The sequence below is a fragment of the Stegostoma tigrinum genome, chromosome 40 (assembly GCF_030684315.1).
Source record: "Stegostoma tigrinum isolate sSteTig4 chromosome 40, sSteTig4.hap1, whole genome shotgun sequence".
NCBI classification, from domain to species: domain Eukaryota; kingdom Metazoa; phylum Chordata; class Chondrichthyes; order Orectolobiformes; family Stegostomatidae; genus Stegostoma; species Stegostoma tigrinum.
In genome coordinates, this window is record NC_081393.1 from 10,336,130 (window position 1) to 10,457,451 (window position 121,322).

At 42.7% G+C, this 121,322-nt stretch overlaps 6 protein-coding genes and 1 non-coding gene across 16 annotated transcripts; 4 read left to right on the forward strand and 3 right to left on the reverse strand.

Moving 5' to 3' along the window:
- Positions 1-3,268: 3,268 nt before the first annotated feature.
- Positions 3,269-20,376, reverse strand: ncaph (non-SMC condensin I complex, subunit H). Its single transcript, XM_048522690.2, has 18 exons — positions 20,257-20,376; positions 18,448-18,671; positions 18,088-18,175; positions 16,229-16,321; positions 14,332-14,452; positions 13,915-14,048; positions 13,303-13,492; positions 12,164-12,252; positions 10,114-10,322; positions 9,725-9,873; positions 9,181-9,281; positions 8,316-8,438; positions 7,713-7,820; positions 7,470-7,619; positions 6,101-6,214; positions 5,050-5,138; positions 3,987-4,062; positions 3,269-3,791 (listed from the first exon to the last, which is right to left on the reverse strand). The coding sequence occupies exons 2-18, from the start codon at positions 18,663-18,665 to the stop codon at positions 3,732-3,734; spliced, it is 2,112 nt and encodes a 703-aa protein (XP_048378647.1). The 5' UTR covers positions 18,666-18,671; positions 20,257-20,376; the 3' UTR covers positions 3,269-3,731.
- A 1,626-nt stretch (positions 20,377-22,002) lies between these two features.
- Positions 22,003-61,216, forward strand: LOC125447927 (gamma-glutamyl hydrolase-like). Of its 3 annotated transcripts, XM_048522728.2 has the most exons (10): positions 42,149-42,552; positions 47,645-47,759; positions 48,966-49,016; positions 50,184-50,268; positions 52,996-53,134; positions 55,642-55,748; positions 55,943-56,036; positions 57,567-57,688; positions 58,887-59,024; positions 60,667-60,778. In XM_048522728.2, exons 1-9 carry the CDS (start codon positions 42,333-42,335, stop codon positions 59,016-59,018), a joined length of 1,065 nt encoding a protein of 354 aa, XP_048378685.1. In that variant the 5' UTR covers positions 42,149-42,332; the 3' UTR covers positions 59,019-59,024; positions 60,667-60,778. The 3 variants fall into 3 exon arrangements, with proteins under 3 accessions (XP_048378686.1, XP_048378685.1, XP_048378684.1); XM_048522729.2 differs by lacking the exons at positions 42,149-42,552; positions 57,567-57,688 and adding an exon at positions 22,003-25,323 and having other exon boundaries at positions 60,667-61,216; XM_048522727.2 differs by lacking the exon at positions 57,567-57,688 and having other exon boundaries at positions 42,160-42,552; positions 60,667-61,215.
- Positions 31,669-42,432, reverse strand: LOC125447926 (inositol 1,4,5-trisphosphate receptor-interacting protein-like). 2 transcript variants are annotated; one of them, XM_048522724.2, is made up of 3 exons: positions 42,124-42,432; positions 40,708-40,777; positions 31,669-34,756 (listed from the first exon to the last, which is right to left on the reverse strand). In XM_048522724.2, the coding sequence occupies exons 2-3, from the start codon at positions 40,740-40,742 to the stop codon at positions 33,139-33,141; spliced, it is 1,653 nt and encodes a 550-aa protein (XP_048378681.1). In that variant the 5' UTR covers positions 40,743-40,777; positions 42,124-42,432; the 3' UTR covers positions 31,669-33,138. The 2 variants fall into 2 exon arrangements, with proteins under 2 accessions (XP_048378681.1, XP_048378683.1); XM_048522726.2 differs by lacking the exon at positions 40,708-40,777.
- Positions 61,217-67,198: 5,982 nt separating the features above from the next.
- Positions 67,199-87,026, forward strand: rnf122 (ring finger protein 122). Of its 3 annotated transcripts, none has more exons than XM_048522712.2 (6): positions 67,199-67,921; positions 70,762-70,918; positions 82,676-82,721; positions 84,316-84,357; positions 84,569-84,648; positions 85,392-87,026. In XM_048522712.2, exons 1-6 carry the CDS (start codon positions 67,897-67,899, stop codon positions 85,504-85,506), a joined length of 465 nt encoding a protein of 154 aa, XP_048378669.1. In that variant the 5' UTR covers positions 67,199-67,896; the 3' UTR covers positions 85,507-87,026. The 3 variants fall into 3 exon arrangements, with proteins under 3 accessions (XP_048378669.1, XP_048378668.1, XP_048378670.1); XM_048522711.2 differs by having other exon boundaries at positions 67,205-67,921; positions 84,566-84,648; XM_048522713.2 differs by lacking the exon at positions 67,199-67,921 and adding an exon at positions 68,013-68,315 and having other exon boundaries at positions 84,566-84,648.
- A 4,866-nt stretch (positions 87,027-91,892) lies between these two features.
- On the forward strand, positions 91,893-91,995 carry LOC125448165 (small nucleolar RNA U13). The gene has a single exon (XR_007246659.1). It is a non-coding gene; the product is annotated as a small nucleolar RNA U13 (small nucleolar RNA).
- A 3,792-nt stretch (positions 91,996-95,787) lies between these two features.
- On the forward strand, positions 95,788-114,355 carry mak16 (MAK16 homolog (S. cerevisiae)). Its single transcript, XM_048522813.2, has 10 exons — positions 95,788-95,914; positions 99,928-99,977; positions 103,395-103,504; positions 105,903-105,967; positions 106,660-106,811; positions 107,346-107,400; positions 108,365-108,439; positions 108,814-108,912; positions 110,110-110,175; positions 112,582-114,355. Exons 1-10 carry the CDS (start codon positions 95,900-95,902, stop codon positions 112,768-112,770), a joined length of 876 nt encoding a protein of 291 aa, XP_048378770.1. The 5' UTR covers positions 95,788-95,899; the 3' UTR covers positions 112,771-114,355.
- Positions 114,043-120,261, reverse strand: tti2 (TELO2 interacting protein 2). Of its 5 annotated transcripts, none has more exons than XM_048522812.2 (8): positions 120,197-120,261; positions 117,977-118,711; positions 117,442-117,628; positions 116,593-116,685; positions 115,782-115,963; positions 114,795-114,938; positions 114,536-114,698; positions 114,043-114,171 (listed from the first exon to the last, which is right to left on the reverse strand). In XM_048522812.2, exons 2-8 carry the CDS (start codon positions 118,687-118,689, stop codon positions 114,091-114,093), a joined length of 1,563 nt encoding a protein of 520 aa, XP_048378769.2. In that variant the 5' UTR covers positions 118,690-118,711; positions 120,197-120,261; the 3' UTR covers positions 114,043-114,090. The 5 variants fall into 5 exon arrangements, with proteins under 5 accessions (XP_048378769.2, XP_059497205.1, XP_059497202.1 ...); XM_059641222.1 differs by lacking the exon at positions 120,197-120,261 and adding an exon at positions 120,073-120,154; XM_059641219.1 differs by lacking the exon at positions 120,197-120,261 and adding an exon at positions 119,725-119,950.
- Between the last annotated feature and the right edge of the window lie 1,061 nt (positions 120,262-121,322).

Here is a 121,322-nt window from a genome sequence, read left to right on the forward strand (position 1 = left end):
TTACATTGGAAGAGGAGTTGAAAGGACTAAATTAGATTCTGAAGAATCTAATCAGGTTTTAGAATACTACAACACAAAACAAATTCCTAGTGTGGCTTCATAAAGATGTCATTACTGCCACATGAACGTATATGGGCAAATTTTGTCTCATTTAGTCATATGTAAGCAAAAATGTATCCCAGAGATAGCTTTCAAAGAAGAGGGAGTTGATGACAGAAATCCCAGACTTCCCCATTTGGTGCCTAACCTGAACATGGACAAAAGAAATATCAACACTTGATATTCCAAATTAGGTGCCATAATGTCATGGTTTACTGAAATCCATCTATTGGCACAGCTGGACTGTTATACTCCTTTTGGTACAAGTGGAAGGGTTACACTGTTGAATGGTAACATCATCAACAAAGGATTATTTTAAATAGAGTCTTTGGTGTTTTACTGATTCAGAGCATGCAAAGAACATATTTGCACTTGGAGGTACTGTAGCTGTCATCGTAACAGTTTGTTTTAATGAGAATTGTGTCTCATCTGAAGTGGGATATCTAAACTTGTCTTTGGATCTAGAAGACACTATCCTAGGCAAGGTACTCTCCCTTCCTCAAGTCACATTAAGTTCAGATTTGAGGAAACAAGATGCCCTGCCTGAGCAACAGTTCCAACTGTTGTCATTTTTTAGGCATGCTGTTGTAGTAAATGACCAAAATTAAACTGCATTGTCAACCAAAAATACACATTCATTTTGTAGAAACGTTCACACCCTCAATCATTTCCTGTGGACCTCTGTTTCTGTTTTAACATAATCTCTTATTGACTTTGCATCTTGAGCATGAATGCACTTTATGATAGATGATGTGAAGGTGAACTAACAAGAACAACCCTTGGTGAGTAACATTAGATTCAATAGAAACACCTAAACCCCACCCAACTTCGACTCAAACCAAAATCTTCCAGCAATGACTTGGGCAACTGTTTATTTTATCAAGCAACAGCCAGCAGTTGAGTAAGTATTCCCCCATCAACGTTACAGAAAGCTACAGCACTATTCCCAACAAGCTCAGAACAATGGGGCTTAATCTTCTCAATTATAATCAGCTCTGACTGATGACAGGCAATAAAATGCAGAGAATTGGTGCCAAATCCTTAGCATGCTATCTGCCAAAATCAATGCATTAGGATATAAAGATGTGCAAACGTTAGTACAGCTGTACAGCTGATGACTTTTAATAAATATGGAATTACAAGCTAGCTGCGTCACATTTTTGTAAATATCCCCATTTATTAACGACCTACAAAACAAAACTTAATTTGTAGGACAAGGTCATAAGTCACACGACACCAAGTTGTAGTCCAACAGGTTTATGTGAAATCATGTGCTTTCAGACTGCTGCTCCTCCAAGTGAAGTTCATCTGACTGAGCAGTGCTGTGAAAGCCTGAGATTTCAAATAAACTTGTTGGATGAGAACCTGGCGTCATGTAACTTCTTACTTAATTCATCCCAGTTCAACACCTGCAGCTTCACTCATAATTTAAATAATTGGCAAGCTTCTATTCCTCACTCAGTTTGAGGTTATTAGCCCTGTAACCATTTTCTGGTCCAGTTTGGCAAGGTGTGTCTGTATCTGTTCTGGCACCTGATCTGCCTGCCTGAACACTTCAAGCAACTTGCAAACAATGGCTCAGAAGAAAGACTTGGTAGAAGAGCCAACCTCCCTCCTCCCCCCTCCCCCCCCCCCCCCCCCCAACAAAATTTGTCAGTTGGGTTTCTATTATTTATATGCGTTGATGGAATGGAAAATCAGCCATATTTCAAAACAAAAGAGTATAAAGAATAAATTCAACAGCGGCTTCTATGCTAAGAGATAGCAAAAAACTGCAGATGCTGAAATCAAACAGTTTGGAGCTGGAAAGCTGACGTTTCGGGTTGGGAATCTTCTTCAGTAAAGGGGAGGGGAGAAGGTAGCTCAGAAATAGAGGAGGGGTGGGATGGTGACAGGGGAGTGGTGAGAATTGGTCAATATTATGGGAGGGGTGGATAGGTTGGGGGGGAAGATGGACAGGTTCTGTCAGGTCAAGGTGGTACAGATGAGACAGAGGCTCAGGCATGGAATGAGGCTAGGGTGGGGAGATTTTAAAACTGGTAAAATCCATGTTTGGGCCATTGGGTTGTAGGGTCCCAAAGCGGAATATATGATGAGCTCCTCCAGTTTGCAGGTAGTGCTACTGTGACACTGGAGAAGGCCCAGGATTGACATGTCACCCAGGTAGTGGGAGGGGGAGTTAAAATAGTTGGAAAGCAGGTGTTGTCATTTGTCACCTTGATAGCACAGATGCTCTGCAAAAATGGTCTGAATCTACACTTGGTCTCACTGCTGTAGAGGAGGTCATACTGGGAGCAGCGGATACAGCAGACCAAGTTGATTGATGTGCAGGTGAACCCCTGTCTAAACAACAAAACTACCACTCTAACAGTAGCACATATCTGTGAATAAAAGCTCATTTGATATTGCAACTGCATCGAGCACTTATCAACAAGTTATTTCATCAACTTATTCAGACATGTCTTCTCTAATGCCTGGGACAAGGTGAGATGCAGCCCCAACTTGCTAAAGACACTGCTGTTTTGTCAAAAAAAATTTAAAAAGCCAACTACATACTATGTAAGATGGGATGATTGTACTTCAGGGCTATCAAGTCACCAATTTACACACAGCAATCTGAACATAAATAGGGCACGTGTCAAAAGTTTACCCTTGGCCATATACAACTGTCATTTCTTTCTACCCTAGTATCCAGAAGAGTGCTTCTGCATATGACTTTTCTTTACCTCCCCATCACCAAACAGCCTGTGATGTATTTTCACCTATGAACCACCAATAAATTACCCATGTTTTCAAACTGATTTATGTGCTCAGCCCATTAAATGCAATGCAGGCCAGCAAAGGGGAAGGGTGGAGAACTTCCTGTCCTACTTTGAAAAATGCATTCATTCTGTGCAAATTAGAGACTGTGGAGTCCTCGACTTGAGCCACTGAACCTTTCTTCTAATCCATAGGCCTTGAGAAATGCTTCAAAGACACAAATATATAGATACTGCAACAACAGCTGAACAAAACTGGCTTATGAAACAAATAAAAGCCATTTTTCAGAAGAGGTCACAATAAAACTATTGTGAGATTATCACAGTCCAAATAACTCACTGATCGCTTCAAGCAAAGGAAATGCACCATTCTCCTGCAAACTGGCTGCAAAGATTCCAGACCAACAGCATTTTGAGTGATTTGTCATTAAAGGCGTTTATTTCTCAAAAAAGCAGTTCAAAACATAATTACATACGGGCAATAAATACTGACCTTGCCTACAATGCTTCTGTTCTGTCAAAAAGTTAAAAAAAATCTTTATTCCACTTTATTTTACAAAGACAACAGCTAAAATACGAGGTTAAAATAGTCTTCAAATGACAGTTGGATGGAAAGGTAACAAGTCTTTATCAAAAAGTTGTCTCTGGATATTCATTAGGGTGTTAATCATTTAACATAAATCTCAAATCATAATTTCAACACTGAAAAGTTGCCAATTAGTTGTCTGAATAAATTCTTTATACAAATGAAGGAAAGCACCCAATGGGGTCAAGTAATAGCCATGATACAAGGCTCACTGTGCAAGAAAAGATTTACAAATATGTACAACCCCTCCAACTTATGCTTTACATGTATGTACAATCAGAATGTCTTCAGATTCCTTGCTTGATGATAACATCAGATAAATCTTCCTTGCCCTCAATTGCAAGATTCTGTAAGATAACAAAACATTGATTTAAATCTGTGTGCCACCATAAAACCCTCGTCTGATCTAATTGTCTGCAGCACAAGAACCCTGTTGTTCTCGTCTGTTGTTAACAGGTTACAAGGGCAAACCGTGCAACTTGACTTGTAACTAATGTTGTCCCTTCACTCATTCACCCCTCGAACTTGTGGCAGATATGTACCTTTTCATTGGCTAAATGAAGCAAACAGGCAAATGCCATAGGAACAGACAGGTTCTTTGCCATTGTACTAGGTAATCTGTCAATATAAGAAAGTACAAATTAAACACAAAACTTCACACGTATAACCAGTTGTGCAGAGACATCGGTATGATATATGCTGGCACAATGATACTATAACTGATAATACAGATGTTCCAAGAAGATCCAGATTAAAGTTCGGGACACATCGTTTTTAACTTCACCAAGACAGGATAGTTCAATAAAACTACACAAATAAAGTCTCGCAAGACACTTAATTGAATAAAAAACAAAAATCGCTGCAAGAGCATAAAAGTCTTGTTGAATTTACCACTCCATCTAATACACAAATGTGTTATTGAAAGGAAAGGAAATCTTCTTGTCCTTCGTCTGATCGGACCTACATATGACAGCAAACTTATTGTTAATCCTGACCTTCTCTTTGAATGGCCTCGCAAGACACTTAATTTTCGACGCAGAGAAAAGTTAAGAGGAAAATGAAACTAAAGGGTCAACCCAGACATTGGATTATTAAAAACAAGGCAGAGCGTATGGGGAGTTATGATTGCAAACACCAGCAAGAATAGCAGCAGTCAATGCATGGAAAACAGCCTGCAACTCAACAGTGCCTCCCCAAACCATAAATAATGCTGGAGAAACTTAAAATCTGGCACAATCTTTGGACAAAGAAATGGAGTGAATGTTTTGAATGTGGGATGACTCTCCTTAAGTTCTGAAATGTTAACTCCATTTCTGATTTTTTCGGGTTGTGATCTGAAAATTACCAACTGGACCATTTGTGACTCAGAGTTGAAGGATATTTGCATGGTTTGGGACTTGGATGGGATTTTCTTTCAAGCATCCGTGTACATTCAATAGGATGCAGGGGATCTTTCTGTGCTGCACTAATTTACAATTCTAATCATTTGAATAATTCTTTTCATAAATTTCACTGTTTCATTCAGGTACAAAATTGTCCTAAGTGAACTGAGAAATGACACATTTCCATTGGTTCGGATATCCATCCAAGATAAAAGAAACAAACCTTTCAAACAGATTCTTGGTGATTGTTGTAAAGCTTTTCTGTCCTTTCACTGTCATTACAGCGACTTGCAGCTCCTCAGTCACTCCATTCTGTTTAATGAGCAAGAGTCAACTTGTTTATAATGGTACTCCCCACTGATATAGCACCCTGCAGTCATTACTCAGACAGACAATACTCAGACCTGAAAGTCACATTCGAACAGTCTCCACATCTAAATGCTGAGAAGCCCAAATCAGATAGTTCATAGATTCCCTACAATGTGGAAACAGGCCCTTCGACCCTCACAGCATCCTACCTAGGCCCATCTCCCGAGAACCCACCTAACCTACACATCCATGAACACTATGGGCAATTTAGCATGGCCAATCCACGTAGCCTGCACAACTTTGGACTGTGGGAGGAAGCCAGAGCACCCAGGGGAAACCCACACAAACTCCACACAGAGAGTTGCCCAAGGGTGGATTCAAACCCAGGTCGCTGGTGCTGTGAGGCACCGTGAGCCACCATGCTGGGTATCAAGGCAGGAAACGAAAGGGAAGCTGCTGCATTTGTGAGGATATACATTTGTTAGATGAGTTCGGTTCGGGGGGTGGATGGCGGCAAGGTCAGACCATCTTGACATGAGATCCCATGAGAGTAGCATTGTAACACATCATCTTTTCCTCATGACCAAGCAGGCTAATTTACTAGCTTTGCTCCTGACCTTGAATCACAACCGAACTTCAAAATGGCATCTCGGTGGAAAGCAGCCATGAAGTTTTCATTTCAGGGCCTTAATTAGGCCAGCCATTCTTGGCTTTGCACACTCACTCACCACCCGTCGCAAAGTTAAATTTCTCACAGGTCAGGCCAGGCGAGCAGATGATTGAAATGCCACCCAAAATTTTAGGAGTCCCATAAGTGGGCCTTGAACTCACAACTTATGAGTACAAATGAGACGAGCATATTTTAAACAGTTTACAGTCGCAGCTTGGCTTGGTGAGTTCTTTGCAGCAAAGCAGGAAAACTCTGAAATAATCTGCTTATTAACCCTGTTGAGTACACTCCTCACTTTTCCTTCCGTGATGTTTTTATTTTCAGTCAGTAGATCCCACATGTTCTGTTTCAATCTTTTCACATCCATCTTTTTTGCTGTCTTTGAATAATTCAGTAAGATTTTGTTGACCTACAAATGATCAAAATTTACAGTTAGATTTTCAAACTTGCAAGATCGAACACATTTCTTGTTCATTTTAACACACCCTGATGCCCAGATTGATAGAACATAGACTTCAGCCATGTTTCTTTGTCAACCAGTATTTCAAATACAGGAAACAACATTGAATCATCAAATTTGGTGTCTCTTTCCACTATTTTGTATTCTTCTCTCCACCTGTCACAAGTAAGGTGGAGAAGGCCATTAGCCTTAAGATCATGTAAACTGTCACTTCATTGTTTTGTAGAATGAAGTACATGTTGGTTCTGGCAAAGACCTATCAGTGGTTAATACTTCACTCCTTAAAAAAAAGTACACCTTGTGAAATGATACAAGATAGATTATAGCAGCAGCAAATCTCCCCAAATAAAATCCTGTGACTGTACTTGACTTGAAGTGAGATTTGTTGTGTGCTGTTTTCCTGGAGAGGTGTTGCCACAGTGCTGGAGTGTCAGAAGCGGTAGGTAAACAGCTCTGAGCTCCCGGAATTTTCTTTATTGAGACAAAAGAAGCATGAGTGGGTAGAATCAGACTCAGACAAACCCTGGGTTTTCATTTTGCTTTCATTTGGGGTTTAGAGTTGACAAATTGAAGCTCATAGATACAGCTCTCCCTCTCTCTGTCTACTGTAGCAAAAAGCTTGAGTTGCCTCTCTTCTGCTAGATTATTTGTTTCAGTGTTCCTTTCTCCTGGACAGTAAAGGATATGGCATGAGGAAAACCTTTTTTGCTGAATTTGCCTTTGCCAATGGTGTGTTTATGGGATGCTGCTACATTGAAACATTTGATCGTTAGTAGTTGACGTATTATTTTATTCACTATTTCTATACAGGTGAAGTTTTTTTTTGCTTGTATAATAACTATGGTTTCAGAATAAATTGTATTTTGCTTAAAGCCTCAGAGTGGACCAATGAAATCACATCTGGAACACAGCACCGTACATTTGCCTTTAACTAAAATAAAAATTTAGGGTCTAGCGTATTTGCTTGATGTATTTTTGAGGGGGTTTGGTCTGGTCCATAATAATCCTGGCTGTACCAGGTGTCAGCTACAAGATACTCTACCAATAGTTGACAGTTGTACATATTGGCAAGAATATTTGTCACTGCCACTTATATTCCACTGTCAAGGGGACTGAAGCCTCAAGAACGCTGCTTCAAAGCAAAATAGTTCATCCCGCCCCAGTCTGAAAGACACAAAGTGACTTTACAGTCTAAACCACTTACTTTATGAGGCTCTGCCACTAAATTTTCTCCTCCATAGGTTGTGATGTTTAAGTCCTTTCCATCCAGTTCCAAGCCATTCTCGTCTTGTTCCAATGCAGCAAAGGACTCATTTGCAGCCACAAACCCATCATGATCATCATCACTGTCAAGCTGCACAAAACAAAAATTTAAAATGTAATTGTGGAAAATAAATCATGTCTCAAGAAAAGTTCTTCAAAAGGAGCATGAGCAATAAACACAGACCTGAGTTCTGGGGCAGAAGTTTGATGTGTCATTGGGATTATTATAATCATAATCCCCAATTCCCTCATCTTGATCCGGGCAAATATTTTCTTTCACAATCCTCTTTATCTGAAAACAATTTTAAGCAAACATGTCAAACCCTTTCAACTCTTTTCAATCAAACTAATGCAGTAAAGGGTATTCTTCATTGGCTCAGCTCAGTGGAAGCAAGAATATTACATTCTACCGAAGTCATGCTGTATCCAATCTGCACGCAGTTAATGAAGCAGCATAATAAAAACTTCACAGTGGGGGGAGGCACAGTCTCAGACAGACACACACTCTCATTTCATCCTTTTCACTCTTTGAACGTTTTGCTCGGCCACGACTCCAGTCAAAAGGATGGAAACTCGGCCCTCACTTCTTCCTGCCACTTAAGAGCATGAGGCAATTACCCTTTCAAGTTCTATTGCAATCAAGCTGTAGGCTTATCCAGAGTGGACATCTTTTTGAAAACATTTAAGGTGCATCAACTCAATCAATAATAGAGTGTAATGTAACAGAATATTTTTACTTCACTCATGTTTCATTATTTTTCACTATTAGAAAATGTGCTCCAGTTACCGTGACACAAGGTTTAAGGAACAACCGGGCAATGTTGTCTGGATCATAATGGAAATCTGTAGGTAGTGTTGTCAGCTTTCTACTGCGTCGATCTAATGCAGCTTGAGAGATTGTCGTGGCAGCCTGGAAAAAATACGATATATTTGGACACAGAACGTCTTGCCTATCCAACATATGAAATGACTCATACCCAGTATAGTGACAATACCCCATGCAAGGACCCACAATCCATTCCCAGAGACGAACCACAGCCCAGGAAATACTCTACATATTTGTACACGTGTGGCGATCTTGCAGGAATGAGGCACAGTTGTAGATAGTTTGTCCCGGATGTTCCTCTCTGCATCATCACCTTGTATGTCCCATCACCTTGTATGTCCCTTCACCATGTGTGGCACGTTTGGGGGAATGCATGGTTGTAAATGCATCTATAATGATCATCTATTGTTATCATGCAGCATACTAACAATTGCTGTACTTAGAAGGAATGCTAACTATTGCCATATCTCTCATATATAATACAACCCTACTGCTCGTGTTGCAAAGTAATTGTCAACTTCTCAATGTTATACCTCTCAAATATTCTTCCATCTGTTTACAAAGCAATGCAATCAATCCCACTCCAGATTCTGTTCTGACAGCCGTAATCTTCATTAGAACTAACACAGTAAATCACAAGTTTGGATCTGAGATGTATCTGTATCTTGCTTTCCACTGAAATCCTTGTAAAATCAAGCTACATTACCTTTCCTGGCTTATCTCATCATTGTGTTTTTCCTACCATAGTGGGCCTTGAAATTGATTGGTCAATTTAAATTTTTTTTAAAATCCCCTGTTCTAAATGCTGCAATATTGTAATACCAACCCTAGTCTCTTTGAACTGAATCTCAAAATTGCTAACTTCATTGAAGTCAACTTCAAATGTTTTCTTGGCTTGCTTTCTCTTATTTTGGGGAGCAAATGTCTCTGCCAGAAAGAAAGAAAAACAAAATTATTGAAGGTGCATTGAATCACTTAACATTCATTCAACACATGCGGATTGTAATTTTATTCCAATTCTATGCTGCATGCAGTACTCAGTTACATGTCTGCATTTAACAACTTCAATCTATTTAAAGTATTTAATTAACAAGCTTCATTAAATCAGTGGACTTTTAGAGCACTATGGGATAAAATTTTCCCATGAAAATGAACTGCACAGTGGACTGACATGGAAATCAGTCATTGATTCTTTAACCTTCCTCACCATTTGCTCAGTGCAGGGTGGAGCCACTTGCAATATTATCCAAAGAAAAACTAACTTTCCGGGGATCAATTTTAAACATTGACACAAGCACAATCAAACAAGAATGTCGGGATTTCAGTACCTCTCGGAAGGGACTTGGCCATGTGTATCAAGTGATACTCACCCTTCTGTCGAGGTTTGAAACGCCAATGATTAGGACCTGCCCACATCTTCATGATTCTGGGGCTGAAGTAGGAATATTCCCCTGGGTGGTTTGACAGCTGAACACAGAGGCTGTTGAAATCCCCATCTGAGAGGGAAATGATTTCTTTACTATGAAAGAGATTTAAGTATGTTAATCAACTATTTTCAACTCAGATGAAAAGACATTTGGTCCCAAGCAGTGCTGCTCCAAATCAGATCTTCAAATAATATGGACTAGCAATTTCAGAAACCCTGGTAATTTTCCTTCAAAAATTGATTCAATTTCTAAGTTTTGATACGTACTGCTGATGCTCTGGTAATGGCTGTGACTGATCAGGATTTCTCAAGCTTGCAAATCACCCTTCTTACCAGTCTTCACCATTTGCCATGATGGAAGATTCTTGCTGGTTATCGAAATCCTGGTCCATCACATCTGTAGCATCGTCACAAAGGTCCCCGTCAAAGTCATCCACCACAGGGTCATGGCTTCCCAGCTGACCACTGACAAATTCTGGCTCTGCATTCATATCGAATAAGTGATCACTTTTTTTGAATTTGTCCAGCATTGAACAAACAGCCTGAGGAGGACAGTAAGAAGTTACATGCTTTGGGCTGTACACTTACTTGCAAGAATATCAACAGACTCTAAATGGTTGATCATGATGACCCTTTATGAGTTGGAGTTACAAATAAAAACAAACTACTAGACAAATTCAGCTTGCTAAACAATAGACAATAGGTGGAGTAGGCCATTCGGCCCTTTGGGCCAGCACCACCATTCATTATGATCATGGATGATCATCCACAAATCAGTATCCTGTTCCTGCCTTAACTGTTCCTTCCTGCTGAGAGAGAAACAGCGTTAGCTTTGAGTCTGACATGACTGTTCATTCCAACACAGGATGCTGTTGGAGCTAAATTCCTCTAATACTTAGTTTTCACTTCCTATCTCCAGCATTTTAAGTTCTTGGATAAGTTGAGACAGATTCAGAACTGATTTAACTAACAAAGTGGAGTAGAATGGACCTGCTCTGCCAGTCAGTAGAATCAAGGCTAAACCTGTGCTTCAACTTACAGCACAATTCATTCTGAGTCCCTTGCTTTCCTGACACACCAACAATTAGTCCAGCTTTTGATGTACTCAACGATGGTCCACCTACAAATCATATTTTCAGGATTCAAGATTCACAAGACATACAACATGACAATTTGTCCTCATCTCAGTCCTAAACAATTGTCCCCTCTCCTGAGGTTTTAGCCAAAGTTTCCTCCAAGCTGTGCGCGTGCACTGCAAATCCCAATGTTCCAGGCACAGCGATCAGTGTCAGTCCGCCACATGTGGTATTGACTTACGGTTCCAGGAGTACCCGTTGCACATGAACCTCAGAGACCTGTACGGCTCGTAAAAAAAATTAGACAGAATGCTGACTGTGGCCTTACTGAAATGTTCCCAAGCCAGAGGGACTAAGCGTTCATCATGTCCTTTATCACGTCCCTTCAGAAACATCTCTGTTTCATTGATATCCAGAGAACAGAGGTCCAATTTAAGGCAAAAGTCAATAGAAATCATGGAATGAAATGAAGTGAGGATGGCAGGAATGCAGAGGAAGCAGATAAGCCATATCTTGCCTAATGACAGAGTAGGCCAGAGGAACCCAGTTTGCTCTGGATTCATATGTCGATAGCTAATCTTCTCAGCCTCCATTCTGCTCATCCCAAAAGACCAATGTCGTCACCTCTTACCGGAACAACTCAGACAAACATTTGCGTCCTTAATTATGGAGACGTAAGCTACAGTCAGCTTTTCCAGCTTAGTTTTTCACCTACCATTTTATCATCAGCAAACGGATTAACTACTGCCCTTCTCTTTATCCAAGTCATTTTAAGACTGTAAATAGCTTGGGCCCCAGTGCTGATCTTGTGTCACTCTGTTCTACTCCTTTAGCCTCAAATCCTGGTTAACATGATAACCATTCTATTCTACCCCCACACATTCCTGGTTAATCTGCTGAACACCCCAATCTGCAACTGCGCTGCTAATGGCTTCACTAACTCTTTTTGAGGTAGAAAGGATTAAAGGATCATCAACTTTTCAGCATACAAGGACAAAAGCAAATTCAAATTTCCTCTCCCAAAATAATACAAACTTGATAAACCCACTGCATTCATTCAAAACACGTTGAATCGTAGGCAGAAGCTCTCCCTTCAAGTCACTGGTGGATCTTCTACTTATCTGAAAACAGCAGTACACCACAAACCATCTGCAGCATGAAACATAAACAACCAGCAAGCAAAAGAACATGCACACCCATACATACATTGAGTTCAGCCATTTTATTTTGCTCAAAACACTGAAGGCATTTTAACCATTTCATCCACTGATACAGACATCAAATCAGTGAGAGACTGTCTCTTGTACCTGATTGTGAGCCTCACTGTCCCAATTCGTAAACTGAAAATCTTCTAATGAAGGACAGATCTTCTTGTCATCCAGAGATTGCTGAAGGGCTGTGAGAAGTTAATGCAAACAGAAAATAAATTGAGGGCTATGTCCAGATAAGCACTATGCTGAGGGACCAGTACCCAGTCATTTTGGAGTTGACATAATGGACATCAAAACATGGTCACAATTGTTGGATCATACAAAAGGACATCGCCAGTAATGTATTGTATTTAGATTTATTTTGATGGCACCTAATCAGCTGATGCACCTAAACCAACTCTGTGGCAAATGCTGCAAGATGATAAGCATCAATCTGCACAGGATAGCAAGGAACTGCATTGCAGCATGAGGCTGAAGCCACAATGTTGCAACACAACAAGGTTCTCACTGCAAGTGATGCCAACAGCAAGTATAAATAAAAACATGTGGTTTTGAGGAACAAGTCAAGTGTCAACCAGAATGACCCTCTTGGAACTGATAACCAATTAACATTTCTTGTCCAGGCACACAGAGGAGGAATTGCCAATTGGATTGTCATAAGGTCTTTTAAAATATGGGCTGTGTGCCAGATCAGGAAAGCAAAATTGAAGAGAACAAAAAGATTATCTTCTGCTAAAGCTTATCATCAGAGAGATATGCAATGACCGAGAGATAGGCAGTAACACTTACAGTTCACTTTATTTCATTAGTTACAAAATGTATTCTGCCAGTCATACTGACAATCATCATTTACAGGCTAAACATCCTTACTTACTGCAAAGTGCCCCGAAGAAAACAAACACTTTTGCTAAATAAACACCAAAACAACTGCAGATGCTGTAAATCAGAAACAAAAACAAAGTTGCGGAAAAGCTCAGCTGCTCTGGCAGCATCTGTAAAGGAAAAGACAGAGTTAATGGTTTGGGTCCGGTGGCCCTTCCTCAAAATAATTTTGCTATCCTCCTTCGAAGCAGTGTGTGACTATTGTGTAAATTACTGGAGGGTACAAGCACATACATTCGATCTCCCTTCACTGCAAGAGGTGGAGTTAGTGACACCAAACTTATACAAGTACTTCTTCGGTCACAGTAATATTACCATTTCATGTCAGCATTTCAAAACAAAGAAAAACTTGCCTCCAAGGTCAGATATCTCCACATGGTCAATGGGTGGCAACTCTGGTGCAGGACCAGTATCAATGAGTTTGGCATCAGAATCAAACAGCAGCTCAGCAGAGTGTCCGTAAGTCTGCAAATTAACCATGAAAACGCCCACTGCACTGCATTCGTCAAACATTGAAGCAGCTTTCTGGAACATTGGGTCAATCTACAAAATACAAGGTGTCAATTGAACTTAATAGGCAGTACATTCCGACTCTTCATTTGATTTCTTTCGACAAAGTTGTGTTTGTCTTACTTCCCTCAGTTATGTTTTGCTAAAACATTAGAAAATGCAAGTTGCTCGTCATTCTTCACTTCATTTTCAATGTAACTTGGACTCAATGCATAATATCACAGCTCAAAGTTAATGCAAAAATATAAAAGTTTGCTTCCTATTCCAGATTGATGTTCAGATGATTTTTGTGACATGTTTCAATGCATGGTATCGAGTAGGACAGAGATCAGCACAGTCAAAATTCCAAGCACAGTTTGACCCTTCCCACTTAAAGCAATTACTTAATGAATCACACAGGGATTTCTAGGATCCATTGAATCACATGGCCACTACACGAAACAAAGTAATCTCACCTCACACTTCATGTCACTGGCTCCATATGTGATGTTATTCAAATTTTGCTCAATCGTTTTATAAGAATGCTTCCTTTTGTTTTGCTTCTGAGATCCTTTTGCATTTTGGCCTTCCAAAGACTCAGGGTTTACTTCTGTACACAGAAAAGGCAGAGTCACATAAAACTAGAATGTACAGAGGGAGAGTACAGTTTACAGAAAGGAAGCCAGAACATTTGCTGAATCTCTAATCTATACATATCCTTTTATATCATGAAACAGGGTGCAAAAAGAAACTATTCCTCTTTATTAAAGGACCAGTACCTCATTTTCTCATGACTGCACACATGATCTCATGACAGGACAAAGTTTTAATCAATACTAAAGCTAAGTTTTCCTTTCAAAATTGGTTCAAGGTGTACATTTGTCCTTGCTCACCAGCACCTGGCTCTTCAGTGTTTTTTCCAAGGCCCCCCAGGATCCTGAACACATCTGAATGAACCGCATCCACTCTCACTGCATAGATCTTCGTACTGGCATCCAAGGTACCAGCTGCCATCTGCAATCAATTGTCAATACCAGGTTAAAAATTGACATGATACATGCAGGTTACTTCTGTGAACTATGAGTAAAACAAATTAAATTATTCCACTGTATTGGCTGTTCACAATGTAGAGTGCTTTGCATTGTAGTTTAAATACAGACTGGGTAAACACATGTGCAGAACCTTCATGCAATAAAGGAACCATAAGACCACCATCACCCTCTACCTCCATCCACCAACACATAGCTTCATGTTCTGTGTCTTTTTAATTCTGTACCTTGCTGCTACTCTGACTTTTCCAATTATGCCATGTTGCTGTGGCTCTCTGAACCTCAGCATAAGCTGAAAGGACAGCAACATGTCATCTTTTGTCTTCGCTCTCGAAATCCTTCTCAACTCAAGACGGAGTTCAGCAGGATGGATGAGCTCGTAGAAAACGCATTCGAGGGAGCAAGGATCATAACATGACAGAATTTCACATTCAATTTGAGGAAGGCAAGAGTGGGTTCAACAGTAGTATTTCAGCTTACACGAGGGCAACTGAGGACATGAAAGCCAAGCTTGCTGAGTGATCAAAAAATGAAGTCAAGAGATAAGTCAATTGAGTACAGTGGCAAACATTTAAAGGTATATTTCAAATAAAAAATATATAAAAGATACTGTCCAGGAAGAAAACTAAATTGGAAAGCAAGGTTAATGAGAAAGATTAAAAATACAACCAAACTTAAAGAAAAAGCATACAAATGTGCAAAGAGAGGTAGCAGGTCAGAAGATTTTTGTTAACATTGTGTCCAAAGATTAATAAACTGGAAAAGATTATCTCCAAGAGAAAAATGGTTGATGATATAAAAACACACAGCAAAGGTTTCAGCGAATGAAGTTCAAACTCCACATCCACCAGAATACAAACGAGAAAATCAAACCAAATGTGGATACTTCAAGCATTCACAGCCAGCAGTTAGAATTCCACGATTACAATGATCTCCAATACGTTTCAGTAATAACTATCAAGATATTGTAAATCCCCTGAAACACACACATCAACATACTGTACACAATGGTGAAGGTGTCTTTGACCAATTGTCTTAGCTTTGTGAAAGGTGAAAGTTCTACTCTGCCTTTATTATCATACATTTCAGTCTGACATAGCTAGTGAATGAATTATATATCACTTGATTCTCGTTTTTGATTACAGAAGCAAAATATTTCAGTGAGATCCATCCACTGCCTGAGCCTATGGCTAGAAGTTTACATGTTTATTGACCTAAAGATCAAGTGTGGAGAAAACCTTTGGTGGATCGCCCTTGAGGGACACAGCAGTCAGCCATTCAGCCCACTGAGTCTGCTCAGCCTTGAATACAATAACAGCTGATCAAACACACAAATGTCTTTTATTAACACTGTCCCTCGCACCCTTCATGCCATTAGTAATCAAATTTGGAGGCACATGGGTCACCAGGAGAAAGAAGGCAGGAATAATTAAGAATAATTCAGAATAATTATGAATAAGTCTTACACATTGTTGCAATCAAGAGCTATTTCTTCTCACTGGGTTAAAACACTGGGTTCCAAGATCTGCCACCCAACTTGGGTTGTTATCCTTTACATTCGCTGTTGAAACCATAACAGTAAGATGCATCACAAACAACATAACTAGAATTAACAGAAATCTTTCAAGTCACATTGCGAAGTTGTAGAGGTCTCAAAGGTTAGTTGGCTCCTTTGAATGAATCACAGGAGGGACAATACAACAAAGTGAATGAGATGTTGTGTCTTTTAAGTCTTTCTAACCTTGAAGTTAGTGAGTTCAGATTCCTTCTCCTTGAGGAGGTCAGCCATGTAATCAATCAAATGAAGACCAAATGCATTCTTTGTGGTGATTTTCTATGAGAGTCACAGAATAAAGAGTCCAATTACATTACATTGCAGCAAACTCAAATCTATTGCAGATAACTTTTCACGTTCAGAGTGCAAACCACATCGTTCAGTGGTCCAAATTTCTCCTTGCAACCTGACTCCCACTTACTCAGACCTATGAAATGGTGGCATCCAAAAGATGTGGTAATGGAACTCCAGTGACCTGATCAAAATTTCCACAGCACGTACATTCCTTACATTGTTACACACAGCAACTCGGTGAACACTCGACAAAACCACTTGCTGCTTGATGAATGCAATTATTTTAATTACCTTTTTACGAACATGTTCTGAATTCTTCAAAACTAACTGTTACGTTGTCAATGAAGACACATGTCAGCATATTAGCTAGTTTCTCATCCCACCATAAATCAAATTTGATGTTTTCTGTTGACAGATCTATGATCTATTACAGTTACTTTGAGAAGCAACAGGAAAGCTTTCACAAAAGAAAACATATTTGAGTACAACTAATCCTTTCAGTCGAGGAATGGATAAAAAAAGTTTGAAACCAGAATATGAATTTTGTCCAAACAATGGTTAACAAAATGATTATATTGATTCTGTTGCATATGCTGGAGAAAAGTCACAGAACACCAACATTTTGCGACAAGAAAAAAAAGTCGATAAACAGCATGACACAGGGTTTAAACATAAAACCAATCTACCATTTCTCAGGGGTTCACCAACCTCTTAGGTATTCCCAATCTTTTCATTTCATGTTGCCACCACGATTTCCAATTTTTAAGAGAAATGTCAAGTAAATTTTCTGAATTCCTTCATTGCTGAAGAATCCATGTTTAGCAAAATAGAGAGCCTTGGTCTTTATTATATAGAACATAACAGCACAGTATAGGCCCTTTGGCCCTCGATGTTGTGCCGACCTGTCATACCGATCTGAAGCCCATCTAACCTACACTATTCCATATGCTTATCCAATGACGACTTAAATGTACCTAAAGTTGGCGAATCTACTACCGTTGCAGGCAAAGCGTTCCATTCCCTTACTACTCTGAGTAAAGAAACCACCTCTGACATCTGTCCTATATCTTTCACCCCTCAATTTAAAGCTATGCCCCCTTGTGCTCGCCATCACAATACTAGGAAAAAGGCTCTCCCTATCCACCCTTGACAGTCGTTGTATATGTGGTAATAACTAACTGAATCTTCTTTGGACTGCCTTCAATGCCAGTATATCTTTCTTGAGCTAAGGGACACAAAACTGTGTTCCAGCTGTGGTCTGACTCATGCCTTGCATATATAAGCACAATCTTGCTACCTTTATACTCTATTCCTTTTGCAGTAAAGAACACCAACATTCCATTTAACCATCCTGCCTGATCATATCTAAATCTGCCTGATGGATGCATTTCTAACTGCTCTGGTGTTACTGCCTCTATAATAGCCTCTAACATTTTCTCAATAACCTATAAATTTAACTGGCCTCAAGTTTTTTTTTGCCTCCATTTCTTCTTAAATAATGGCATTACGTTGGCAGTTTTCTAATTCTTTGAGACTTTTCCAGAATCAAAGGATTCTTAGAAGATTACTCCCCACACATCCACTATCTCTGTAGCTTCTTCCTTCAGTACCCAATGACACATTCCAGCAGGTCTATATTTGACGCAACGGTACAAGAAGCACGTGTCCATTCCAATTTTCAACAAATTTGACATTGTAAAGAAAAAACTGAGTCTGTTATGAATTCAGAACAACTGTCAACATCCACTTACATTTTCAGAACATAGTTTGATGCAGGTAGAATAGTGTTCAGATATCTGATTATTTGACAGTTTGGGTTCAAAGGATTGTGGGGTCCCCCTGCAACAATCAATGACAATCAGAATCAATTATTTTGAAGGTCAAAAGCAACTTGTCCACAGCTCAGCATTCAAACAAACCCAGAGTCAAGAATTCTGACACATCACACCAACAAAAGTAGCAACCTGTAATGTTAATTAGGAAGGCCTTTGGACAATACTCAGGGTTCAGAAGCAGCACAGAAGAAAAGCAGAAGCAGAGTTCACTCTGGAGCAATGATACACAAATACATGCTAAGTGACATGAGAATGAAACAGTGCAATGAAACCTACCTTTGCACTGGGGATACCAAAGGGCTCTCTGTGCCACTTAGTTGCAAGTCTGTCACTTTTGAGCGCCTTCTCTCTCTCCTTTCACGTTCATCATCATTTGCTGCAACATCCATTTTTACAGAGGACTTTAGAGTCTGAACAGCCTGTCGCTTCGTAGCTGGAGAAATAAACTTGTGGTCAGAAGACCCCACTTGAGAAACTGAGATCAAAGAATCCATTTTGCCCTGTGACAAACAAATACAACAAAAGACCATTCAAGCAAAAGAGCAATAAAAAGCTGTAGTCATGGAATCAATAGTTTCCACTTTTCCCCACATCTGTCTGACCTGTTCAAGACTTCATGATCTGTCTTGGGAAACCACGATCTGGCCTTCTCCTCCAAAATTCCAGTGTGCTTACGTAGATGGTTGAGCCATGAAAGCACATTTACCATTATTTCTCCTTCTAATGTATATTTAAATGGCTTTTAACATACCAACCTGACTCCTTCACATAGGAGTTCTGAGTAAGGGTCACCGGACACAAAACGTTAACTCTGATTTTTCCTTCACAGACGCTGCCAGACTTGCTGAGCTTTTCCAGTAACTTTGTTTTTGTTCCTGTTTTACAGCATCTGCAGATCTTCGGTTTGCTTTACAGCCATTCATGTCACCTTCAGCGTGCCTCATCCAGCCAAATAAACCACTTTAATCTCTTCACTCAAGTTTCACGCTCAGCTACTATGTGACCATCGAATCCCCACGGTGTGGGCACCGGCCCTTCGGCCCAAAAAGTCCACAGAGACCGCTGATCATCCCACCCAGACTCATTCCCCCTATTACCCACCTAATCGACGTATCCTTGAACACTGCAGGGATGAAAACCACCTAGCCTACACGTCTTTGGGCTGTAGGAAGAAAGCGGAGTACCCGGGGATAATGTGCAAACTCCACACAGACAGACGCCCGAGGGTGGAATTGAACCCGAGGCCCTGTCAGACAACAGAGAACCACTGAGCCACAGTGCCGCCTTAATTACTGCCATTACGGTGAAGCATTTTTGATCTACTTATCGTCGTCACGATTTTCATTCATCTATTATCTTTCGACAGTCGCAGACGTCTCTGCAACCGGAACCCCTGACGCCAAGCAACGCAGTTGCTAATAGGAACCTTAAGTGAACTGAGACCTGACTACAATGACAGGAATTGCTGGAAAAACTCAGCAGGTCGGACAGCATCTGTCGAAAGAATGTTTACAGTCCAGTGACCCTTCTTCAGAATCTCCAACCGTGTTGAAGGAGGATTACAGGACACCCAACTCTGATTTCTCTCTACGGATGCTGCCAGATCTGTTAAGTTTCTGCAGCAATTTGTGTTTTTGGTTCAACTTTCCCAACATTCGTAGTTCATGGCTTTATTTACGAGAATTTGGTAATTTGCTGCAATCAGGCAGAGCTATTTATCATTTCTTTCGTGGGTCTGTTGATTTGTGTAGGGATTGCCGCAGTATTGAACCAAGAACTTCTCAACGAAAGCAGGAAGGCGTGTCAGCCAGAACTTGGGGACACGGGCCAGCGCGATTGAATTTCCACAATCCCGGTCCAACTCAGCTTGGATTGACCGACCACTCACCCTGTCCGCCGGGTGTCGGTTGAAAACATTCACACCCACTCTGTTCAGATGTTAAAGGATGGCGTACGTGTATGTTTCCGAGAGATTTGGGTTGCGATTGCGGCCTAACTTTTTCCGCCCGCTCTAATGCAATAAGCGAACAATGAAAAAAAAACACAATCTCCAGGCCTCCTCAAATCGTCCTGGCTCGCACTGACCTGAGTGATCGAGATGTCCGAATTTCTTCAACGTCGCTGTATCCGACCCCGCGGTTGGAGAGGGAAGATGACGGCCGGGATCTCGCTCCGTTCTGCCGTTACTTCAATCGGAATTCAAACTTTCCCGCGGCTCGATAGTGCGCACGCGCGGCTCGCTGGGTGTTCCCGGGGATGCGACGCTCCGCGCACGCGCAACACGCCGGGAAAGGGGAGGTTGTCGCTCTGCGCACGCGCAGTGCCTTATGTGTATGCCCTCTTGCAACGAGTGGAGTGAACCGTCAGCCTTTTCGGAAAAACGGATTATCAGCAAAACTGACAGAAATCCGTGGACACACACCGAAGAGTGCCTTTGCCTGAATTTCTCCGATCTTCACAGTGTTCGTCTCATGATCATTCCTGAAAGATGACTGTGAACGAAGAAAGCCGTTCGGCCCCTCTTCAAACGTCACGTCAGACCTCACATTTCCAAGTGCAGTTGTTTCTTCAGTAATTCCAGAGGTTTCTTTGGCTGCGGGGGAAAAAAATCTCCAATGCCGCATCTGAGAATTCCAGGCCTTTTATCAAATACAATGTGAGAAGACTTTCCGGCCTGCAGCAAAAGCGAGAAAGTGATAGATGTGGATTAACCGTGGTTTTATTGACAGGCACAACAGACTTGTGCTTTGAATGCTCCTCAGTTTTTATTTGTCCTTTTATAAATTAGACTCTGGAGGTGACTGATCAATTTGCAACTTTTCTTTGCGCTTACTTCAGTGTATGAATGCTTCTCTCATGCCTCATTGATTGTATTGACCACACTGACAAAACTGGTACAGCACAATGTAATAAAATGTGAGGCTGGATGAACACAGCAGGCCAAGCAGCATCTCAGGAGCACAAAAGCTGACGTTTTGGGCCTAGACCCTTCATCAGAGTCTAGGCCTGAAACGTCAGCTTTTGTGCTCCTGAGATGCTGCTTGGCCTGCTGTGTTCATCCAGCCTCACATTTTATTATCTTGGATTCTCCAGCATCTGCAGTTCCCATTATCTCTGGTACAGCACAATGGTTTGGTCACAGGTTCTTTGACTGGTGTTAAAAACCAAAATAACTTGTGACAAGTTGACACATGGAGATTCATCAAGAAGACTAGAACCCATGGGATCCAGTGCAGTTTGACAAATTGGATTCAAAGGTTGGCTTCATGGCAGGAAGCTGAGGATGATGGTCAAGGCATGTTCTTGTGACTGGGGTGAGTCCAATGAGCAGAACAGTGACAAATGGGAATTGATTTAGAAAACAGTGAGCTGATGCATTTGGGGAAGACTGCTATGCCTCCGAGGTTCACACCATACTGTAGGACCGAAGGACATTCAGAGGCACCTTGTTTCCCTTATCCAAAGATCTTTGAATGCAACATGATAGGTGAACAAGATTGTGAAGAAGTCATATGGCATAATTACATCAAGAGCAAGGAGCTTGTTCTGGAGCTGTATATAACATTACAGAGGCTGCAGCTTGAGGACTGTATGCAGTCCTGTCGCACAGTATATAGGATGCATGTGATTGTTCTCAAGAGTACATTCACCAGGATGTTTGCTGGGTTCCAGTGTTTCAACAATGAAGAGAGACTAGATAGGCTTTACAGATAGTAGGAACTGCCGATGCTGGAGAATCCGACATAACATGGTGTGAGGCTGGATGAACACAGCAGGCCAAGTAGCATCAGAGGAGCAGGAAAGCTTGACATTTCAGGTCGGGACCCTTCTTCAAAAATTTCTGAAAGATCCCGACCTGAAATGTCAAGCTTTCCTGCTCCTCTGATGCTGCTTGGCCTGCTGTGTTCATCCAGCCTCACACCATGTTATCCCAGATAGGCTTAAGTTGCTTCCTTGACGTTTGAGAGGGTTGAGTCACATACTTGATTGAAATCTACAAAATTTGGAGGGACATAGGAAGTAACCTTTGTTTTTAGTAGAGAGGTCAGTAACCAGGAGGCAAAGATTCAAGGCAAGGAGCAGAAGCTATAGAGGGGATTCAAGGAAGAATTTTTTTTCTCACAGTGGGAGGTGGATATCCAGAACTCATTGCCTGAAAGGATGGTAGGAGTGGAAACTGTTGCAACATTGAAGAAGATTTTTGATGAACACTTGAAATGCCTTGGCAGACAAGCTGAGGGGGGAAGTGCTGTAAAATGGGCCTAGAGTAGATAGGTGATCAACATGACACAATGGGCCAAAGGGCCTCTTTCCATTAACTCACCATGACTTGGGGTGCCAGTGTTGGACTAGAGTGGATAAAGTCAGAAGTCACACAACACTAAGTTATAGACCAACAGGTTTATTTGAGATCACAGGCTTACAGGGCGCTGCTCCTTCGTCACGTTCGACTTCACCTGAAACAAGGAGCAGTGCTGAATAAGTTTGTGATTTCAAATTAACCTGTTGGACTATAACCAGATTTTGTGTGAATTCTGCCTTCATTGACTAGGAAACAAGAAAACAGGCCGTCTTAGACTGGGTATAATGTCATGAAAAATGCATACTTGGTCAAGCAGTTGTGAAAGACCTCTTCAGGATGAGCAACCCGTAATGAGCAACCGGGTTTTCTTATCACGACGGAGAGTGAGGTATTTGGTGCTAAGACTCAGGTCCTGAATTTTTAATGAGGGAAACTACAGTGGTAGGAGTTAACTTTGATTGATTGGGAAATGTTACTGCAAGGAGTGACAGAGGATAGACAGTGGCAAACATTCAAAGTGCAAATGGGAAAACAACAAAAACTTGTTTCTGTCTGGCACAAGAGTGCAAAAGAACACTGGCAACACCATGGTTTACAAGGGAAGTTAGAGATAGTATGAGTTGGGGGAAAAAAAAAGAAACATACAAATTGGCAAGAAAAATAAATCTCCTGGAGGATTGGGAATAGTTTAGAAGTTAACAAAGAAGGACCAAGGCATTGATTAAGAGGGGGAAGTAGAGTGAGAGTCAGCTTGTGGAAAACGGAAGAACTGACTGACAACGTTTCTGTAAAGAGAAAAAGATTAGTGAAAACTGATGTAGGTCACTTACAGTCAGAAACAGACGTTATTAAAATGGGGAACAAGAAATAGCTGATAAATTAAATTCACACTTCATTTATGTTGTCATAAAGGAGGACACAAATAATTTGGATTTAGTGAGAAGGAGGAACTAAAGTGAATCCCTATTAGTGGAGAAATAGTTTTGGAGAAATTGATGGAATTGAAGGCTGGTAAATCCTAAGGTCTGAGAATCTCTGTACCAGAGTATTTATGAAAGTAGCCTTCAAAATATCAGATGCATTGGCAGTCATCTTCCAAGATTTTTTTAACTGTGGAATAGTTCTTAGAGGTTGTAGAGTAGCCAATGTAACCCCACCTTTTGATAAGACAGAGGAACGTAACACAAATTTCTGGACCAGCGATTCTGACATTGTCATGGAGAAGGTGCAGAAGTCCATTGACAGTGAATTCATTGCAGAGCACTTGGAAATCACTCAATGTTCTTACTATCAAGGGAATGCAGTGAATATTGGCCAAACTGATTCTTGCAGTGGCAGGACTGACATAGGAGAAGAGATTGTGTTGGTTTGGATTCTATTAACTGGGGTTTGGAAGAATGGTGGGGTGGGGGGAATCTCATAGAAAATTTAAACAGAATTTGACAGATTAGATGCAGGAAGGATGTTGCCATTGGTGAGGGAGTCCAGAATCAGGAGTCATAGTTTAAAGATGAGAGTAAACCATTTTAGGAGTGAAATGAGGAAAATTTCTTTACTTGGAGACTGGTGAGCCTGTGGAATTCACAATGACGTTGAGTGGTTGAGGCCAAAACATTGTATATTTTCAAGGATTTCATGTTGCTCTTGTCCAAAGAAATTAAGGGATGTGGAGAGAAGGAGGGATCAGTCATGATCATATATATGACAGAGCAAGCTCGAGGGGTCAACTGGCCTCCCCCTGCTCCTATCTTCTATATTTCTGGCTTCTAAAACCCAATGACGTTCTATTGCTACTCGTAATGTGTGTGGACCTGTTGTACTTACTTAGAACCCCTACAGTGTGGAAACAGGCCCTTCAGCCCAACAAGTCCACACCCTCTGAGCATCGTGCTCAGACCTATCCCCCTAGAATCCACCTAATCTACACATCCCTGAACACTATGGGCGATTTAGTAAGGCCAATACACTTAGCCTGTACATCTTTGGACTATGGGAGAAAACTGGAGCACCTGGAGGAAACCCACACAGATGCAGGGAGAATGTGCACATTCCACAGAGACAGCCGCCCAAGGGTGAAATTGAACCCAGGCCTCTGTCGCTGTGAGGAAGCAGTGCTCACCACTGAGCCACTGTACCGCCCAAAACTAGCAAAGGAGATCGTGAGTTCCCTGACCGGGAATCGAACACAGGCCATAGCATTAGTGCACCAAATCCTGACCCCGAGACTACCTGACTTGGACATCAATTTCTTAAGTTTGCTCCTAAAGGTTAAATTTGTTCCGATATTACATCAGATGTAATTGGAGAAATTGAGAGAAATATGGCATTTTTTTACTTATTGTACTATGAATTTTAGGTATTGTTTGTGATAAGTGTGCATGGGCTTTTGGCAAACTAAGAGCAGCTGAAAAACTGTTTGCATCAATTAAATTATGTGTAATAGCTCTTCACACACCAACCAGGACTAAGCCACTTCTGAGATCAACAGCAAGAGGCAACTCCCATCCTGTACAGACGAGACTACGGAAGAAGCAGCAAAATACGAAGGAGGTGAAGGAAAAAAATTAAGCAACTGTAAAAAATTTTGCTACTGTAAAGGCACCATTGCATTCAACTACAGCAAACAAGCAGCAACAATGCCCTGGAAGGGAAATGGATTTGATATACTTTTCCAAAAGAAGACAGATCAAACCTCACTCAATGAACCCCTGATTATACTCATCCAGAATAATTCCAGCAGGGTCAACCAGTGTGGTTTTCTCAGCTGAACACAAATGAGACAAATTTGTGAATGATGTGGGTTTGGAAGAGTAAACTTGTGACAGGAACTTTCTCAGATAACAGATCTGGTAAGTGATGAAACATATTTTTAAAATGAGACTAAAGACTGCTTCCTTGAAAGTGCAGATTGCCCAGGCTCCTAAATGACATGCTTCATTCTTGAGTTCTCTTGCCAGAGTCAAAACTGACCTATGATTTCAACAGGAGTATGTGCACTTCAAGCCTGACAGAGAATGGTCACAAAGATGGGGCCATTAATATGGTCAGAAACTCAATCAGTCCCACTGGTCTGGGTACAGTATTCTACTGCAGGGAGCAAACATCACAGTTTCTGAAGTTATGAAGGTAATGAGTAATCACCGACTTTTAGGAGACATGATTTACAAAAATGTTCTGCTCCAGTTAATTTATGTGTATGCCTTGGTCTAGGACAGCAAGCTGCTAAATCCTTTGAGATTAGTCACAATCCTAGAAGCAATGGCTGACAGCTGAAACAAAAACAACTTGCTGGAAAAACTGAGCAGGTCTGGCAGCATCCATGGAGAGAAATTGGAGTCAGATTCAGTTTTGGGTCCAGTGGACCTTTTTTAGACGTTTGGTTTTTTACTTATGATTTACAACTGAGTTGTATTTGATTCTGGGAGTAGATAAATTCAGACTTAGTGGAAGTATGTAAGAGTATGTTTCTGACCCATTACAAGGTTCAAATCCTTAGGAAAGGCATCATGACCCGCATATACAAGTGGAAGTGGTAGAGGGAGGCAGTAACAAATATGGTGACCCTTTTACTGTGAATTGTGGGGTGACAAAAGACTGTCAGGGCAAATAGCCAATCGTGACAAATCTCTTCTGGAGTTGGTGATCCATTATGACCAAACATGGGATGTAGCCAGCCAGAAGGACTTTGAGACCCTTGAACTACTCGGGTACTTGATTGCCCACGTGCAGGACAAAATGATGGCTATCTGCCTCATCCACCTGAACCAGCAGAAGTCCTTAACAGAATATTGCACACCTACAATCATGTAGTGCTCTCCAAATGGGGTTTCAGAGAGGGTATGCTAAATTGGATGATGGTCAGTGTAAATATCAGTAGTGCAGTTGTTCGTAAGTTGTATCAAGCCTTTAGAAGATTTCAACAGAATAATGGGCAAAAAACTCAGCTAAAAGTCTCCCATGTAGTCTTCAGTTTGGATCTATTGTTAGTGCACAAACTGGCTTGTGCAACCAGTTTCAACCAAACGCTATTCAAAGCAAGAATAATGTCATATTCTTTGGTTAGAGGCTGTTTGATCCTTTAGTTCCTTAACAATCATGTCAGATGATCTGAATGGTGTGGGGATATGGTTCAATGGCACCAGGACATGTGTTAAAATCTGAAAGGAGCGTGTCGTGACAGTGAAGCAAATAGATCGCAACATCTTACCCCTCCATGCCAAGTTCCTCAGCAGCCTAGCTGAGATACCTTGAAGCCAGGCACCAGGCAGGCAGAACAACCTTTGGGAGATTTGATCCTGGCCACCAAGAGCAGTGATGGTAGGAACTGCAGATGCTGGAGAATCTGAGATAACAAGGTGTAGAGTTGGATGAACAGAGCAGGCCAAGCAACATCAGAGGAGCAGGAAGGCTGACGTTTCGGGCTAGACCCAAAAGGGTCTGCTGTGTTCATCCAGCTCTACACCTTGTTATCACAGAGAACAGTGTTTATTCCCTGCCTAAATTTTATTAATTACAACTACATTTCTTTTTTCTCCGCTCTCTCATATACCATGGCTCTACGGTCAGTTTGCTGATCTTCCCCAGACCCCCACTCTTGTGAACACAAAGAGCAAGAGGCCAAGGGTCCTGCAGCACTATCTCCTCGATCCCTCCACTTGCCTCACTCACATCCTTCTATTCCAGACCACTGACGAAATTCAAGGTTATTAATCTGAGTGAGTGAGTGCCTCCTGACCCTAGGTTTTTAATAACTCCTCCCCCCACCACGTTACAGTGTTTGCAGCTGAGACTCCAGCTCATCACTCCTGAGCCAGAGTTTCTAAAGCAACCAACATTTGTCACAGATGTGGTCATGATGATTCACAATGAGGTCCATCAGCTCCCACATCATGCAGGTACAACACATCAGCTGAGTCTGCATTTCTATTTTATTCAGTTAGTTGACAGTTTGTTCTTCTACAACTTTGCTACTGGTCTCATTGATTTTATTCTGTAAAATATTTCCTCGTTTACCTTTAATCTGAAAATAATTTCCAATTGATAGTCAAAGCAGCAGCTATTACCAACAAATGAATTTACAATTTTACTGTGATGGCACTCTTTGCTTTATGCTGGGCCCCCAATCCAGGGCTTCAATTTACCCTGTTAAAAGACTTTACATTCTGTGAACTGCAAAAGCAAACAAAAAAAACACTTCTTCCGCTCTGCTCCAAAATCTTGGAAACATTCCCTTGGGACATCATTCTCAAGTCCTCACAAACAGCTTCAAGTTGAAATTAGCAGAGGGCTGAACACATTTCACTGCTAAGTTTCAAAAATAGCTTATGCAGTTATCAAAAAGCATTTTTTAAAATTGTTATCACTATGACATGATCCTTGTATCTGTAGTGTTTTACATGTAGAAAAGTGTCAAAGTGTAGAAAAGTAACTATTGTCAGTCCACAGTGAGTGCTGCTTTCTGTGAATTATTCTGAATTGACTGTATCCACAAGTTAATTTCTGGTCTTTGATGTTAACACGAGTTAAAAATTAGCAGTTTGCACACTGCAGCATTCTGTTTGTTTTACACTAGCATTCTCTGGTGGTGATTTGTGAAAATGCAGTTTGGTGTCAAGGCTGCGTATGAGACTGAGGAACCATGCTCCTCTCGGACCTGTGCCTATTGCGAGAAATGCCACAGGCAATATCCCACAGCATCTGTGGTAAACAGTGGAAGTATTATTTAGGTTTGATTAAGGTCTTTGTCAGTCTTGTCCATTAAAAAACTCGTTTTTTATTTGTTGACACTGAGGCAACTTGATGTTTTTTTTTATTCAAGGATGTGGGCATCCCTGGCTTGGCAAGCATTGATTTCCCATGCCTAAGTGCCCAGAGGGCAGTTATTTGTCAACCATATCTTTGTAGATACTGGCCAGAACAAGTAAGGATGGCAGATTTCCATCTCTGAAGGGCAATGAGCTGGGCTTTTTTTCCTGACAATCAATGTTTTCATGGTCATCATTACACCCTTAATTACAGAGGTTTTTTTAATTGAATGAGTTCTACCCTCTGTCATGATGGGATTCGAACCCTTGTTCTCAAGACATTACCTGTGACTCTGGATTAATAGTCTAGTGACAATACCAGTCGGCATCATCTATTTTTATTATTTCAGAAAAGGCACTGAGTCTCACAACAAGCAAATGCATATTCAAACAGAAATTGTCAGAAGGGTGGACAGGCACAATGTGGAAGGGTGACAGTTTTGCATGTCACTTTCAGTTTGCATTTGCGAAGAAACAAAAATCAGATGCTACTTGTAGTCTTGAGGAGCAAAGCAAAGAACAGAAAGCATTGAAATACATGAACGTTGAATATGACCTGATAATTGCAGACATAGGAGCTCCCTTGAATGTTGTGGAAAAAGCAGAATAAAGAAGCGTTTTAAAAAATACTTGTTCCTCAAATACAAGTGATATAATGGATTGAAAAATATTTACATATACACATAACTGTTAAAAAACATGACATCTTCAAATTTTGCTGAGTAAAATTGCATGAGAGTCCATTAGCTCCGACAAGTATTTCTTCATTTATGTGACAGGATAGATCTTTTACTTACATAGCAAGTGCAAATCCCAAAAACTGAGCAATAGTCTCATTTTCTGAGCTCGAGGTAATTCATCTGCCACTTTGAAGAAACACTTGTTACTTACATGCAGCATTGTTTGTCTCTTTGTATTTGTTGGCTACACATTGCCCCCTGCTTGACCTGAACTTTGTTTCATGAGGAGTACTCACAGTGTGACAGTTTAAATCCTGCCTTTCAACAGTTGGTGTTTGTCACGAGAAAGACTGCCTATGTTTCCTATTACTTGATCCAATGGCTGATGCTTGGCAGGTATTGCTGACGACAATTAGTCCCGTTTGCTTTTTGGTCACTGAGAAACTCACGATTTTGATCGTGGGGATGGGGTGATGATAAGAACATAACAGTGCAATACAGGCCCTTCGGCCCTTGATGTTTTGCCGACCTGTGAAACCAATCTGAAGCCCTTTTAACCTGTACTATTCCATTATCATCCATATCTTTATCCAATGACCATTTAAATGCCCTTAAAGTTGGCGAGTCTACTACTGCTGCAGGTAGGGCATACCATGCGCTTACTATTCTCTGAGTAAAGAACCGACCTCTGACATCTGTCCTATATCTGTCACGCCTCAATTTAAAGCTATGCCCCCTCTTGCTAGCCATTACCATCCAAGGAAAAAGGCTCTCACTGTCCACCCTATCTAATCTTCTGATCATCTTGTATGTCTCCATTAAGTCGCCTCTTAACCTTCTTCTCTCTGACAAAAACAGCCTCAAGTCCCTCAGCCTTTCCTCATAAGACCTTCCCTCCATACCAGGCAGCATCCTGGTAAATCTCTTTTGCACCCTTTCCACCTTTCCAATGCTTCCACATCCTTCCTATTAGGCGGCGACCATAACTGGACGCAATACTCCAAGTGCGGCCGCACCAGAGTTTTGTAGAGCTGCAACATGACCTCATGGCTCCGAAACTCAATCCCTCTACCAATAAAACCTAACATATCGTACGCATTCAATGTTAGAGTGAGGGCTAGATTCTGTTTGGAGATGGGCATTGCTTGGGTGATATGACGGACTTGTCACTTGTCTTGCTCTTGCTGCATTTGGACATGGACTGCTTCAGTATGAGAGTTCTGGCGATTGGTGCTTAAAGTTATGCAACCATCCATGGAACATCCCTACATCGAAGCTTATGATGGAAGGAGGTTCATTGATGAAGCAGATGAAGATGGTTGGAACATGAACACTACCCTGAGAAATTAGTTATTGTGCTGCAGCGATAATATCCCTTCCTCTGAGCCAAGAAGTTCAAGCCATCTGCTCCAGATGTGCGTCATAACTTGTCTGAGCAAGGTCAAGAAAAATACCTACCCTCAGAAATTCCTGCAGAGGTGTTGCAGCCATGATGTTAGGCCTCCAACAAGCACCATCATCTTCATTTTGTGCCAGCTATTACCCAACTTAAGTTAAATACCAAACAATTGACAGTTGCTGGTTAGGTGCAGATATGTCCCTTTAAGGTCAAAATGTCTAAATGCTGAAATGAAACTCTGCTGAGTCCATTCAATTTATTTGAATTTACTTCCAATGTAACTAAAATACAAAATTCACCTCCTGTTTTGCCTTTTGTGCAGCAATTTACGTACAACACTTGGAGTGTGTGTTCAGCTCTCCATACTTTATACAAATCAAGACATTACTTTGTTACTATCGTAATTTTTTGACCTTTTTAAAACCACACCTTTGATAAGACTTATGATACATGTTTTGAAAATCTTAAATAGCTCTCGGGACATTTCTAACTGGTCTCTAAAATATTTGAATATCATCTGAATAAGTAGACAATCATTTGGGGTCCTTAACTAGAGGCAAGTACATTTACAACATTTTAAAATGGCCTGGCCAGGTGTGCGAATAGCCAAGGTTGAAATAGAATAAAAACCAAACGAACTGCAGCTGCTGGAAATCAAACTAAAACAGAAACCACTGGAAAAAGTTCAGCAGGTCTGTTAGCATCTGTGGAGAGAAATCAGAGTTAACATATCAGGTTCACTTCCTCAGAAGTGGTTTAGAGAGACATGGGCCAAACGTAGGCAAGTAGAACTAGTTCAGTTTAGGAAACTTGGTCAGTATGGACAAGTTACACTTAAGATGCTGTTTCTGTGCTGTATTACTGTGTAATCATCTATGTGAACATGATGTACCAGAACGCAGATATACATATTAGGCTGCCAGCAGTATGTGGTGAAGCTACTTCCTTCTATTTTTAGATGTGTCATGGAGTTGGTTGAGAAAAATTCACAAATGCAAGTCTTGTCAATGATCAACAAGGAAATAGGTATGCAGGCAAAGTTTGGTGTATATACTTTTTTATCCTAACTTTGGCAGGGATACATTCAAACACATGGCTACTTATACTCAAACCTGTCTGATTATCAAACGTAATAAAATGCATTTATTCCATATGTCAACCACACCTGCAATGAGTAACAGATGACTGATTATTATTCAGAAAACATAACTGACTCCAGATTAATTGCTTCAATCCTATGACTATAGATTGCTGAGACTGTGGGAACTGATACATTCCAAATTGTGTGCTTAGAAGGAATTGTGAACTCTGTTCGAAGCTACAACAGGTTTATTCATTGTAAAATACAGCGTACAGATGACTCAAAAGCACCCTATTATACACATTAGGGTGGAACGCTGCATTTTTAAAAATGACCATGGATAAATGTCCAAGGCCAAGTTGAAAAGAGTAACAATGATGTTGTTGATTAATTCATTATTTCTTAAACATTGCTAACGTATAAAAGGAATAGAAAGATTTTTTTAAAAATGCACATTTTTAAAGTTTTCTGAGATTAAGGTGAATTTTCATTTAAATGCATAGGGGAAACAAGTATGGGAGTTCGAAGAGCAAAAGCAGAAGAAACAGCGTCAGGGAACAATAAAGATGGCAACATGCTGGAGATGACAAAATTAGTGATCATAGTTACAACTATTTGAATATTTCTTCCAGGAATTGGAGGTTCAGCAGAGCTTACCCGAGTACATAGTATTGTTCAACCAAAAGCTGGACTCGGGCTTCCAGTTAAAGCCAGTCCACCACCATTTCTTCAAATAAGGAATTGCACTGCAGATCTGAGGTCTCAGCTCATCAACATCCCACAGGGCACACATCCATTGAACTCTCATGTTTAAAAAAAGATGGAACAATAGTTGAAAAGATCCTTTTAAAATCCTTGTTATGCCCTTGCACAAATATCGGTTTTGTTTAAAAATGTACCATTAGGCTCACAACAAAAAAACAAGTGCAGAACTGTGAAATTCAATGAGGAAAAACAAGCGGTCAAACTCTGCAATTATCAACAACATCCTTAAGACTTGGCCAGAGGGAATAACATGATTTTTTTTGTTCATTTCTTTACAGTGATGATTTTGAGGTGTGTGATAAGAGCCCAGCATCAAATAAAGGACTTGATTAATGATACTAATATGAGGATTTGAGAGCACATACACAATAAACTCTTAATCACTGCATTATTATTTCAATCTGGCCACAGAACAAGTTTGGACTGTTAATTTTGCTCAATTGTTGGTTTGGTTTAAATTTTGAAAATATCTACCCCTCACCACTGTAACAGAATACAGTGGGCCTGACTTCTCACTGAATTTACACCTTCCCAAATCCTTTTGTAATGACTGGATTGGCCACTGCCTACTCATCCCATTCAGAATGTTGAGGCCAGTTCAGTTGTCCATTGTCACATGTGAACATCCTCAGTGTACAGCTACTTGCAACAAATTTGCAATATCAGGATGTCCATATTGACATTCTGAGTGCATTATCAGGAATGGAAACCAAAGTGGAGAGTTGAAATATCTGCCAGTAAAAACACACAACTATTTTGACTTGGGGAGAACATTTAACAATAAAATGGCATCAGAAATGTGTCCATGTATTAAAGAAGAGAAATGAGTGCCATGTAAATAACATCTATTAAATGTACTCTGAGTGGAAATGTAAATATTACATATCTGTTAAATAATTCTGCTCCCAACCTAGGAGCAAAGGCTCTGTTTTCAGTCAGCTGACTGTATTATCTTTAATGCTTTCCATCATTAATGGACCCATGTCCCTTAATATTTTCTGATATTCCATAAGTGCCTGACCGTAAGAGTCACGCTGTGTTACAAAGGACCGGAAGAGGTTTATAGGCTCTGCATATAGAAGCATTTCTGGAATTCCCATTTGCTTAGGAAATGTTTGGTTTCCAATCATAAATCGATAGAGCCGTTTCTCATCCAAGCATTTTCCAAGATACTTCAAAATGTCTCTGAGCCGATGTTCCAGGTGACACTCATGCCAGTTTGAATATGGCTGACTTAACAACAGATGCATAAGGACAGTCTTAAAAAAGTAGGACCCAAGAATGTTCCGCTGGTCTGGAGAGCTGCGCAGCTTTTCAGTTAGAAAGATCAATATTTGAAGGCATTTGAGGTGACAACTGTTTTTGGGAACGCTTTTTGCCATGATTTTCAGAAATCTGTACTCGCAGACAGCACAGGATATGTGCCAGTAGGTAGTGGATGGCACTGTATTCTTGGTATAATCAGGAAAGCGCGATACAAGATAGACATCTGAATCCTTCAGCCGCACAGCAGGGAAGGCTTTAATATAGATGTTTCGTCCAGACTGATACTGGACTTTTAAACCACAGCAACCCGTAATATTGTGGAAAGAAAGATCAAAGTCATACTTATGACAAACTTTGTTCCAGGATTTTGCTAGTGCAACCCTGAACCATTTTAGAACTTTCTTGTAGTCTAGATACCATTCGGAACACACGATAGAAGCCAGGCAATTTGCACGAACATCAGCTTCAAACCTTTTACTGTGAATAAGACAAAGAACATCACCCTCGAGTTCAGTACTTTTACACAGGCAACCCAAGTCAGTACTTCCAGGTGTTACCATAACAATCCGGCCATAACTTTGCTTATCAGGTGGAAGGTCACAGCAACAAATCTCGGGTTTAAAGCAATATCCATCCTGAAGAAAAATTGGAACCAAAATGTCATACACCGTGGGTGTCTTGCAGCCCCATTTCTCAAACTGACTACCGATGCCAACACAATCTTCGAGGATCAGCTCAGAATCCCATTGGCAAATATTCCTACAGGCTTCCAACAGGTTGTCTACAAAGCTCTCTACAAATTCGCACGTCTGCATTGGCTCTTGGCTCACGTTCTGAATACATGTGTTGTAAAACTGATCCAAAACACATTTGTCAGGAATATTCAAAATGTTGTTGTAAATTCTCTGAGGAAATTCATTTTCCTTCTCTCCTTCTTCCTCTTCCTCACTGTTATAGTCTTGTGGTGTATGTGGACATGTGTCCTGTCTCCATAGTTCCAAGAACAGAATTGTAACCATCAAGAGAATGTTCCAGGTGTTCCAATCAATCTGTGTTGAGTTTTCTGTTTTTACCAATGTGTTGACCTTCATTTCCTGCTCAGGATCATTCTTTTCATCCACTTCTTTCTGGAGTCGCTCCATCTCCAGCTTATACTTGCTCTCCTGCTCCTTCATCCTTGACTGAACCTCTTCACTCTCAACTTCATCACTCAGGAGGCGGGGGTGGTACAAACTTCCCGTTATCACCAGGAGGCACACACTGAAAAGCCCGAATAGTGCTGGCATCCTATAAACAAGAAGCAGAGAACAGATTTTCAGAGAACGTGGAATTTACAGCATGAACCAGATTTGTACATCTTTCAGAGGCTGAATCCCCATTGAGAGGCCTTGTAAGTCATACAATAATTCATCCTCTTCACTAGTTTGTAACACACACAGCTTCCTTTCCTATCTTATAACTGCTTCAAGCAATCTCATGGAAGTTGATAATTGGTAGCAGTTAATAAATGTGGGACACTGATGGGGTTATGTTTAGTGCTTGCACAGAAAGTTTAGAACCTTACCCGCCAGGCATACATCATCAGAAATAGTTGGCACACAGCCATACATTAAAAATTAACTGCTTGACACCACGTTTGGCTTATGCAATTTTTGGACACGCAGTAGAGTGGATTGCTCTGGACTGCTAGTTTTTAATTAAACACTAGGTCTCTATAATTGCAATGTGGGGTTTTAACGTAAAATTTCAGAAAGATATCAGTTGTCATGAGAAAACAGCAAGATTTGACACTTGGAACTTGGATAGGACTGAAGTACCTCGGGTGGTTTGGAGCTCCACAATTGTTTCGTCCAGACTGATACTGGACTTTTAAACCACAGCAACCCGTAATATTGTGGAAAGATTTGACACTTGGAACTTGGATAGGACTGAAGTACCTCGGGTGGTTTGGAGCTCCACAATTGTAAATTCTGGGCAAGGGACAAGATGGGCTAGGTTTGGTATGTGAAAGTTGATTCAAAAACCAGGAGAATGTAGCGTGGTGAAAGCAAGTCGAGGACAGAATATCAATGAATAAGACAGAAAAGTAAAGAGACCTGTCAAGGGAACCACGAATAAAATAAACAATAAATGTTGTGCTGAAGATCAAGGAAACAGGAGGCAAAACCTAACAAGCAGCATCACCAGTTATACAGCAGATATATGAACAGTGGTCTGTCTAGCCTGCCCCAAACAACAGCAGTGCATCCTCCACGCCATTAAAACCCAGAGAAATGCTTGGAAAAAGCAATGGAAAACACAAGTTAATTTTGGGGAAATTTCCTCCTTTCTTCTGTCCCCTTCACCTCCAAGTTATCACAAGTAATCTGGGAGACCACATTACTCAAATTAGTATTACACAGTGACTTGGTAGGAAGTAAAAGCTGTCCCAGCCGGAAAGATTCAACAAAGCCAAAAGGAGTTACAGAGTCATACAACATAGAAAAACAGACCCTTCAATCCAATCAGTCCAGGCTGAACATAATCCCAATCTCAACTAGTTCACCTGCCTGCTCTTGCTCATATCCCTCCAAACCTTTTCTATTCTTGTACTTATCCAAGTGTATTTTAAATGTTCTAATTGTACCCACATCCAGCCCTTCCTCCAGACATTCATTCCACACATGAACTACCCTCTGTGTAAAATCTTTGCCCCTCATGTCTTTCTTAAAATTTCTCTCCTCTCACCCCTTATCTTTTTATAATCTTTTGGAAGGTCACCTCTCGACCTCCTACGCTCCAGTGAAAAACACCCAGTCTATCCAGCTTTTCTTTAGGAACTGAAACCTTCCATATCCAGCAACATCCTGTAAATCTCTTCTGAATCCTCTCCAGCTTATTAATATCCTTCCTTTAACAGGGTGACCAGAATTGGGCACAGTATTCCAGAAGAGACCTCACCAATGTCCTGTACAACCTCAACATGATTTCCCAACTCCTATTCTCAAAATTATTCTTTGGAAAAAGAACTGCCTCAATATCCATCATAATTCTGTCTTTATACAACTTCAGATTTTAACTCCTGGTCCTCCCCAATTTATTTAGTTGAAACAATGTGAGCAGACAAGCACAAAACAGTCTCATCAAATCCTCTAAACCTTGTTATATTCACCATCTGTTGCAAAGAATTTCGTAAGGGAGGTGACGTACGATTTTAATGGGGATACAGAAACAATGATATCCGAGGAATTCCGCAGATAAATCTCAAGATGACAGCAAAAATTCACAAAACTGATATAAAAGCGTGTGGGATCTGTGACTACTCATGGATGAATAGAACACAAAAGAAAGAAATTATTAAATTTCATAAGGCCTGGTTAGGCCCGAGCTGCAGGATAATGCTTAGTCTGGACACCAAACTTTAAGAAACATGTCAAGGGCTATAAGATGGTAAGGAAGAGATCTAACAATGTGGTGTTAGAACCCTCGCTGATTTTTTACAATTTAAAATTTTTCTTTTATCAGTTTTGGTTTGGAACTATGAACCAAGAGCTGAAAATGTCCTTTCGACAGTGAGAAGCCAAAAACAAAAGAACAGAGACTAGGTCTAATAGTTAATTGCAGATTGGTTCTTGATCGAAAGGATTCTACAGATTCTTCACAACACTGGGGACGGCACTGTGTTTAACCAGATACTGGACATGTGGCTATTAACGAGGTCATTACCTGGAAATTAGTGCTAGCAAGTGTCCAAAGGAACATGATGGTAAAACAGAGGTAGGGGCAAGAATTTGAACTGGATTTTTTGCAAAGAGGTTTGGCTGTTGATATTACAGCATGAAAATTTGAAAGCTCCCTGTCTAACCTCCCATTATCAGCTGTAACACATTCAGAGAACAGAAACTAAAAGTTTTAAGTAGTACTGACTTCCTCAAAGTGAGTTGAAACATGGCACTGATCAACATCATCTTAAAAACCAAACAAGAAACAATCATATATGCCAAAGCAACAACGTGTTTTGAAAACCACTGAAGTAATCTGACCAGTTTTGTTATTATCTTTTACTTAGTCTTTAACTGTGTTTGGTTTGTCTGTCTTTTGTGTAACTGGTGCTGAACTTAAATCAGATATCAATTGAATTATAATGTATAAAGTCACTATATTATTAATAAATATTTAAGTCTTTTGTTTGACCTACAACCCCAATGTCTATAATTAATTATTCACAGTTTTAGATTGGTTTTGAAAAACCAATGGGTCCGCATTGAAAATATTGGGATCAGTTTTGAGGTTCTTCAAATGTTTTAACTTTACTGCGTTGTGAATATCGAGGTAGGAAGGCTGACTTGATTTGGCTGTCTGTCTCTGTGTGGTAACAGCAGTACAAGGGATGAGAGATTTGTTACGTGAACAGAGTGGAAAAGCTGAAGTTGATCCTCTTGGTGCAGACGGGTTAAGAGGTGATTTGTTAAGGAGTTCAAAAATCAGTAGTTTTGCAAGAATAAATAACCATCTTCAACGGTAAAAAGATCAGGAAATCAGTGGACACATATAAAGTGATTGGCAGAAATAAATCAAAGATATGTGAATATACAGGTTATATAAAACTGTTATTTTTTGACACAGGGTTGCTGTAATGTGCCTGGACAGATGATGACAGCAGCATCATGAGCACAATGGTGAGAAGTATTTCAAGGGGGAAATATTTGGATGTCGAGGAAAGAATGAAGAAAAAATTAGAAGCAAAATACTGCAGATGCTGGAAATCTGAAACAAACACAGAAAATGCTGGACAAACTCAGAAGGTCTGGCAACATCTGTGGAGACAGAAACAGTTAACATTTCAAGACCAATTGAACAAACAGTTCTGCTGAGTTTTTCCAAGGGAGGGAGTTCAATTGGACAGTGCTCTCTCTGTCCTCAGTCTGTGTTGTCTAATAATAAAATGACCAATAAAAATGCATACTAGTACTCTCAATATTCTTGCTTTTGCTTTCACTTCACTGTCTGTGCCAGAAAACAGCCAGATCTTTTTTCTGTTACCACCAGTTTCGTTACTTTTCCCTGAAGATCAAATATACAGTATTTACCCAACCCACATGCATAGTCTTGTCAAGTTGACCATTATTTGCAAGTGTCGCTCTGTCAAAAACAAACATTTACTGATCTACCTTAAGTAGCCTTTGCTGTTCCAATAATTTGACCAAATTTCCCAATCTCCCCAACACCTACATCCAACTCATTAAAAACAATGAACAACAACTGTGCCAATGCACTCCCATGACACAGCAAAGACATTGAACTCCAAGCAAATTCCAGACCAATGCAAAATATTGGTGAGAATACCAAAGACTTACATTGCCCTTTTTGAGTGAGAAGATTTTAGAACTCTCCATAGATATCTATTAACTTGGTGATTTGACAAAATATAAAATCAAAATTATAAGATGGGGCCTTGTATTTTTGGAACTACACTGGCTGTACCTGATATTCCCCCTCTCTCCAAATGGTCACTTTTTGATTGTCTTCAGCATCCTCCATGACATAGAACAAATTAGCCAATAGCTGCAACCATCTTTTAAATTCTTCAGACTATATTCAGCTCCTTCCAGTTGAGCAAACCCAGACTCCAATAAACTGTTCAAGATACAGGAAAGGGACTTGTGTAAAACTGGTCCTAGCTTCCTAAAAATCTTTGAGTGGAAAACATTCAATTGGGGTATCCTATCCATGTGCAAGGTTGCTAATTCTATCCAAACAATATGTTCATCACAAAAACAGAAATTGTTGGAAAAACTCAGCAGGTTTTGCAGCATTTGTGTAGAGAAAGCAGATGTGACATTGAGTCCAGCGATCCATTTTCAGAACTGGAGTCAAAAAATTTACTTTGCTTTCTCTCCATAGACACTGTCAGGCCCGTTGAATTTCTGAGCAGTTTATGTCTTTGGTTCAAATTTCCAGCATCCACAGTTCTCTGTGGTATTATGATGTGCATTTCTAGTTTTTTGGTACTACAGAAATTTAGCACTGCTGGAAGAAGATACATTTTGTCAAAGTTTATTATCTTGCATTCATTAGTACAATTTGCAAGAAATACCAAATTTTTTTAAAAATCATACCGTATGAAAGAGAGCTCTGATTTGTTGGCATATGCACTTTGATTGGTAGATGTATTACCATGAAGAATGCACCAGCTTGTGATGATGAAGGTTAACAGTGAAGCTTTGTTTACATTTTAAAACCAGGCAGATTGACTCTGATTGATCAAAATGTTGCCATGAGAAATGAACCAGATGATGAATATCATCTATTTTGTTGAGTTGAAACATACATAATGTGTGTACATGTTCTTTTTGGCTTCATGGAACAGGGCCCTGTGTATTAAGACACGTACGCTCCAGTACACACAGTGTAACATTCTGCTACAAGTTTGAGCAGGATGTGAGGTTAGTTTCACACTACGATGATCTTTAAGAGTATAAAAATAGAAAGAAAACACAAAAATAAAATGCCCAACAGAAATGTCATTCACCGCTGACGGAATGCTGCCTTCAAATGAAAAAGACATTCTGCCTCTCAAAGAAATTAGAAGTGGTAAATGAATTTCAATGCCAGTCAAGGAGCACTGATTAGATTCTAGCTTGTTGGAGATGGCCAGGGCTGGCACTTGCATGGTGCAAGTGTTATTTGTTACATGCCAGCCCAAGTCTGGATATTGTCCAGTCGTGTTGCATTTGGATATGCTTCAGGATCTAAGGACTTGTGAATTTTGTGCAATCATTGGCGAACATCCCAACTTCTGACCTGATGATTGAAGATCATTGATTAAGCAGCTGAAGATGGTTGGATCAATGACATCACCCTGAGGAGTTCCTGCTGAGATGTCCTGGAGCCAAGATGACTGACCTTCAACAACCACAACTATCTTGCTTTGTGCTGGGTCTCACTTCAAGCAGCAATGAGTGTTTCCCTGGATTCCAATTAACTCTAATGTCACACGGTCAAATGTGAACTTGATGTCATTGTTCCCTCACGTGGAATTCAACTCTTTAGTCCATATTTTAACCAAAGCTGTAACAAGGTCAGGAGTTGCGTGGGCCTGGCAGAACCCAAACTGATAATCAGCGAGCCAGTTACTACAAAGCAGGTGCTGCTTGATATTGCTGTTGATGCCCCCTTTGATCACTGTCAATCCAAAGTAGGCTGACAGGGCAGTTTACGGCCAGTTTAGATTTGGCTAGTGTGTATACAGGACGTACCTGGATAATTTTCTACATCCCCAGGTAGATGGCATCTACTGGAATAGCTGGGCTCGGGATGTGGCAAGTTCTGAAACACAAGCACAAATATTGTCAGGGTCCATAGCCTTTGCAGTATCCCATGCCTTCAGCCATTTCTTCATGTAACGTGGAGTGAGTTGAATTGTGAATGGAGTGATTTAAAACCAGCCTCTGTGATGCTGGGGAACCTCCACTTGGGGCCAAGATGGATCATCTATTTGGTACATCTGGACGCAGATCATTGTAAATACTTCAACCTTATCTTTTGCATTCATGTGCTCGCCGCGCCCCCCCCGCCCCGCTTATTTTGCAGAAGTTACAGTGAGTTGATTTCTATCTCCAACAGGAGAAATTGCCCTTGGACATTCAATGTCGATGCCACATGCTGAATCCCCCACAACCAACATTGTGGGGTTTTAGAGTACAAGACTTGGAATCATTTGATTGTGAGAAAAGTAGACTGTTGATTAAGCTATGATGTCAGTTTTGTATCCTTTGAAACTACATTTCAAAAAAAGCTGAATATAAAGGCAGAGTGAGGGAGACTTATTTTAAATTCATTTTGCAAAAAGTGGAAAATTTACGAAAATGATGACATGAGGACTGAAAAGGTGGCGGGAAATAAACTGGTGCAGATGAGAGTGGGAACTTCTGCCAGCATCATCCACAACCTTTTATCACCCTTGCTCAGATTCTCACCAGAATGTCGGTGAAATTCCTGGTCACACTGTCGCTATATTCGTGATTTTACCCGGAGGCACTGCAATTTTAAAACCCAACATACAATCGTTGATGCAGCTACACGCAGTTCGCAAATACTTTTCCTGAAATGTCCACTGCTGTTCAGTAATCTCAAAAGAAAAACCTAAATCAAGTAGCAGTCACACTCTCGTTTTGCTTCTCACCATTTTACCAAGGCAGAGAGATGAAAACAATATATACTGTGCAAATGACCATTGAGATTCCGCGTCCAAGACAAAAATAGTCTGTGGATTACAATTAATTAGTTACATCTGGATTCGCAATTGGCTGGGATGTGACGAATGGACGTCAACGAAATACACAATGAAAACTGCTGCTAATCTCCAGGTCTGATAACCCAAAACGAGGAAAAGTGCTGAAGAATGAATTTGAATTACACTGGGCGTGAAAGAGGTGAAGCCCCGAACCTAAGTCCCCGTTGGCTGTGTGCCCGGTCGAGCATCACAGTTGCTCAAAAGGCGATGTGTCTGGAGTGCGAGGGCAGAATGGTTCTGAAGAGGAAAATGAAAGTAAGACAAACTTTCACTTCAACTACAAGCAGGAGGGTAGGGGAGTGTTTGCAATTTGGACGTATGCAGTTGCTGTTGAACCGGAGGAAGCCGCAGTTGCGGTGGAAGCCAGGCCAGCTCTTACCTGGTCACTTGTGGCCCCCGAGCCCGCTTCACATGATGCTGGGGCCTCGCTGCACGGGCGGCGCTGCTTAGTTTAGGCTACCATATCTAGGAAGCGCCTCCTCTGCCTGTGCTCATAACGCTGAGGCGGGACAATACTTTCCCCTGTGACGCCACTAGCCAAGGCAGCTAGCTGGCTCCCCAAACAAGTTCAGGGATCCCCGGTTTAACATGGCTCCACAAAGCGGCTCTGTTACGGCCAGCGAGGCAAGGCGAACAGCCACTCACTTCCCCTGTTCGCATCGACCGCCTCCTGCAGAGTGTCAGCTACTTCCGGGCTTCCCAGTCAGGAAGATCACCATGGCGACGTCTGCGCTGGAACTGCTCCTGTTCGCCTGTTGCGTTTTGCCCGGGCTACACTCATTCGCCCTCAACCAGAGACCCATTGTTGGTAAGTCCTGAACATCCAGCCGGCGGCCGGCTGACAGCTTCCCTCCGCTCTTCAGATTTTTTAAAAGTTACTTGCTGAGTTCCTCTTTCGCCCGCGGTCAGTGCGCACATCTCCATTCTTTTTCAGAACTAACTTGAGTTACTCCTGACAGGACCGGTGTTTTCGGTTTGTGTTAAGTTTTCTCTCTCCGAGACAGCGTCTTTTCAATTAATTAAGAACAGAAGTTGCTGGTAAAGCTCCGCAGGTCTGGCAGCGTGTGTGAAAACAACATCGGAGTTAACGTCGCGGGTCCGGTGACCTTCCTCTTTTAGATGAGAGTATCACCAAAACGCTTCTCGCTTTGTCCGCAGACCTCCCGCTGACTGAGGAAGAACGGTCAGTCCGAAGCAAGGGACTCACCTTTGACCCCTGCACCCACACATCAATGAATACCAGTCACGTTTGGACATCGAGCGGTTTTTCTGCCGCCTTCGCCTCCACGCTTACTTCGTTCACCGGGAGCCCAGCCCTCCCTCCACTGATCCCTTCATCCGCCTCCAACACAAGTCCTCCTCCTGGACACCACCCCCAGGCCTCCTACCTTCCCTCGACCTCTTCATCTCCAACTGCTGTCGAGACACTAACCGCCTCAACCTCTCCACCCCTCTCACCCACTCCAACCTCTCCCCTGCAGAACGGGCAGCCCTCTGCTCCAACCCCAACCTCACCATCAAACCGGCAGACAAGGGTAGTGCAGTGGTAGTATGGCGCACTGACCTCTACATCGCCGAGGCCAAACGCCAACTCTCCGACACCACCTCCTACCGCCCCCTTGATCATGACCCCATCCCTGAGCACCAAACCATCATATCCAACACCATCCATGACTCATCACCTCAGGGGACCTCCCACCCACAGCCTCCAACCTCATTGTTCCCCAACCCCGCACGGTCCGTTTCTATCTCCTTCCCAAAATCCACAAACCTGCCTGCCCTGGCCGACCCATCGTCTCAGCCTGTTCCTGCCCCACCGAACTCATCTCCACCTATCTGGACTCCATTTTCTCCCCTTTGGTCCAGGAACTCCCCACCGACATCTATGACACCACCCACGCCCTCCACCTCCTCCAGGGCTTCCAATTCCCTGGCCCCCAACACCTCATTTTCACCATGGACGTCCAGTCCCATAAAAGCTCTCTGAAGGGTCTAGGCCCGAAACGTCAGCTTTTGTGCTCCTGAGATGCTGCTTGGCCTGCTGCGTTCATCCAGCTCCACACTTTGTTATCTCGCTTTGTGTTCTGTCACTGAAGAGGAAGAATGACGAAAAAAGCTAATGGTCCGCTGAAACTCAGATTTCCTCAACAAAACGGTCCTAACTTTTATGATTGTGGCTATCGGAAGTCTATTGTGTCAGCTCCAAACATCATTGCTGGAATTCCTCTGGTTGATGCCCCAGGTCTGTACCTCTTCAGCTGCTTCATCCATGACCTTCTCTCCATTACAAGGTCAGAAGTGGGGATTTTTGCTGATCATCGCTCAATTGATTTTTAATGTTTTTGTCACGTGCACTGAAATACAGTGAAAAGCTTTGCTTACATGAAGTAGGGCAGATCACGGCAAGCAATGGATGTACATCAAAACGACTTACAGGCTTACAAGCTACATTGCAGGTTACGTGACTTGAGGCTAGATTCCATTCAACAGCCTGATAACAGCTGGAAAGGAGCTGTTCTTGAACCTGCTTTGTGACCTGTGTTCAGCCTTATGTATCTTCTGCTTGACTGAAGATGTTGTAGGAGGTCATTACCAGGGTGGGTTGGGCCTTTGCTGGCCACCTTTCTGTGGCAGTGGGTCATGTAAATAGAGTCCATGGATGTAAGATTGGCTTCTGTGATGGTCTGGGCTGTGCTCACCACCTTGTAGTACTGGGCAGAACAGTTGCCAGACCAGGCTGTTATGTAACTGGACAGTATGCTTTCAACGGTGCATCTGTAGAAGTTTGTGAGGGGCCTTGTGGACATGCCAAATTTCTTGAGCCACCTGAGGAAGAAGAGGCTTGTTGTGCCTTCTTGACTGTTGCATTTATGTGGCAAGTCCAGAACAGGTTGTCAGTTATTGTCACGCTGAGGAACTTGTTGCTGTTCAGTTCTGTTGATGTAGATTAGGGCGTGTTCTGCTTTCTTTCGGAAGTCAATGATCAGTTCTTTAGCTTTGCTGACGTTGAGAGATGGATTGTTTTCATTGCACCACGTCATTTCCTTCTGTATTTTGACTCATCGTTGATACTTATCCGTCCCAGTACAGTGGTGTTGTCACTGAACTTGCAGATGGCATTCTTTCAGAATCTTGCAACACAGTTGTAGGTGTACGGAGAGTAGAGTAGGGAATCGAGGACACATCCTTTGTGGGGGTGGTCTCCAATGTTGAGTGATATTGTGGAGGAGGTGCACTTACTTATCTCACTGCTGCCTGTGGGTCAATTAGCTGAGGATCCAGTTGCAGAGGGCGGAGCCGAGACCGAGGTCAAGCAGTTTTGAGATCAGTCTGGAGGAGATAATGGCATTGACTACAGCTCTGCCTTCAACAAGCAGGTGTCTGATGTAGGTGCTTTTATTGTCCAGATGTTCCAAGGATGAGTGCAGGGCGAGGGATATGCCATTTGCTGTGGATCTGTTACATCAGTAGGCAAACTGTAGGAGATCGAGGCAGGTTGGGAGACTGGAGTTGATGGGGTCAATGACCAGCCTATCGAAGCACTTCATGATTATTGAAGTCAGAGCCACTGGTGTTTTCTTGGGTGTGGGGATGGTGGCCGCCTTGAAGCAGGTGGGGACTTCGGCTTGTAGGAGGAGCTAATGATCAAAATCATGTTCAATTCGTCAGAATGCTGAAGCAGTTCACATCCAAATCTAACAAGACCTGGGCACCAATTGTGCCAAGTAACTGCTGGGAAATGACCATCCCCAACAAAACAGACTCACATCATTGTTCCATGACGTGCATTGGCATTACTATCACTGAGGCTGCCACTTCTCATAAGATGGCAGTGGAGTAGGCCTTTTGAGCGTGGGACTCATTGACTTTTCTTTTTGTTTTTTTTTTCCTTTTTTTTTACTTAACTCTTGTTGAGGAGCTCGGTCGCCTCAATGTCTGTGACAGTGAGTGAGCCCAGGGTGCACTCGAGTGAGCATAGCACAAGCTTGTGACAGCATTGCAGATGTGTTTGGGTTCCAAGTGGATTCTTCATCACTGAGGCCGTCCAAGTGCTGACTCCTGGCTGCTGTGGCAGAGCTGAATTTGGGCCCAGTATGAGACCCAGCGGCAAGGTGCAGTGAGCGCACTGGTGGTGACAAGATAGCCCCAAAGAGTGGAGACTGGTTCTGGTAGCTGCGCTGTGGAGGGAACTTGTGCTGAGCCACCAGGCCCATGGTCCATGGCACAGCGCTTAACAAGAAGGACTGTAAAGTTGAGCCCTTTTTCTATGTTTTATTTTTCTGTCTTTTTTATATTCTTTGCTTTGGTTTATTTTTCTCTGTTTTAAAGTGGCACTGGCGAGAGCAACACAATGTAACCCTTCACTGTATTTTGTAACAAAATACAATGTGACAATAAATAAAATAAAACCAGATATCAACATCCAAAAGCTGCATTGGACTAGCCATAAAAACCGAGTGACTACAAGAGAAGGTCACAGATAAGGAGTCCCATGGTAAGTAACTGATTTCCCAAAACTTGTCCTTCATCTGCAAGTCACAAGTCAGGAGTGTGACAGAATTTTCCACACTTGCCTCTGTGAATGCCGCTCCAAAAAACACTGAAGAAGCTTGACATTGTCCGGGACAAAGCAGCACACTTGACTGCTACCACATTGACAAACATCATCTTGCTTTACCACTGACACATGGTAAAGTATAAGTGAAGGAATCAAGTTGTCAGATTTAAGCATTAATTGAGTTGGTTGACAGGATGCTTGTTACAATTGTTAGGCTGGAGTTGTGTTTTTCTTAGTTTATAGAAAGTAAGTATTGCAACATTAAAATTTGCAGATGACAAAAGCGGGAAGTGTGAGACGGTGAGGTGAAATCCAAGACTTGAAGATACCATAGAAAAGTAGAATGTAAAAATGCCTAGTAAATGTATATTTTGTGTTGAAGAGCATGAGTGGAACCATCACCTGAAGACAGAAATTCACAAGGGTGTGGAGAAAATGGATTTACAAATGCAAATTTATGACAATGGCAACAAGCTGCCTTTAAGGACTTGTACATCTGCAGACTGAAGTTGCTTTGCCAGTCTACCTCATTCAAAATGTTTCCATTTTTGATGCATTTCTTTCCTGTCACCTTCATTTAAAAACATTTGTTCACAGTTCGAAACACAATTGTATATGCCACTTAACTGCACATCCATAGCTTTCTCGAGCTGTGTGTGTCATTTCGGTAAAGTAATATAGTTGGCCTGGAGGCCAAAGGTTCACTGTGTTTCTTGGCTGAAGGATTTGAGATGAGAGTTGCACAAATGTTTTCTTGGATTCAGAACAGTAAGAGATCAGTTAAATGAAACATACACGATTCTGAAGGGCTTGCCAATGGTTGACACTGAGTAACTGTTTCCATGGGCTGATGAATCTAGAGCGTGGGGGCACAGTCTCTGATTGGGGGCCTGATGTTTAGGACTGACATCAGACCAATTTCTTCACCCAAATGGGGTGAACTTTGGACACTGTCTCCTTCAGAAAGTTACAGATGTTAATCATGGAGAATTAAAGCTGACAGAGTTTTGGTCATTTGGGCAATTCAAGGATATGAGGAGCTGGCAGGAAAATGGCATTTAATCAGAAGGTCATCAGCGGTCACACTGAATAGTAGACCGATCACAAGGGATCCTCTGGTCTCCATCTGCTGTTGTTTCTTCTGTTGTGTTCTCTGAATAATCATTTTGCACCATGAGGAATTTATTTTATCTGCATATCTCAATGTCAGATGATGCCTACAGAACTGCAATGGGAAACTTGTAGATGCAGGGCAAGGGAGAAAGTTTAAAGAGTAAATGACTAACTATTTTATGGCACAACATTCATTTTGCTTCAATTTGATCTTATTTGTGTCCCTCAGGCATATTGGCCCAGGAAACATTTGATCCGGATCTTCTTCCACATGGGAAATATTACATTGCTGCACCCTATGTTAAGTATCTGGAGTCGGCTGGCTGCAGAGTGGTACCAGTCAGGTAAAATTCATACTCTTTTATAGATGTAATGGTGATTTATACGCTGTGATCTGGGTGGAATTGGATGTGTCACTGCCCAGTCATCTGGTGGATCAGAGCAACCCAGCTGCACCCGAGATTCCTTGGAGATGCTACGTTCATTGTAATATTTAATACAGACATGTTGTAGAGCCAAGGATTATAATATTATCTATTTCCTAAATATATGTCTATTCTCAGACTGAGCAATAATAAGGATACACTATTTCCTTGAACTAATAAAGGGGAAATTACCATTCTTCACATAAGAATGACTGTACTTAAATATATGTTCCATTAGTTGTGAGGAATTTTAAGAAGCTTTCAAGTTTTCGAAATGCCATTCATTACTATGCTTTCTGGAAAAGCGCTTAGTAGACTGAAGCCTGCCGAGCACATCTCTGAATTTAATCACAGGAAATGGGCATCGTTGACACAGCTAGCCTTTATTGCCCATCCCCACTTGTCCTCAGAATGCAATCGAGAGCTACCTTCTTGAATACAACTCTGAACTACCAGGCTGTTTCAGACAGCAGCAGTCTAGCAAGTATGTTTGTCATATGTAGTCCAGACTGCATAAAGAGATCAGAGATAACATGGTGTGAAGCTGGATGAACACAGCAGGCCAAGCAGCATCAGAGGAGCAGGAAAGTTGATAATTTGGGTCTGAACTGTCAGCCTTCCTGCTCCTCTGATGCAGCTTGTCCTGCTGTGTTCATCCAGCTTTACACCATGTTATCTCAGATTCTCCAGCATTGGCAGTCCTACTATCTCTGCATAAAGAGATCATCTTTCTTTCCTGAAAGGACCTTTGTTGGTTTTTAAGATGCTATTGCTTTATCTTCATTATTGCAGTTCCCGATTTCCAGGGTAATTGAGATGGGTCTCTTGTTGCCATACTGGGATATGAACTTGTGTCTTTGGATCATTCATCTGGGCCTCTGGTCCAGTATTTACCTTTTTAGCTTTCCTATACTTCAGTAAAGAAACAATATGTTCACAAGAGCTCCTGCCTTCAGAAAAGGGAGGAAAAGGCAAAACTGTGTATTTTAGCAGATGTTTCGTATTGCAAGTCTAAGCCATGGGATGCTGTCATTGTAAAATTGGACATGTGAGGTCAGACAGATGCTTTTGTGTCAGCTTTCAAATATTCAAACTGAAATGCATTTTGTTTGGTTTTAAATGCAGGTTGAATTTGACAAATGACGAATATGAAAAGATTTTTTATTCAATCAATGGGTAAGTAAATAACAATTTGAACTGGTTACAAGTGTTGAGGCTGACAGATATGGACTGCTGGATTTAATGTGAGGTCAGAGGCTGCCATTGTATCAGTTAGTTATGACCTAGATCATCACCAAAGAAGTTCCTGTGCCTTCATTTTTCTGTAATCCACAATCTGTCATGAACAACCTCCAGTTATATTTTGGTACAATAAGCTTGCAATCGCACTGTCATCCATTACAATTCTGAGCCATTTTCTGTGCTTTTTTTCCACTCCTTTGAACAGATAGTCATCGTCATGGTAAAACCTTTGAACTTACAAAGCAGAAAGTCTGTGCTATTAGTCCTCTGCAGTAAAGTGCTTCATATGGCATCTGTGCCCAAGGTTAGCAAAATCAAAATAGCATCAAAGATACTGTACTGTTAGTCACTGTCAAGTCTTAGACCTACTTTCATGTGCAGTACAGAATTGGCTGTTTCTCCTTCATCCAAGTCTCTATTCCGTTTACCTGACTTGAGCTGTTCAGCATATCTTTCTCTTTTCTCTTGTGACTGAGCTGGTTCCTTTTGATAAATGTCTGTCTGTGCGAGTCCACATTTGATGAGCTCTTGTGAACATATTGTTTCCTTACTGAAGTATACTCTCTGAGTGGAGACCTTTCTCTTCATTTACCTATTAGATATAGTGGTAGTTATCTTTGTTTATCAGTATTTGTGGCTTTAAACTCTTTCCCACACCAGTTTTGGGATTAATATTGAGCAGGACACCTGGAGTGATCTGATTTGTTTTAAGGTTATGGCTCGCAGTCTCTTATACCTATTTTGAGTGGAGGGCTACAACCTCTGTTTCATGTCTCAGCCAGTCAGTATTCCTTAAGTATTGCACTGGACTGTTAATCCAGAATATGTGCTAAAGTCTGTGGTGAAATCGACCTTAAACCTAAAAGCTTCTGACTCCAGACATGAGAGTTACACCTAATAACCATGGCTCTCACTCCAATTCATATTTCTGTGAATATCTACATTTAAGATTTATAAAATTATTACTCTGAGAAATAAAAACACCAAGCCTCAAACACATCCATGGAATTGTACCATGTAAAGGGATGGGCTTTGAAAATCGTTGAGGAGCATTGAAAAAGGAAACGAACGTTGCATCACCCATTTCCCCTTTTTCTCCAGCATTCTCTTTCCTGGTGGATCATCTGATGTGAAGACATCTGCCTTTGCCAAAGTTGCAAAAACATTTTACAACTTTGCGTTAAAGGTAGGTCTAAATAGCATGTCCTTGCACCGAAGTGAAGCCTCCACCAAATGATGGAGGATTTGTCCACTGCTCCAACCCTTCCTATTGTGAATTATTATCATGCTTCACCATGCTTTCCCCAGCTGTTAGCCTGTTGATGAAGTCGATCATGAGGATGTTGTCACAGTAATTGGCTTCGTTTGGTGTGGCGAGGTGCAGCAAGTTGCTTCATTTTATTCAGGTCCTGCTTTCTGCAGCTAAAGTAGAAGTTGGTGGAAAAGCTCAGCAGGTCTGGCGGCATCTGTGAAAAGAAATCGGAGTTAATGTTTTGAGTCCAGTGGCCCTTCCTTCCTCAGAATTGACAGTAGCTAGGAAAATGTTGGTTTATATGCAGAAGATATGGTGGGAGAGGTTAACGAGGAGACGATAGGTAGGGATAGAGCCCAAAGAGAGAAAAGAACAGTAGAACAGACCAAGGTGCTCTGACAAAGGAGTGGATAACAATCTGGTTAGGAGAGTGAATAGTTGTTAATGAAGACAGTTAGTGGCCGACAATGGGTTGTGTACAATATCGGACTATGTGGTCACAAGGCCTAGTGTGTGGGGTTGGGAGCTAGAACATGGGAGAGTTGAGTCTGGAGGGCTACAGCCTACCCAAACGGAAAATGAGGTGTTGTTCTTCCAGCTTGCACGAAGCTGGAATACTGCAACAAGCCTGAGACACAGATGTTGGCCAGAAAACAACATCTGGAAGCTCAGGATCTCTTTTGCAGGCAGAATATAGAATATAATGTTTCCCCATTGTGGAGGAGACCGCATTGTGAGCAGCGAATGCAGTAGACAAGATTGTGTGAAATGCAGGTAAAGTGCTGCTTCACTTGGAAGGTATGTCTGGGCCCTGGGATACTGAGGAGGGAGGAGATAAATGGGCAAGTGTTAACCGTTGGTGGTTGCAGGGAAAAGTGCCATGGGGCTGTGGGGGTGTGGTTGGACATGAAGCAAGAGTGGACCAGGGTATCCTCAAGGGAATAGCCCCTGAGGAAGGCAGATGATGGAAGGGAGGGGATGGGAATATGTGTCTGGTGGTGGTAGTTTCTTGCTGGAGGTGGTGGAAATGACGGTTGATGATCATCTGAATGTGGATGCTGGTGGAATGGCAGGTAAGGACAAGGGGAACCTACCGCTGTTGCAGGAAGTAGGAGAGGAGTGAGGGCAGAAGTGCAGGAGATGGGTCGAACCCAGTTGAGAGCCCTGTCGACAACAGTGTTGGGGAATTTTTGGTTGAGGCTCCCTTGTTGAAGTTGGCTTCATGGAAACAGATGTAACTAAGATGGATGAACTGATAGAATGGAAGGAGTCTTTACATGAAGGAGGGTACAAAAATATATAGTCCAGATAGCTGTCAGGGTCATGGGCTCATTGTGGATTTAGTGGCCAATGTATCCCTAGAAATAGAAGTGGAGAAGTCAGATATAGACCAGGTGAAAGTATGGGCAGGGTGAAAAGTGGAAGCAAAATCGATTAACTTTTCTAATTTTGGACGAGACAGAAAAATCACTGATGATACCATTGATATATCTAAGAAAGAGTTGTGGGTGGGGGCCAGGATAGGACTGGAACAAGGAATATTCCATGTACCCCATGAAGAGACAGGCATAAATGGGACCATATGCAATCCCGTGGCCACACCCTGACCTGAAGAAAACGAATGGAGTTAAAAGAGAAATTGTTGAGTGCGAGGATGAGCCCAGCCTAGCGGAGCAGGGTGGAGGTGAGTGAGGACAATTCGGGCCTTTGCTCCAGGAAGAAGCAGACAGCCCCGTGACCATCCTGGTGGGGCATGGACGTGTAAGGTGTTTGCACGTCCATGATAAAAAGAAGATGGTTTGGAGGCTGCAAATTGGAAATTCCAATACTGGCATAAAGCGTCAAAGGAATCACGGATGTAAGTGGGCTGGTACTGGAACAGGGAAGAAAAGGTCAAGGTAGGAAGAGATGAGTTCTTTGGGGAAGGAGGAGGCAGAAACCATGTGTCTGCCCGGGCAGTCCGACGTGTGGATTTTTGGAAGGAGGTAGAAGAGAGCTGTGCGGGGCTGGGGGACTGTTGACTTGGAGGCGCGGAAGTAAAATCGCTAGATGAGATGAGGTCAGTGACTGTATCTGATACAATGACTTGATATTGCATGCTTTCTGGAGAATTCTAGACTTTTCATCTGCTGTCCTGAGAATAACAGTTTATCAGTAGATATTACTTTTAAGAATAAAAGAAATTGCAGACACTAGCTAGAGCCTCACAAGTGGAACTGGAAAATAGCACAAAATGTTTGAGCGCAAGTACATTTGAAGTAGTGTCCAAAGGGAGGAATAAGGTGTAGAGTGTGAAGAAGCTCAGGTCAGCAACTCAGAGCATGGGGCCAAGGTGTCCGATAATATGGCCACCACTGTTGGGGCAATTAGAATCACAGTGCCCAAGAGGTCAGAATTCGAGAAGTACGGAGGTTTTGGAGAGTTCAAGGGCGAGAGGAGATTGAAGAAAAGGATGAATGAGGATTAAAGTGACTTTCTTCGACTGGTTTCCAGTATAAGTAAGTGAGCACAGCGATGACAGACAAATGGAATTTTTTGGACAGTGGTAACAGAGTTTAAGATGAATTTAAGTTATTGGAGGGCTATTTAGCAGTCTGTGTGAATAGTCCAATGGTGGCATGGATGATGCTGTTTGCTGCTGTTTCACTGTTATTACTGCAGGCATTTGATGCTGGTGATTATTTTCCAATTTGGGGAACCTGCCTTGGAATGCAGTTGCTGACCGTGCTTACTGCTGGAAAGAACTTACTGATAAATACTGAGACAGAAAACATTGCTCTCCCACTTAACCTGACTTATGGTAGGTGCACTTTCCGATACAGTATTATGACTTGGGGTTAACAAATGTAAAGAGGATTTCTTGGTGATGTGTTGCAATACAAATTTAAATGGGTTTATTTCAGATGCACAACACTGGTACAGCACAATTTTAGTTTCTTGTCTGCCTGCTAAGCAAGTTGAATAGTTGGAGTGAGCCTCTCTCAACCTGGAACATTCATAAGATGCTCACTATAAATTCGAAGATTACAATTTGAGCTATTTCATGCTTTGAGTTATTATCTTGACTGATTTATGTAAACAATGGAGAGGAATTGTTCCATTGTGAGAGGTGCTGTCTTTCGGATGACATGTTAAGTACACTATTTGAAAAAGAACAATACTCCTCTTTAACTTGCATATCAAAGGATGTGAGCTAGTACTCTTCTGATGGTCATCTGTGGGTTTTGGCAGATGGCAGCATTTAACGACAGAAGAATGGTCAATATGTTTTGAAAAAAAATTGTGATGTTCTTCGAGATTTTATATGCAGTAAGACATTGTGCAAAAAAAAATTGTAGTGAAGATTGAGTTAAAAAGTGAGAGAAATGTTACTTAACTGAGTTACTGATGTGAATGGAGATCCATGCCAATGAGATTTAAGGGCTTTGGTCTGCACGGATAATGAAGGATAGATCATAATTCTGCTGCTGTTCATATCAAGTGCATAACAGAATAGGACCCTTTCCACAGACAGCACCTGGCTGAGTTCAGCAAATTTGTTCTTTTCGGACAGTATTCAAAGGGATGTTGGGCCAGGAGTATCCATTCGAACTGTTAAAATGTGGTAGACAAACAGCAGGCTAGAAGAACTCAGCAAGCCAGGCAGCATCAGGAGGAAAGGACAAGTCAAAGTTTCAGGTATCGTGCTTCTTGAGGACTGGATGTGGGGATGGGAGGAGCTGCAGATAAACAGATGGGGGGTGAGATGTGGAATGGTGGTGATAGGTGGACTCCGGAAGTAGGTATGACCTGGTTGTCGATGGGAGGGATGAACCCAGTTGGTAGCTGGAAGGGAGAACTCAGAGGTGGAATGGAAGGGAGGAGGCAGAGCTGGAAAGGGAGCCAGGGGATGGGAGGGAAGGTTATTTGAAATTCGAGAACTCAATGTTGAGCCTTCCTGGCTGTAGGGTGTGTAGGTGGAAGATAAGGTATCGTTCCTCAAATTTGCGTTCCAAGTTGCTGCAGCACTGGAGCAGGCAGAGGGTGGACGGGGGTGGGGCGTTAGTTGATATGGGCAGTGACCAGGAGGTTAGGCTGGCCATTAAGGACCGGGCAAAGATGCTCAGTGAAACAGTCACCTGGTCGATATTTGGTCTCACCGATTTGTAGAGAAGATCACATCAGGATCTCTGGATGCATGAGAGTAGGTGGAGGAGATGAGGGTGAAACTCTGTCTCAGCTGGAAGCACTGTTGAGGGCTCTGAATGGAGGTGGTATGTGGGCATGTGTTGCATCTTTTACATTTACAGGAGAAGGTACCTGTGGGGGAGTGTGGTGCAATTTAAGGAGTAGCGAAGGAAATGGTCCTTGCAGAAGCAGAGAGAGTTGGGAGCAGAAAATGTTCTGGTGCAGGGGTGGGGTCTAATTGGAGTTAATGGAAGTGTTTAAGCATGATGCTTTGGATGGGGAGGTTGGTTGGGTGCAAAGTGAGGGCAAGGGGACCCTACCTTTATTAGGTTTGGAGGGAGGGGTTGGTTTAGAGCTGTGGAGTGGGAATGGAGGAGGTGCAGTGAAGGGCTGTTTGGATGACAGGGGTGGGGAGAAAGAACGGTGTTTGAAAAAGAAGGACGTCTAGGATGGTTGGGAGTGGAATGTCTCCTCGTCAGAGGAATTAGGACAACAGGATGGAGTATTTGCAGGAAACAGGGTAGGAGGAGGTGCAACCTCGGTAGCCATGGGAGTCAGTGGGTTTACAGTCAATATCGGGCTGTAAACTGCTGCCAGAATGGAAACTGACATCAAGAAGGGGTAGGGAGGTGTCTGAGATAGACGAGGTGAACCTGAGGCCGGGATGGACGTTGTTAGCGAAAGCATAACTTATTCAGTTCTGCCTGGGTGCAGGATGCAGCACCAACTCGGTCGATGTAATGGTGAATGAGTTTGGGAACAGTAGCAGTGTACAAACTGAAGAGGGACTGTTCGACATGACTGACAAGGAGGCACGCATAGCTGGGGCCCACGGAAATGCCATGGGAACTCTTTTTGGATTTAGAGAAAATTCGAAGAATTGAAGGAAAAGTTATTGAGGGTGAGGACTAGTTTGGTGAGTTGGAGGGGGAGATCTGTTGAAGAGCAAAAAACTGAGGGCCTCTAGGCCGTCCTTGTGAGACACAGACATGTGTGGTGATTGCATGTCCATAGGGCCTATTTTTCAATTCACACTGTAATTGTGCAAATATTTTGCTTGATTCAGAGATGGATTTCTGATTTGAATTTCACCAGATATTTTATTTATGAACTGCATTTTTCTCTGACACTTCCTCCCAGCCGCAGAATTTAGTGAAATGTTTCAGCAATTTCCTTCAGATGTGTACAGGGCTTTATCCCAAGAACCGCTGACTGGAAACTTCCATCATTTTTCTCTTTCTGTGAAGGTAATACTTGAAAAGAGGAGGATGCAATCATGTGAATGTGTTACGAATGAGATGGAACATAGTGGTTCTTCCACTTGTGTAGTTATGGATGAGAATGATCGTTTAGCCACTTTCAACTTATTCATCTGTAAAGACTGAAAACTTATGCGATTTATCACTTGACCTATACCGATTTGATTGATGTATTTTGGCAGGATTTTCTACAAGATGAGGAACTAAGGAAATTTTATTCAATTCTGTCCACTAATTATGACAGAAAGGGTGTGGAGTTTGTGTCTACGATGGAGGGTAGGTTGAACAGTGCAACTGCTATTATATAATAAACATAACTGGGAGGGGCATTTGTGACAGAGCACTTCCTCTGTTCTTTAAACCTGTATTTACAGACGAATATGCCATTATCCAAACATGTTATTCATTAGCACACTGTTCAGATCATTGTGGCAATCGTATGTTTCCATCCCTTGCTCTGTGTAAATGTTAAGTTCATTTTGCCATCATGTTTTGGTTATTTGAGCTTGATATATTCCTCTTCAGTTTATTTAAATAAACTTTTGAAGTTCATTTTGCATCTTCTTTTACAGTCTTGGCAAAACTTTGGTGGGAGAAAAGTATCTAAGATAGTGTTCATTTTTTGCCAAGTTTCTTTCATTTTTAGAAACGTTAATGTCCTCGGCCTCTGTGGAAAACTTTTGTTTTGTTTTTGTGTTGTTTTGTTCAAACAATTTTGCAACTTGGCTGATTGACTTCATTGTTGGGGTCAGAGGTAACATTTCAAATTTTACATTTTTTGTTCTCAGTAACCAAGAACTAGGATTTTTTTTGTATTATTTAGTGATTCCTTTCCCCTCCAAACATGTGTCCCTTTTGTTCAAGTCATCAGTTGGGCTGATCATGGGTTCTGAGTTGAGGTAAAAAAAACAAGCTATATATTAAGTGCCTTGATCTTGGCACAATGAAACAAATTCCATCTCATGTTTACAAAAGTTGCTCAAGCTCATTTTTCCATGATTACAAATGAATGAGGGTGAGTTCTGCATCGAATATGACCTATGAGTCACAGAGATGTCCAGCATGGAAACAGACCTTTTGCTCCAACTTGTCCATGCCAATCAGATAAACTGAATTAACCTGGTCCCATTTGCCAGCATTTGACCCAAATCGCTCCATCTGGATGAGTTTTAAATGTTGTAATTGTATCAGCCTGCACCATCACCTCTGGCAGCTCATTCTGTACACAGACCGTATTCTGCATGAAAACGTTGCCCTTGAGGTCCCTTTTAGATCTTTCTGATCTCACCTTAAACCTCTGCCCATTTTGGGCTGGCGAAAAGACCATGGCTATTCACCCTATGCATGCCCCTCATGATTTTATTAGCCTCTGTCATGTCACCCCTCAGTCTACAATGCTCTTGGGGAAAATAGCCCCAGCCTATTCAGTCTCTTCCTTTAGCTCAAACCTTCCAAAACTGACAACATCTTTGCAAATGTTTGCTGAACCTTTCCAAATTTCACAACATCCTTCATATAGCACGGAGAGCAGCACTGATGGCAGTATTCTACAGTGGCCTAACCAATGTCTGGTACAGCTGCAAACATAACTCTATACTCCTAGACTGAATGCATGGACCAATAAAAGCAAGCTATCATTCTCGAGTGTTTGTGTGATCCTTCCAAGTTTATACTGGCATGTTCTGATTTCAATTCACAACAGAAGATTCAAGTGGCTAAGCATTGTTAATGCCAATTCAACAGTTTGGAGGATTTTTGGACAAGTATTTCCCCACTTTGTTACAATTGTATTTGTGATTGTTTTAGAGATCCTCTTCATCCCACCAAATGTGGATCAGCTGTGCTATGCATTGAAAACTCCCAAAAACCACAGCTACGCATCCAGTGCGCTATATTGCCAGAATAAAAAAAATCACCAGAATACCTGGGTAAGAACCACCTCCTGTGATACCCATCAGATCAGATCGACTAATGAGTTAGACCAGTAAATTCATGGCTGGTTTGCTCGCAGCAGCTACAGCCAAGCTATTAAAATAATTGTTCATCTCCTTACACTACATTTGAAACTAAGGATATTTGCCCTCAAACAAATGCCTTCTTACGAATTGGAAGATGCTTCTTTGGTTTTGGTGGACAAAGTAACAACTGGTCTTGTCAAACCATATTCAGAGTTGGCTAGAACTTACACCGTGAGGCTTTTTTTTTTAAAACTTCTTTATGATTTCAACAGAGACGATATTTCCATGGGTGCAGGCAAACTGTATAGTTATGGGTGAATTTGATACTTGGAGTCATTTCCCAGCTTGAGAATCAATGTTGACTCCGTCTAAGTGGTCAACCAGCTCTGCCAGTCTGAGCCCGGCAATGCAAGCCGTTTGATTTGATTGATCCAATCAGCTTCCAAATCAGTTCATACATCACATCTTTCACTCAGAAGGTGATGTATCTTAGCAGTATGACCAAGTGGGAGTTTCAAACAGAAATTCAGCTGAAGGGGAAAGAAGCTCTTGCTGGGTTGGGAGAAATGTTGCCCCACATTTCAGTTCCTTGAAATAGTTAAAAATCTATTGGACACTAGTGTAACTCTCTAATGTAACTGTGCCTATGCAGGGTCATGCAGCATGTGAGAAATTACAACAGAAGCCACTCATTAGTCATCCCATTTAAGACCAATCACACAAACTGTCAAAGATCCCATGTTCTTCTGTTGTGTTTTCATGCGAACCCTTCAAGACATTCTTTCTCTGATTCATAAATGCTTATGCATTTCTGGCTACTCTCTCGGTCCATGTTTCCTGCACGAAATGATTGACCTGTTGTTTTCCTCCTTTTGAAATGTATTTATCGGTTGCCAATAGATCAATCGCCAATAATGACCAACCTTTATTAAATTTTAAGGGCATTTAAATGGTCATTGGATAAACATATGGATGGTAATGGAATAGTGTAGGCTAAATGGGCTACAGATTGGCGCAACATCGAGGGCCGAAGGGCCTGTACGGCACTGTAATGTTCTATGTTCTAAAGACTTGTGGGATGAGGGAAATAACTCATAAGTTCCATCTGGTTTCACATAGGTATTTTTTTGTTGGATTTGTAATGAAGACCTTCGATTTGTTACTGCAGGTATCCGATATCCTTTCTATGGGGTCCAGTGGCATCCAGAGGTTAATAGATTTCAGTGGCAGCAGCGTTTTGCTTTCCCACATTCTCCAAATGCTGTTGAAGTCTCCTATCTCCTGTCTGACTTTTTTGTAAATGAAGGTATTTATTTGTTGTCAAGGCAAAGAAAGGTGTACAATCACCTGGTGCATAACAAAATATTTTTCCATCTTGTTGCTTTTTATTCTTTAGCCAGTCACATTAAATTTACGTCCTCTGGTTCTCAACCCTCCTTTAATGAGTACTATTTATAAGAGGGTGATTGATGAAGCATTGAAAAATCAGATGAACCCAATTGCACAGGTTGTGAAAAAATTGAGATAATTGAGGCAGATGTCAGAAGAATTAACACATTGATAAAACCTGGACAGGGAATCTTTCCTTCTACCACATTGTAACCAGGTGTGTTATCCATCTGCAGTTGCATGCTGCATAACTTTTATCATATTTTAAAGTAAGTCTAAGGTACTATATTCTGCCAGTGATTCTATTGGATGAACTACAAGGCTTTCAGCAAAATATACTTTACTCTTAGACTACAGTTAAAGTAAAAATAAAAAAGGAAATGGCACAACTTTATTGAAATAATTAACAAAATAATATTTTATTTAATTACTACTAATCAACTGTTCTAGTAGAGCAGCATTCTATAAACACACACTTGGCAAAGGCAAATTCAGCAAAACAGATTCACTCACATGCTGCCTCTAGTTTGGGAGGAAGGAACCCCGAAGGAATTAAACTAGCAGCAGAGAGAGATCTCAAGTTTTTTTTTTGCTCCAGCAGAGAGAGTGCTGTTTTGAGCAGCTTCAAATTCTAAAATCCCAATTTGTTTAACTGAAAGCAAAACTAAATCCCTGGGTCTCTGTAAGCCAAACTCCACCCCTTGATGATTCGTCTGTCTAAATTGGGGGGGAAAAACCTACCCAAAACTATTTACTCTGTTTTTCATGGAGCAGACCATTAGACACCAGGTTAACAGCAGAGATCGTAGGAACTGCCAATGCTGGAGAATCTGAGATATCAAGGTGGAGAGCTGGATGAACGCAGCAGGCCAAGCAGCATCAGAGGAGCAGGGAAGCTGACGTTTTGGGTCTGGACCTTTCTTCAGAAAAAGGTTAACACACCTTTTGAAGAGAAATGGGACAAAACAAATCACTCTTATTGTCATACAAAATTCCCAGCAGCTTCGTTCAGGGAGGAAATAAGTTTGTCATGCAGACAAGGAAGAATCAAGGTGTCGTATTTTCTTATTCAAAATAGTTGAATTTTATCAGCTTAGTGATGGGGCAATGCAGATTGAAGGCATGACCCCTTGTTTAAAGATGGAAAAACCGGCCTCTCACTTTAAAGCCTTGAGCATAAAGATCAGTCAGAGTCCAAATCTGGAAGTATACATCACTGTAAATTTTTAGATTTCCTCACAATTTCCTGAGTTAGTTCCTCTCCTCAAGGCAATTTTCTTGGCTTTAAAAATAAGCCAGGGTTCATAGAGAGAGTGAGCAACAGTGCTCACTTCAACCTTCCTGTGAATGGATCTAAAGGTGCCACGACGAATGAATTGTGCCAAGTGATGGTATTATGCTGTCTGTTCATGCAGTGAAAGTGCGAAACATGCAAGCAGTGTGCTAAAGATGCCATTACTTCTGTTGTTTGTGAACCAGCTCTGAAGGTAAAAGTCCATTGTTGTGATAGACCTCACTCTGGGCATTCTTGTCTCTTAATAATCTTTGTTTCTTCGCAGCCCGGAAAAACTTCCATCATTTTTCAAACGTGAAGGAAGAGGAGACAGCTCTGATTTATAATTACAGTCCACACTATGTGCCTACATCCAGCTACATTGAAGTCTATTTTTTCTAAAGAAATGCCAACACTAATTTTGTGCAGAATCTACAGCTTAAACTCCAACAGGAAACCTAATATTCCCACTTCTTCTCCAAATAACAAAGTATAATTTTGAAATGAGCATCATGACTATCAATTGGAACAAAAGGGGCAGTCTAAACTTTATGCAGAAGTCTCGCTTTACCTCGGTATTGGGGGAGAAAATGAATTTGGCATCAAGTCATTAACTTATCAACTTATCATTTGTATAATTTTCAGATTTACAAACACTGTATTCTGGATTATGTATTTACCTTCTATTTTCTACAATGATGCAGCAATGATAGTAAGACATGGTATCAAAGTTCTTTCACTGGCAGCCAATGATTTAAGATGTTTATGAAAACCATTTTATCTTGTAAGTGCAGTTGGCATCATTTCTATGACAGCTGATCAGTTGCTTCAATAAACATTATTTCCAGAAGTTGGGATTGCACGCACTCATTTTAAAACCTCAAAAATCATGTGTGCAATCACAAGAGATAATAGGAACTGCAGATGCTAAAGAATCCAAGATAACAAAGTGTGGAGCTGGATGAACACAGCAGGCCAAGCAGCATCTCAGGAGCACAAAAGCCGATGCTTCGGGCCGAGACCCTTCATCAGATAGGGGGATGGGGAGAGGGTTCTGAAATAAATAGGGAGAGAGGGGGAGGCGGACCGAAGCTAGATAGAAAAGAAGATAGGTGGAGAGGAGAGTATAGGTGGGGAGGAAGGACAGGTCAAGGAGGCGGGATGAGGTTAGTAGGTAGGAAATGGAGGTGCGGCTTGAGGTGGGAGGAGGGGATAGGTGAGAGGAAGAACAGGTTAGGGAGGTGGGGACGAGCTGGGCTAGTTTTGGGATGCAGTTGGGGGGAGGGGACGAGCTGGGCTGGTTTTGGGATGCAGTGGGGGAAGGGGAGATTTTGAAGCTTGTGAAGTCCACATTGATACAATTGGGCTGCAGGGTTCCCAAGCGGACTATGAGTTGCTGTTCCTGCAACCTTCGGGTGGCATCATTGTGGCACTGCAGGAGGCCCATGATGGACATGTCGTCTAAGGAATGGGAGGGGGAGTTAAAATGGTTTGCAACTGGGAGGTTCAGTTGTTTATTGCGAACTGAACGGAGGTGTTCTGCAAAGTGGTCCCCAAGCCTCTGCTTGGTTTCCCCAATGTAGAGGAAGCCACACCGGGTACAGTGGATACAGTATACCACATTGGCAGATGTGCTGGTGAACATCTGCTTAATATGGAAAGTCATCTTGGGGCCTGGTTTGGGGGTGAGGGAGGAGGCGTGGGGGCAAGTGTAGCACTTCCTGCAGTTGCAGGGGAAGGTGCCGGGTGTGGTGGGGTTGGAGGGGAGTGTGGAGCGGACAAGGGAGTCACGGACAGAGTGGTCTCTCCGGAAAGCAGACAGGGGTGGGGATGGAAAAATAGCTTGGGTGGTAGGGTCGGATTGTAGATGGCGGAAGTGTCGGAGGATGATGCGTTGTATCCGGAGGTTGGTGGGGTGGTATGTGAGGACACCCCTTGAATTAACAGAAAGGAGGCAAGGGAGACAGGAAGGAATGTCTAGTGTGATACTGTGATGACAAAGTCAAAACAGCACTGCTCATGCCTGCAAAGATTCTTTTTTCTCGTGGTCCCAACTGAATGGAAAAAAAAGTAAAAGCTGGGAACAGAACAGTAAATGCCAAAGAGTAAATATAAATATTCAGGTACTTTTATCCAAGATTACAGTTCTATAGAGCTACAATTTTTTTTTGTTTCCCTGAGTAGTGATTATGTTCTAACTTATGTAGATGTGAAAATCTCACGTCCATAACCATTGCATGACTTCCAGGCATGTCTCGTCAGTATCAAAACAGGTGAACTTTAAAACCACTGGGTAGCAATATGAAGTTTCTCCTGAGACAGCAGATGCTACAACTACTGGAAGAATACAAATCTTCAGTTGCCTATTTTGGGGCCGTTGTGATAGATTCTGCTTTTGTCAAAGTAGAAGTGTGACCATGGGCCAGAACAAAAGCCAGGGATTGAATTTTAAAGCTTTTCATCCATGATCCTTCATAATGGAGGAGCATGGAATTGTACCATCTCACCAGCAAATAATTCATGCTCAGGTTTTTTTCACCAGCATGGAAATCGAAAGTGATGTTTCCAGAAATTGAGAGTTTCCAGAAAGAAATGACAGAATATAAATGCAAGAAATTTAGGACAGAAAGCAGAACAACATTTTGTGCAGAGGGTTTGAGAGAGTGATTTCAATAGTGATCAAAAGAGCACTTAAGAAAAGATTAGGTAAGGCAGTTGGAGAATGAAGACAAGGATATGGTGGGAATTGAATGACTGGTAGTCTAGAAAATAAATACCAACTGGAATTCTATAATTTCTTGCCATTGCTTTCACTGGGCCTTGGGTTTGGACTCTGCAGTGGAGAAACGATGGAAACTGGTACTTGCACTGTCAATGCAGTTCAGACATAGGAGGTAAGTGTCAGTTATTAGGCAAATTTGTATTTTGCATCAGTGGCCATTCCGTCATGGAATCATGAAGGTTGATCAGCTTTTTCATACCTACATCAGATTGTGTACTGGGAGACAATAACTACATCGGTGATGTGTTTTACCACCACACATGGAATGGCAAGTACCATTGCTGAAATTGGATTTCATTGTTCTCCATGCTACCTTTGAAGCCCTGGTACATGCTGTGTACCACGTGAGGCCACAGACTCACTTACCCATCGCTGTCCTCTTGGAGGCAGAGTTGGAGTAAACAGGGTCTTATTGATTTCATATTGTTGCTGACATGAAGCACCAATGCTGGGAAGTTGGCAGTGAATCTCTTTTTTTTCCTTCCATCACACTCTGTACTTTAATATTTGAGTCAGGCAGATTCAGAGGACTTTGGCATATTGGTGATAGTTCATGTCCTGGAGTGACCATTTATTTCTTTGAATATATTTCAAAGCCTGTCCACTATGCTGAAGACAAAGTAAAAAGTGTGTTGGAATACTTCCCATTGCTGAATGAATGCAGCTTCTGAAGAGATCATCACCATTCAGCATGAAGCAGACCACCTCACTCACAACACACCCACAAACCTTCCCTTTCTCCACCATTATGCACATGGTAGAAGCTCACACCATCTTCATGATGTGCTGGAGAAAGTCACCAATGCTCTTTAAACAACACTTTCAGAACCCCATGACTACTGTCATCTGAGAAGGCAAGGACAAGACAGTGGGAACACAACCATCTCCAAGTTTGCTTTAAAATCACTCAGCTGCTTGGAAGCATATCAGCATTCCTCCGCTGCCTCAGTCAAAATCTTGGAAATCCCTCTTAAATAGCATTGTCAGTACTTCTACCCATCTCACCTGCAGCAAGGCAAGAAGGCAGCTTGCCATCCCCACCTTCTCAAGCACAGATAGTGCTTGACAATAAGTGATGGCCCATCAAGTGAATACTACATCCCACAAGTTAATAAAAAAAGGTAGACTTGGTACGGGGAAATAAGTTTGTTCTCAATTAATTCCATATAATTTTGCATGCCATTTCCCAAGCTTTTGGCTGAATGCGATAGATAGGCAGACTCAATGCTGAGCTTCTAGCGATGTGACACGAGCAGGTCTGATTCTTTCACATCAACTGTGCATGTGTCTCAGATCCCTTCTTCTTGCCCCCTTATACTGAAATTGTTGTGATTAAACAAAAGTGACTATGCACTCTTTTCAGGCAAATGGAAATCATATGAATTTCTTTGCAATTGTTATAAATATCCATGCATATCGCCTGACATGCGAGACAAACTGTGAGCATTACCTACAGATGCCACTTCGTTATCAGCACCAGACTAACAAAAGATTGCAATAAATTGTATGTAAGAAACCATTAACTGACCTCCAGGTACTGGAGGTGAAAGTTAACTGAGGTTCTTCAATCAAAGTAAATTGCTAATTTTTCTCTTCCTTCTGAGTGCATTTGTTCTTGAAATACAACTTTGCTGGTGCAAATTTATGTGGAGAGTACCAGTACAGCATCTTGATGACAGTACCTTGGGCAGTAATACTTTTTGATCAGAAAACATTGCAGAAGAATGTGATCCTGCCTTTATCCACTGTTGCAAGTTCAAGTTTCCAGTAGGATCACTGATGACTGATCAAAAGTAAGAATTACTCTTCTTAATCCAAAGTTTCTAAGGCTAATTGTCATCCGATCTTTTGCCGTCCTAGCTGCAATTGGTTAAAGTCAACATAATGCAGATGGAGGCTAGGACTATTTAGTATGTGTGGGCCTTTGAGCCATCTGGGAATTTAATAATTGGCTCCAATCAGAGATATTTAGTAAAATATTGATACATGTTTCATTATATTGCATCAAGTTTCATCATTGCCTCTGAAAATGGAATTACAGAGCTCATACAGCTGTGCTGCATGACTGCAGAGTAGTGCACTATGTACCCAATGGTGAGTTAAAAGTTTCTTCTTGATATCACAGTGTGACTGGACAGGATATAACCACAATCTGCAATATACTGTCAAGGCACAGGATATGACGTGACTGTGACAGAAAGTAAAACTACTTCACTTGTGGTACGAAAAGAGCAACCATTAACTCAAATAAGGTACTGCATGTGAGGCTAATCAATAAAAACAAGAATCCATGATGATTTGGATAGCATATTAGCATGGATAAATGAGCAAGGAGGACATTTTCATTCTTGCATCATGGAAAAATTAGTGGTATGTCACAGAGATCAGCACTGGGGCAACAATTACTTCCAAAATATTTAAACAGCTTGGAGGAGGGAAGTGAATGTACTGTTACCACGGGTGACAGATCACAAAAAAAAGTGGTAAGACAGGTGGTGAAGATGACACAGACTCCACAGAGGGATACAGTCCAAATTGGGATTGGGCCAAAACAGAGCAGATGGTCTTAATGTGGAAAAAATGGCATTTTATGCACTTCAGTAGGAAGAGCAGAGAACTGAAAATTATTTCAATTTAGAAAGGTTGCAGCATGGAGGGATTTGGGGTTTTTTGTGCATGAGTCACAAAAGATAACATCCAAATTGAGCAGCCAATAGGGAAGACAAATAGAATGTTGGCCTGTATTTTCCAAAGGGAATTTAACATAGAAATAGGCAAGTCTGGCTGAAACTGTGTGAGGCACTGGTTAGACCACAGCTGGAATGCTTGGAATGCTGGAATGGTCTTTTGATCTCAGGAAAGATTTTGCTGGAAATAAGATACAGTCCAGAGAAGATTCACCAGGGTTCTCCCAGAAATGGAGGGACTGTCATTGGAAGAGACGTTTGGTAGGTTGCACTCATTCATTCAAGTTGAGAAGAATGATAGGTGACCTGTCAAAACATGTAAGATTCTTCGGGGGTTGGATCACATAACTGCAGAGATGTGTTTTCCCCCAAGGGGAAAGTCTAGGACCAGAGAGCACAATCTTGGAGTAAGGGGCCACCAAGTCAGGACAGAGTTTATTGGGAATTTCTTCTCTCAGAGGGTAGTGAATCTGTGAAAGTTATTAGCACAGAGGGCTGCAGAGGCTGAGTGGTTGAGAAAATTCAAGATAGATAGATTTTTAATCAGAAAGAGAATCAAAGATTGCAGGGAAAAAGCAGGAAAGTGGAATTGAGGATAATCAGATCAACCATGATCTTGATGCATGGTCTATTTCTGCTGCTCCATCTTATGGTCTTGTCAAAATAGAAAATGTGGCAGTCTCTCGGGAGTGAAAAAGAGTTCATGTTTCATCAGGTCTCCCTGACTGAGCAAAGAAATAAACAGATGACTGCAAAAAAGGTCAAATAAACAAATGAAAAACTAGAGCAGAATTTCAAGGCGGGCACTCAAAGGGAAGTGTCACTCAGAAAATGTTGGAGATATTCAGGCGGTCCAGTCCCGTCCATCAGAACTTTCTAAACCATTCCCTGTAATTCTGTTCCCACCTGCAAGTTAGAAGAGTTTTGTTGATGAGAAAACAATTTCACGTGCAGTCCTGCCATTTGCTCTTGAATGCTGTTTTAGGTAATCGGACAGTTGCCTGAGTGTGCATCCCTGACTTTGAGCTTCCTGCTTGCTCAATGCATCCATTTAGCAAAATAGGGAACAGCAGAAACAGACCATGCATCAAGATCATGGTTGATCTGATTATCCTCAATTCCACTTTCCTGCTTTTTCCCTGCAATCTTTGATTCTTTTTCTGATTTAAAAAAAATCTCCCTGTCTTGAAGTGTAGTCACACATTTTTGACTCCCGATTTTGTACCATTGGGGGTATAGAAACCCAAAGGAAACCTACAGGTTGCTATCTTATGTCTCCAGAGCGCATGCAGAAAATTACTCCTCATATGTGAGTCAGACATAACCATCTCTCCTTCTCCCGTTTCCACCCTCCCCTTCACGGTCCTATCATTTCGGTTAGAGCCTCTGTGGCTTCAAGACTGGGAATGGTACCAAACTTCACTGGACTTGCGGTCCTGGGAACAATGTGCATCGCGATTGCCTTTCCTGTGACCTTAAATCCTGAGAAGCTGTGACCGGGACTGGGGAGATGGCAGAGTTGTGGGGCACGGCCAACGCCAAACAGACCCGGCTGAGTCAGGCTGTAACGTCCTCCTTGTCGGTGGAAGCACGGAACGTGTCAACAGGGATATTGGCACACGCACACCGCCAACAGGAGCTTTGAGGTGAGGGTGCAAGCGAACCAGAGGTGTGCTCGCTGTGTTTGATCCCCGCCCCCTCTCAGGCGACTGTCAGCCGGAGGCGTGCGGCGAGCACAAGCCCGTCTCCTCTGCGGCTCTCCACGCACTTGGCCTTGAGAGGGAAGGGAGGAGGAAGGCTGTTGGCTTCTCGGAACGTTTGTTTCAAGCGGCGCTTCGGGTCGAGGCGAGGAAGAAGCGTGCGGGAGCAGTCTGATCCGGGCAGCGGGGCCTTGCCGCTGTGTTTCTGGCAGAGGGAGTCCCGGGGGTTTGCACTGTGCAAGGCGCGGACTTTGCTGTCGAAAGGGAGGGAACCCCAGAGATTGAGCCTTTCCCCCCGGCTCCCTCCACCCCATTCCTGCGGCAGCGATCGGGATCCGGGACTATTGATGCACCCTTTCCAGGGGTGTAACGGTAAGGATGTTGACATGTCTTTCTGTTTGATTTTCTGACTGATATTCCAGGGTTTGTGGATCTGCGGGCTGACGGAGCACCGTGGGAGGTGGGCTCGCCTGGTGGAATGGATGATCCGGACAGAGAGCTGCCGACAACAGTGAGAAGGACGGTCAGCCATCATCAGGCTGTGGGCTGCCGGCTTCTGTGTGCTGCCTCACGGCGCACAGCCGCCGCCTGGCCCGGGGCAAGGCTGCTCCAGCTCGAATGGTACAGCCGGGTCCCGACTGACGGTCCGCACTGCGGGGTCCCTGGCTTCAGGAACAGGTCGATAACTGTGGTTGCAAATGTCTGACGTGAAAAATTCGCGGGGTTCGGGGGGACAGAAAGTGCCGTGATTCGGGGCAGGAACAATGTAAGATGTGGGACTGGCGTTTTTTTTTCTTTCCTGGCTGAGGAATGCAGAGTGGTGGGGCGGGACGGGATGGAGAAAGGGGTTCCGACTCACTGGGCTGCAGAGCACTGGGTTCAGGGGCTGCAGAATAGGGAACGCAAGCTGGGAAAGGATAATGTTTCTAAAAATACCCAGCTGAACAAATGCTGCTTTAGGGGGCCCTGTGCGGAGAAAGATTTTGCGAATAATTGTATTTGTGTATTGAAAAAAGACTGAATGTAATGTTTGCTGATCTATCTTAAAAACGAATGAAATGCTGTACATTTTTGTCATCCATTCATCATTGCATCCCAGGTATGAAGTACGAATGAGGCTGGGGGTCGGGGTAGCAACTGAGGATCGTTCAGAGAATTGGACAGTGAAACACATCGAATCCCAGCGCAGAAATAGGTTCTCGAGCAATCTGATGTCTGCCAGTGTTTATACTCCACATAGGCCTCTTGTAATGTTGTCCTCCTTCCGGTCCTGTTCCCAAATTCCTCAATTTCCTTCTCCCTTGTGTACCCATTCAGCCTCCTCTTACAAACTTGAAGCATTCTGTGTGTCACTGGATTCCACATTCTCACCGCTCTGAGCCAGTAACTCAGGGATATTCCTCCGATAAGCTTCATTGTTCATGAAAGGCTGTCCCATATTTATGTCCGACGTCACCCAAAATTGAAACACTTTGTCACGTCAAAAAATGTGATTTTGAAGAACTCTAGCCTTGAACAGGGAACCTAAGAGTGTTCAATGCTCAGAAACAAAACCAGAAGTTGCTGGAGAAGTTCAGCAGTTCTGGTAGCACGTGTGCAGAGAAATCAGAGTTAACGTTTCGGGTGCGGTGACCGTCAATGCTTCCTGATAGTTTCACCCTCTCAATTCATGTGGGCCTGTCAGCCTTTCCTCACTTTGTTTAATGATTCTATGTTGCTTGTGTACCGTGAAGACCAGAACTGGGCTCAGCACATTACTTGCAATCCAACAAAGGCTGAAGGAAAAGTTAACATTCCTTCTGCTGCTTATTTGTTTCATGTATCTTCAAGAAATGAACATTTGTCCTTTGTATCAACTGCTTGTGGTTTTACTAACGTGATGCTTTTTTTCCTGATTGACATATCGTTCTTCCTGTATCCCTGTTTCGTTTCTTGTCTTTCAAGTAACAAATGGCTTCCTTATTCCTCGCTCCAAAGTGAACTCCCTCCCAATTTCCGATATTGAATAACATTTTCCATCGACTTGCGGACTCCGCAGGCCTGTTGATGTTTTCCGTTATTTTCGTGCGCATCTCCAAATAATTACAAGGATTTCTGTTTTTACAACCCATTTCTGAAGAAGGGTCCAACTCGAAACGTCATTGTCCCTGCTTTTCTGATGGTGCGTGGCCTGCTGTGCTCCTCCAGCTCCGTACTGTGTTATCTCCAAATAATTAGAAGCTTTTTTTCCCTTCTTTTGCAGGACGTGGGCATTTCTGGCATGGGCAGCTTTTATCATTTACCCCGAATTGCTTTGGTGATGGACTGTCTCTGACTCCTAGAGTGGAACTGTAACCATCTCAGAAACAAAAAGCAGCACGGTGGCTCAGTGGTTAGCACTGCAGCCTCACAGTACCAGGGACCCGGGTTTGATCCCACCCTCGGGCGACTGTCTGTGTGGAGTTTGCATATTCTCCCCTGTGTCTGCGTGGGCTTCCTCTGGGTGCTCCGGTTTCCTCCCACAGTCCAAAGGTCTGCAGGGTAGATGGATTGGCCATGCTGAATTGTCCATTGTGTCTGGGGATGTTTAGGTCAGGTGGGTTAGACGTGGGAAATGCAGGGGTGGGGGAATGGATCTGGGTGGAATGCTCTTCAGAGGGGCAGTGTGGACTTGTTGGGCTGAATGGCCTGGAAGGATTCTATCATTCTATGAACAGAATGTTTCACTTATCTAGAATAGTTACCAGCTTCCTCCCTTGCCCTGTCTGCGGAGTTGAAAAACCAAAATGCTGTATCATCACTTTTTCATTTACATCATCCCCTACTCTTTTCGTGGTGAATAATGTCCTGCACCATAGCTCTTGGCCCTAAATGAGATTTTATTGAGATTTTTGGATTGTTCAGTTGTCTAGTCACCTCTGCAGTGGAGTCAGGACAGAACTGCCTTCTGTGGACTTTCCTGAAAAATGGAAATATCTTCTGTTTCTGGAAACTGAATGTATATGGACATGGTTGGGTTTCTTCCTGTTGACCTTCCTCCAAAATCCACGAAATAGGCAGTAAGCGACAGTCACTTGAAGAGAAGAGGAAGAGATTTTGCATGGAGGGGTTGGGGGGAAATAGGCATACAGCCCTGCTAAGATTATCAAACAGCTAAGTCGGGAAGTAAAAGCTTTGATGCAAAGGGTTAATGTTAACAGTGATGTCTCACCTCTGCTTCTGTCACTTTTCAGGATGTTTCTGTGGCTTGGGAGTGATTTACTCGAATAAATCGTGCACAATGCCACCAATTACCTTTCAGGATCTTCCATTGAACATCTACATGGTGATATTTGGTACTGGAATTTTTGTCTTCGTGCTGAGTCTGATATTCTGCTGTTATTTTATCAGGTAACTCCCATCCACTTGTTGTGGTTTTTCTGTAACAGTTACTTCTGCACTTGTTAAGGTGTGTTATGTTGGTGCTGGGGAACAGTAGGTTCAGCGTCAAGCTGCTTTGAAGAATCATTACCCCAATATATTTGTAGCCAGGACAATATCCTGACTGCACCAGTGATAATTTTCTAGTGCCTGCATTAGCCATCCGGAGATTGCTGAATTAGGAACAGTTTTAACTGGTTTTGTCCTTGGATCCCAGAGGTGAGAGGCCGGTGCTTGCTTCTTGAACGGCAGCCAAACTGTGATATGTATTGCTTCCCCTGCAGCTCTTTCCTGCGCTCTCTCTGTGTAAGCGTGTGTGGTGCTGCCGGTCATTATCTTTCCTGGTGGGGATTCAATGCCCTTCTTCTGAAAGTTGTGTTCTAACCCCATGAGGATAGAGAACAATGCAGCTCCCTCGAGGCAAAGTGTATTTATATTCTGAGGGCAGGCAAAGCAGAAATATTCAGCAAATAGATGGCCAGGAAATGACCATTGTGTTTATAAGAAAAGGCAGTTCAGACAGCTGCTGTTAACTCTCTGTGGTGCAGAAATGAAAGCACAGTGGAAGAATTCATGAAAAGGAAGACATCACTTCTCCACCATTTCATGTTTCACTTTTGCATGTGCTCACTGATCTGTAAACACATGTTCTCGGTGCTCACAGCGCACTAGAATAGAACTGGGACTCCCATAGGTAGATGTCAACAGATTGGCAAGTGTCTTTCCATTACTTGATTGGTGGACGACAACAATAACACTCAACTTAAATTGAGTCTTTCCTGTAATAAAGCATCTAATAAAATCGGAAACTGGGGTCCACAACAATTTGATAAAAGGTGCACAATATAAATTATGTGGCTTGCTAGCTTTTCTAGGTTAAGTTGTGGATACCAAAAACAAAGAAGTAACACAAACAAAAGCAGAAAACGGTGGAAAAGCTCGGGAGGTCTGGCAGCATCTGTGCATAGAAATCAGTTTGAGAGTTTTGGGTACAGTGACCCTTCCACAGAACTGGCGGTAGTGAGGAAAAAGTTGTTTTTTATGTGGAAAATAGGTTGGCGGGAGAGGGGTAAGGAGTAAACAATTGGTGCAGATAGAGCCCAAGGCAACAGAAGAGCAGTTGGACAGACAAAGAGTGGATAATAATCAGCATTAGAGAATGAATGGGGACTATTGGCGGCTAACAATGGGTTGCATGTAATAGCAGACTTTGTGATAACAAGGGCTGGTGTGTGGGGATTGGGATGAGGACATGGGAGAAGGTACCTCAAGCCCTAAAATTGTTGAACTTGGTATTGAGTCCAGAAGGCTGTAAAGTTCCCAAGCAGAAAATGAAGTGTTGTTCTTCCAGCTTGTGCTGACCTTCACTGGAACACTGCAGCAAGCCTGAGACAGAGATGTTGGCCAGGGAACAGAATGGTGCATTGAAGCTTTTTCACCGTTTTCTGTTTTTGTTTGTGTTACTTCTTTGTTTTTGGTATCCACAACTTAACCTAGAAAAGCTAGCAAGCCACATAATTTATATTGTGCACCTTTTATCAAATTGTCGTGGACCCCAGTTTCCGATTTTATTAGATGCTTTTTTACAGGAAAGGCTCAATTGAAGCAGCAGGCAACTGAAAGCTGAGGGCATTTTTTTTTGCAGACAGAACATAGGTGTTCTGCAAAGCAGTCATCCAGTCTCTTCTTGATTTCCCCAAATTTGAGGAGACCACACGGTGTGAAGTGCAAGTGAAGAGCTGCTTTAGTTGTTATTGTTTCTGATTTCCAGCGTACACGGTTCTTTCAGTTTAAAAAACTAATACCATTTGTCTTTTTGTCCATATTTATTTCTGAGGTGGGACCATTTGACTAGAATGGTCCACACTTAAATGTCAAATACTGCAATGGTTTGCCACTGCCTTTCACAGGACGGCTGTCCAGGAGACATTCCCACTCTGATCACTTGCCATTGGGCATCTTGAAAAGTGTTACAGGATGACAATTAACCTGCTCAGCCATATTATGAATGCACCTTCCAAGGTCAAGTCCTGATGTGGGACTCCAACTCTGAACTTTTGGCTCAGAGATACTGTACTTCAAGATGTCTGGAGATAATGCTTGCTACGAATAATTTATAAGGTATCAACAATGATTTAGAAGTAGCTGTAAGAAGCTTTTGACTTCAAAAGTGCTCAGAAACTGGAGTGCAAAATTTCCATTGATACTTTAGAGCAGCACTGAGAGACTGCTACACAGTCAGAGGTGCCGATTATGAGTGAGATGTTGAACTCATAGCCCCCGTTCCCCCAGCAAAGAAGAGTTCAGCCCTGCCTCCTGACCAATGCGTAACCCGAAACAAATGTTATCAAGCCTGCTTATCCTGTCAATTATCTCATTGTTATTTTTGGGAGTAGGCTGTCTGCAAATTTGTTGCTATATCTACTGTATTATAATAGAGAGGACATTTTGAAAAGTATTTGTTTGGCTAAAATCATGAAATATTTTTCTATCACCAGTCAATTTTCATGGTGTAGGCAGGTAATGGAAATGTCCTCGGAGAAAAAAAATCAATGAAGAGAATATTTCACACGCTGTTTTACAGTATCATAACATGGTCTCACTGTTTTCGGGAAAGCTGCCCAACATGTGGAATGGGTTCCACTTTCTTTTCCTGAGATGTGACATGATGGACTTCACAGTTTAATTACGGGCAATTATTATAAATCCTGTAATCTTAATCTGATAGAGTTATTCAGAATTATGAAGAATTTAACTGGTAGTAAGATGCAGCCAGACAATGCAAGTTTGACTCTGGCCAAAAAGGAAGAAAGAGAAAGTTGATAAGTTCATCGTTCATGCAGAGGTTTGTGATGGCATGGGATTTACCAAAAATGTGATGAAAGCACAACCCATAATAGCTTCAAAAAAAAAGAGAATAGTTGGTTTGGAATAATAATATCAGGAGAGAGCAGGGAAATGGGAGACAGTGCAGAGCTTGGGACAGAGGGCAAAGCTGTTTTAGAGAGTCAGATACCATGAACTGAATAAACCTTTGTTCAGTAAAATTCCATAATTCAGTGCACACTCAATATCAAATTGTATTTCTGAAGAAGGGTCCCAACCCAAAATGTCAACTTTTCTGCTCCTCTGATGCTGCCTGGCCTGCTGTGCTCCTCCATCTCCATGCTGTGTTATTACTATCTCTGTATTTATGTTGTGATTTTTTTTTACTGTGCAAAAACGTTCCTAGACACTTCACAAGAGTGTTAAACAAAATTGACCAAAAGCTCTATCGATGAGGGAAGTTTCAAAAAGGAGCTGAAAGGAGGAGAAATAAGTCACGAGATAGAGAGGTTTAGGAATGAATTATAGAGCCAAGAGCAAAGGTAGCTATAAGTACGGCTGCCAATGATAGGTTGATTTAAAATTGTAGCTGTACAAGAACCAGAATTGGAAGAGCACAGAGACTGCTTGGGCTGTAGGAGGCTACAGCAATTAATACGTTTTAATTCTTTGCCTTCTGCACATGAATCATATAAACATCAAATCAGTATGACCTGAGTCCTAAAATAAACAAATTGGAATGGGCTCAGAGATAATGGGAACTGCAGATGCTGGAGAATTCCAAGATAATAAAACGTGAGGCTGGATGAACACAGCAGGCCAAGCAGCATCTCAGGAGCACAAAAGCTGACGTTTCAGGCCTAGACCCTTCATCAGAGAGCCGGTCTGGGCCCGAAACGTCAGCTTTTGTGCTCCTGAGATGCTGCTTGGCCTGCTTGTTCATCCAGCCTCACATTTTATTATCTTGGAATCTCCAGCATCTGCAGTTCCCATTATCTCTCACATTTTATTATCTTGGAATGGGCTCAGGTTAGTCACTGGAAAAGCACAATAATTTTTCTAAGGCATCAGACTATAACCAAATGCGCTTTATAGATTTTTACTGGGTATAGTGCCAAAAGAAAGCCATTCCATACTGTGCTTCTAATCCTGGTAGTGTTAGTGCCACTTCCTGACCTTTGCGAGTAAACACTTGCCCCTGAATCCACTTCTTTTCTTTGTGGATTATTGTTTTTCCTGTGTCTAGCCTGGGAACTTGATGTACAGGCCTGTCAAGGTGCCAGAAACTTGGAACACATCCTGCAAATTATAGTCAACTTCCTGAAGCAAACAATTGGGTGAAAGGCAGCCGGCAGCTATCAAATTTTCTGGGCTATTTTGAGCTCTCTTGGCAGAAGGTACAGCTTGCTGCTGTACGAACGGGTTTACCTCACACTTAACCTTACACTTAACCCTTTTCACACTGCCACAGCATTTGAAAGCTGATTTTACACTTCATACAGTGTGCGATGCACATCTGAAAGCTCTGAGCAGGACAAGATCTCTCCGTTTCAGTCATAGAGTCATACAGCATGGAAACAGCCCCTTCGGTCCAACCAGTGCAAGGCGAACATAGGCCCAAACTAAACTGGTCGACCTGCCTGCTCCGAGTCCATATTCCTCCAAATCTTTCCTGTTCATGTACTTATCCAAATATCTTTTAAATGTTGTAATTGTACCCACGTCCACCACTTCCGCAGGAAGTTCATTTCAAAGGCGAAACACCTTATGTGTTAAAAAAAATTTGCTCTTCGTATCTTTTTTTAAAATCTCCCTTGTCTCACCTTAGAAATGTCTTGAAATCCCCCACCTGAGGGAAAAGACAGCTATCATTAACTCTATCTATACCTCTGTTTATTTTGTGAACTTCTATCAGGTCGCCTGTCAACTTCCTAGGTTTCAGTGAAAAATTCTGCCAGCCTGTCCAGCCTTTCTTATAACTCAAATCCTCCATACCCAGCAACATCCTGGCAAATCTCTTCTGAGCCTTCTCCAGCTTAATAATATCCTTCTGATAACTGGGCGACCAGAACTGGACACAGTATTCCAGGAGGGGCCTCATCAAGGTCCTGTACAACCTCAACATTATGTCCCAACTCCTGTACTCAAAGGACTGAGCAATGAAGGCAAGCGTGTCAATCATCTTCTTAACCGTCCTGTCTATATGTGGCACAAATTTCAAAGAATCATGTACCTGCACCCCTAGGTCCCTCTGTTCTACAACCCTACCCCAAACCCGACCATTAATTGGAGAAGCTGACCCTCATTTGTGGTACTGAAATGCATTTTATACTGAGTTAAACATCTTGACAGCTGGATTGCTGTTCATGCCCTCAGAATTAAAGTGACTTGAACCATCTTAACTTTCCTGATTCAGATGTCCACACAGTGGGAACTCTTTCTGACTGACAATGGAAATTTGTTTCCTGCAGCATAACGTAAAGGCCTGCAGTAGTTTAATGGGCCACCATAACAACAGTTCTGAAGTCTGATTGACCACGTCAAAGGATCACACTGAGATTTGCAGAAGGACAGAGACCACTCATTGCCCAGTTCAGCAAAAGCAGCCTTTGTGCTTCTCCAGAATGTTAGAGACAATAGAATTTGATGGGACCACATTTACAGGAGATGACAGGAAGAACAGAAGGGTGGAGCGCATCAAAAGCTCCTTTAAAGAGCCAATGAAAGCACAGTGGCCTCCTTCTTTGCCACACGCTTCTCTGGAGGTTGCGCTTTTTGTGTTTCTTCTCAAAAATGTACTTGGGATCCTAGTGTCACCAACGTAGTCAACTTTTATTGTCCATTCCTAATGCAAACGATGAACCAGTCTGTTGAACCTACAGTTCTTTTGGAGAGGGAATTCCAGTATTTTGACCCTGCAACAAGGAGGGAATGAAGACTATATTTCCAAGTCAGTATGATGTGTAACTTAGACGGGATCTTGTAGATGGTGGTGTTCCCACACATCTGCTGCCCTTGTTTCTGTTGGTGGTACAAGTCAAGAGACTCAGAAGGTGTCGCCAAATAAGCCTTTAATTTCATTTATTATTGTCACATGTACTGAGACACTGTGAAAAGTATTGTTTTGTGTGCCAACCAGATAAATCATACCTAACACAAGTACATTAGGCTAAAAAAACATAATGCAGAATATAGTGTTAAAGCTGTAGAGAAAGCTCAACTCTAACGTTTGAGAGGCCCTTTCAGAAATCAGATGACAGTGGGGATGAAGCTGTTCTTAAATCTGTTGGTGAGTGTTTTGAATTTTTTGTATCTTCTGCCCAATGTAAGAATGTGGAAGAGAGAATAACTGAGGTAGGAGTGGTCTTGGATTATGTTGGCTGCTTTCTCCAGGCAGTGCAAAGTGTAGAAATTGCTTGAGAGTTGCCTTGAGAAATTGCTACATTGCAGCTTGCATATCTTCTTCATTGGCCATCCCTCAGGTTAAGGGTGACTTGCTTGTGCTCTGAGGGCAGGGTGGATTCTGTGGTGGTTAAATGGTCCCAAACTAGAACTTCATACTGTGCCACAGTGGAGTAGGCAGTGTTCTGTGAGCTGGGTAAGTGGGATGCTGTTGATTCTGTACATTTTTCCTCTACTCCTGCTTGTCCTCCATGTGCTCCAGTCTGTGAAGTTGGAAGTGGTTTGTGTTTTAGCAGATAGCTCCATTTCCAGTTTGTGTGTTCTTGGGCAAGTGAGTCCCACGTATCACAGTGAAGCTTTCAGGGTGGACTTGTCGCTTTGTCTCTAACCTCCTCATTGGACCTCCTCTAATGGTGCCATTGCAGAGCTCAGAATAGAGCACTTGTTTAAGGAGCCTGTGGGTAATGTGTCCTCACCCATAGCAGCTGGCCATGTATAACCACTGCCTGGATACTTGTCTTGGAGCAGAAACTCACACTGGCCTATTCTGACAGTGGATTTCCAGAATTTTGCAACTCAGCATTGGTGATAACTTTGCAGGGACTTGGGGTGTCTCCTGTACACGATCCATGTTTCTGATGCATGCAGGAGGATGAGGACCATGGCTTCTGTGCAGAATGTGAGTTCTGTGTTGATGAACAAAATGTTTGAGGTCTGAGACCTCAAATCCAGCATTAACATTACGTTGTTGATAGCGCACACTGCAATCACTGTCCATTGGTAGAAAGGATGGATGTTTAAGTTGTTGAATAGGGTGCTGATCATGCTAGCTGCTTTATCTTGTGTGCTGTCAAACCTCCTCAGCATTGGTGGAACTCTTCCCATCCAATCAAATGGAGAGTATTCCATCACCATCCAAACTTGTGCCTTGTGAACAGGCTTTCGGAATAAGGTTTGCATTAGTTGCCTCACAATTCCCAGTGTGTTGCATGCTTTTTTTGGGTCAGCAATCAATTAATCAATGGTCCAGTTCAATCTATGATCAATGATACCACTGAGATTTTTGGTAATAGGAAATTCAGCACTGGTAATGGTGTTGATGTCAAAAGGAGATGTTTAGATTCTTTCTTGTTAAAGATGATCATTCCATTGTAATATTGCTTGCCACTGACCAGACCAAGCCTCAACGTTGTCCAGATGTTGCTGCATGCTACACAAAATGCTTCAATATGAACTTCAATGACGCTGAACATTTTGTGATCGTCAATGAAGATTTCCACTCCTCAGCTTATGTTGGAGGGAAGGTCATTCAAGCAGCTGGAAATAGATAGGCCTAGATCACTATCTTGGGGACTTCTTGCAGTGATTTTGGAACTAAAATGATCCATTTAGAGCAATCATAACAATCTTCATTTGGTCTTGGTATGACTTCAGCGAATAGCCAGTTTTCCCTGATTGATGTTGACTTTTGTTTTGCCAGGTTTAGTCAGTACAGATGCCAAGACAGCAACAACAGTGACTGAGAATAAATTGCAAAAATAACCACTGAATATCTGTGAAACTCAGTACTGCAACAAATTTCATGATGCTTTGGGGAGACCAGGAGAGTCAACAGCACCTAGCTACATATAGAAATCTCCATTGATTTGGTGTTCTTTTCATGAAATTGCTTGTTGTGAGTGCAAAGGTAAAACGTAGAATGTTCTCATGAATGCTGAGCCTCCCTTCAATATGTCCATTGATTTTTCTGCCCAGAAACTGTAAAGTTTCATAAGACCATTAGACATAGGAATGGAAGTAAGGCCATTCGGCCTATCAAGTTGGTCCTTACAGTGATGAAGAGCTTTCAAGTTAGGTGACCCAGTTCCAACTCTTTATATGCTGCACCTCAAAAAACCGCCAACTTCCATTTCCCTACCATTGTCATCTGAGTTTGGCTGCTTAAACCCTCCTCCGTACTTGCAACACCTCAAATATTCCAATGTGCAGCTGGCCAAGTGCCTATTCTCCGCCCTGTGTAAACTTCAGCTCATCCAGAACTATGCCATCCATATCTTGCCCCACATTCAGCCCTTTTTCCCCTTTCGCCTTTCACGAAAGGTGAATTTCACTAATTCGTCTAGCAATTGTTACTCCTCCCAGATTACCTGCAAACTGAGTGGTTTGGTAGGCCATTTCAGAAAGCCACAAAGAGTTAATAAGTCAACCGATAGCCTTTCATGGTCTGGAGTCACATGCAGGCCAGACCAGGTAAAGATGCTGGATTTCCTTTGCTGATGAACACCAATAAACCAGTCTAGTTTATATTACAATTGATACTCGTTACATTGTTGCTGAACTGAGGAAAAGTTCAAACCAACTACCATGGTCAGATTTAATGCTCTGTTTCCAAAGCATTTACCTGGGCCTCTGGATTACTCATCTGGAAACATTTCCGTCCACCATCTCTTACTTAGTTAATACCTACATATCCACTATCTGACACTGCCTCCCTGACAACAACATCTTCTTGGTCAAATCCTGAGACAGATTTGCTATTCTTGATCTTCCAGACCATCAATTAAACTATTTCCCATCTCCAATCTCCCACCTTTCCTGATTTTGTCTTCTTGTTGATCATCCCCCCATCTGTAATGAAATCTTCAGCCAGCCCAAAGCTTCAGTTTGGAATTTCCTCCCAACCTCTTCATTTCCTTCTCCTCAGCTTTTGATAATCCTATCCTATATCTCCTTTAACTGGAGGTTTATTTATTTCCTGATTGCTCCTCTATCAACAACATGAGACATTTTTCTAAGTTGATGGCCCAGGAAATTTTTGAGTTGCTTTCGATGTTACCCTCCCTCCTAACACTTTGTATTTTTGTTCAAAGAAAATGCCATTCACAGTAAGGACTCTTGGGTATTGTGAGGTGTGGTGAAATATTGGGCAGACCTTAATAATGGGATGCGTTGAATACAACATGCAATCATATTCCTTTTGAGGCTTTCGATAGGGTAGGTGCCTGGAAGATTATGAAAGACAACATATGCTATCTTCCAGCTATTGATAGTGAAGCACTGAGTATAGTATTTGCCTGATTTGCTTGGTTCCATTGCCCTGATAAAGTCAGCAACATTTTTTTTTGCTGCTCTGAGGGACAGGTAATGTTGTCATTGAAAGACATAAGTCAGTGGGCTGAACAATGGCAGATGGAGTTCAGATTGGATAAATGTGAAGTATTGCATTTTGGTACAACAAATGTGGTATATTCATGACCTTGGGTAGTGTTGTAGAACTAAATCACTGAGGGACTCAGGTACGTCATTCATTGAAGTATATAGACAGGGTGGTTGAAAAGGCGCTAGGCACACTTGCCTTCATTTATTCAGTTCTTTGAGTAAAGGAGTTGGGGAGTCATGTTGAGGTTGTACAGGACATTTATGAGGCTTCTTCTGGAATAGTATGTCCAGTTCTGGTCACCCTGGAATGATACTATTCAGCCACAGAGGGTTCAGAAGAGATTTCCCAGGATGTTGCCAGATATGGGGTTGAGTTATGAAGAAAGGTTGGATGGACTGGGACTTTTTTTCACTGGAGAGTGGCAGGTTGACAGTTAACGCTATACAGGTTTATGAAATCCTGACAGGTATAAGAGATTCAAAAAAGATGTGAGGGACACATTTTTCACACAGAGTTAGCACTTGGGATGGACTTTCAGAGGAAGGGGTGGATGCAGGCACAATGAGAACATTTAAAAGACATTTGGATAAGTACATGAACAGGAAAGATTTAGAGAAATATGGGCCAGGAGCAGGCAAGTGGGACTGGTTTAGTTTGGGATTATGTTCAGCATGGACTGGTTGGACCGAAGGGTCTGTTTCCATGCTGTATGACTCTATGTCAATACAATTTTTTGAGTTTAGAGTTTAAAATAGTGGTACACAGGTTGGTTACTTTTAATGAAGAGTTTTTTCTTAAAAAACACTCCATCAGAGAGTCCTTCCACAACGCTGTCCTGATCCAATATGTTTCAGAGAGCAGGGAGCCCCTACAGCGCTGATGAAAAGATTTTTTACTGTGTTGATTTATGACAGGACATGTGAACTGTACATTGAAGGCCATCAGCCTACTTTTGGTTGAATATCATCAAGGATTGTTATAGTTTCAAAAACCCTAGTTTGGAGGACATCTGATGGGTCAGAAGTAAATTTAGTTTTCACTCTGAGAAAGGCAGTACATGGGGTTCACAGACAGTGCAATTAGCGCAGGAGAAAAGTTTAGTTTGTGAGACTGCAAAACCAGAACTATTTGGTTTAAAATCTACAGATTACAAAAGTTTCAGCAAGTCTACATTCTCAGTTTTGTAAGCATTTGTGTAAGACAGTTTCACAGTTTATCGGAAGGAATGAGTCAAACTTAAAGTTTTGATGGAGGGGGCAATTTCTCAGGGATTGTGTCTCTGTAAGACATTGCATCAGGAAAGCGGACAGGTTTTTATTTTGCTATGTTTTTTAGGATCTTTCAAACAGGTTTCTATATTTAGATAGCTTGGTTTTGTTTTTTCTCTTTCTTCCCTTTTTGCAACAAGCTTCTGTGAAGTAAACTCTTGAGCCTCATATCACTGTGTTTCAATGAGTGTCCAACATGTTAACTAAATTGTTTTCTTCAAATTTATCTATCAAGTCAGATTTCCTTCTGACATCTGACTTGTCCATTGGTACCATCACTTGAGAGCATGACAATGTACAGGATCATCTACTTGGTCCTGGTCTCGCTGACCATCTGATCTGCTCTGTTGAGGCCCGCGATCTATCCACTTTAAACAGTACCCACTACCTGTCCTCTACCTGCATCAGGAATTCTTCAATATCAAAATCAGCGAGTCAAGGATCCCTGTCCTCTGCAGGAAGCGTCTGTCCCGCAGGCAAATTAAGTTCAGTGCTGTGGCCATGTTTATAAAGTGCTGTGTGTTTCTAAGCTATGGTCAAAATAGACAAGTGTTGCTTAGAGGCCTGGAAGACAATATTCTGGTTTTCACATTTTTTTTACTGGCATTTAGAACTGGTGCTGCCTGCCTCAATCAAAAACATGTTATTACCTTCTTTAAATTACGCACACAGCTTGTACACACCAAAATGCCACAGCACATGGTAGGAAATGAAATAATCAAGTAACAGAATTTGTTACAATGTAGAAGCAAAGACATGAGTGTGTTTTGGTCATAACAAATAGAAATAGTATTCAGCCATGTGTGCGCAAGTCGATGGCTGTAAATTATGTCTAAAACATGATCTGAATGATTACGCAGCAGTAACTATTGATTTCTCAAAGGTGCAGCAGTTTAGATTGCAGCTAGTGTTAAGAGGTGATCGCTCCACAACCAGCCTCCATACAGAGACTGTCCAGTTCCAGCAGAACTTTTGGGGCAGTCAGTTACATGAGTTCTTCTGCTTGTTGGAGAAATACTGTTTCAGTTTCTTGTGGTCTGGGTGACTAATCATCTGTCTGTTTCCTTTCAGCAAACTCCGACACCAAGCACGCAATGAGAAATATGGATGCAAAGAGGTAAGTAGGATCAAATTGCAACGTAGACCGTAGGAAGAAAGAACCAAGGAGAAGGAGGAGGCCATTTGGCCCTTCAAACCCACTCTGCCATTTGATAAGATTGTGGCTTATCTGGGTTCTGGTCTCAATTCCACTTCATTGTCTGTCCCTCTAATGCTTGACTCACTTGGCAATCAAAAATCTACAAATTCATTGACCCAGCCTTCACTGTTATCTGTGGAAAAGAATTTCATAGACTGGACTACTCTCTGGGAGAAGGTGTTTCTCTTCATCTATGTCTTATTTTTCACACTATTCCCTGATTCATGTCTACCCCAGAAGAGGAAATACCTTCCAGGTATTCTTCCTATTCAGTCCACCAGGATTGGTTGTGAAAAGAAACATTGTCATCCATAGGAACTAAATCACAACAAACATAAGATAGCGTCAAACTTCAAATTGTGCTGCCTGAACCTCAGATCCTGCTCAGACCGTCAGTCCACTGGGAGGATTTCTGTCCACAGTTGTCACCTTTCAAAATTAAGGAAAAGGAAGATGGAGGAGGCTAAAATTATACTTCCATTTTTTTCCCAACAACCATCGATTTGATGAGAAGTGCACCTCTCGAATGCCTCAAATTCTTTAGCACTGTAGACAATAGTGTATTCCAAAAAGAAAGAGTGGGTAGAGAGTCTGTGCAAATATTTCCTGAGTTGCTTCATGGTCTACCAGCATGACACACATGTCATGCACTTAATTGACCTCTACTTCGGTCATTGCCAGACTGATCCAACAGAAGAGCTTGGAATAGGAGGAGGCAAATGGCATCTCATAATGGCACCATGAATTAATAGCATCATTGGCCTCAACTCCGCTTATCTGACTGGTCACAGTATCATATTGCTTGGTTCCACTGTGCCCCAAGATCTATCCATGTCTCGCTCTGAAATACTCCATGAGTGAGCATCCACAACACTCAGGGACAGAAAATTCCAAACAAATTTCACATCCTCCAAGTCCAAAAGGGTTGACTGTTTTATCCTAAGACTCTGTTCCCTTGTATGTTAATGTACAGTCTGAGGAAAATTCTACCCTTTCAAGTTCTTTCAGAATCCTTTTCAGTTTTCAACAAGATCACCTCTCCAGTTTTAACTCCAGAGAATTTGGGCCCACTCTACTTGCTCTGTCCTCCTCAGACAACACCTCCATCTCAGAAATCAACCCAATGAACCTTTGTTGCACCCACTCAAAGACAAGTAGATCTTGATTTTTGAGAAAAAGACTAAAACTAACCTTTTAGATAATTAAATCACAACAGGAGGAAGTCCCTCTCTGCAGCATTAAGAGAAACCCTCTTGCCCCCCTGTGGAAAGCTCTGAAAACTGCAGTGCTATTTGGGGATCATCTCCCAAAATTAGATGTCCATAGCCTGACATGGTCTGGGATATGTGGGGCTGATCGTGCTCATGACTGAAATATGTGGATGTGTGAACTTGGTGTTCAGGGTGCAGCAGAAGCTGTAGACTTGTATCTGCGACTCAAAGAATTTGTGGACTGCTATTCGGGACAGCTTTCTCACTGTGAACATGTTTTCTTTCTTTTGCTGTCTCTTCAGGTAATAACAAGAGGTGACGCTAAAAAGCTGAATTTACATGGGGTAAGTCATGACTTTGACTGTTTTACTGTAAAATTGCAGCAGTATGCTGCATCAAAATAGAAACTGAGAGTAGAATGCTTACCTCGAAGCAAACCCTGAATTATGCCGTAGTTGATTGATGATGTTGGGGTATCCTGTTGAAGGTGTCTATTTTAATGGAGTTCTCACATGTGAAATGAAAACCTCAATGTTTTTGCTTATTCCACAGCAGACATGTGCTGTTTGCTTAGAGGATTTCAAGATTAAAGAGGAGTTGGGAGTGTTACCCTGTCAACACGCCTTTCACCGGAAGTGAGTAACCTTTGAATCAAACTGTATTCTGTTTTGCTCCACCGAAATGTTGGAGCTCTGTGCAGCAAACAAGTCACAGTGACAGCACAGAGTTGGAAACCAGGCATAACAGCAACGCAGTGCAGGCAACAAAGAGCAATGACATGCTGCAGCTCACAAGGAGTTAGTCTGACTTCAAGTCGATGAATGTAGTAAATTTCAGTCAGTTGCTGATCTTTATGATGATGAGTGAATTACTGCGAACACCAACGCATTGTTTCCACTGCTAACCCCCACACTGTTGGACTGCCTGGACCCAGTGTTTCATTCTGTACATTGTCATAATGTTTTTGCTAACTTTCTTTGTTCAGTTCCACACTTTGTAACAGTGTTTTGTTCAATGCAACACTGTACTATATACACACAGTGTTGTATTTTGTACAATGTTCCTTATGTCTGAGAAGTAACGACACAGCAAAAAAAGTTAATTGACTCTGAAGTACATTGGGAGATTCAGAAGTCATGGAATGAACTCAAGTCTTTCTTGAATGCAGTATTTTACTTGGATTAACAGTGAACTGCTGAAATACAGTGCTTCACACTGTACATTTCTTTGAACCTGTAACACCATTGTGTACAACAATATTGCACTGTTTCCATGCAATGTTTCACTAAGAGTAATGGGAGACTGCTTGTACACAATGTTCTCCTCTGTAACATGTGTCACTGATCGATTTGGTTTCTGCTTCTTTCCTATCCTCTAGGTGCTTGGTGAAATGGCTGGAAATTCGCTGTGTCTGTCCGATGTGTAACAAACCTATTGCTGGAGCACCTGAGCAACAGCAAGCGATTGGCACACTCCTGGATGAACTTGTTTGATGCATTTTAAACTTCACACTGACAGAAGAATCTCGGAATAGCCAAGAATCAAGAGTTTTCTGGTTTTTTTTTGAAAATTGTGATTGACTGTTGACTGGAGCCAGAGAGAATGTGAGAGGATCTGAGCTGAGGCGTGACACAGCACTGATGTGGTTGGAGTAAATGTTGGCATTGGGAATGATTGGGAAAGCTGTCCTCTGAATGCCCCTTCAACACATCTGCTGAGGAATAGAACAACTTCTAGACTTGCCACTCAGAACTGAGCTCTTTAATACTCACAGCACCCCGCCTGGTTGACCAGTGCATTGCTGAGCCATACAAACCAGACGGTCCTAGCTCCCATGATAACAAAGTTTGGAGCTGGATGAACACAGCAGGCCAAGCAGCATCTCAGGAGCACAAAAGCTGACGTTTCGGGCCTAAACCCTTCATCGTCTCGCTCCCATTCCTGATTGTTGCTGACTCAGCAGATCTAATCTGCTGCAATTGGGCAGTACCACCATGGATGACAGAGGGTTCCCATTTTTGATGAGTATTCTGTTATCCTCAAAGATATTGGTGTAATTGTGGACAGGCTGATCTGTCATACCGTCCAGAGCTAGAAAGGGTGCCAGGCCTAACTCTGATTCAAAGTGAAGAACTAGCCTGCTGCATTTGCCATGAGTTGGTGTGCAGTGGCCGTGTGGAATTGAAACTCACTAAGTTTGGGTTTTCAGCGGAAATGGGAAATTTTTGATGAGAAGCCCAAGTGTCGAACTATTCTGAAACCAGCAGAAATTAATATGGGTGGACATGCACTGGGGTACACTGTACTTGTAACGACCTGCTATATGGATGTTCATTCATCCACCCCACTGCATTCAAGTTGGAGATTCACCTGAAGTAGACCCATTCTCATGGAGTGAAACTCCATGGATCCAGCAAACCTGTGTTACTCTGACGGTCATTGTCCATCAGTACCATCACAGCATCACAGGTTCCCCAATCCGTGGGCTCTGTTGGACCAGGAGAAAATCTTTGCTACCCATTCACTCATTGCAACGATGCGTGTGTTTAGCTGTTGTGGACAGTCAAGAGCAATATTGCAGTACCACATGGAGCCTGATGATTGAGAAAGAAACCATCATTACCTAACCCAATGAACTAAAGATATGTCTCCCTTCTTTCAACTGCTTCCAATAAACTGACCCTCAAGCACAATCTGTCATTGAGTTAAAGGTCTCAGTCCAAGACTATGTCGGGGAATGGAACTCTTATACTGGTGTGGCTGTAAGTGGTACTCTGAGCTCAGGAATGGTACCTGCTGTTAGAAGAGAACAGACAGAGAGTATTACTTTGCAGTTCACTGCAACATGGGGCTGTGTGAGGGTTCTCTGATCATTGTGCTGTCTCTTGCACGTTTTTTGTTGTTTACTGGGCACGACTGTTTTTGTACAGATTTTAACTAAGTGCTTTGAATCTGTTCCTTCCTTTAAGAAGGATTTTCTTTTATTGTAAAATACCAACTTTTAGTAAATATATGCCTCCACTGTATTACGCTCATGTGTTTCTTTTTTTGGATGCATGATATAGTATTACATCAGGAAGGCAGACAGCTGAAGCAAATTAGCCTTTCTACAGAGATAATGGGAACTGCAGATGCTGGAGAATCCGAGATAATAAAGTGTGGAGCTGGATGAACACAGCAGGGCCAAGCAGCATCTCAGGAGCCTGCTGTGTTCATCCAGCTTCAGCCTTTCTACAACTGTATTTGCAACACAGGAAAAATAACATCTTCAAAGACTGTCAACATTGACCCCAATGGTTCTGAACCAAACTTTTTGAATAACCAATCCTGGTCTCTGCGAATAATCAATTCTCCACATCGGTTTATAGCTTAAACAGAAGACTTAGCAAAATATTCACAATCCAGTTATTTTTGCAGAGCAAAAGTAAACAACAAAGTCATCTGACTGATAAGTGTTCAAACCCAATAACCTTTGCTTTCATCCCCATTCACACAAAAGGCAGAAAGACAATTAATGAATAAACAGGAAAAAAACACAACTTGCCAGATTACTGAAGTGGTTTTCACAATACGTTCCACAATCTGCATATGTGGTTGTTTCCTGTTCATTTGCTGAAGATGTCAATCACTTTTTAGTTTACTCAGAAGTCAATGATGCTCATAACTTTGTTTCTATTCTCTGAACTTCCACGAACTGACAATGGGAGGTGAGGCAGGGAACTTACAGATATTCATGCTGTAGCGTCAACTGCCAAACAGTAACACCGTTCAAAGCTCTGACCTCTCCCTGTCACCCTGTGTCATTTGCTGGAACATAGGGTCTCCCAGACTTGGTGGCACTCAGTTCTAGGTACTGACCTGATTACAGGCCGAGCATTTGCTATCTGGTTCAACATACCGATCTCCTCTGGTACCCAAGAGATGGGAATCCTTTGCAATTAACGTTCAGGCCTCGCCTCACAAACAACAGCTTGTTCTGTATTTTTGTTTTTAATACAAACCATTGCTCACAGTTCTAAGCTCATAGCTCTAAACCAAAACTGATAAAAATAATGAAATAGCTGAAAGATCACTGGAGATCAGATGAGCAGTATGAGACTGAAGGATGTGAGAGACCGCTCCCATTGTGTGGCCTCACACATCAAAGTGTGGTTATTTGGATGAAATACTCAATGATACTGGTGCCACGGTGTCCTGAAAAGAAGCTAACATTAGGAGACAAGATGAATCTTCTTATCCATTTGACAGATGGTGTACAACAAGAGGACACATTGTTCACTGTCCAATTGGTGTTGTCTCACCTGTAATACTTAGCCAAATGTTTATTTCCAAACCTAATCGCACATTTATTGCCTGAAAGTCATTGGTGGAGTGGTGGGTGGTTGCATTGGCTTAGTGGTATGCCCACTTATTCTAGGACCAGACTCTGTTCTCACTTGATGAAAATGCTGGTTCATGAACCTTTCTCCTTTTAGATCTGTCCTGGTTCATTTCCCGTGCCCTGGGTAAACAGGAGAAAATCAGGATTTGGATTGAACATTTCCTGTTTCTTCCACTTCCCTTGAGTGACAGTTTTAGGTGGAATATGCCACACTAGTTTCTGCTACCTTTTCAGTCAATTCTGTATTGAGCCCATTTGTCATCGAACCATGTTGCAATTTAACCACTCCAACCTCCACTTCTGAGGTGATGTGCTTTCTTCCAGTGAAACATTGGGAAGATTAAAGGTCTTTGACTGTAAAAACAAACTCCATTCTCATATTAACTATTCTTTCTTGCTGCTATCTCAAGGTGAACAACACCATTCAGAATTTGTATGTCCTATCTGACCTTGAACTGAGCTACTGTCTGGTACAAGGGGGCTGACCACCACCAGAACTTATCCATCTTCTCAGCTTGAGTCCATCTGTTAATGAAACCTAAGTCCTAACTATTATTAGCTGCAAGTTTGGCTGTTCCAAACAAGGCAACAATAGAAATGCAACTCGCTTGAAATTCCAGGAACCTGTTTAAACCTGGTACATTTAATTCTACAATTTCCTTGGGTTAAATCAGTATTCTTTAACTATTTGAATCACAATCCAAAAATGAAAAAGGTTCACAGGAGTTGGTGCCACATGGCCTTGTATTGGTTCAACTTACAATGTTCATTACATGTCAAATGATGAATGAATTATTTTATTGTCACATGTATTTCACAGTGAAATGAAGTGAAAGTCTTCCACTTTTGCCATGATCCAACACCATTTTGAATAGTTTATGAATAAAATAAGTACAGATTGAGGAGACTCCACAACCCATCTGCCACCTCTTCATCACCGCTGCCACCAGCACCGGGCATAACCAATGTCGAAGTCACCACTCCTCTTATGCCAGGGATAGTAGGAACTGCAGATGCTGGAGAATCTGAGATAACAAGTTGTAGAGCTGGATGAACACAGCAGGCCAAGCAGCATCAGAGGAGCAGGAAGGCTGACGTTTTGGGTCTAAACCCTTCTTCTGAAATGGAAGGGGGTTCCGAAATAAATAGGGAGAGACGGGGAGGCGGATAGAAGATGGATAGAGGAGAAGATAGGTGGAGAGGAGACAGACAGGTCAAAGAGGCGGGAATGGAGCTAGTAAATGTGAATGTAGGTGGGGAGGTAGGGAGGGGATAGGTCAGTCCAGGGAGGTCGGACAGGTCAAGGTGGTGGGATGAGGTTAGGAGGTAGGAGATGGGAGTAGGGCTTCAGGTGGGAGTACGGGATAGGTGGGAGGAAGAACAGGTTAGGGAGGAGGGGATGCGCTGGGCTGGTTTTGGGATGTAGGAGGGGGAGGGTAAATTTTGAAGCTTTTGAAATCCACATTGATTCCGTTAGGCTGCGGGGTTCCCAAGCAGAATATGAGTTGCTGTTCCTGCAACCTTCGGGTAGCATCATTGTGGCACTGGAGGATCCCAGGATGGACATGTCATCTGAGGAATGGGAGGGGGAGTTGAAATGGTTCGCGACTGGGAGTGCAGTTGTTTATTTCGAACCAAGTGGAGGTGTTCTGCAAAGCGGTCCCCAAGCCTCCATTTGGTTTCCCCAGTGTAGAGGAAGCCACACCGGGTACACTGGATACAGTATACTACATTGGCAAATGTGCAGGTGAACATCTGCTTAATGCGGAAAGTCTTCTAGGGGCCTGGGATGGGGGTGAGGGAGGAGATGTGGGGGCAAGTGTAGCACTTCCTGCGGTTGCAGGGAAAAGTGCCAGGTGTGGTGCGGCTGGAGGGGAGAGTGGAGTGGACAACGGGGTAATGGAGAGAGTGGTCTGCCTGGAAAGCAGATAAGGGAGGGGATGGAAAAATGTCTTTGGTGGTGAGGTCAGATTGCAGATGGTGGAAGTGTTGGAGGATGATGCGTTGTATCCGGAGGTTGGTGGCGTGGTACGTGAGAACGAGGGGGATTCTGTTTTGGTTGCTATTGCGGGGAGGGGGTATAAGGGATGAGTTGCGGGAAATGTGGGAGACATGGTCAAGGGTAATCTTGACCACTGAGTTGGGGAAGTTGTGGTCCTTGAAAAACGAGGACATCTAAGATGTATGGGAGTGGAATGCCTGATCCTGGAAGCAGATGTGGTGGAGGCAAAGGAATTGGGAATACGGGATGGCATTTTTGCAGGAAGGTGGGTGGGAGGAGATCTATTCTCAGTAGCTGTGGGTGTTGGTGGGTTTGAAATGGACATCAGTTTCTAGGTATTTGCCAGAGGTGGAAACAGAGTGATCCAGGAAGGAGAGAGAGGTATCAGAGATGGTCCAGGTGAACTTAAGGTTGGGGTGGAAGGTATTGGTGAAGTGGATGAACTGTTCGAGCTCCTCTGGGGAGCAAGAGGCGGTGCCGATACAGTCATCAATGTAACAGAGGAAGAGGTGGGGTTTGGGGCCTGTGTCGGTGCGGAAGAGGGACTGTTCCACGTAACCTACAAAGAGGCAGGCATAGTTTGGGCCCGTGCGGGTACCCATTGTCACCCCCTTTGTCAGTAGGAAGTGGGAGGAATTGAAAGAGAAGTTGTTGAAGGTGAGGACGAGTTCAGATAAATGGATGAGTGTGTCAGTGAAGGGGGACTGGTCAGGCCTGCGGGACAGGAAGAAGTGGAGGGCCGTTAGGCCACCAGCATGCGCAATACAGGTGTATAGGGACTGGGCGTCCATGGTGAAAATGAGGTGTTGGGAACCAGGGAATTGGAAGTTCTGGAAGAGGTGGAGGCCGTGGGTCGTGTCACAGCTGTAGGTAGGGAGTTCCTGGACCAAGGGGGAGAAAATGGAGTCCAGATAGGTGGAGATAAGTTCGGTGGGGCAGGAGCAGGCAGAGACAATCAGTCATGTTTGTGGATTTTGGGAAGGAGATGGAAGTGGGTGGTGCGGGGTTGGGGAATGATGAGGTTGGAGGCTGTGGGTGGGAGGTCACCTGACGTGCTGAGGTCGTGGATGGTTTGGGAGATGATGGTTTGGTGGTCAGGGGTGGGGGCCATGATCAAGGGGGTGGTAGAAGGTGTGGGAGAGCCTTCCTGTTCCTCGAATGCTGCTTGACCTGCAGTGATCATCTAGCTCTGCACCGTGTAATCTCAGGAAAGCTGACATCTGGCCTTGACCCTCCTTCTGAGATCCTTCTTCGGATGATCATAACGTGCGTCATGACGCAGATGCGTATATTTACATAATTACAGATTAAAGTTCCGAACAGAAGCCTTTGAATGGCAACGTATCCAAATAACATTAGCCCACCGACACAGCACAGCTCATGTAGGCGTCGCGCTGGTCCCATAATATCACAGGGCCGTCAGCTGCGGTTTGCTTCACCCTGATCTAACACGGGTTTGTTCAGCATCAGGACCCTGACGGGCGAATGCACGTTCGATCCTTTCGTGTTCTGAAAGATGATGATTGGGTTGTTTCCCGCATGTTTTGCGTGAGATGTACCACCCTTCTTGTTACGCTCCGGTACAACACCCATCTGACTTTCAACCAGAAGGGATAAAGGTTTTAAAATGGTCGTGGTAAGGATTTTTTGATCTCCTTGTGTCAGTGCCTCCTGTTATTCTCAACAGTAAAACGTGGCACTTCTCTAGCGTCCGCAGTGTGATCTGACAACTCAGTGGATCCCCATTACACTTTGCCGGAAGGAAACTATGCTTTATTCATAAAATATCTTTATTTACATTATTAGTGATTAGAGCAGTTCAATTCTATGCAACCTTTGTATCTGGAGAACAAACAGAACCGAAGGCGTTTTTTACGTACCTGCGCCGCACAGTGGCTCAGTGGTTAGCCCCGCTGCTTCACAGCACTACGCTCTCGGGTTTGATTCCAGCCTCGGTAGACTGTGAGGAGTTTGCACTTCCTTCGTGTGTCAGTGCGCGTTTTAACTGGGTGCTCTGGTTTACTCCCATAGTCCAAAACTGTGCAGGTTACGTGGGTGAGACATGATAAATTGCTTTCTATTATCCGGCGATGTGCCGGCTCAGTGGATTAGCCATGGGAAATACAGGGGTTGGGCCAAGGCGGGATACTCTTCAGAAGGTTGGTGATATTCGATGGCCCAAATGGCCTGCTTTGACACTGTAGGGATTGTATGATTACTTCTCCAAGATACTATTGATAAATATCAAGTACAGTGGCAGAGAGAGTCAGGGCATGCACGAAGGATCTCACAAGTAGTGCCTTTGTCACTGCTAGCCAAGTGACCTCTTGGTGTTTATTGACAAATGCTGGTGATGAGGCTCTGACAGTCTCAGAGACCAACCTGACAGGATCCAACATGCTTTAGCATCACAAGTGCACATCTGAGGACTTCTAAACTTTCCGGAGGATTTCTCTCTCTATCACCCTTACGGACAGTGAGTTCGAGATTCTCACCATGATCTGGGTGAAGAAGTTTTTCTTAATACTCCCACAAAACCTTCTGCTCCATACCTTAAATCTAAGCCCCTTGTCATTGATCCCTCCACCAGGGCAAACATTTATTGTCTACCCTATCTATCCCCCTCATAATTTCCTGTATTTCAGCCATGTCCTCTCTCAATCTCCTCTGGTCTAAGGAGAACAACCCAGTCTGTCCAATCTCGCTTCATAAATAAAACCCTGCAGCCCAGAAAACACCTCATTTAACCTCCTCTGCACCCCTTCAGTGCAATCACCTCCCTCCTCGCATGTGGATTCAGAACTGCACACAACTCTGTTTAATAGAAATCCAACATCATCTCCCTGCTCTTGAAAACTCAATACCTCAGCTACTAAAGGCAAATATCCCCAGAGGAACTCGAACAGTTCATCCACTTTACTAACATCTTCCACCCAACCTGAAGTTCACCTGGACCATCTCCAATACTTGTCTCTCCCTCCTGGACCTCTCTGTTTCCATCTCTGGTAACTACATGGAAACTGATATCAATTTCAAGCCTCCTGACCGCCACAGCTACCTAGAATACACCTCCTCTCACCCACCTCCCTGCAAGAATGCCATCCCCTATTCCCAATTCCTTCACCTCTGCTGCATCTGCTCCCAAGATGAGGCGTTCCACTCAAAGACATCCCACATGTCCGTGTTCTTCAAAGACCACAATTTCCCCTCAACAGTGGTTGAAAATGCCCTTGACCACATCTCTCATGTTTCTCGCACCTCAGCCCTCACACCCCCTCCTTGCAATAACAACAAAGACAGAATTCCCCTCATCCTCACATATTGCCGTATTAACCTCCGGATTCAACGCATCATCCTCTGCCACTTCTGCCACCTGCAATCTGACCCCACCACCAAGGATGTATTTCCCTCCCCATCCTTATCTGCCTTCCGGAGGGACCGGGCTCTCCGTGACTCCCTCATCTGCTCCACACTCCCCATTAGCTTCACCACCCCCGGCACCTTTCCCTGCAACCGCAGGAAGTGCTACACCTGCCCCTGCACCTCCCCCCCTCCCCATCCCAGGCCCCAAGAAAACCTTCCACATTAAATGGATGTTGACCTGAACATCCGCTAATGTGGTATATTGTATCTGCTGTTCCCGATGAGGCCTGCTCTACATTGGGGAAACCAAGCGGAGGCTTGGGGACCGCTTTGTGGAGCACCTACGCTCGGTTTGTGACAAACGACAACACCTCCCAGTCTCGAACCACTTCAACTCCCCCTCCCATGCCTAGGATGACATGTCCATCCTGGGCCTCCTACAGGGCCACAACAATGCGACTCAACGGCTGGAGGAACAGCGCCTCATTTTCCACCTGGGACCCTGCAGTCCAATGGTCTCAATGTGGACTTCACAAGCTTCAAAATCTCCCCTCCGCTGACCTCATTGCAAGACCAGCCCAGCTCATCCCTTGACCAGTCTGTCTTTTCTCACACCTATCTGCTCCTCCAACCTCACTGGCCCACAGATGCTATCATACCTGTTGAGTTTCTCCAGCAATTTCTGTTTTTGTGCCAAAAGAACCAAATGGTGATACAATAATCTTAATTTTTTTTCAACTCAGTAAGTGATTTGGATTTGAAAGGCACTGCCTGAGCTTCAAGTGAAGCATTCCAGAGGGAATGAAAAGGAGGAATGTGCAGGGCTTTGGGGAGCAACTGGGGATATGGCAGGGGGTGAATTGCTCCTTTGGACAGCAAGTGATCATCTGAATGGTCTTTTTCTGAGCTGCAAAAATATTATCATGATTTAAATCTGGTGACAAGAACCGAACACAATATTTCAATTGAGGCTGAACCAACATTTTGTCGAGATTTGTCACATCTTCCGTCTTTTTTTCGATACTCCAATTTATAAAGGACCCACAGCTTGTAGGCTTTTCAACCGTGCTGCTGTCTGACTCTGTTACCTTCTGTGATTTGTGTATATTTGGGGTGTAGGCTTCCAACAGCTGACCCTGGAGAATTTCACAAATGAACTGTCCAAAAATAAAACATTCATTACTCCTCTCGGCTTTGTATTGCTCAGTCAATTTTGTTGCTATGGTGCCGTGTCCCTTTTTTTCATAAAATGAGAGAAAATGATAAAAGCAAGATGCAAGTGCAGAAGACATCTGTGGACGTGCACATTTGCCTTTCCATAAAGTGTGCTTTGTTCACACAATTTGGAAAGAAAAAAATATTACGCAAACATTCCACATTTGAATATTACAGCATTGGCAAAGGAATCCAAACGGTACCATTGTAATCACTTCCACATTTAGAAAATACATTGCACATCAGATATGCATTTCAGGTGCTATATCACCAAAAGTCCATCCACACAAAGTCAAGGGATTTCCCTCTGTGTTGCCTGAGTACCTCTTCCGTTTCTTTGACGAACACCAGACAGTATTTAAAAACCGAAAGAACCGCAGATGCTGTCAATCAATCACAAAAGCAGATGTTGCTGGAAAAGCTCGGCAGGTCTGGCAGCTTCTGTGAAGAAAACAATCAGAGTCAGCCTTTCGGATCCGGTGACTCTTCCTCGGATCAGTCTTTGCTTGGCACACAGTCTGAGGAAGCAATTGCAGTTCCCAGCCCTCTGGGTCCACGGTTGGAAAGTTTTTGATGCCTCTCCGCTTCTTCCCAGATGTTCTCTGCAACATCCGTGGTGACCCGGCGCCGCAGCGCGCTGCAGCCCCGTTAGTGATAAACGTGAAGCCACCCGGCGGCCGCAAGCCTGTAACTGCAAGCGGGTTGGGCGAAACAGCGGCCCCCAGTGGTCGGAATGAGGACGGCATTTCCCCACCCACTCTCCGCCTCCAAGGCTGGCCTCCGCGGGGCGGAGTTACCCAGTTCTCGCGAGGAGCCGCTTGCCATGAGGGTCAAGATGGCGGCGGGTCCCTTGTCAGGCGGCGTGTTGCAGTGAAGTTGGAGGAGAGGGCGGCAGGCCCGGGGTCTCGGCGCTGCCGACGGAACCATGCAGCACGATGATGTGAGTTGAGAAAACGGGTGGTTGTTTCAGATTGCCATGTTGACCTCCACTCGCTCCCTGACCGTTAGGTCCCAGTCCCATGTGGGGGACACCCCTCTTCATCTCCTGTCCCTGGCTCAACCTTCAGCAGTTGCTCAGGTTCCTGACAATATTCCTGCCGCTGGAAGATGCACTTCGTCAAAACTGTTCTGAGGAAGAGTCACTGGTCCCAAAACGTGAACTCTGCACTTCTCCTCCACAGATGCTGCCAGACCCGCCGAGTTTTACCAGCAATTTCTGTCTTTGTGTTTTCGTTGTCAAAGCTTTCCGTCTTGCATTCGTCAGGACCTTTCGCAAGAATGCCCATCTTGTTCTCCCCTCGCCTGCTGAGCAGGTGTTCTTGTGAATTGTCCTGATGGGTGTGAGAGTTGAACCTTCTTATTGCTCAGATTGTGGGGTGATGGATCAACTTTGAGTAGGGGTTGGGTGCCTGTGGGTAGGGGTTGAGCCCAAGGGTAGCAGCAGGGCCAAGTTTTGGGATGTGTCAGGTCTGTTGGTGGGGTGGTCTTGGATTCCAGGAGGTGGTAGGTTCTAGAGGGACAAGGTAAGATGTCCAGGCTTTTGGGCAGAGGAGGCATGTAAGTGGACTTGAGATGGTGTCATTTGGAGGGGGTGGTGTATGATTTAAGTATAGAGTCAACTTAATAGTTAGAAATCTGATGTATTTCACATAGATCAGAAGTGTCTGATTTTTATGAAGGCTTTGGGAGGGCTCCCAGCATTGAAGAATAGCACAGAGTAAAGTTCAGTTTCCTGGACAATTTCTTTGGAGTCTCCTACAAAGGAGATTCCATGGCATCCCCATGTACACCTTCAATCTATGCTGGCATAACAAAAGTCTGGCCAGCAGAAATGCTGCCTGATACCAAACCATGATGTGAATATTGCACATGATATACGTGAAGATAAAGAGTCATTGTGCTATACAGCATGAACACAGACCCTTTGGTCCAACTCATCCATGCCAACCAGATATCCGAAATTAACTGAGGTCATTTGCCAGCACTTGGCCCATATTCTCCTAAACCCTTCCTATTCATCTAGCTATCCGGGTGCCTTTTAAATGTTGTAATTGTACCAACTTCCTCTGGCAGCTCATTCCATACACACACCAACCTCTGCATGAAAACATTGTCCCTTAGGTCTCTATTAAATCTTTCCCCTCTTACCTTCAACCTATGCCCTCTAGTTTCAGACTTCCCCACTCTGGGGAAAAGACGAGTCACTGGACGAGAAGCATGAGCTCTGTTTCTCTCTCTCCACAGATGCTGCCTGACCCTTGCTGTGCTTTTCCAGTTGTCTTTTTTCAGAACTGCACCGTTTTGCTTTTTAAACACTTAATGCCATTGTAACTACGTCTGAGACACTGATGTGACAAAGGGCACAGAATTATTTGCAACACTTACCTCAGCCCTGGAACTGCAGCACACTGGCTCCACATTGGTCACCCCCTCTCAGTGGCAGTGCTTAACATTCAAATGAGCAGTTTGTCTTGTGATATCAGGTTCACACTTTGAAAAGTTACAGGAAGTAAAGCTGGAGTACGTTTTCCCAAAAATATACCTGATTCCTAAACTCGTAGAAGTACTTCAATTTATCAGTCCAGAATTGATTTAATCCTGAAGTGGCCACCATTGGTCAACTATTCAGTTTTGTTGAATGTGTGTGCAGTTGCTGACCAGCAGATTGGTACTGCATCTGGAATGGCAATCCAGAGGTTCCGACTAAAGCTGTGGCAACTTAGGCCCAACAGCACAACCACTGGTGAAATTTATATTCAGTTCATAAATCCGGAATGTACACAGAGTAGACAGAGGGTGATGGTGAAGGGGTGTTTTGCGGACTGGAGGTCTGTGACCAGTGGTGTTCCATAAGGTTCAGAGCAGGGACCTCAGTTGTTTGTCATAAGTATAAATTATTTGGATGAAAATGTCAGTGGCCTGATTAGTAAGTTTGTAGACAACATGAAAATTGGGGGATTTTGTGGATATTGATGAAGAATATCAAAGGATGCAGCAAAGTACAGATCACCTGAAAAGTTGGGCAAAGAAGTGGCAGAGTTTAATCTAGACAAGTGTGAGTTGCTGCATTTTTGGAGGTCAAATGAAAGAGTACACTGTAAATGACAGGACCCTTCAGAGCATCGATATACATAGAGCTCTTGGGATCCAAGTCCTCAGCTCCCTGCAGGTGGCAGTGCAAGTGGATCAGGTGGCAGTGAAGGCTTATGACTTGCTTGTCTTCTTCATTTAACATATTTGTCAGGCCACATTTGGAATACTCTTTGCAGTTCTGGTCACTGCACTGTAAGAAGAATGTGTAGCTTTTGGAGAGGGTGCAGAAGAGGTTTACCAGGATGTTGCCTGGTTTAGCGTGTCTTAACTCTCAGGAGAAGTTGGACAAACTTGGACTGTTTTTGCTAGAGCTTTGGATGCTGAGGGGCAGCCTTAGAGAAGTATATAAAATTGAGAGGTGTGAAAGGGGTGAATGGTTGGAGTCACTTTGCCACATGGAATGTGAAATATTCGAGGACGTAGATTTAAGGTGAGAGGAGAAAGTTTCAGAGAGTGAGGAGACGATTGAAGCAAGTTTTTTTTTTACACTGGGTGCTGCCAGAGGAGGTGGATAGAAGTAGATTATGACAGCAAAGTTTGAGGCATTCAAATGAACAGGCAGAGAATAGAGGAGACTGACCATGTGCAGACAGTTGGGAAAAGTTTAGAAAAGCATCATGGTTGGCACAGAAATTTTGGGCTGAAGGGCCTGTTCCTGTGCTCTGCTGTTCTATGTAAAAATAAACTTTGTAATGGTGACAGGAACCATTGCTGAAAGACAAACTAATCCGGTTCGCTCATGTTCTTGGTGGAAGGAAATCTGCTTTTTTTTAAATCGCGAGTTTACCCTTCATATATGTCCTGATCCACAGCAATTTGATTGAATTTTAACTGCTCCTGAAGTGTCTTTGCGAGCCCCTCAGTTCAAGGCCAATTTACATATCTTTAGTATAAGGCAGCATGAATGTCTTCGACCTTTGTTCATTGTGATTTTGTGACTTGAGTGCCTCCCTCAGCACGTGCTCCTGAAACAGTGGGATCACCTTGGAGGGGTTTGACAGGAGCGTTACAAGGTGGTGGTCTGAACTTCAGTTATGGTGGAATGATTTGGTCATTTATGATTGTTTTCTTTGGGACAGAGGGAGGCTTTTGGGAGACTTCATTCAGGGTATGGAATTCAGAGAAAGCAAGCAAGAGTGATCTGTTTGTTTTCACAGAATGGGTGCTTCCATTAACAGTATCTGGAGAAGCATTAGCAGAGGGTTGAGAAACTTTTCCATCCAGTGGGTTGTGGCTGCATGAAAAGGTAGTGCAGGCAGCCGGCCTCAAGGCATTTAACATGTACTGAGATCTGCATGTGAAGGACTGATTTGCAGGTCGGTGGACCGAGAACGGTGACTCAGGTCATCATTTTCCCTCAGTTAGCAAGGCCACCATGGGCTGAATCGCTTCAATTTGCACGGGCAGTTTTGTTTTTGGGATTTTTACTCCCAGTGTCAGGAACATGACCAAATCGCTGGAATGATTTGACGATACTTGCCAAAACTTGGGAGATGGAGTGCACAAGGAGAATATATTAGAAGTTAAGTGTATGTTACATCAGCTGGGTGAAATTTTCAGTCACCATCTAACAGCTAAGGAAACTCGGAAAACCCCTCCCCAGTCCTTACCAGAGATGGCACATTTATTGAACAACTTGTGTGCAGCAACATTACATGTTCATTCAAACAAAAGTGGTTTCTCTGCCCACAATCGCTAGAATAACTTTATCCACCAATTTTTTCTGTTCCGCGTGATGTTCATCGTATTGTTCACACTTTCTGCTGAACTTAATTATTTTTCTCATAACATGAAATTTGTTTATCAGAAAACAGCGAGAGTAGGACTTAACTGGATTCTAATAAAGTTTCTCTTTTTTAGGTGCTTTGGGATCTTATCGGAAACAAAAGTTTTTGTTCCTACAAAGTGAAGTAAGTAAATATTCCCAGAAAAATAAACCCGAAATATGCCGTCTTCCTGATAATTGTCTGAATTGTCTGCTACTGTCTAAGATTTGGCCTCTGGTTCCAGTTTGAATGGGTATTTTAGTGTTGAGCTGGCTTCAGTTCCTAATTTCCTTCTGCCATACTCAAACTAAATGGTGAGCAGGGAGAAACAGCTGTCCCATCTGAATATTCTTGTGCATCTTTCTGTTCTGGAATGCCTGAATTCTCACACGTCCCCTTGCTCTGTGTATGAGAGAATGTGAAAGAAAATGAACCACTTTCATATTGGCACATTGTAAAACCAAGCAGACTGAGTTGGTTTGCAGAAACTTATCGCATTGAAAGCCATTCAGCCCACTGTATCAAGGATGGCTCTTTGAAAGAGCACTCGAGCTGTGTTGACCACTGGTCTGTTCTGTCTGCAGATCCATGTTCCTTATTCTCACCTACCTCTCTGGTCCATTTTAAAATTGTTTGCAAAGGAGATTCTACCAACTTGTAATCTGAACAGCTCTGGTGAAGAGTCATTTAGACTCAAAACATGAGCTTTCATTCTCTACATGAATGCTGCCTGACCTGATGTGATCTCCAGCATTTTTTGTTTTCAGACCTAACAACTGACTGTGTTTAAAGCCTTTTCATTATTCCCCGTCTGGATCCTTTGCCAATTATTTCATGCTGTTTATTCACCCATTTTATGCATGGATACAGCCTTTATCTAGTAAGCTTCCCTTCCAGGGAACAGTTGTAATTTTTCAATCACTCTTCCAAACTAAAGTCGTGCACCATGGCAGCATCTGCTAAATTCCCAGCAGTGTGCTGTGGTGCCCAGCAACTGAATTCGAATCTGTGCTTTATTAAGTTTCAGTGTGATGACATTATCAATCTTGCAAAGCCAACTTGAAGGATTAGGATGTACTGATTAGTATCTGAAGTCAGTACTCACCAAACATTTGAAAAATTGTGATTCGAAATGAAATTATCCTGTTTGCCCATATTCATCCTCCCAAACGCAACAGTAGCGACGTCTTTGTTGAAATTTAACTGCCATGTTTCTGCCCATTTTACCTTCCTTGATCTGTCCTAATCATTATCTGTTATAAAGTGGATGTTCCAGCCCTAATTCATGTCACTGGATGAGGAATCCGGAACCCAATCTCATGATATGAATTTTCATTTGCAAGTCCCAGCAAATAAGTCTGTAATGTAAAACTTGCCTACAGCTAGTGACAACTCTCATGGATTGTTTTGATTAAAAAAACCCTTCAGCTTTACTAATTGTTCTCTGGGAAAGGAAATCTGTCATTATCACCTGGTTTAGCTAATATGAGACTCCAGTATTGAACTAATGTAGTTGATTCTTAACTGTCCTCTGAAATGGCTAAACAATCAAAGGCGGTTGCTGGTGGCATGAAGGGCAGATCGACCTCAGCTGCTGAGCTTTTGGTGATTCTGGGGAAGATATGGTGATGTTCCCTACAGCAATCCCAGGAAGGAATTAAACAGAATCTGCTGACGTTATAATGCTACGCACTACACCCTTGCATGGGTTGTTTGTAAATGAAAAACGTGGAAAGGGTCATGGGTCCAAAACTAATTCTTCATGAACACTGATGTAAATATCTCCCAGTCTGAAAAGTAATTACTGTTACAGGCCACTTATAAATGTGTGGTAATTTCTCCATTTTGTTATCCCGAATTTTCTTCTGATCACAATAAGAAGGACAGTTCGTTGTGCTTTAAGTGCTGTGAGTTTCAAGAATGGCCATGGAACAGGCTCTTGTATAAATCTGAAAATCAAAAGAACAGAGCGACATCTATTGTTGACAAAATCTGAAGCGCAAACTGGAGCAGTTGCTTTCCAAATACATGCATTGGAAAATGTGTTTTCTGAAAAAGTAGCGTGAAGTTTGATAGAAGGATGGAGCAGAAGTGGGTTAATTCTTAGTTGTCCCTCACAGGATGGTTGAAAACATTGCAGGACTGAAGGATTTTTGTTCTTGTTCCTCAAAGACACATGAAGTTTGGAAAATTCTGGCCTTGAATTTAAATTGTGACTGGGCTTCTTTAGTGTTGAGCTGCAATAGCATGTAACAAGTAACCGCTTTATCTGCTGAAGACTTGTAAACAAGGTAGTCTTCTTTTGCTGGAACACGACCTCTTCTTTTGAGATTATAATTTTTTTAAAAGACAATCAACTGACTTCTGGTATTCAAAACAAAATGTCAGTTACAGAGTGTAAACTGTAAAGTGTCTTCCATCATAAACTGACTCTCTACCATGTGATAATGGGAACTACAGATGCTGGAGAATCCAAGACAATAAAATGTGAGGCTGGATGAACACAGCAGGCCCAGCAGCATCTCGGGAGCACAAAAGCTGACGTTTCGGGCCTAGACCCTTCATCAGAGAGGGGGATGGGGTGAGCGTTCTGGAATAAATAGGGAGAGAGGGGGAGGCGGACCGAAGATGGAGAGAAAAGAAGATAGGTGGGGAGGTAGGGAGGGGATAGGTCAGTCCAGGGAAGACGGGACTGGTCAAGGAGATGGGATGAGGTTAGTAGGTAGGAGATGGAGGTGCGGCTTGGGGTGGGAGGAAGGAAATGCCACAATGATGCCACCCGAAGGTTGCAGGAACAGCAACTCATATTCCGCTTGGGAACCCTGCAGCCCAATGGTATCAATGTGGACTTCACCAGCTTCAAAATCTCCCCTCCACCCAATGCATCCCAAAAACAGTCCAACCTGTCTCTGCCTCCCTAACCTGTTCTTCCTCTCACCCATCCCTTCCTCCCACCCCAAGCTGCACCTCCATTTCCTACCTACTAACCTCATCCCACCTCCTTGACCTGTCCCGTCTTCCCTGGACTGACCTATCCCCTCCCTACCTCCCCACCTATACTCTCCTCTCCACCTATCTTCTTTTCTCTCCGTCTTCGGTCCGCCTCCCCCTCTCTCCCTATTTATTCCAGAACCCTCACCCCATCCCCCTCTCTGATGAAGGGTCTAGGCCCGAAACGTCAGCTTTTGTGCTCCTGAGATGCTGCTGGGCCTGCCGTGTTCATCCAGCCTCACATTTTATTGTCTCTACCATGTGAGAATGGTGTCAGCTTTCCATTGTCCCCATGCCAATGGTCTGACCTCAAACAGCATAAGACACACATTCTGCTTGCAGTCAATCCCAGATAACAACCTGCATGTACAAACCTGTTTGATTCCTTGCTTCATGTTGCTGCAGAGTCCTGTATTTTGGAGAATGAGACCTTTTTGTCAGATTAGGCTGGGGCTTCCTGTCCTATACCTGTCACCAGCCTATACTGTGATGTTTTAACAGCTTCTTTGCAAACAAATGTCACATGTTTCCTGACTCTCTTTAAGTTGGTCCTTTTTCTTGCCCCTGCAGAACTAAAACGCAGAACTTCTGTCGCAATGAGTATAATATCACAGGCCTGTGTAATCGGTCATCCTGTCCTTTGGCCAACAGTCAGTATGCAACAGTCAAGGAGGAGAGAGGTAAGCAGTCTGACCTCTGACTCAAATCGTCTTTACATAATTATGGCAAACTGTAACCTGTATTAATGCAAGAACCCATTGAGCCTGTTACTCTGTTGAGTATGATCATAGCTTATCCTGTATTCAATGCATTCCTCCCTTGGACTCTTTAGTGCCCATAAATCTATTTATTTCTTTCTTTCTTAAACATGTTCTGTGACTGATTCTCCACTGTCTTCTGTGGTTGAGAACTCAACATGTTCACCACCCTCTTAATGAAGAAATTTCTCCTGAGTCTTAGTTCTCTGGCCTACCTAGTCTCCGAATGTTGTGAGCCATTGTTCTCGATCCCCTTCCTGCAGACAAGAGGGATGTCATCTCTGTATCCAGTTTGTCCAGCCCTATCAAAACTTCATGTTTCAGTGAGATTTCCTCCCATCCTTCTGAAGTGATTAATTTTGCGGTCCCAGGATTCTGTGGATTGAACCTTTCCTGCACTCCCTCTGTGACAAGTATATCCTTCTTCAGTAAGGAGACTAAAAGTGTACACTAATTCAGGTGTGGTATCACCAAAGCCCTGTTTGCTAGAGGAAGACAACCTTGCTCCTATATGTGAAGTATCTTGCAGTTGAGGCTAGTGTACTGTTTGCCTTCCCAAATGCTAAGTGCTCCTGCATGGTTGCTTTCAGTGACTGGTTGTGCAAAGGTACTTGGATCCCTTGGCACAGCAATATTTCCTAAGCTGTCACAATCTAAATAATAGTCGGCCGTACTTAAACAGTAATCCCAACCAATGTTATTACTGGACAAGTTATATCTAGTAAAATCTGGCTTGATAGCTCAGTTCTTTTGAAATGCAACCAGTTTGTCTCTTTCTGAACAAAAGCATGGAGTGCTGCGTATTTGGTTTTAACAATGAAGCAGACGTTTATTACACAAAACGTGAAATAGAATAAATCGAGCTATTTACAAACAGAACAATCTAAAATATATTAAAACACAGTAAAAATACAATCTCGCCGATCTCAACATTGCCGCATTACAGTGCTCTGAGAGCGTTTGTAAGAGAGCATTTCCGTTCTGTGTCTTTAGGTGTGACTTGACTGCTTTTTTTAAATTCACATTCCTGAGAGTCTTCGAGCTAGTCTTTGCTTATTTGCACAACTGAGCTTAGATTTTGTCAGCTTCAAATAGCCCCTTCAGGATTCTAAGCAAACACTACATGACTAAGATTTTCAAACTAAGATTCTTAGATTGAGGTAAGCTATTTCCTAACCTTGCTGAACTGACCCCGTTATCGCGAAGAAACTGTTTCAAACATCTAATTTCAACCAGGACTTCAGCGAACCAGAACCAAAAGCACTTCCAAGCTTTGAGTTTTTGTCTGATGCAAAAGTCCTGATCGACTTTGCTTTCAGTTCAGCTAATGTTCATCCAAATTTACTCTGTCTGCTCATATAACTCTCCCTGTATAAAAAATTCTCATGATCAGCCCAGGGGCACGCTCTTTCTCTCTGATTTAAAAAGAAATTATTGTCTGTAAATGCTGAAGTGCATTAAACCCCTTTGTATCTACAGACGAAAGCCCACGTACCATAATATCAAAATCCAAATTCAAAATATTTGTAAATCACATTACACTTATTATTATGACATTGCATTTGTCATGTATCACTCCTGAATTGTATTGTAACATCCTCCTCATCACTTATAATCAATGTTTCCACTAATAACTACTCTGTGGATCGGGAACACAGCACGTGTTGTGAATGGGATGATATACAGACCAAAACCCACATGCTGTTGGGGCAGGTGCGTAGTGGAATTATTGCCAGACTATTAATCCAGAAGCTCACTAATGATCTCAGGACCTGGGTTCAAATCTTTTACTGTGGCAGATTTTGGAATTTGAGTTCAATCAAGAATTTGGAATTAAAGGTCTAATGACCATAAAACCGTTGTCAATTATTGGAAAAACCCATCTGGTTCAAAATCTTTTTTTACGGAATGTAATCGGTCAACTTTGCCTGGCCCACGTGTGTCTCCAGACCGACAGCAATATAGTTGGCTCTTAACTGCCCCTCTGGGAAATTAGGGATAGGTACTAAATGCTGGCCTAGTGAGAGACACTGACAGCCCATGAATGAATGTTTAAAACAGAAAATATTTTGTTCATGATATTCGTGAAATGTTGCAGAGAGTGCAACAAACGTCAAATTTCTCCAGGCAGCCAACACTCTGAAGTGCCTCAGTAGCTCTGCAAAACTCTTGATATTTCTAGCATTTTCAAGGTGCAAAATTTTTTCAGACAACTTTCAAAGTGTTTTTGCCTGCCTGTTTTTATCATGATGAATGCAGATGTATATCTCCCCCCTCACAGATTCTCCATAACCTAAACATGATATTTTGCATCCTGCAGGTCAGTGTTTCCTGTACATGAAGGCAATAGAACGAGCTGCTTTTCCGTCTCGATTATGGGAGCGGGTAAGTACAGACTAACTGAGCTAGAAAAGTTATATTTGGTGTGATGTTCTTGTTCCCAGTGAGAATGAAATGCTGGATGCTCAGAGTTGATCAGGATATCTGTCAGGAAAATAGCTCTTGATGAGAAATTTTCCATGCTAGTTGTAACTGATCCTGCAACATTTAATCACGTGGCTTGCTGACATGGTTACACTGAGGGGATACTGAACATCCTGAATCCTCTTTTACAGGAGTAAGAATATCAATAAATCCACATGCTTGAGGAGCTCAATGAACAAAACACTTTGTGAGAAAGGAATAAGATGTATGTGATATACATTTAGAACAAGATGCATGGGTGTGGTGAATGCACAAGGGTGCAGGGATAAAATGAGGGAACAGAACAGCTGACCAGTTACATGAGCAATGTCAATGCTCAATGTGTAGGCAGTAGCAGAAGCGTGAAATTCATGAGGGATAGTATTTGTGAATTTTGATGGACTCAGTTACTTGTGGGTGCAGTTAAGACCACAGATCGTACGTTGTGGCAATCAAATGCTCAAGCAGTGACTCCTTATGGGAAGCTGTTCTGCCATAATTCATTTGTGCCTCGCACAGTGTTTGGTGTTTTCCAGAAAACACTTGCATTTCAACTCTTGCTCTTAAATCCAAGGTTGTTCACCTCAACATCTTCTGTTCTCAATATTTCACAGGTCAAGTTAAGTAAGAATTATGAGAGAGCTCTGGAACAGATTGATGAACATCTTATCTACTGGCCCCGCTTTATCAGACACAAGTGTAAGCAGCGTTTCACAAAGATCACCCAGTACCTGATCCGTATCCGCAAGCTCACCCTAAAGAGACAGTAAGTTTGTTGTGGAATATGGCATGACCTTTGGTCCTGATTGTTTGGACTTAGCATCAAACTGCTCGTTGTGTTTTGGGCTGTTGTTGCATGGTTGAGATGTAGCTCGAAGGAGACAGTCACCCAAAGTGCAAGGAATGCCTTTGGAAGTGACAATCTGGAACTGATGATCAGATGTACTCTCAGCCATCCAGGACTGCCTAGTAAATATCAATATTTCCCAGCCCTCAACAGTCTGAAAAGCATCATTCAGGCAAGGGTGGAATGACATTTCAATTCTGGTATAACTTGCCAAGGTCTCTTCAAGGTACTTAGTAACTTCGAATAAAACAGCATCACTCATGCAGCATTACCAACTGGACCATGTGAAAGGATCATTGCTTCCGCCATTCTGACCCTAGACTTACTCAGAAATAACTAACTCCTGTAAAAGCAGAGACACAGCCTGCTGCTGATGTCGCACTCACTGATGGATTTGTGTGGTTGGTGCCCTGTTTCTTTCTCTTGGGCTAATTCTGTTGCATTTCTCCTTAGGAGGAAGCTGGTACCTTTAAGCCAGAAGGTTGAACGGAGAGAGAGAAGGAGAGAGGTAAACATGCTCTTGCACTCGCATGTGGTATATCTGACGGACCTCGGTCTGTGACTTGTACAGTTGCTGAGAGAAATCTTGATGCTCGGTGGGGATTTGTTTGAGACTTTCACGGTGTCCCTGACTCTTCTTGACATGTGTTCACCTGTTGACCTGATCCAGTCGCTGTGAACCATCACTACCGTGTGAATTCTGCCAGACTTCATCTTATGTAGCTTGACAAGCCTAGAGCACTGGAGCAGCCTTTTTCAATTCATCCTGTCCGCTTTGGCTTTTTGAAAGAGCATCAACTTTTTTATTCTCTGTAGGTCTACAATTTTCTTCTGTTCAAGCACTTAACCAGTTCCCCTTTGAAAGTTACTGTCGAGTCTATTTTTGTTCTAAATTGTGGTAACCTGCTGTGTGAAAGACACTCTCCTTTTCTCTCGATAACACACTGTGGAGCTGGAGGAATACAGCAGGCCAGGTAGCGTCAGAGATGCAGGAAAGGTGACGTTTTGGGTTGGAACCCTTGAAGGGTCTGCTGCCTGGCCTGCTATGTTCCTCCAGCTCTGTACTGTGTTATCTCTGACTCCGGCATCAGCAGTTCTTACTATCTCCTTTTCTCTTGGATTTTTGGCCAGTTATCATGAATCAGTGCACTCTGGCTTGCATCTGGCTGTGCCACTATCAAAACCCAACAGCATATTAAGTACTTGAATTTTAATAAATCACTCTGGAAGCTTCCCTTCTCCCAGAAAAACAGTCCCAGTTTGACAAGGTAACTGAAGTCCCTCATCCTTGAAGAAAATCATGCACCCTGTCTGTCCTTGTGTGACCTGAATTGAATGGAGGGAGTCAGCTATTTTTTTTCTATCCCTGTTTAGTGCTAATTCTTTTGGGATGAATTTGGCAAGGGCAGTTATATTCTGTGCTGGAGAGATATGAGGCTGCATGTAACAGAGTCTCATTTGTTTTCTTTCAGGAAAAGGCTCTGATTGCAGCTCAGCTGGACAATGCCATTGAGAAGGAACTGCTGGAGCGACTCAAGCAGGGGACGGTGAGTTTCTGAACTTCATGGGCAGAGATCTGAATTCACATCAAAATCTTCTGGAATTGGTGGTGAGGGTTCATGCTGAGCATTGCTATGGTTGAGCAACTGTAGAGAGCACTATCAGGGAGTGACAGCAGTTGACGAACGGGTGGAATTATGGTTACTTGAGTTCCTTGCATGTGCTGAGGAATAGTCTACTCCAGCATACACACGTTGTCTGGGGAATGGAAATTCAAACTGTACTCATGGGTGGTTTTGTCTACAGCTCTCTTTAGAAGGGCTGAAGTATTGGATTGAACATTGCTGCTGTGACTAAGGATGGACGCCTGGTGATCTCTGATGCGTTAGTAACATCTTTCTGTTCTGTCCTGTCCCATCAGTATGAAGACATTTACAACTTCCCTATTCATGCTTTCGATAAAGCGCTGGAACAGCAGGATGAAGAGAGTGAGACCGATTCCTCGGAAGAAGATGAGGAGGTAAGTGGTGGTAAAAGTTGAGAGGAAAACAAAAGTGTCCAATCTTGTGTTTGATCTCATTGTTTCTGATGCAGTTTTATTGGGATGACTTGAATACTGGGAACCTAGCTTCCTCAGTTCTGCTTCCATGAACACAGGTGGTTTGGAGCATTGTTGTCCAAAACATGGGCACATTGGAAAATCTGGTGTGAATCATCCATTTTTGCTCAGTAGATGAAAACTCTGAATTGGACACCCACCTAGGCTGTGATTTCACTGTTCGTATTGGCATGATTTGTTTGTGAGCGGGATAGATGAGGATTTTTTTGATTTTCATTCATGTTTTAGCTCCAGGATTAGTACTTAGCTGTTAAAAGTGTGAAATTCCAGACTTGGCATCTAATTGTCCAGAGAAAGACACTAGCCTGGCTGTCAGATTGACCAGTCTGGGTCAGTATCAGAAACCTAGGGGCGAATGAACTTTTCCAGCAGGGAGCATGGTGGCACTATCCTGTTGCGCCTCTCAGTTCAGAATACGTGTGTTTTGGAGTCAGTGTCAGTGAGTTTCTGAGGGGAGTTGTGAATCTGGGTCATGGAAATGGAGTGAGTTTGCAGGGAGATATGAGTGGAGTGTATGGGCTATGTGTTGATGGAAAGCATATCTGTAAGAAAAGCAGGGGAGGATTTCGAGGAAGAGTATGGTTGTGGGTTTTGAGTTGGGGAGGGTCGTAAGGGAGTGCATGTTGCCTTGTGTCTCTTGAAAGGGAAGGGGTGAGGTTGTGGATCAGAAAAGAGGTGGGAAGGAGAACTGAGTTGTGTATCTTGGGTGGTTTAGTGTCTTTCAATGTGGAAGTATTGAGGGCACTTACTCTGCTGAAATCAGCTGCACTAAGATAGATTGGGTTTAATATAACTGAGAGCAGAATTTGGCGGAAGATTAAGTTTCAAATTAAATGAGGCGTTTGAGTCACTGTGTATGTGAACTGCATTCACCTCAATTGTTCCCAAACCATTTCCACAAAAGTTTATGTTGGTGGCTAAAACCATGTTCATGTTGCTTGCACCACACCGAGCCAGAGATTTTATTTCTCCAGTGATGCACTGTCCAGAACTTTGAAATTGGGCAGGTACGTGACATGGTGGAGTTACTGCCAGTCTGAAAAGTAACAAGCTGTTATTCCCTTTGTGATATGTCTTCATATCTTTTTCTCTCAACAGGATGTTGGTCAAGTGGAATACGTGGAGGATGATGCAGTAGATGAGAGTGACCTGAGTGACTTTGAGGTATTTGGCTCAATGGTGCCTGAATTTTTCTTGTTATGGGAAAGGGGAGGGAGGGGAATATCCCTGTAATATTGCCAAGGATGGGATGTCAGTAGTTAGAGTGGAATAGAGCATGGAACCATTTTAGGTTGATTCCTGAATAATTAAGTGAAAAATCTTGTCTTCTGTTGGAAAATGTCAGCCATCTCAGGTGAAGTGCTCTGTGTCTTTGAGCTGTTTAACTACAGAAAATTTTAATACAAAGGTCTGAGTGAGGATTTGTTCTAGGTAGCAACATGTAAGGCCAATATCTAAAGCACTCATCCCACCCACTCCATGAGTCAGGTCTGTTCTAAAATGAAAAATATCTTCAGAAAGAAACATGTGTAATGAAATGCCCTGGGTACTCGAACTATAAGTCAGTTGTAGATTTAGGATCTACCTTTGACGCTGTGCTGAGTATCCTGGTTATAAATTTAGAGACACAAACTCCAGGAGCAAGGAGGTTACATGAAAATATTTATTTCGGCTCAGCTGGAATACTGCATCCAGTCCTGGGTGCCGTACTCGTGCACTGATGTAAAGAAGTTCGAGATGGTGCAGAAAAGATTGAGAAGAATTGTTTCAGGGTGAGGAACTTAATAATGTAGGAAGATTTATCAAGTTTGGAAAACCAGAACAAGAGGATGTAGATTAAGGGGAATTGGCAAAAGAAGCGATGAAGACTGGAGGAAAATCCTCACGACACAGTGCGTGGTTATGATGTGAATGGATACCTTGAGTATTTGGTGGCACAGGTTTAATCGATTTATGAGAATTAGATTATTATGAGATCATGCAGAGTCACGAGGAAGTCCTGGAGAAATGGCATTTGGTAAATTGCTACTTTGCAAAGCCATGATTCGCTTGGATCTTGCATTGGAAACTAAACCCTATGATTCCTGGAGTTACCAGTGAAGTTCAGGTTTTTAAAAGAAACATCCAAACTTTGCACACTGCCCAACTTTCAGATCCAGGTTGATAAATCACAAGGACCTTGACACAAAATCACTTTATTATATGTCGTTAGGTTTTAGCTACAGATAGACAATTAAGCTAAATCAAGTAAACTCTACGAATTAAAACTGTCAATCCTGATAAACTTACCCTTATAAACATACACCGAGACAAACATAAGCACAATAGTGGAGGGAAAACTCAGCAAACAGTTCCACAGTCTTGGTCCACGTGATCTGTTGGGTTGGATCTTGCTGATGAGAACATTTCTTCTATGCTTTCCTTTCTCTGAATGTTTCCATTGGTCTGCAAGAAACACCATGGGGCTGGTGCACTTGCAAATAGGTCTCTGACTTATTAAGTTCCAAGTCACAGCTTGCATTAACTGCTGAAGGAAAGGTTAGCTGGTTTTCTTGGAAGTTTGAAGGGACTTAACGCATAGAGCTGTAGACTTGCTGGTTTGACTTAGTTTCTCTGTCCTTTTCACAATCCAAGCTTTTTAGCTAACTGATGAGCAGTCACCTAGTTGTTGGCAGGCAGACTATCTTTGTGATTCGTAATTGGTCCCTTGTCCACAAACCTGTCAGCTTCTTTTGCAAACAGTCCCTCAGCTCCAGTTCATCTGCCACCTTGCTGGAACCCACAGCTTTACAGACAGGGTTTACAGTAGATATCACATTAGCAAATTTTGAGAAGATTTGTAGCTCAGGTTGAGGTTCTGGATGTGAGTTTGCTCGCTGAGCTGGAAGGTTAGTGCTGGTGTTATGTCCCGCTTTCTATTTATCTGGTTAGGTTTCCTTGCGTTGGTGATGTCATTTCCTGCTCTTTTTCTCAGGGGATGGTAGATTGGCTCCAAATCAATGTGTTTGTTTATGGAGTTCCGGTTGGAATGCCATGCTTCTAGGAGTCCTCGTGCGTGTCTCTGTTTGCTTTGAGCCATCCTTGTATATCCCTGGTTTTCTCATTTCAGACAACAGTTGTAAAAAATGCAAAAAAAAGACACTGTCTTTATGCAGCATAGACACAACAGTGGTGCTGTAACATTTTTGTCCTTCTCTGAAATTAATCTGATTAAAGTTTGCCCGCATTCCTGCTTCTGCTCACCACAGGTGGCATGTTTGCATGGGGCATGGATGAAACTCGCCTGTGATACATTGACTGCTTCAGCAGCTTGCTTGCAATTCCTGACTTTGGTCGACATATCAGAAGTAGCCATGTGGCTGAAGTACCAAACTGTCCCATTGGGAGCTTTACAGTTAAAAGGATAGGCATGTGATAGAAACAAACAGGAAAACTCTTGGCAGTTTTTGAGAAGCTTGGCTGTTTCTTTGCTCTGTGTGCAGCAGTATATGTACTATTGTCATACAATCCATATATTGTTAAGATGCTGCAAGCAGCTGATTGGAACTGATTTTTGACACAAATACACAGGCTATGGACAGGCTGGAAGGAGACGATGAGGAGCAGGAGCAATCCAGCGAAGCAGAGGAGCTGGAGAAAGAAACTTCCACGTCAAAGGGCAAAACACCAGTCAAAGGCCCAGCCCGGAAGAAGCGACCATACGTGGAAATTGAATATGAGCAGGAAACAGAACAAGCAGCCAAAGCGACTAGCTCCTAACAGTTTTGTAATGCTGCTTGTACTGAAAGTGAAGAGTTGTGTTAACTCCATTGTAAAGACATTGTAAAGCAAAACAACTTCATGGTCTCCTCTGGACGGGCTTCATTGCTGCTTCCAGTTATCATGGTCTTGACCGCAGAAAGCAATAACTATTGTTCAAGATTCTTAATGTCATCTGTGGGTTTATGTTTTCTCCATTTGTTTTAATTGCTCCCATTTGTATAAAACTATGAATAAAGGATGTGACTGACTTTTCCATAGTTCTAGAAATGTCTTTTGAGCAGTTGTCTGGTTAGATGCCAGTGGAAATCTGTCCATCCTGAACTGCTGTGCTACTGACTTGACAAAAGCTCCTTGAACTTGGGCTTCAACTAAATGTGTTTTCATCAGATTTGGGTCTCTTAAGTGCAGTTAAATGGATGTGCATTCTTCAAAATCCTTGGAGTGGCTGTCTAAGTGGATGGGAGAGTACTTGGTCACGCATACAAACCAAAATCTCCCAGGTTGATGCACTACTCCTGCAAAGCAAGGAGTTCTCTAGGTGATTAACTGCAACGACACACAAAGTGGCATCAGGTTCTGATATTTCCTCCCTCTTATGGGCAATGGAATTTTCATCGTACAGTGAAGAAGGAATTGTCATGTCTAGTCGGTGCCACATAAGGTTTTGGAAACTTGGCTGTTTTTCACTGTAGTTACCAAGCTCTCACCAGGTCAGAACAGGTACAGTTAGATTCAGAGTTGAAGGTTTTTGTCTGTACATTGACATCAAGCACACCTTTTGTGCCTTTTGAGTTGAAGTAGTTTTTACAGGAAACTAATAAGTTTTAAATACAGTCATTGTTGTAGTGTCAGAAAGACACCTGCCAATTGTGTACAGCAACCGTCCACAAAACAAAATTGTAATCATGTGCTTCATTAATGTTACAGACACCAAAAACACATGTTCTTTAAAAGCATGTTGTGAGCTTCATGACATCAGTTTCAGAATGCCGATAGGGGTCTCAGTTTAACACCTTACTGTAAGGTTGCACTTGTTCATTACTGCATTGGAGCACTGGCCAAGCTTTGCATTCTGTTCTGTGAAATGGCATGGTCGATAATTTATGGAAGGTGCTGGCACTAATAATCTGAGCCTGAGCAATGATGAGGAAATGTGTTAAAGTGGCTGTAGTGAGCGTTTCTGGGTTGTTTCCCATGCTCGGATCCAGCTTGTATTGTTTGTCCTGAATAGCTGCTTCTGCTGAATATTTGCACACTCAGAGACTGTGATGTTTTCTGCTTTAGTTTATTAAGATTTTGTACAGTTACTGTGATTTGTTACACATCTTGCTGCACTCTCTGCAGACAGTCCAGTACTGTTGCATTCTTGCAGCTCTGGCGTACTCCTTCCAGGAGAATCTGAAGAGCAAAAACAGATTAAACCAGCCACTGCTCCAGCATCTGTGTTGGTGGATGTAGCTCAGTGCTATTCCAAAGCAGTGTTCCCCCACGTGGTCGAATGTTTCAATATTTAAAATTCTTTGCTAAACAAACCACTGTAAATGATGTATCTTCAAATAAAATGTGTATGTTGTGAAATTTATGAAGGATCAACAGGGGTTCTGTCAATTCGGAAATGTCAGTCTGCATGCCTGTGTTGGATGTGATAATGGTTAATCTGTGTTTTGGTTGTGAATGGGGGACATTCTCTGAAAATGAGCTCATTTTCTCTAATTTAAGCAACCTACCCCCACCCCCAACAGACCATCAGAAACTAACTTACTGTCACTTTACGTTCACAGCAGCGATTAAGAAGGATCAGGCAGTGGGTGGCATCTTGTAACATCTCCTCCTTCACATGTGGTGGTGTTGGGCCCTGGTCAGTTGCCACATCATATATGAATTTCAGTAAGGACTTGAGCAAGACCTCCAGCCTCATGGACATTCTGTCCAACATCAGAAAAAAGAATGATTAAGGTTAAAGTTTAACTATCTCAATAAGATGTACAAATCTCAATGGTTTGTTTTGGTTTCAGCAATACCTGGGCCAGGCCTGTTGAATCATACTCTGGAATGCTTGGAGAACACCAAGCCTGGCTGCTTCCTCTGGTCCGTCATACACCTCAAGGTATCCAAGAATCACTCTTTGTAAACGCTTCAAGTGGCGAACGACCATAATGCCCAGCCTGGCAACATAAACAAACAGTGTTGTTGAGTGAGATAACAAAGTGTGGAGCTGGATGAACACAGCAGGCCAAGCAGCATCTTAGGAGCACAAAAGATGATGTTTTGGGCCTCGACCCTTCATCACAAAAAAGGATGCTCCTAAGATGCTGCTTGGCCTGCTGTGTTCATCCAGCTCCACACATTGTTATCTCGGATTCACCAGCATCTGCAGTTCCCATTATCTCTGATACAGTGTTGCTGACTGATCTGTATCCTGTCAGTGTTCTGTGTGTTGGAGGACAAGTGAATGAGACACGGACAGACATGTCTTCAATGTTCTCTTCGGAGATTAAGGCAAAGAGGTCAGCAGGTCTCATGTTGCTTCTGTCTTCATTTTCCTCCCCTTCTGCTGAATGTCTAACTCATCGGTTGGGGAAAATTAAGTTCACATGAGAATGTATAGTGCGTGCTGACTGGCGAAGGATGAGCACAGTTGGCTCTTACTCTGTCCCTGTTCTGTTCTCGCCCAACATCTTCTAACGTATTTTTGCAACCCGATTACTCTGACAGGCAGGAATCCTATCCGGTTTCCGTCCATCATAGCCTTCGCTCGAGCACGTCTGGAGACTCATTATAGTGAGCCATTAAACACTTCACTTCTCCCTGCACAATCAAACATAGGCCCCTGGGTCCATATGATTCCATGTCATGACTCAGCAGTGCACAGAAGCACTGACCAATGGAGAGACAATCCATGTGTGCTCAGGGCAAAGTGGCAGGAATCCACTGCTTCTACCGGGGGATACCACAGAAACCTACATGATGTAACAGTGATAATGCCAATACAAATCAGCAGTTCTAACCTCTCAGTGAAAATGGGCAGATTTTGGGCATACACTCTACGCAGAGGGATCTTATCTTCAACCTCCATGTGGGTAAGAATTAGGCAGAACACTTTGTCATAGTGATTGGCTCTCTGTTGGCCACGGATGACATGGGATTTCTCGATAAGTGGAAGGAGGTCAAGTAAGCAGGACAGCACATTCTGAAATAGACAAAGAACCAGTTATTAGTCAGTCACACTGCTGCTTGCAGTGCAAGTCTGGAATTATCCATTTGTACAAAACCAGGAATAAGAGAGTTCAGGTGCCATCCTCAAAGATACAGGCTTAAGAAATTGAATTACTCGTTCAGACTGATGACCTTCGGTCAGAACTGCTCTCTTGCATGACACTGGAATTTGGTTGACTGCAAGACAGCTGTAAAGACTGGCACTCAGATTAACATACAGTTTAGAAGCTGATTGCGAAACGAGTCCTTGAACTGACAGGGCTGAATAGATGACAAGTCCTGCCTTGGTCATTCCAGTCAAAGGAGAAGGAAACAACGGCAGCCTTCCCAAACTCATTGATGTAAATTGGATTAAGTGCCTCCCACAAAGAGAACGATTAATATTGAGTGATAAATAGTTTAATTTTTCCATTATCTATTTACCTATGTGATCATATATAATTCATTACCTGCACAACCTGGCCATCACAGTTCTGTTTCTATCCTATACTAATGAACAAGTACTTGATAAGATTTGAAAGCTGGGTGCCTGTAACTGCTGGCCTAGGACTCATGTCAGGTTCAGAGAAATGGAGATAAGCTCCAGGCAGGGCACACACTCACCTGAATGAGGGAAGCCTCTGGAGTGTACAAATGACTGTAGAGAGCATGGTATACTACCTGTGCCCGGTTATATTGCAGGAGCTCTGCAGCAGGCTGAAATACAAAACAGAAAGCTGTCAGGCACAGGGATATTTGCAATCTCAGTTCAATCCAGCATACCGACACAACAATTAGGGTTCAGGAACTGCATGGTGATTGAGTCAAACAGTGTCCGTTTTAGAACACTTGCCTTCTCATGGTTGTCCTCCACGCCTTCACTTCCCCACAGGAAAGACAGTTGTGTCCTGAGTTCAGTTTGAGAATCCATTAGAACAATTCTCTGTCCCAGGCTCCAACATTACATTGATACGCAACACGTTGCTGATAAATACATTGTTTCTGCTGCATTGCAGAGGTGAAAAGAACATTCCTTCAGTTGAGAACTGAAAGAAGTAATTTTTATAGCATCTTAAACATGTTAAGGTACTTCATACCCAATTAGGCACTGTTGACATGTTGCTGTTCTGCTGTAAATGCTACAGATTATGTTCACACAGCAAAGTCCCAGAAATGCAGAATATGATTAATGATAACCAGGATTCACGGAGAATCCCTATTCTTCTTGCAGTACTTTTGAATTTTTTACCTCCACAAAACCTGTGGAATGGGCAAACATGAAGCTGTGTTTAACATCTGATCTTAAAAGTCAGCACTGCCATCATTGCAGGACTGTCTCGGTCCTGACTGAGTCAGCCTGTTTTGTACTTGGTAGTAAACACCTCAAGCAGAATTTCTCCTGTGATTTGGCATGCACAGGCCCCCACCAGATCCATTCCACCCCACAATCCCCACTCTCTGACATCTACGTACCACATTGTCAATGATGTGCTGGAGACACCTCACGCCCAGTATCTTATTTTCTGTCCTGTAGTCATCTGAGAAAAGGAGCGATGGTGGCAGCACTACGTCTAGGTGCTCAGCCAGCCACGGCCTCCTCACCTTCTGCAGCAGCCACCAAAATACATGTTTTGTGGCTGGAGTCAACTTCCAGGTGTTTCTGTAGAAATGTGCACACACACAAATCAGTTACTGGTTCTCTGTTCAAAATTGGGGGGGCAAAATATATGACAAAATGTACAGTGACCCGTCACATTCACCAGTGAGAAAGCACCATAACTGGAGGAGAGGGACTGAAAGACTGCGCTTCCTGCCTGAAGCAGGGGTTGGACGCACAATAAGTTCCGCCTACAGCACCAGCACAGATAATCAACACAGAATTTCACAGTGTACCAGCTGCCTGCAGGGGTATGAAAAGTTCATTGATCTTTCCCCACCCCTCTTTCAGTCAAGATGAATTACAAAGTCCATCAGTGAAACAGGCAGCAATGCCAACAAACAGACTCACTTGTTCATTTGTGGTTTCATCAGATGCAGCACAGCTCCTAGAGCTCCCCTGCCTTCCTCCTCTGAACCACACAGGAGCTCTGTGACAGTCTTGCACCCCACCGCCTGCACTGCAGCTGCCAACAGCTCGTCGGCAGCCAGGCGAGATGCTGCATTGGTCCACGGCTTCTCCTCACAGTGTGTAGCACAAAAAATGACTATTTGTGGCACAATGATTCTCAGAACAGACTCTGGTGAAACGATGGTGAGGTGAGGCATCACACGCTCTGGCCTTGTTTGTAGTTTACTGAGGAGAGCTTTCAAGGTTTGAGCCACATTGCAGGCCCTCTCAGGTATCAGTTCATATGCATCATCAGGTAATTCACCACTGTCGGTCTCACATCGGGGCAGTCCCGAGTACTGTATCAGGGCAGCTGTGAAATTGACGTACATTTGAACAATGACCGACATGTCATTCTGGCAGCAGTCAAGAAGCCAGGCAGGATCAGCCTGGAGGAACAAATCCCTTGCATCATCTAAAATTGATCCTTTGTGTCTCATCAGTTTCTCATTTGACAAGTCCCCTAAAATTTTCCTGAGAACATGCTCAGCTGCTGGTATTTGCATTCCTTGGTGAGAATCCTTTTCCATTATTCTGCTTTTGCCTGCTAGGTGCAGTTTCTGAATGATTTCTGAAGGATCCACCATGGTACTTTTTTCTTTGGCTTGGTCCATGATCAGAAATTCATACTTTAACCTGGGAAACAGAAAACAATTTTATTTTTCGGCAAGGCAACATTAGTCCAATGAGAAGAGCGCATATACCAGGCAAGAAACACCCAAGCAAACTGAGATGCTAAACATTTCTGATCACAGATTATAGAAGTACTCATTAACCATGACAGAAGAATCTCAAACCTCACAGATCTGCTTTGATAATGTTCAAACAGAAATCACCTGATTTTTATCTTGATTTAGCATAAACATTTTTTTTATTCATTTATGGGATGAAGGCATTACTGGCTAGGCCAGCATTTATTACCCGTCCCAAATTGCCAGAATGCAGTGAGGAGTCAACCACATTGGAAGTCACATGTAGGTGAGACCACATAAAAATGGCAGAATTCCTCCCAAAAGGATGTAAGTGAACCAGATGGATTTTTCCAACAATCATCAATGGATTCATGGTCATCATTCAATATTTTATTCCAGATTTATATTGACTCGAATTTGCTAAGGTGGGATTCGCGTGCAGGTCCCCAGAACATTCCAGCAGTCGTACCACTGAGCTGTGAGCAAATCTTTTAATTTTAAGACCAGTTATGACATCATCTAAAATCCCTCGTGTATGACAGTGACAGCAATTTAACATTTGTAACTGAAACACTCAAATAATAAGGTACGATTTGGATTTATTCTTCAAATTTGAAGGACACCCTTTTCAGAGTGCAGCAACCAACATGAGTGACTCCGATTCTACTGCAGGACTATGTTTTGTGAAGGGATAATGAGATGATAATGGATTAGACCAACATAGTTCACTAATCCAACAGCCTTTCCTGGAGCTGCATCCCAAATTTAATAATTTCAGAAGTCGCTTTTTTAACAACCCCCCAACCGACTCCAGTCAATCACCATCTTCCTGTAACTACAAGTTTTTCTTCCCCTGTTCGCTCAGGTCCAATTAGCATCTCTCTTTCTCCGTACAGTGCTAAAAACTAATTTCATGGAGGAAAAGAAAACACAAAGGGAGAATTGTGGCTAAAATACATAAAAATGCAGAGAGTGGGCAGCAATCTGTGAAGAGGGAAGGCTCTCCCTCGGGGATCAGTGCAGAGCTGTTTGTGTTTTGGCTGCATTTTGTTTTTGTGTTTGGATGGTCCCTGCGGTGAAGCAGCATTTGGAGACAGAGAGTGGAAGAGGTGATAGTTTTCCACAATCAACCCTCTTCCTGTTGTCCATCTTGAGCAAAGCACGAGGTTGGAGAAAGCTCGGGTTTTTCACCAGGTCCTCCTCGCCGGGCCAAAGGGCAGAGAGGCTGGATCAAAGGGAAGGAAAGGAGCCAGGCCCAGAGAGACAGACTGGGGACCGCAGGGCCCAGCTCCTGCTGGCACTGACCTTCCCATCGGCCGGCCCACATCGGCGGCACGTTTCCGGTCAGAAACTCCCCGCCTCCTTCCATCGAAAAGGGGAGTTTCTTGCCGAGTGTAAGAGAGAGATAGAGAGAGAAAAGATTACTCACCACTGTTCCACACGGACTGGATAGGCCGCGGATTGCACCAACGCATCGGTGGTCACCGACGCTCCCATACCCCCGGAAAGCGCAGAGCCGTGCACTTTGGTTCCGGCCCTGAGCTAGCAAGTCTCAGCTCAGAGGTTCCAGACCTCCTTTGAAATAAAGCACAAACTACGAATTGCGACCCCAACCCGGGAAAAGCCTCATTGCAATAGTCAAAATTACACAGGAAGCTTACAAGTGTAAATTGAAATGACCTTTGTCAGGGAGGTACTTAGGGCAATGCTGTATCCTCATTCTTGAAGTGCCCACCAGTTTTAGATGACAAAGCAAGTTGACAAACAGACATCGCAGTGCATCTATAACGTAGAACAGAAACCAGCAGTCTAATGCATCTACTACATCCACAGTCTGAGATAGCAAGATCAGAAATCACACGACACCAGGTTATAGTCTAACAGGTTTATTTGAAAACATAAGCTTTCTGAGCCTAACCGCTTCTTCAGTAAGACTCGGAAAGCTTGTGTTTTCAAATAAACCCATTGGACCTACAACTTGGAATTGTATGATTTCTGACCTTGTACAGCCCAGTGCAACATCGGCACCTCCACATCTTGAGATTGCATGAATGGCAGATGCTGGAGTCAGAGTCACAGTGTGGAGCTGAATGAATACAGGTCAGGCAGCTTCAAAGGAGCAGGAAGTCGACATTTCGGGTTTACACTCTTCATCAGGACTGGGGATGGGCAGGGGACTCCCATAGGCATTTTTACTACCCCTCCTCTTACCCATTCTCCTGCCCCTTACTGTCAATATGTCCGCCTCTGACACAGCTGTTCTTAAGAGGAGCATTCCATTTGTGCACATCCCAGATGTCATCCTATTTTGAGGACCGCAACCTTCCCCGCCTCCATTGATTCATAATGCTCTTAAATATATCTCTTGTATTTCCTACACTTCTGGAGTCAAAACTGGTCCCCAAAACAAAATAAGGACAGGATACCTCTGGTCCTCACATACCACCCCATCATCCTCTGCCACTTCCGCCACCTGTAATCCGACCCCACCATCAAAGAGACATTTCTCTCCCCAGCCCTATCTGCCTTACATAGGGACTGCTCATTCTGCAACT

Excerpts from the sequence above, each read along its gene's own strand:
- tti2 (XM_059641219.1), bottom strand. The coding sequence starts at position 119,813 with ATGCAGCCAAAACACAAACAGCTCTGCACTGATCCCCGAGGGAGAGCC. Across the intron at positions 118,712-119,724 it reads CCCACTCTCTGCATTTTTAT|GTTAAAGTATGAATTTCTGA; the intron begins GTATTTTAGCCA and ends TCTGTTTCCCAG. Across the intron at positions 116,686-117,441 it reads AGCACATCATTGACAATGTG|CCTGCTGCAGAGCTCCTGCA; the intron begins GTACGTAGATGT and ends TTTGTATTTCAG.
- LOC125447927 (XM_048522728.2), top strand. The coding sequence starts at position 42,333 with ATGGCTCCACAAAGCGGCTCTGTTACGGCCAGCGAGGCAAGGCGAACA. Across the intron at positions 53,135-55,641 it reads CCCACTTAACCTGACTTATG|CCGCAGAATTTAGTGAAATG; the intron begins GTAGGTGCACTT and ends ACTTCCTCCCAG. Across the intron at positions 56,037-57,566 it reads GTTTGTGTCTACGATGGAGG|AGATCCTCTTCATCCCACCA; the intron begins GTAGGTTGAACA and ends TGATTGTTTTAG.
- mak16 (XM_048522813.2), top strand. Across the intron at positions 105,968-106,659 it reads CGTCTCGATTATGGGAGCGG|GTCAAGTTAAGTAAGAATTA; the intron begins GTAAGTACAGAC and ends AATATTTCACAG. Across the intron at positions 107,401-108,364 it reads GGAGAGAGAGAAGGAGAGAG|GAAAAGGCTCTGATTGCAGC; the intron begins GTAAACATGCTC and ends GTTTTCTTTCAG.
- LOC125447926 (XM_048522724.2), bottom strand. The coding sequence starts at position 40,742 with ATGCCATCTACCTGGGGATGTAGAAAATTATCCAG. Across the intron at positions 34,757-40,707 it reads GGATGTAGAAAATTATCCAG|GATGCCAGCACTATTCGGGC; the intron begins GTACGTCCTGTA and ends TCTTGTTTATAG.
- ncaph (XM_048522690.2), bottom strand. The coding sequence starts at position 18,665 with ATGGATTCTTTGATCTCAGTTTCTCAAGTGGGGTCTTCTGACCACAAG. Across the intron at positions 6,215-7,469 it reads TAGTGGCAGAGCCTCATAAA|GTCAACAAAATCTTACTGAA; the intron begins GTAAGTGGTTTA and ends GATCATTTGTAG. Across the intron at positions 4,063-5,049 it reads ACCAAGAATCTGTTTGAAAG|ATTACCTAGTACAATGGCAA; the intron begins GTTTGTTTCTTT and ends TTATATTGACAG.
- rnf122 (XM_048522711.2), top strand. The coding sequence starts at position 67,897 with ATGCACCCTTTCCAGGGGTGTAACG. Across the intron at positions 67,922-70,761 it reads CCCTTTCCAGGGGTGTAACG|GATGTTTCTGTGGCTTGGGA; the intron begins GTAAGGATGTTG and ends GTCACTTTTCAG. Across the intron at positions 70,919-82,675 it reads TTCTGCTGTTATTTTATCAG|CAAACTCCGACACCAAGCAC; the intron begins GTAACTCCCATC and ends GTTTCCTTTCAG.